Here is a 144,179-nt window from a genome sequence, read left to right as displayed (position 1 = left end):
TTTTTAAATGTACTACATTCATGTATTTTGGAAGCTCAGATGTCATCTTTTTTACATTTGTTTATTGACTGATAAGTAATAATCAATAATTGCTTATATTTTTTTACTAACATAAGGCATGACTTATTTGGTTTTTACATGTTTCTGAATTACATAATTTTGAAGATGGAGAGTGTATCTTTCCATGCACTGTGAAACAAAGTCTCAGAGAACCTCAAAAGTTATGTAGAAAACTTTTAGAGTTTGGAGAATGATGGATACAGACAAACCTGGAAGTAATTGCATTTAATTTCTTGCCATAGATGTTTTATGAACAGGATGCAACAAGTTTGCCAAATTTGAATGCAATGCTTTTAAGATGTGGGCCTGTGGTCTCTGAGATTCTAAATACGTCAGCACATATCAACACAAATTCTGATTTATGAATAAAAATGAGTTAAACAATACTTAAAAATAAAATTAAAACTAGATTAAATAATAAAAATTCTGAATTTAAGTGTATGTTCTAATGATATTAATAATGGTACCTATCTTTTTTTGAGCAACGAGGAAATTCCATGTGACCATCAATACACTTTGTACGAAATAGTTGATTTGCTAATGGACAATATCCATATTTACATCTAAATTCAACCGAATCTCCTGACATAGAATAAAGTTTTTGCTCGTCTTTCCACTTGAAGCTTATGTTGTGTCTTTCCAAGATTTGTTCTGATATTACACATGCATCTGAAAGAAAGAAATGAACATGAAATATTAAGTAAGAGGAGTCTTTTATGAAGACTTTGGGATGTTCAAGTAGAATGCTTTTTAATGTTTCAGAAATTCTTCCTGAAAACTCTTTCTGAACAAACTTTTTTTGTGAATACCAGATAGACTTAAATAATTTTAAAATTGAAAATGATGTAAAAATTAGGTGGTTAATATGTGATAATTATATTTTATTATCAACTGAAAAGATTAATTACCATATTAAGAGCTCGGCATTTTAGAGTGTAAAAACATCATGGCACAATGGCTGATTTTTTCTTTTTGGATGGGAGAGTGAAACCAGAGGCACACTGTAAATCATTTGTAAACATATTTAACAATCTAAAGGCAATACCACATTGATAACTATCTGCAAATTTTTCCTCTGGGTAATCAGCTTCTGTTGGTAGATTATTTCAGAAGGGTCTTAATCCAGTCGCAATATATTTGTTCATGCATATTTTAAAAAGAAATTCATTGCATACTTTATTTAATATTTGTTATTTAAAGTGTATCATTCAACTAAGTTTATCTAAAGATTACATAAATAAGTTTCTTGTAAATAAGGAAGTTTGCTGAAAAAGAATGGGAAAACAATAAGGAGGAGCCAAAAAAAGGTAATAATAAACTACTATATGAATTGAAAAGTATAACATATGTAAACATGCAACATAATTACATCATCATTTATGATACTGGGCTATTGAATTTTCTATTTTTGAAATATATCTTAAATATATTTGAATTATTATTTTGTATTCAAGAAATCTAATTTTAATATTTCCTACAAGTGGAAAGAGATTCCTGCCCACCTCCACCTCAGATTCCCAGTGCTGAAGACATGACAACCACAGTGAACTATCTGGATGGAGAAAAAGTATCTGTTCTTTGCAAAGAAAATTATCTGATTCAGGGAGCAGAAGAAATTGTGTGCAAAAATGGAAGATGGCAGTCAATACCACGCTGTGTTGGTCAGTAGTGTGCAACTTGCTTTACAACATTCTTTCAATTGAAGTTAGTAATCCCCTGTTCTTTTATGTAAATGAAAAAGATGAAGACCTTTTTCTCTGTCTATCACACTCTATCCTGAAACTGTAAGATTTGATTCAGGTACATAAATCAGTCACCATATTTCATTTCTGTTATCAAAATTGGACAACACGTTGTGATATTATGTAAATAGCAGGTAAAATTTCTCTTTATGACTATTTTTCATATAATAAAATAGACACAAATCAAGGGAGATATTTGAGAAGACGATAGCTTAGATATCGTGGTGACATAACTCAACAGTATTTGATTTTAGTTTTAATTTAAATGTTTTATTTCTGTTTGACACTTTGATTTCTATTTTTCATATAGAAAATCTTCCATGTTCTCAACCACTTGGTATAGACCATGGAACCATTAGTCCATCTAGATTTTCAGAAGAATGGAAAGAAATAAATGAATCCAGAATAAATCCATATGGCACTAAATTGAATTATATTTGTGAAGATGGTTTTACAACCTCTGAGGAAGATGGGATAACATAGCATAAGGGCAAATGGAGTTCTCCACCTCAGTGTGTATGTGAGGACTATATGAAAGGTTGAATTCTGATCTGAGATTACACATAATTAAATAATTGAGAGTACAAAAAATGAAAAAGCATACGATGTAGTCAAAGTCAGGGGAGGAATACATTAGAGATTATCATATTATTTAATTATTCATGTATTTTACCATTAAAATACTTTGGCAATATTGAATGAATCTTATTTTTGTTCATTTTATTGATTCATTATGGAGTCACTTTTTACTTTGGCATTTCTTTTGAAAAAAATGTAATGGGTAGTGCATTTAAATTCATTTAAGTTCTAGAGTTTCCTTTGCAACCAAGTTTTTAAATATTTTAAAAATGCTTTTCTTACAGTGTTTCTTCTGATGCCTCATAATACTTGGTAATTTATTTAATGTTATTAATTTTGGGTGTTTCCATTTGTCACTCATGGTTGGTTAGAGAAACTTTGCCATTTTTTATTGCAATTTATTGCTCCTGTTTTCAGTTTGAGAGTTGGACAGACATGAGAAAGGTGAACTTAGGAAGACTTGTGCACATTCTCTGTGACTTCATAGTAGCTTCTCTGTTATTATTATTTCTTTTCAAAAACTGTGATACATCAACATTGACATAATAAATTGACATATAAAATTTTCTTTCTGAGTTAGCAAATCTTGGATTCATTCTTTCATTATTTATTTTTTAGGACTTCCTTGTGAATCTCCATCTTCCATTTTAAATGGTGTTGTGTCTCATGAGTTAGATAGTTACCCATATGGAAAAGAAGTTACTTACAATTGTTCAGAAGGTTTTGGAATTGATGGACCTGCATTTATAAAATGTTTAGGAGGAAAATGGTCCTACCCACCAGAATGCATAAGTATAGTGTTTTAATTTTATAATACATGTGTCAGATTCCCTAATTCAAAGTATAAGTGATACAAATAAGAAAGTAAGGTGTAATTCTAGAATTTTACAAGGTACCTGAAATTTCTTGAGTCTGGTAGAGAATTATAGCCTAGTAATTAAAAAAATTGACACTATGAGGCAAATTACTTCCTTTTCACATAATTTTGTGTAATCATTTGTGTCCTCTGATGTAAATTTTCAGATTTCTTATCTTTGTTTCTGGAGAAAAGGACCCTTACTCATCAATCTCATCATTATGTAATCTACCTTAATTCATCAGTAATCTTACTAAAATACATACTTTCTAAAGGTTTGGAATAAATATTGTAAGTAATTCACATTTTCAGAAACCAAAAGTAGAAATATATAATACATGTGGCATCTGGGGGCAAAAAATTATTTGAATGTGAAAATCTAGCCTTAAATATTAGAACTACTAGTGTTTCTTCAAGTGTCATTCCTGTCTTATGCTTTTGATAAATTTAGAACAATTCAATTGATGTCAAATTTGATCATATTTTGTCAAGTTTTAAATAGTATATTATGTGGTATTCATTGGTTCTATAGGTTGCTAAGTATTATTTTAGAATATTACTATTAGATATTACATTTTTTAAGATTTACTGAACAAATACATATTTTTTTCTCTCAGGAACAGATTGTTTTAATTTACCCAACTTTGATGGTGCCACACTCATAGGACTGAGGAAGGAGTCATATAAATCAGGAGATCAAGTGGCTTACAAATGCCCAACATTTTACCAATTGGATGGGTCCAATACTGTGACATGTATTAATGGCAAAATGAATAAGAAAACCGATGTGCAAAGGTACTTTGATGGCATTGTAAATTTATTTATTAGACTTTTAGGAAGTATTAATATTTTCATAGCATCCTTCAAAATGAGCATAGGTTAATTTTTAGGGCAAGACAAAGTAGGCTTAAGTTTAAAAATGAAAGGTTGGAATTGAATATGCTATAGTTAATCACATAGCCCTGTGGTTCTCAAAATGTGTTCCCTGAACAAGCAGCATCAACATTTTTGAACAAATATTTTATGAATCCAAATAGAAATTCCTGAGCTCATTTTAGACATACTGGAAAAAATAATCTTGAGGTGTAATCTTAAAAAATATTTATGAAGTTCTCCAAAGGATTTCATTACACCTCAGTTTGGAACCATTGCAATAGTCTGTTATTACTATCCATGCACCTAAAACTCTGAGGAATTACACATTGTTCATCATAGTATCAGAAAGCATTTATAAACAAGTTATAAAAGCCATGTTTCTATAATTATAGGTATATTTTTCTGTTATTTTCCCATGTCTCTAATTTTTTAAAAATTTATCCTTTTTTAAAGTTTTACTTAAGTATTAATTTTTGTTTTTATTGGTGCTTTATCGTTGAACATAACATCTTCATCTTTTAACTGTGTTTTAAGAATAAACAGATTATTCTTCCAACTGTGTTCTTAATTCTTGACTTAGTCTCTAAGGAAATGCCTCTTTGTTTTTATTTAGGAACTAAAATGATAATTAAGGAACAAGATAATTGTATACCAAACATTGATGCCATATAATCTCTTTACTCTTATTTTTTTTTCATTTTAAAAAATTCATGTTGCACTTATAGAACTTGTAATATTTGTTCTACTCAACCCAAGGGGAAATGTCCAGGAACTTTCATTCTCAGTGGCTTTCAAGGAGTTAAAATGTCTATCAGTGTTCTAGTGAAGGATAGGGAAGAGATTTAAGAGCATGAAAGGTTAGCTCTGATCCAAAAAAATTGCTATTTTTTTCATATTCATATTCCATGTGAATTCATTGGAATCAGAAAAGTTTTTCATGTCAAAGTATCTATTTATTTTCAATCCTGCTTAAAATGTATTTGGAATCTTATTGATTGATTGGTTACTCAAAATGAACGCTAGGTGGAGATACTTTCTTTTCTTTCTATTCAGATATTTCCTGTGTGAATCCACCCACAGTGGAAAATGCTAATACATTATCAAACCAGATGTGTAGTTATCCATCTGGTGAGAGAGTACGTTATGAATGTATCAAACCTTTTGAAATATTTGGGGAAGTAGAAGTGATGTGACTAAATGGAACCTGGACAGAGCCACCTCAGTGCAAAGGTAGAATATCATATTCCTAATTTTGCTTTGCTTGAGGACATAGTATGAGTAAAATGTTTTGATAAAAATGAAGTGAAGTAATTCTTATAGAATATATTTTTTAATGCAAATAAGATGATATTGCTAGAAATTTATTTTTTGGCCAACTAAGAAATATCGTGTAGTTTTTTCAAGACATATTTAACTGAATTAATAGGACAATTACAATCTGAGAAAATTTCTCATCTTAAACATTAGGATACTCAGTACATTTTTAATACTCCAAGAGATATCCCCTTTGAGATGTAGAAAACAGGGGATTGAAGACTGATCAGAGAACATGATATACATTTGGGCATTCTTAGCATATAGAAAATATTGAAGGTATGTGACTGAGGATGTCCAGGGAATCACTATATTTATAAAATAAGTCTGGGTATTTGGTCATTGGCACTCTAATATTTAGAATTCAGAAAATAAGGGAAACATATAATGGAGATATTATATAATCTGTTTCTATTTTTAAAAATTAATTTTTCCTAATTTACTTTCTCTTTCTTGACTTTGATTCTACCTTTTGTTAATGGTGAAGTCAGTTTTATGTAGACCATATAGAGTTTGGCCTCATTTAGCTTTAAAAATTTTTTTTTTTTTATTTTTCCCCTTTTACACAAAACAAAGTAGGAGAAATAATACAGGATTAAAACTGCTGAAGTAGTTAATTAGTAAAACATGTATTCACAAAGAAAAAAATCCAGATAGGAAACTGGCTTATTTACAATGAGGAAACACATGTAAAATTAAGGTAGTTGTCATTAGAAAAAGAATCAAACATATCATACTGGGTGCCACTGTTTATAGCAATATTGAAGGGAGAACACAACACTTAATTAGGAAAAGATACACCACAAGGTACAGGTTTTCCAGTGTCAGTGCAATAAATTCACAAAACTACATTATGGCTAATTAATCGGTTTAAGAATTGTTTCCAAACATGTCACATTTTTGTCCCTCAAAGCTTTATTCCTACAGATTTCAACTACTCTAAATTTCTAACTACTGAGGAGGAAAGACTGACAAGCTTTCCAAAGAGTCACAAATCTATGTAGACCAGAGGCGAGCTATCACTACGTGTCTGCTCTCACCAAAGCCCTGGAATTTTTCAAAGAAATATTGAAGGAAAAAAGTCATCAGTGCAGTCCCTATCTTCAATGCCAAACCAAAGGGGACCAAGTAATGGCCACAACCAAAGAATGGAAATTTGATGTTTACCCTTGAAGGCTTTCTCTGGTCTTAAAAATTAGTAGAGGGGCGGGGGAGATAGCGCAGTCAGTAGAGTGCTTGCCTTGTAAGCACAAGGCCCTGGTTTTGATCCCCAGCACTGCAAAAAAAAAAAAAAAAAAAAAAAAAAAAAATTAGTGTATTACTTTCTTCTCTACTGTAATGAATTTTGACTAAACACAAGAAGACTTTTGTCTTTGTTTAGCTAGTCATGGAGTAAAGGTATGGAACACAAGTGTTAATCTACTATGGACTTTAAGTCAGTTGAAAACATGAAATGCTAAGTATGCTAAGAATCCTAAGTACAATCTTTTGGGAGTCTGCTGTTAAAAAGACTGAAAGGTTTACTAACTTGAAGTGGTGCAGGGAACAGCAGCTCTAAGCCTGTCAGATTCCCTGTGGAACAAAGAATCCATGTTTCATAGAAATGGCTTAAGTTTTGCACAAGGGAGAAACCTATATAAACTAGGGCATGGAATTAGCTATATTTTATTCCATGGGGATTCTTCTCCCATGGTGAAAAACAAAGAAACAAACAAACAAAAAAACAGGACAAAGAACAAATCTTAATTAATTGGTCTCTTCCTCAGAAGTAGTAAACTTGGTCTCTATACTCATGAAGCCAGACAGTTTTTTTAAGCAAACTGTGAAGCAGACAGTAGATACAGCTTCTTATAGCCACAGATTACTACCTTTCACCTAGCTAAAACAAATGTCAACACTATTAATTTCACTAAAAAGTAAAATTCACCACTGTTATTTTAAAGGAAGTTGTCGAAGTAAAAATTCAATTATCCCTGGTTGAGAAAAATCAAGACAAGCCATCCTCATTAATGAGTTGTCCATTTAAGGCCAATTGATGAAAATTTACCCAGCTACACCTGACTCAAAGACACTATGCACAAAGCCTTACCTGGCAAGAGTGAGGCAGAGCAAGAGCTACTTCTGTAACATTTTAGTATCCAAACAGCATAGTAGGAAGTGTTCCCAGGGGTAATGCTTGCTCCATTAACAAGGAATAAAGCAGATGTATTATTCATTCTTCTTTTCTTTTTGTTTGAGAAGTTTGTTTATCTCCCTTTTGGCCATTCCAATGTACTTTGAAATGATTCCACGTTGGTTTAGTCCAGGAAGCAACAGTCAGAAAGTCACTATCAGGTAGGTGAGAAATAGGTTGAGGACTTGCCGTCCAATCCAGGCAACCGCAGCAAGAGAAATGATCATGGTCATGAAGTACATATTAGTTTTTTTTTTTTTTTTTTTTTTTTTTTTTTTTGCGGTACTGGGGATCAAACTCAGGGGTCTTGTGCTTGCAAGGCAAGCACTCTACCAGCTGAGCTATCTCCCCAGCCCCTGACTTTTCTTCCTTTAATGTAAAGAGGCGTTTCTACCAGCCACAGCTCTGTGTCGAGTCTCCACTAGATTGCTGCAAATTTCATGGAATCCTTGCTGTTGTTCAGTGGTCCATTTATTGGAGACAATAATTCTAGGGGCTAGAATGGGAACAAGGTAGTCAGCCAAGCACAAATACATCACAAAACAGGAAACACCAGAGAGAACAGATGGATCCAAATAATAGATAATCAGAAACACCAAAGAAACCACACCCATGATGGCAGGGGGAAACCAGGCTCTTTCCCATGGGAGAATTTTACCAGCCATCAGCATCATGTCTCCCCATCCTTGTAGCTGCTGTTCCAGATTTGCAGTCTCTGCAGCCAGCAGGTTGGTGCTGCGATGATCTCCCTCCGCCATCATCCCTGAGATGCAGTCTCAAGGAGTGCAAAGCACTACCTCCCTCCGACACCCGCAGCGCCACTGGAGCCTAGGCCTCATTGCCGTATCTATCTTGCCCTTCTTGCTCTTTTCACCTGGTATATTTAGACCATTTATATTTAAAATAATTATTGAAATGTTGGGGTTTTTTTGTCTTGTTTGTTTTATTTATTTTCTGTTTCTCTGGACTTGAGCTATATGTTACACCAAATAGACCTAACAGACATATATAGAATATTCCACACAATAGCAGAATACACATTATTCTGAAGTATATACACAACATTCTGCAGGCTAAGTCATATGTTTTGTCACAAAAAGATTCAAACTTTTAAGAATACTGAAATGATATCAAGTATCTTTGCCAAAGAAACACATGAAACTCTAAATCAATAATGGAATGTTGGTATATTCACAATATATAGAATTTGAATGTCATCTTCCTGACCTTCCAATAAGTCATTGACAAAATTGAAAGGAAAATAAATGATACTTACAAGTAAACATCAAAACTCAGCATACTAAAAAGTATAAGGTGCAGAAAAGGAGTTCTGTAAAGGAAGTAGATATATAACTATAAATGCCCACATGAATTAGATCTCAAATAAATAACAAAGCTTCAAATCTTATACCTCAGAGAACTAGAAAATGAAGAAGTAACTAAACTAAAGATATTATGAGGGAGGAAATAAAAAGTATTCAAAAAAGGAAGAATATCAACTAAGAAAACAATATTAAGCATCAACAAAGTTAAGAGTTGGTATTTGAACCAATAAACAAAATTGATAGAAGTTTACCTAGACAAATATGAAAGTAAATAAATTCAAAATGAAGAAGAAACATTTCAGCTAATGACAAAAAATGCAATGTACTATGAATCTAGTGTGCACAATTATACCAACAACTTGGATCACCTAGAAGAAATGAACCTATTTGTACACACTTGCAACCTACCAGTACTGAATCATAAATACAAAATTCTCAAGAGACTAACATGAACAAGGAATTTGAATTAGTTATTAAAAAATCTTTTATGAAAGAAAAGTCCCAGGATCTATAACTTTACTGGTAAGTTTTATAAAACATTTAAAAATTAATGTGACCTGAAAGAACCCAACTAACATGTGTAACTATAAAGCTCTAATAAAAAAGATTATTATGAATTCTTTTTATGTCCCTCCAAAAAATTGAGGAATAGTAATCACTTCCAAATTAATTTATGAGGCCAACATTATCTTGACACCAAAGTCACACAAGTATATTATGAGAAAATAATAAACTTATATACCTGATGAATATCCCTGGTGAATAGAGAAGCCAAAACTGTCAATATAAGATGAATTCAACAGTACATTTAAGGACTCATAAGACTTGCTCATCCGTGATTTATTTCTGGGACTCAAAGATGGTTCAATAAATACCAGTCATTAAATACTATACATTATATTAACAGAAAAAATTTAAAAATCATTATTATCTGAATAAATGGAAAAAAGCAACATCATTTATAAAAATAATCTTTAAAAAATTTGACACAGAAGGAGTTGCTTCAAGACAATAAAGGGCATACACAAGTTGAATAATCTTAATCCAAATATCCAAAATCTGAAATGCTAAAACTTCTTAAACTTCCTAGATAATAATGCCAAAAGTGGAAAATTCCACACCATGATATTTTGTCCAATGCACAAAATCATTTTAGGTATGCATACAATTATCTTTGCAATATATTTATGTAGTGAATATGTAAAACAAGTAAATTTTGTGTTTAGGCTCAGGTCCTACCCCAATGTATCATTCTGTATATATAAATACTTCAAAATAAAAGAAAATGTGGCCTTAAGCATTTGGAATTAGGGATATTCAATTTGCATTAGCAGTCTACAATTGATATCATACTAATTGTAAGAAGGTAAATACACCTTAAAGCACAGCTGGAGAAGCTGATGAGTGTTGCTCATGTTGTACAAAGAAACGGGTGGTGCTAGAGGTCAAAATCAGTAGCCACCATCCTTTGGAGGGGGTCCTGAACCTGTCCACTGAAACCATTCTGCGCTCCAAAAACTCTTGGTTTGTGATGGGAGGGGAAGCTTTCAAGATCTCTGAAAGGTCTTCAGGACCTTTCATCCACTGTGTTGGTCATTCCTATTCATATGAAACTCAATACAACAGTCATCCTATCACACACTTGGTTTCCTTGACTGGAAATTCTCCTTCATTTCCTGCCACACAGCAATGCTGAGAAGTTTTCAACTATGTGGCCCTTTTCCCCTCTTATTATAAATTCTATCTTTGAATTATGTATGTGCTCTCAATTCTGTTAAGTAAATAAATGTAACCTTAATACTTTGCAGCTTAGAAATACCTTGCTAGATATCCCAGTCTACCTCTTCTAAATTCTGAATTGCACAAAGACTTAGGACATGGACACAATGTACCCAAGTCTCTTGGAACTTTATAACAGGGATGGTCTTTTATTATTAAATTTTTTTTCAAACTGATATGGATATGTAAATTAATTTCCAATTCAACATGAGTCAAAAGTATAATATGTTTCTGAAGAAAACAATGCATTAGGTGCATTAATGCAAGACTGATTTCCAAATCAAGCAACTGCAACTCCTCTTGGCCAGAGTACATCTGGATTACGAAATTCCACTCAGGTCAAAGTGACATAAAAGCTACTGCCCATTAGCAGCCAAGTCAGGTAATGCAGTCTCTGAAATACATATCACATTTGTTAATACTCATTAATCAACTTTCCCCAACCTTCATCCCTCCTATTTTCCCCAGCTTCTGGTTAGTGCCATTCCAAATTCAGCTTCTATGATATCAACCTTTTAAAATTCATGTGCAAATGAGATTATGTGAAACTATCTTTCTATGCATGGTATACTCCACTTCACCTAATGATCACCAATTCCCTTCTTCTAGTCACAACTGAGAGAATTTCATTCTTTTTTATGATTAGATTACATATTATTGGGTTTTCATATACAGAAACAATAAATGATGAAATAATATGTTCAAGTCTGTTTAAATATATAATGTATGTTAGTATTAAACACTACCTGGTGCCCTATTATTATGTAAAACCACTATGTTTTTCTGGGGCAGCTAAAAAATTAAACTTAAAAAATAAAATATGAAAGTGTAAAACAAAAGAGAATTAAGGAATCCTCCAAAAATTATGGACACCATTAAAGGAACATCTCTTTTAAAATTTCAGGATTTTTGAAGGTTAAAAGAAAGGAAAAGGCATAAAAAGGTAATTAATTAAATAATGGCTAAAATGGAAAGATTATGTATGTAAGTACAGGAGGCTCAAAGACCCCAAATAAATCTGATGGAAAATGTCCTCACACTGGCATATTGTTGTCAAAATATTAAATGATGAAAGGAAAGAATTCTAAAACTAGCAACAGAAAAGTATCAAGCTTCAGATATGTGAGGAAATTTCTCAGCCAGCACTTTACAGGTCAGGATGCATAGGAATACATATTCAAAGGGAAAAAAATGCCAAGCAAGTATACTGTACCCCACAAGGCTATGCTACATAAATGAAGAAGAAATAGACTTTCCTAATTAAGCAAAACCTAAGGGAATTCAGTAGCACCATATTGCCTTACAAAATATCTCTTAAGGAAGTTCTACAACTGAAGTGAAAAAACACTAACTGCCCTCATACAAACATGAAACAGTATGAAACCCACTAGAAGAACAAATACATGATATGAAAATGAAAGAAATTTTTCAATACACAAAATCACAGGATAGACAAGAGAGGAAGAAAATAACATAGGAACAAGCAGAAGAAAATTAAATGTCAAGAATAAGTCTTTGCTTACACTTAATAAATATAAACATTAAATTCTTCTCCATAAAGATATAGGGAGAATGAATGGAAGAAAAAGCAAGCCCCAATGACATACTGCCTACAAGAAACTCATTGTATCAGTAAATACACACTCAGAGCAAAAGAATGGGGGGAAAATAACCCAAGCAAACAGAAACTAAAAGGGAGTGGGAGTAACTATAATTACATCTGAGAGAAGGAACATTAAGACAAAAACTGTAAAAAGATACAAATAAGATTGCTATATAATGACTAAGGAATCAATTCAACAAGAAGATATAACAATTGCAAATGCACGTGCTCCTAAGGGTAGAATACACAACTTGATAATACAAGTACAAACAGACCACAAAAGAGAAACAGGAACAATATAGTAACAGCAGAAGACTTCAACACCTCATTTTCTTCAATGGGCAGATTATCCAGACAAAAACAGTAAGAAATAAAAGTTAAACTAAATTGTAGATTGAATGGCTCTAAAAGATTTTACAGAGCACTGCATCCAGTAGCTGCAGAACATGTATTGTTCTCAGCAGCACATGGAACATTCTCAATGACCCTGCATCTCAGGAATCAGGTGACCTGTGGCCTTGTGCGCATGCGCACGCATGCCTGGACCCGGACTAGTTCTGCTTCCACTGAGCAATTCCTGCTCAGACTGTAGGATTCAGCACATTTCTGCTGAAGAAGTCGCCCTGACCTTCCTGTGCTTACCTTGACCACCTCTGCAGGCCCCGGAGGCCCTGAGCTCCACACAGAGGACGCAATGGACCCCAGCCCTGCCCCCTGACGCGTCCCTGGCCTCTCTGTTCATTTGAGGGCACCCTGACCGCCCCGCCCTCGTTGGACACGCGCTCAGAGGGTCCGCATGCTGCAGTGGAATGTTGGATGGGCCGGCGACCAACTGCCCCGCACCCTGAGGCCCTGAACAGGCTGAAGAGGAATTCAAACTCCCTTCGGCCTGGATGCTGGCAGGCCTTGTCCGAAGTTCCCAGCTCAGAAGCTGGGCCCGGTGTCAGGCGTCCAAAGTCTACCCTAGGTCCCTGCTGACCATTCTGTTTGCGGTGCAGCGGTGTAGCATGCTTTGAGGCCCTTTGGGGACTCGTTTTGGGAGCCCATGACCATAATGCAGACAAAGGTGGCTGGAGATGTCAGAATTCCCACACTGAGCTCCAGGTAGGAAAGGCACCCAGGCAAGTGAGGTGGGGTGGGGTCCACCCTGGAGGCCAAGCCTGGGGGACGAGGAAGGGTGTTGGGTGGCTAGCTGTCCCCACAGCCAGTGCCAGGTCCTGCTGGTCCCCCACCGATTGTGGCCAGAGCTGCTGCAGAGGTGAAGGGCACATGGAGAAGCAGGGCCACCTCTCCACTGCAACCCAGCACAGGGCAGACCCTCTCAACCCCAGGCATCCTCAGCAAGTCACCCATGGGAGTCACAGGTGGGCTGAGTCTGGAGTAGCTGGAACAGTACCCATTCACAGAATCTGGTTAAAGTCTCTGGTTACTTGGTCATGTTATCTGTCCAGTGTTTGACACTGTACCTTGTCAGAAGTATATGCCTAATGCCTGTGGTTACTGTAACTCGTCATCCTATCTATTTATTGTCTCTATTTACTGTACCTGGACATGGTAACTGTCAAATGTGTAATGTGTGCTCTTTTTACAGGTGTAAACTGAGAAGAAAAGAGTTCCAAGTTCCCACAAACTTCCACGAAGGTGTCTAAGAAAATCCTATGAAGACTGGCAGTGCATAGCATGAAAAGAATCTGTGAGGAGAACCCCTAAGTGGGTGATGGTGAGAATCTCTGAGAGGGAAAGTCAAGCTGCAGTGGAGACCACCAGAAGGTAGGATGCCAGGAATCAGAATGTCTGCTGAGGAAAGGTCCATGTAATGTGTCTTATTGTGATAGATCCTAGTATGTAGGCACTATCTCTGTTGACTCTTCCTGGTCATGGTATCTGGCCTGACACCTCAGTTTACTGTACGTGGTCAAATATCTGCATAAAGACTCTGGTTACAGTATCTAGTGACAATATATGGGTAGAATTTTGTTTATTATATTTGGTTACAGCATCTGACTAATTAATGTCTCAGGTTATTGTACCTTGTCAGAGTGACTAATTGTTATCTGTTTACTGTATATGGCCACTGGTTTTGTAATTGGTCGCAGTATTTGACTAAAGTCTCTGGCTACCTTTCCTTGTCATCATATCTGGGTATCGTCTGTGTTTCCTAGACCTGGTCAAGGTCCCTTGCTAATGTTGCTGATTATTATAACTGGTCAGAATATCTAGCTAATGTTTCTGGTTATTGTACCTGGTCATGGTATGTAGCTAAGGTCTGTGGTTATTGTAGTGGGCTATGGTATCTGACTCATGACAGTACGGATCAGGCATCAGGATGCTGTCTCTATTTGATGCACCATGGGATCTAGCTAATGTCTCTGGTTACTATACCTCCTGACTGAATCTAGTTATTGTCTCAGTTTACTGTACCTGGTCATAATATCAGGCTTAATTCTCTGGTTTTTGTACCTTGTCATAGAAGTTGTTAAAGTCTCTGATTCCTCTGTTTGTTCACAGTATCTGGTAATGACTCCTTTAACTATGTTTGGTCTTGGTATCTGCTCAATGTTCTGACTACTGTATTGTGTCATTGTATCTGGGTATTGTCTTGGTATACTCTACCTAGTCTTGGTATCTGGTTAATGTCTCTGGTTACTAGTCACAGTATCTGGCTAATGTCTGTGGTTCACGTTCCTAGTCACAGTAAGTGCATAATTTCTCTTGTTTATGTCCTTGATTGTCGCTCCCGCCAGCAAGAACGACCCGGAGACGTGATGGGTGGCAAACTTCCTTATTAACAGCTGATTCTTCTTTTTATTTCTTCCTCTTTTTGGGAAGTTATTGTCACTTATATAGGTTATATCAACTAATTAGAATATTCATGATATGTGGGGAAAAGATAGACGTATATGGGTATAACTTGAAGCACCTAAGAATCACGCAAGAAACATGCAGAGGCCCTGACCAATTACTGAGACTTCCTCAAGGTGAAATTAGTTGTATACGTGCAGAGTAGCAGTTTTTCAACCGCACTGGCAGCTTGCCAGGCGCCATCTTGGCCAGGCTCCACCTAGGGCCAGGGGTCCGGCCGAAACCCCGACACTTGATCACCAAATCTGGCTAAATTGAGTCTCTGGTTATTGTACCTTGTCAGTTAGATTTTAATGGTTTGGTTTCTGAACTTGTTGCTGTGTCTGGCTAATGTCTCTGTTACTGTACCTGGTCACCTTATGTAGATAATGACTCTGTTTACTATACCTAATGTCTTGGTCAGTTTTTTGTTGCTGTGACTAAATGATTCTGAGCAGAACAATTATAGAGGAAGAAAAGTTTATGTGGGGAGCTCATGGTTTCAGAGGTCTGAAAGGCCATGAAGGTCAGCTCCATTCTTCATGGCTTGAGATGAGGTAGGACATCACAGTGGGAGAGGGTGTTGGAAGGAAGCATCTCATATCTCCGTGATCAGGAGCAGACAGAGAGAATCTCCAATCTCCAGATACAAAATCTATACCCCAAAGCCACACCCCAATTCCATTCTCCTTCAGCCTCACCCTATCCTGTTGTTTGTCACTCAACTTATTGCACCAGAGAGTAAGTCAGTCATTATGCCAAGGCTCTCACAACACAATCATGTCTCCTTTGAACCTTCTTGTATTGACTCACATGTGAGCTTTGGGGGAACACCTCATATCCAACCATCACACCTGGTCATGGTATTTTACTGGTCACAGTGTCTCGAAAATGTCTCTGGTTACTGTACCAAGGTCATAGTATTTGAATATTTTCTCTGGCTACTGTTTCTGATCACAGTATCTGGCTGATGTCTCCCATTACTCTACCCATTCATGGTGTCTGGGTAATGTCTGTAGTTAGTGTACCTTATCACACTATATGATTAATGTCTGGTGACTATATCTGACCACAGTAACATGATATTTTTCTGTATACTGTACATATTCAAAGTGTCTGACCTATTTCTCTGCATGATATACTTGCAGAATATCTGACCACCATCTCTGGTGATAGTAGCTATACAGTGTATCTGGCTAATGTCTGTGTTTACTATGCCTGATCAAGGTCTGGCTAATGTCTCTGTGAATTCCTCTGCTTATTGTCACAGGTGGAGGTTCAAGGTATTGTTTCTGCTTACTGTTCCTACCCACAGAAACTGGCAAAATTCTCTGTTTACTCTAGCTAGTTATCATTACTGGCTCCTGACTCTAGTTACTGTATCTGGTCACCATTCCTGGGTAATATTTCAGATTACTATACCTGATTAGCCTATCTGGCTAATGTATCTGTATCCTGAACCTTTACATGATATCTGGCTAATGACATTGGTTACTTTCCTTGGATACAGTGTCTGGACAATAACTGTTTACTGGTTCTCTGTGTTTTTCTGTACCTGGTCATGGTATCTGACTAATATCTGTGGTTACTGTATCTGGGTATTTTTTCTGTATACTGTACTTGGTCTAGGTACCTGGTTAATGTCTTTGGTTACTGTACTTGGTCTGAGTGTTTATATTATGATTATGTTAAATGTACCTAGTCTCAATATCTTTCTCATGTCTCTGGTTACCATACCTGTTCACAGTAATTGCCTAAATTCTCTGGTTACTATATCTGATCATGGTATCTGACTAATGCCTCATCTTATCATAATAGGTCACAGTATCACAGTCTCTGGTTTCTGTAGCTGGTCATGTATCTGACTAAGGTCTCTGTTTACTATACATTTTCACAGTGTTGGGTTATTGTATCTGTTTCCTATACTTGGTCACTATATTAGGGTTCTGTTTCTGTTTCTGTTACATGGACAGATACTTTCTTTTCTTTCTATTCAGATATTTCCTGTGTGAATCCACCCAGGGTGGAAAATGCTAGTAAAATATCAATCCAGATGCGTACATATCCATCTGGTGAGAGAGTACATTATGAATGCATCAAACCTTTTGATATGTTGGGGAAGTAGAAGTGATGTGTGTAAATGGAACCTGGACAGAGCCACCTCAGTCCAAAGGTAGAATATCATATTCCTAATTTTGCTTTCCTTGATGACATAGTATGAGTAAAATGTGTTGATAAAAATGAAGTGAAGTAATTCTTATAGAATATATTTTTTATGCAAATAAAGTGATATTGCTAGAAATTTATTTTTTGGCCAAATGAACTAAGAAATATCGTGTAGTTTTTTCAAGACATATTTAACTAAATTAATAGAACAATTACAATCTGAGAAAATTTCTCATCTTAAACATTAAGATACTCAGTACATTTTGAAAACTCCAAGAGATCCCCTTCGAGAAGTAGAAAACAGGTCATTGAAGACTGAACATAGAATATGATATACTTTTGGGCATTCTGAGTACATAGAAAATATTTGAAGGTATGTGACTGAGGCCAGCCAGGGAAACACTATATTTATAAAATAAATCTGGGTATTTGTCCATTGGCACTCTAATATTTAGAATTCAGTAAATAAGGGAAACACATAATGGAAACATTATATCATCCATTTTTATTTTTAAAAATTAAATTTTCCTAATTTACTTTCTCTTCCTTGATGTTGACTCAACCTTTTGCTAATGGTGAAGTCAATTTCATGTAGACCACATAGATTTAGTCCTCATTTACGTATCTATCTTGCCCTTCTTGTTCTTTTCACCTGCTATATTTAGACCCTTTACATTTAAAATAAGTATTGAAATATTGGGGTTTTGTGTCTTGTTTTGTTATATTTATTTTCTCTGTTTCTCATTCCTGTTTCTGATCTCTTCCCTTCCTTTGGGGGAGCATTTTTAAAGAATTTTATTTTGAATTATTTTCCTATTTTTGTGTGTATCTCTCTGATAGATTCACACACCACCTTTGTTTTAAAAATTATTGTTTTAGGTATTCCAGTATATACATAATTTATTTTCAGCTTATCACTCGACTAATATTGACATTTTATTTTTCCATCGAAATGTGGGAACCTTATTTCCATTTAAGTCCATTTGCCCTTAATGTCTCCTCTATATACACTGAGTACTATTATCAAATACTATAATTTTCCTCAGACATTAAACATAATGAATGAACTGATGAGGAAAACATCTATTATATTATATATTTTTCCTTTTACCAATTACATTGTTCTTTTCTCTCTCCTGAAGACTCGATCTTCTTCAGTCATCTTTTCATTTCTATATGAATAATTTCTTCAGTTAGACTTTAAGGATAACTCTTGGAGACAGATTCTCTTGATCTTTTTTGTAAAAGAATGCCTTTATTCTAAAGCACAGTGTCACTGCACGTAGAGATTGAGGGTGACATCTTTCTTCTTTCACTTCCTTGTGGCCTCCATGGCCATGAATGAGAAGCCCACTGTCATTTGAATATTAGTCATGTATAGGTAATGTGGATTTTCTACCTTGCAGTTTTCAAGAATTTTTCCTTTATCTTCAAACAGATTCATTATGATATGTATTAACATGAGTCTACACATCTTCTTGAATACCTACTTATGTGCCTCATGCCCAAGTTGTGAAATTGTTTTATTGAACTTATTTCTTCCCTCTTTCTGGGCTCCAATGTTTTATTTTTTTCTCAAGGTCTCTGAAGTTAAATTCACTCATAGATTTTCAGTCTATCTTCTCTTGGTCTTCAAGACTGCTCCCTCTCTTGTCCTTAGGATAAAGGGATGAGATTTTCCTTATTTATCTCTACCTGATATCATGCCTGGGATTAGCCTTTTCCAGTGCTCCATCTAGAATACACAAAAGCCCTTAGGTAAACTCATATAGTAAACTATTTTCCATTCCTTGAGTTCTGAAGTTCCTAGTCAGAATGAATTCTCTGTACCTTCCAGAGTCTTCTTATATTGGTCTTTAAATTTTTTATATCTAAGATTATAAATTATGCTTAGCAAAAGAATACATAGGAATGATTTTTACTCATCTTGTCCAGATCAGGAAGAAAATATTTCCCTTTTGTTTTTTACAAATTTGCATTCTTTGAATTTTTTCCAACGAGTTATTATTTCTTTTGTAATGAAAGGAAAATCAAAAGGAAAACAGTAGGGACACAATAAACACTGCATCATGTCATATATAAGAACAAGAAACTTTCTTAGTTTGTCATTGCTATCTTACCATGAAGCATTTATTGCAGACACATTTTTAGTACTAGATCACTGGGAAATGGACACATTTTTTGACGGTTTATTTGTGCCTTCAGTGAGATGAAATGAAGAGCTTACAAATGTAACCCTCATTTTCCGTGATTAAGATTTTTTCAAGTGATCACCTGTTATCAGAAATGATAAAGTCTTGATGCTGTAGATAGTGATATGTTTGTGCTGGCTTTAATTTTATTCTGTATTTTGATTTGTTCTCTCCATAAATGAAATGGTATTTTTCAGATTCCACAGGAAAATGTGGTTCTCCTCCACCTGTTGAAAACGGAGACATCACTTCATTCCCTGTCATCAGTATATTCTCCAGGATCATAGGTTGAATATCAGTGCCAGTCTTTGTATCAACTTCAGGGTAGCAAGACAATAGTGTGTAGAGCTGGAGAGTGGTCAGAACCGCCAAAATGTTTAAGTAAGTACTTCAGTGTTCTGACCTGTCCTGGGAAAATCAGAGCCTTGAATATGATACTTTGCTGTGTTCAATAGAACATTCACACATTAAAGAAGGTATATTCTGTGGAATGCTTCTCTACTAAATATTAATATGTGAGGAAATAAATAATAAGTTATTTTTTATTTTAGATTCATAAATACAACTATATATTCAAGACACAATTAATGAGGATGTCTAAAACTACATTTTAATTTTATATTAGCATGTATTAGTTGCCCATATTAATGGGAGTCATTGTGATATTTCCATATTTGCATATATCCTGCCCGATCATATCCAACCTCCATCTTCCTGCTCTACTGCTCACACACTTCTCAACCTCTAATGGTCAGTATTCTACTTTCAGGTCACCCTTTTTCATATTCCACAGATGGAAGAGAACATATCGGGCTTATCTTTCTGTCTGGTTCATTTCACTTAACATAATGTCCTCCATTTCCATCCATTTTGGTATAAATGAAAAGATTCAGTTCTTTATGGCTGAATAATATTTCTTTGTTTAAATATGCCACATTATCTTTATCTTATCTGTGGATCAACACATTCTCATTCAACATCTTAGCTATTGTGAATAACACAGCAATAAACATGGGCATGCAAATATCCCTTTGGTATGCTATTTGATGTTTTCTTTGGATATGTACCCAGAAGCAGGATAACTGGATCATATGGCAGATCTAATTTTAGGTTTTTGAGAAAACTTCTGTTCTACATAATGATTGTACTGATTTAAATTCCCACCAAGAGTGCATTTCCCCCCCAAAACCTCACCAGCACTTGTTAATTTCAGAGTTTATTTTTAATAATATACATTCTAACTGGGGTGACATAATACCTCAATGTAATTTTTATTTTAATTTCCCTGATGGCTAATGATATTGAGCATTTCTTTATGTATTTTTGGCCATTTGTATTTCTTCTTTATATCACAAATCATTTTCCCAACGTTTAATTTGATTTCTTGGTTTCAGTTTTTAGGGTCATTTAACACACATTCTAAATTTAACCCTTGTCAGATGCAAAGTTGTCAAGTGTTTTTTTTTTTCCCCCTCCATTCCAAGGCTTATCTCATTCTGTTGTTTCTTTAGCTGTACAGAAGGTTTTCAATTTAATATATCAAACTTTTGCACCTCTGCTTTTGTGGTCTATCCATAAAATTGTTGCTTGAACCAATTTATTATTTCTTCATTGTTTTCTCCTAGTAATTTTAGACTTTTTAGATCTTATATTTAAACCTGTGAAATGTTTTGAATTTAATTTTGTACATGAAAAGAGAAATCAAGATTTAATCATCTGTATATGGATATCCATTTTTACCAGCATCTCTTATTGAAGGTGGTCCTTTAACCAATATTTTTCGTCTTTCTTTTTGGAAACTTTGTTAAGACTCTGTAGATATACATGCATTCATTTATATCTATCTATCTATCTATGTGAGAGAGTCTCTATTCTGTACCATTGGTCTATGTGTCTGTTTTTGTGCAAATACTATGGTGTTTTGGTTATTATGTCTGTGTAGTATGTTTTGAAATCATGTATTGTAATGCTTACAACTTTGCTTATTTTTTTTTCTCAAGATTTCTATACTTATTCAGGGTCTTTTGTACTTCCATAGGAATTTAAAATTTTTCTTGTCTAGTTCTGTGAGGAATATCATTTGTTTTTTAATGAGGATGGCTTTTAATCTGTAAATTGCTTAAGGTATTATAAATATATTAACAAATTCTTCTAGTCCTTGAACATGGGAAATCTCTTTATTTATTTTGTATCATTTTCAATGTCTTTCATCATTGTGTGGAAGAGGATTTTGTTCTTTGTTGTATTGTTTGTTGTAAAGATTTGTGAATGGGATTGTTTTTATGATTTGTTTCTCAGCAAATTCATTATTGGTGTTGAAAATTCCCACTGATTTTTCTATGTTGATTTTATGATCTTGCACCTTACTGACTTTATCCATTCTAATAGTCTCTTAGTGGAGTCTTTAGGTTTTCCTATATATTTAATTATATGATCTGCAGTCATGAATAATTTGGCTTCTCTCCTTCCAATTTGTTTGCTCTTTCTTTCTCTTATTTCACTGTTCTGGTTAAAATTTCTAGTACTATATTGAATAAGTGCTGGGAGAATGAACACCCTTGTTCCTGATCTTTGAGGAAATGTTTTCAACGTTTCTCACTTCAGTATATTGCCTGTGACTATGTCATATATAACCTTTATGATGCTGAGGTATAATCTTTCCAAACTCTATTGTTCAGGGCTTTTGTCAGGAAGTGATGTTGAATTTTTTTCAAGTGCTTTCTGTGTCTAATAATCCCATGATTTGTATCCTTCATTCTGTTAATGGCATGTATGATGTTTATTGATCTGCATATGGTGACCCATCCTTGCATCCCTGGGATGGAACCAATTTCTTTATCGTGAATCTTTATGATTCTCTCTTGAACCAGTTTTTCTCATATTTTGTTGAGAAAGTTTTCATCTCTGTCCATGAGGATTATTAGTCTACAGTTTCTTTTATCTTGTGTTCTTATCTGCTATGCTACCAGAGTACCACAGAGAATGAGTTGGGAAGGATTCCCTCTTTCAATTCTTTGCAATAACTAAGCTCAAGGGCAGGAGGTCAAACAGTCAGACAAAAGCAGCCAAACCAATCTTTATTGGAATTTGGCTCTCAGTTAAAATTTCCAACCCTCCAGGGTACAGTTCAGAGTAGAGAGCCCCAGCTGCCCAGGGTCTTTAGAGGGCAGAATAGGTGGGGAAAGGCTTGAGGATTTAGTGTCCCCCAAGGGTTGGCTGGGGACTCCATTGATTGATGGGCGGTTGCAAGACACTACTAAAGTTTATGTGCCTGCATCTGAGTTGGTTGTTCTTTGGTGCATCCGGGCTACCCAATGCCCCCCCATGCTAGCAGTGGGTTGCCAGGTGTCCATCTTCCCCCCATGCAGCCAGTTAAATCCACCCTAACATAATTTTAAAAGAAATGGAATAAGTTCTTCCATAAAGAGTTTGAAAAATTAATCAGTAGAGGCATCTAGATATGGACTTTTGTAAATTTTTTTATTACTGATTCAATCTCATAACATTATTGATCTCTTCTTGTTTGTATGTTTTCATGGTTTAATTTTGGCAGAACCTCTGTGTCTAAAAATTTATAAATTTATTCTGCATTTTCCAATTTTTGAACATGTATTTTATCTTAATAATCCCTAATGATCCTTCATATTTCTGTGGTACTGGTTATAATGTCTTCTTTTTCAATTCTTATTTTGTTTGAGTTATACCTTTTTTTGTCTTGGTTTGTCTTATTAAAGGTGTATTCATCTTTCTTACCTTTTCTGATAACCAAATTTTTGTTTCATTATTCTTTTCTACTGCTTGTATGTGTGAGACACCCTCTCTTATACATTTTTATAGCTGAAACTTTGTAGCATTTGACCAAGATTTTAATTAAAGAAAAAACAGAAACATGGGAGGCTGAGGCAGGATGATCCCATGTGTGAGTCTAGCCTTAGCAATTTAGTGAGAACCTGTCTCAAAAAATAATAATAATAATAATAATAATAATAATAATAATAATAATGCTAGGACTGTAGATGTAGCTCAGTGGTAAAGTGCATTTGATGTCAGTCTCCAGTCCAAAAAGAAAAAATCAGCCATCATGCCATGATGTTTTTAAAGTCTAAAATACTGAGCTCTTAATATGACAATTAATCTTATGAGTTGATAATAACACTGTACCTGCTCAGGAATATATGCCTAATGTCTTTGGTTACTGTAACTGGTAATGATATCTAATTATTGTCTCTGTTTACTGTACCTGGAAACAGTAAATGTCTATTGTGTAATGTGTGCTCTTTTTACAGGTGGGAATTCAGAAGAAATGAGTTCCAGTGTCCCACAGACTTCCACCAAGGTGTCTAAGAAAATCCAATGAAGACAGGCAGTGCATAACATGAAAAGAGTCTGTGAGGAGAACCCATAAGAGGGTGACGATGAGAGGCTCTGAGAGTGAAAGTCAAGCCACATGGAGACCCCTGGAAGGTAGGAAGCCAGGAATCACAATGTCTGCTGACGAAAGGTCCATGTAATGTGTCTTATTATAATAGATCCTAGTATGTAGGCACTATCTCTGTTGACTCTTCCTGGTCATGGTATCTGGCCTGACACCTCAGTTTACTGTACCTGGTGAAGTATCTGCTTGAAGACTCTGGTTACAGTATATAGTGACAATATATGGGTAGAATTTTGTTTATTGTATTTGGTCTCAGCATCTGACTAATGTGTCAGGTTATTATACCTTGTCAGAGTGACTAATTATTATCTCTGTTTTCTGTATGTGACCACAGTATGTGGTTTTGTAATTGGTCACAGTATTTGACTAAGATCTCTGGCAGCTGTTGCTTGTCATCATATCTGGGTATTGTCTGTGTTTACTAGATCTGGTCAAGGTCCCTTGCTAATGTTGCTGATTATTATAACTGGTCAGAATATCTAGCTAATGTTTCTGGCTATTGTAGCTGGTCATGTATGTAGCTAAGGTCTGTGGTTATTGTACTGGGTTATGGTATCTGACTCATGACTGTACGGGTCAGGCATCAGTATGTTGTCTCTATTTGATGTACCATGGGATCTGGCTAATATCTCTGGTTACTGTACCTCCTGACTGTATCTAGGTATTGTCTCAGTTTACTATACCTGGTCACAATATCAGGCTTTATTCTCTGGTTATTTTACCTTGTCATAGTAATTGTTAATGTCTCTGATTCCTCTATTTGGTCACAGTATCTGGGTAATGACTCTCTTAACTATATCTGGTCTTGGTATATGATCAATGTTCTGAGTACTGTAGGGTGTCAGGGTATCTGGGTATTGTGTGTGTATACTCTGCCTAGTGTTGATATCTGGTTAATGTCTCTGGTTACTAGTCACAGTATTGGGCGAATGTCTGTGGTTCATGTACCTGGTCACAGGAAGTGGATATTTCTCTGGTTTATGTACTTGATCACCAAATCTGGCTAAATAGAGTCTCTGATTATTGTACCTTGTCAAGGAGGTTGCTAATGGCTTTGGTTTTTGAACTTGTTCCTACTTCTGGCTAATGTCTCTGGTTATTCCTCCTGCTCACCTTATAGATAAGGACTCTGTTTACTATACCTAATGTCTTGGTCAGTTTTTTCATTGCTGTGAATGAAAGGATTGGACCAGAACAATTATAGAGGAGGATAAGCTTATGTGGGGGCTCATGGTTATATAGGTCTGAAAGGCCATATGAGGTCAGTTCCATTTCTCTGGGCTTGAGATGAAGGGACATTATGGTTGGAGAGGCTGTTGGAGGGAAGCATCTCATATCTCTGTGATTAGGAAGCAGACAGAGGAGTCTTCACTCTCCAAATACAAAATATATACCCCAAAGTCACACCCTAGTTCCAATCTCCTCCAGCCACACCCTATCCTGTCTGTTGCCACTCACTTAATCCCATCAGAGGGTAAGTCACTGATTAGGCTAAGGCTCTCACAACTCAATCATGTCTCCTCTGAACCTTCTTGTATGGTCTCACATGTGACTTTTGGGGGGCACCTCATATCCAACCATCACACCTAGTCATGGTATTTTACTGGTCACAGTGTCTGGAAAATGTCTCTGGTTACTGTACTGAGGTCATAGTATATGAGTATTTATCTGGTTACTGTTTCTGGTCACAGTATCTGGTTAATGTCTCCCATTACTCTACCCAGTCATGGTATCAGGGTAATGTCTGTAGTTAGAGTACTTTGTCACAATATATGATTAATGTCTGGTGACTATATCTGATCACAATAACTGGATATTTTTCTGTGTGCCATACTTATTCAAAGAGTCTGTCCCATTTCTCTGCATAATATACTTGGTCATGGTGTCTGACCAACATTTCTGGTGACAGTAGCTATACAGTGTATCTGGCTACTGTCTATGTTTACTATGCCTGGTCAAGGTTCTGGCTAATGTCTCTGTGAATGCCTTTGCTTATTGGAGCAGGTTGAGGTACACGGTATTGTTTCTGCTTACTGTTCCTACCCACAGAATCTGACTAAGTTCTCTGTTTACTGTACCTAGTCTTTATTTTTGGCTCTCCACTCTAGTTACTGTATCTGGTCACCATACCTTGTGAATATTCAGATTACTATACCTGATCAGGATATCTGGCCAATGTATCTGTATCCTGGACCTTTTCATGATATCTGGCTAATGACAATGGTTACTTTCCTTGGATACAGTGTCTGGGTAATGACTGTTTACTGGTTCTCTGTGTCTTCCTAAAGTCTCAGCTACTGAACCTGGTCATGGTATCTTGCTAATGTCTCTGGATAATATATCTGGTCATGGTGTCTTATTAATACTTTTGCTTACTGTAGCTCCACAATTCATTAATTTTTATCACTGGTAACTATACCTGGCTGTGGTATCTGGGCAGTACCTCTTCTTACTGTAACAGGTTAAGTTATGAAGTATTATGTCTGCTTACTATTCCTGGCCACAGAATCCTCATTTTCTTTACCTTGTTTTAGCATCAGCTTTTTGTGTGCATTTACTGTACCTGGAGCTGGTATTAGGGTGTTGTTCTCTGTATACTGTATCTAATCTCAGTATTAGGCTTATGCCTATGGTTACTGTACTGCGTCATGGTATCTAGATACTATTTTTGGCTCCTCCACCTGGTCATGATATCAGGATGATATGTCTGGTTACAATACCTGGACATGACATCTGGCTAATGTCTCTGTGTATTGTACCTGGCACAGTAACTGAGTATTGTCTCTGTTTAGTGTCTTGGGTATGGTGTCTATATATTGTCTCTGGTCACTGTTTATGGTTATTGAATTTGGTTAATGTCTCTAGTTCCTGTACCTTATCATGGTATCTGGGTAATGTCTCTGATTTTTGTATCTTGTCACAGTATATGGTTACTGACTGATCATGGTATCTCAGTATTGTTCTGCGTACTGTACTTCATCAACTTGTCTGGATATGTTTCTGTATACTGTATCTGGTCACTATGCATAGCTAATGCCTCTGTTTACTGTACCTAGTCCAGGTATTTGCCAAATATCTGTGGTTATTGTCCCTAGTCATAGTCTCTGGTTAACACCTCTGTTTATTATAACACATTGAGGCATGAGATATGAGGTATGAGATACAACTTATTGTGTCTCCTTGCCATCCCCACCCAGACAATCTGCCTAAGGTCTCTGTTTACTATACCTAGTCATGGTATTAGGGTATTGGCTCTTTATTCTGTACCTGGTCATGGTATCTGACTAATGTCTCTGGTTACTGTATTTGGTCCCATTATTATATTGATATCTCTGCTTATGGTACACAGTCAAATATCTGGGTATTCTTGCTGGTCACTATACCTTGTCACAGTGTCTGGAAAATGTCCCTGCTTACAATACTGGGTCACAGTATCTGAATGTGGTGTCTATCTATTAAAGCTGGTCACAATACCTGACTCCTGGCTAATGTCTCCAGTTACTAAACATGGTGACATAATCCAACTAATGTCTCCTGTTTTTATTCCTGGTCACAGACCCTGGTTTATTTGTCTAATTAGTACATAAATGTATATGGTCCCTGTATCTGCTGTCATCTGGTTTCTAAACTTGATCACTGTATCTGGGTATTATGTCTGGTTACAGTTACTGGTTTCTGTGTCAGGCTAATGTCTCTCTATATTGTATACAGTCACAGTATGTGGGCATTTTCTACTGGTCACTGTATCAGGCCTGCTTACTCCTCTGTTGATAGCCTCTAGCACTTGGTTCAAGTTACTTTACCTGGTTACAGTAGCAGATTAATGTCTCTGGTGAGTGTATCTGGTCACTATATCTGGGTTTTATGTCTGCTTATTGTACCTGGTAATGGTATCTGACAAAGGTCTCTGGGTACAAAACCTGGTCATGATATCTGGCTGTTTTGAGTTACTGTACATGGTCAGGTTATCTGACTAATACCTTTGGTTACCATACCTGTTCCTGGAGTCTGGATAATTTCTGGTTTGACTACCTTCTCGTGGTTTCTGTCTTTTGTCTCTGGTTCCTGCACCCAGTGTCAGTAACAGGCTATGGACTGTAGTGGCTGTACCTGGATATGATATCAAGCATTGTCTCCAAATGGTTTCTGACTCATGTCTCTAATTGCTATAGTTGGTCACAGATTTGCATATTATCACTAGTTACTGAATTTGTTAATGGTGTCTAGCTAAGGTCTTCAGATATCGTACCTATTCATGGTATCTGTGTATTTTCTCTGTATACTGTACCTGGTCATGGTACCTAACTAAGTTCTTTCATTACTGTACTTGGTCAGAGTATTTGAATAATGATTCTGTTAAGTTTACCTATTCTCAGTATCTTGCTAATGTCTCTGGTTACCATACCTGGTCACAGTAATTGCCTAATTTCTACTATACCTGATCATGGTATCTGGCTAATGCCTCACCTTATCATAATAGGTCACAATATCACAGTCTCTGCTTACTATTGCTGCTCATGTATCTGGCTAAGGTCTCTGTTTACTGTACATTGTCACAGTGTTGTGTTAATGTATCTGTTTACTATACATGGTAACTATACTAAAGTATTGTTTCTGTTTCCTTTCTCTGGTCATAATAGCTGGTTAATGTCTCTAGTCAGACATTATCTAACTATTATTCTGGTTACAGTATGTACTCAGAATACTTGGATAATGTCCAGTTTGTGGATCAGGTCATGGTGTCTCTCTAACATCTATGATGACTATACCTGCTTTTAGAATCTGGATTTAGTCTCTACTCACTCTACATGGACATGGTATCTGATTATTTTCTCTGGTAACTGCTTCTGGTCATGGTACATATTTGTTATTTGTGGCCTTGGAATCTGGCTGATATCTCTAGTACCTGGTACATATCTGGTTTGAGGATTAATCTGAACGGTCAACTTGTTGGGATTACGAGATGCCTAAGATTCAGAGGCTTCTGCAGGTCTCAGTGAGGTTATTTCTAGGAATGATAGGCCTGTGGGACAGTGAACTGAGGTAAAGGCTCACTGTCAGTGTGGGCAGCACAGTCCAATAGGTTGGGGACTTGGATGGAACAAGAGTTGGAAGAACAAGGAAGCAACAGCAGAAGCAAGCTCGATTCTTCTTCAGAGGGTTCGTGACTACTACTGTGATCACCTGAGACATCAGAATCTCGCCCCTTCATTTTCCAATGCAGACTGACCAGCAACTCTACGGGGAGTTTTCTGGCCTTTGGTCCAGGACAGGGGTGACATCATTGATTTCTTTGTTCTGAGACTCTAGTTTCATGGAATGTGCAACTACTCTCTCTCCAGCTCTCCAGCCTACAAATGGTCACTGTGGAACCATCCAGATTCTAGATGTCTAAGCCAATCTAATTATTCCTGTTTTTATAACCATACATATATCCTATTTCTTCTATTCCTCTAGAGAAGTGGACTGATACATTTTGCTAGTTTTTTAGTTACTGGTCATGGTATCTGGTTGTTGTCTCTGTGTAGTATACCTGGTCACAGTATCTCTGTAATGTCCCTGTTTAGCGCACTTGTTCACAGTATCTGGATAATATCTTTGGCTAGTGTATCAACTCACAGTATCTGGGTATTTTCTGTGTTTTCTGTATGTGAACATAGCATCTGTGTATGTTTTTGAAAATTGTACAAGGCCACCGTAGATGATTACATTTCAGGTTACTCTACCATGTCACAATATCAGAGTCGTATTTTTGTTTACTGTCCATGATTATTTACCCGTATTGGTTTGTGCTTCTGGCAAAAGAGAACAATATGGCAGAGGGCAAGTACTGTAGAAATGATTGCCTCATTGTGGCCAGTAAGCAAAGATTAGGAGGAAGGAAAGGAGGGAAGCTAGGATAAATGACAAAATGTACCCTCATGGGCATTCCCCCAATGATCTATATCCTTCAACCACGAGTACCTTCTGAAGTTTCTACCCATCCCAATAGCCCATTGAGTGATAGATCCATTTTCAGTCTCATAATGTATTTATGAGGTCAGAGCCCTTATGTTCCTGTCTTCTGCTCAAGGTCTAATCTCTGAGCTATGCTGCTATGGGTACCAAGTCCTCCATTTGTGGGAGAAATGTAAGAGCCATAGCATAACATTCTGCCCACAGCCCCCAAAACCAGTGTCTACAAGACATTGCTAACTGTGTTTGGTTAATCTCCAAGAGTTCTTGTAGTCAATAGTTTGAAAATGGCTCAAACATCCAAGTTCAAAGTCTCCATTCAAGACTCAAGACAAACCAGTGATTGTGTACTACCATGACACACATGTGCAGGATAAATGTTCTTCCCAAAGGAAGGAGTAGGAAAATGATAAACAGGAATGATTCAAAGCAAGACCTTCACAGGGTCAACATCAATTCCTGTAGGTCATGTCACAGGGTGACATGATGTTAGCACCAAAATTCTTTGCAAAAACTCAAAGTGCATAGAGAGCTTAATCGTTGGACCAGAATCCCTGCACCTGTTAAAAGTAAGCCCAACTCTGCACATGATGGCTTGGAAACCTACTTCCTCAACCACACTCTTAAAGCACAAGAAATAAAATCAAGAATCAATAAATGGGGTGGCATCAAACTAAAAAGCCTTTCCACAGCAAAGAAACCAATAGAGCCTATGAAGAGAGAGCTTATGGGAGGGGAGAAAATCTTTACCACTTGCACCTCAGATAGAGCATTAATCTCCAATATATATAATGAACTCAGAAAAATTAACACACACACACACAAAAAAGACACCCAAATAACCCAATCAGTAAATGGGCAAAGGAAATGAGCAGGCATTTCAAAGAAGAAATAGGAATGGCTAAAAATCATGAAAAAATATTTTACATCTCTAGCAGTAAGAGAAATACAAATTAAAATGGATATTTCATTTCACTCCAGTCTGAATGGCTATTATCAATAATAGAAGTAACAATAAATGTTGGGAAAAATGTGGAGGAAAAGGTTCAATCATACATTGCTGGTGGAACTGCAAACTGGTACAAACACTCTGGAAAGCAATAGGGAGATTCCTTAGAAAACATGGAATGGAACCACCATGTGACCCAGCTAAACTCCCTGGTTTAAAACCAAAGGATTTAAAATCTGCATTCTATAGAATTCTCAACAATGTTGAGAGCAGCTCCATTTGCAATAGCTAAGCTGTGGAATCAACCCAGGTGTCCTTCAACAGATGAATGCCTAAAGAAAATGTGGTATATATACACAATGAAATATTACTCATCCATAAAGAAGAATGAAACTATGGGATTTTCCAATAAATGTATGGAAGTGGAGACTATCATGCTAAGTGAAATAAGCCAATCCCAAACAGAAAAGCCTGAATGTCCTCTCTGATATGTGGATGGTAACACATAATAAGTGTGGGGGAGGGAAGAATAGAAGTTCACTGGATTAGACAAAGGGAATGAAGGGAAAGGGGGAAGAATGGGACCTGGAAAGACAGTAGAATGAATTGGACATAACTTTCCTATGACATATATGAAAACACAACCAGGGAACCTGCAGATCATGTACAACTGCAGTAATGGGATTCTAGTTAGAATACATTATGCTCCATGCATGTATAATATGTCAAAATACACTCTACAGTCATGTGCATCCAAAAAGAACAAATTAAAAAATCAGGTAAACCAAAATAAATAAATAAATAAATAAATAGCCACAAAGTTCCCACCCCTCTGTCCTTGCAAGGCCATTTTCTTGGGCTTGCTCAGCATTCTGCCTGCACTTTTCCTCAGTAGACATTCTGAATCCTGGCATCCTACCTTCTGGGGGTCTCCACTTCAGCTTGACATTCACTCTCAGCTTCTCCCAGATTCTTTTCATGCTATGCACTGCCTGTCTTCATAGGATTTTCTTAGACACATTGGTGAAAGTTTAGGGAATCTGGGACTCTTGTCTTCTGAGTTCACACCTGTAAAAAGAACAGCTGGAGGAAGACTCCTCACAGCAGCTTTCTTATATTCCCAGTACAAACAACTTGCCTTCCTTAATGGGACTCATTTCCTCAGCAACCATATCCTTCATGGTCTCAATTATATGCCTTTTATTTTATAAACAAACTTCAGTTTGAGAAATCCTTTTAAATATTTTTTGGTTTATTGTACACTAATGGGGTACAACTTTTCATTTTCTGGTTATATGTTAATTAGAGTATTGTGTAATCACAAATGTACATGAGGTAAGGATGTTTGTCTCATTCCTTTCTCTTTCCTTCTCCCTGCACCGTTCCCTCCTCTCAATTCCCTCTACACCATCATTCCTCCATTGTTAACTTACCCAATCCCCTGGTATTTATCAGAGAAAATGTTTGGTGTTTGGTTTTGGGAAATTGGCTTATTTCACATAGCATGATATTCTCCAACTCCATCCATTCACCTGCAAATGCCTTAATTTTGTTCTTTATTGCAAAAATATTCCATTGTGTTTATATAACACAGTTTCATTATGCATTCACCTATTGAAGGACACCTAGGTTCATTCCACAATGTAGCTATTTTGAATTAAGCTGCTAAAAACATTGGTGTGACTGTGTCACTGTAGTATGATGATTTTAAGTTTAGGAAATCTTTATGCTGTGTTTGATCTTTCTAACTGTGAACCTAGTTTAAAGCAGACAGAAATCTTGACTCCAAAACCTGAATACTGAGCAATTGGAAATATCCTCCACAAAATTAATGATTCTAGGGGCTGGGGTTGTAGCTTCAGTGGTAGAGCGCTTGGCTAGCATGTATGAGGCACTGGGTTTGATTCTCAGCACCACATATAAATAAGTAAAATAAAGGCCCATTGAAAAAACTATAAAAAAAATTAATGATTCTAGGACATTTCAACACAGCTCAACACAATGTCTCAAAGCACGGAAAAAACAAAGACTAGTTCTTTGCCAGAAGGTAGCACAAATCACATTGCCTCCAAATACGAAGTCCTAGTTTCCTGTGGACACCTCATCAACACAATTTGTACTCTTGTACTGCTGTTGGCATTCTGTAATCCTGTGCCAACACGAGTCTCACCTCTTAAGGTCCATGAAAGGAACTCTACATTTTACAAGTACATTTCTCCAAAATTTTCCAAGTACATTTCTCCAAACTTTCCCAAGTACTTCTGTTAAACCACATGCAAGTGTTATCAAACCAACTGGTAGAGGCAGTCACAGGAGTGACCCCAGTTCATTGTACCAGACTTCCATGATATTCAGATTGGGTTGCTTTGACAAAACACCTATGGTAAAACAGTAAAAATGTACATTTATTTGGTTGAAGATTTCAGTGCACAGGCCTTGTCTCCAAACTTGTACCTGCTTATAAAGCAGAATATAATAAGAGTGGGGAACTGGAGGATGAAGAAAGTAATCATCTAAAAGTAACCAAGGCAGAAGTGAGAGAAACAGGAAGGTGAGAAGCAGAAAACCTGCTCCCAGATAGCAAGTCCCAATGATTTCTTCCTCCCACTGGGCCCATGTCCTAATGTCTCTACCACTTCCCCATAGCCCACCAGGATACAAATCCAACAGTGGCTCAATCCATTAAGTACCTCATAGACCCCATGATCCTATCACCCTTGCAAGGTCCCCACCTCTCAACACAAAACCAGTAGGAAAAAAACCTTCAAGACATGAACTGCTGGAGATTATGAAGGTGCAGTTCATAGTGGGAGGAGTGTTCACATTGCTTAGAATATAAACTCAGTGCAGGCCTTGAGGTCAAATGACATTTCAGATCCATTCTCTTCCACTGGCCCTCAGAGTTACTGTGGAGATGTCAATATACTCTGGAAGTATGAGAGTTCATGCACATTCAAGAGGGATTATGGAGACCACATTGTGTGTATGTGGGTGTGTCATTGTGTTTAGCGACCAAGACCAAGAAAAACATGAGGTAGAGTGAATGTCTGCCCCACAGAATAAATGGGACACATTTTAACCTCAAGAACATGGATTGGACTTTTCCTGATACGTGAAGCCAATGGATCTTGTAAGAGTCAGACTCAAGTGCAGTTCACATGACCCATACAGTCATCTGATTGGGTGCTTTCGAGATCCCATCTGGTGACTGTTCTGAAGATGGGCCGGAGATGCTGGGTGGTGCAGAGCACCTGCTGATGTAGTTCACTGGGGGAACCCTCGGGAATTCTAGATATTCTTCCGAGTCTGTCTAAAGAGCTGTGTGTGTGTCACCCTAGGTGAAGTGGGTGCAAGGAGGGTGGGTGGCATCATGCTTGTGTGAGTCCGACCCATGTACTGTGTTGTGGGGAATAAGGAGAGTGTCCTGAGGGTGATAGGGAAGGAACTGAGCTAGGAGGCTTCCCTTGACTGGGCCCAGTGACCACAAGGACACAAGAACCTCCAAGCCCCTGTTTCAGTGGGTCGCCTGCCAGGGCTCCCTTATCCCTTGTTCTCTCTAAGCACATTTGGAACCAGGGCCCCTGTACTTGCTCTTCCTTCCACCTGGAACACACTACTTGTGTTCTGTCCTGCCTCGATGCTCTTCCTCTCTGGTTTCTGTAGCCCAAAAACCAGATGGCGGTTTCTCTGCACTCTGGCACGGCCCATCTTGGGACAGGAGCATTTCATGTGTTTTCACTCTGGGCGACTCCCGAGACGGGAGGACTGCCCATGTCAGGGCACCGTGGCCTTCCTCCAGCTCCTCTGGCCATCAGACCCTCCCTGAAAGCTGCTCTTCTTTCCTGCTGGGCTGAGGTCTGCAGGCAGAAGTTCTAGTGGCCTTCCCTTTCCTTTCCATCATGTCCTACAGCTCTTTCTCTCTGGTCGCCAGAGGTTCCCTTCAACATCCAGAAGGGGTCCCTTGCTCATGTGGATCTCCAGGGTGTGATGTCATTCACATTCTGTGCTGTGCTCCCAGGCAGCTCCAGGCATCCCCCTGGGGTACCTGTTGTCACATTTTTCCTCGTGTACAAATGTGTGTCAGCTCACCTAGACTGATCCCTGGAGGGTTGGACCTTACTAAGCTTGTTTTCTTAATGATGATCTGGAAAACACAGGGCTGCTTTAAATACTTCTGATGATGTGGACTGTCCCCAAGCTCCCTCTGTCTTTATGCAGCTGGGAATTCCTGTGTGAAGTCTTTGTGTTCATCCCACACGAAGTCGGGTCAATCCTAGGTGTGACCAGGTGCCTGAGCTCCTGCTCCTCAGCTGTGGTTCTTTCACAGTGTGTTTTCCTCCTGATTTCCTATTTCATAATAAGAAAGTTTCATAATGAGTCATTGATCAGAATTTAGTGTATCATGAGTTTTATAAGGGGGCAATTTGCATCTTTTTTTAGCTAGATACTATCAGAATATAAATTGTGAAAAAAAGAATAGAAATCAAGAAGTAGGGATGGATATCTTCATCATTTCATTTAAAGAATATTAAATACTACTAAATGGATTCACATTTAATAAGATAAATGGAAATAATCATTCCTAGAAAATCTTAATTAACCTTGGATATTATACCAGAAAAATCTTTGAACACATTGAAACAATTCTTTTTTCCAATATCTGTTTATGCAGATGTTCTAAAAGGGAGGTTTTTCAAAATTAAACCTACCTTACAGTATCAAATATATAAATTACAAAGGTTAAAATATTCTGAGATTATACACCATTACCCCAAATCTTCACTAAGAACATTACTTTTATGTCTAGGAGTGAAGTCTTTGATATAAAAAGTTGACAACCTAAAACACAGGTAGACCTAAAAGATCTCAGCTAAAATAAATTAGTGAGTGCCAGAATACATATGAAGTTCCCTGAATCACTTCTAAGTCATACTATGCTTTAAGTGTGTGTGTCAGGGGAGGGAAGATTTACTTATGTACATTTACCAAGCTAGTAATTCTGAAAAGAAAAAATTATGATGTATCATTTTTCTCAGAGGTTTTGATTCCTTTTGAAATGAAACCACATCAGTTGCTTCAAGAAATAATAAAGTTAAATTTTGTATATCATCTTTAGAAAGTATTAAATAAAATTCATAAATATTTTTAATGAATACGTATTTCTTCTCTTATATCACAACTATTAAAGCTGACACCTTAATTCTCCAAATGCCTTTCCAGTTTTCTAAAATAAGTAATACTCATCTGTAATTGTCTATTTTATTACTAGCATCAGATAAATGCTTATATAAAATGGAATTGAGAGAAATTTGAATAAACTTTTTAGAACATTTAAACGATAAGTAAAAGGTCACGTAGGAAAATATTTTTCATTTATAGGAACTATTTCAGGACAATGATTTATCTTTGATCTTAGGCTATTTTGATACAGTACACAAATAAATTCTTATGTTCTTGGGATGAGACTTACTACTATTGTCATTTAAATTACATTAGAAATGAAATCCTCAATTTTATTATGCATTAGAATCTTGTGACATGCCAGTATTTGAGAATGCTAGAACCAAAAGTAATGCCACCTGGTTTAAACTCAATGACAAGTTTGACTGCAAATGTGATGTTCCATTTGAAAACAGATTAAAACATGCCAAAGGATCCATAGTACATAAGGCCAATGGATGGTCTCATAGCCCATATGTTATTGTAAGTACTGTTTCAGAAATTCTTTTTGTTTTCAATATAAAAAATAAATGTGCATGTGTTCTATTTTTTAAAAATTTGAATTACCTAGAAACATTTTTAAGGACCAACATAAAAATCACAATGGTCCTTCTGATTTAACAACTTGGAGGAAAGGGTGTTTTCAACATTAAAGATAGTAATGTGTTTCTAAAGCAGTGAAATAAATTAATGCCTCTTGTAGGCCATATACAAAGGATTGTTTTGGTTAGTAGATTGAATAGTCCATGTAACTTTTTTTGTCATATTTCTGTCATGTAATACAGACAATGCGATTTAATTACATTATTATGATGGTTCTGGCTTCTTTAATGTGTCTAGTAAGAAGACTGTAAAACTGGGGTGGATTTGTCAATATGGAGCTCCTATCGGAAGTACTGGGTTTGTTGGCAACAAGACCACACAATTTTGTAACAGGAGGAAGGAAAGAACATGGGTGTGTAAATCTAATGGTGGAAACAATCAGAAACTGATGGTTCTATTGTATTTTGAAATATGAGAAAAGGGCATTGAGATTGAATAGTGCCTGAGGCAAAGAGGATGAGGAGCACTAGTAGAGTTTCAAGGCTTGAATTAAAATGGTGGCAGAATATATCATATCAGGAGACTTGATTGTCAGCATGGAGGAGCCACTCAAATTTAATTCATTTGGGATATCAAGAAATTCCTTTTGTAAGATAGGAGAAAATGATAACACAAACCCAGGTCTGCCTTTCTAGAATTTTCATTGCAGTATTGGAGAATAAAACCAAAATCCAATGAATTAAGGTGAATAATAAACCAATTAATTAAAATAGTCCAAGTATATTTTATATACCACCATTCAAAGAATCAAAAAAAAAATCTAATGACTCAGAAAATAGGAGGCAACTGAAGCAAGGAAATGTTGAAAAATGTTCACTCTAAAGGGTTTGTGAATTTAGATAATTCAAAGATAGTAAATCCAGGAATCTGAACTGAGAAGGCGAGAAAGATATATACTAATATTAGAATAGACAAGGGCTGGATCACAAAACCTTAGTTTTTTTTCTACATGAGAGAGAGGCTTTTAAAATGATCTCTGTAATTATAAGGAGATCCATGCTTTGTGCAGCTAGAAGATTTTACAATACCAAGTGACCATCTTCATAAAAGGGCTGGGGCATTAGCTCAGTGGTAGAGTGCTTGGCCAGCCCAAGGCTCTAATTTTAATTCCCCACACTGCAAAAATAAATAATATAAATTAAGAATGCAAGAGTTATGAACATGTGATTCTCATGGCCTTTCCAATATCACTAGACATGACTGGAAAATGTGAAGCTGTGAAGAAAAGGAGAGAAATTAGGAGCGACATGATAGCAACGGAAACTGTTGCTGTTGTGCAGATATTGTTACCGCCTGCAGCAACAATTGCACGGGTATTTATCAGAGGTGGACTGGAAATGAACTACTTCTATTATCTTTCTCTTTAGTGTGCTGCTTTCTTGCTTGTTCACTTGTTCCCTAGCTTATAGAGGAAGAAAGGGTTTGAGAGGAGAGAGAGAGAGAGGCTTTGCATAAGAGAGAAAGAGAGACTTTGCTTAAGAGAGAGACTACACTTTCAGAGATCTATATCTTCTTAAAGTCCTGCATCCTGCAAACTAAAGGTGCGTGCTATCAGTGTGCTTCTTTTGTGATCTGCCATCTGCCTTCTGGGATCTATCAGAGGTGCTGCTTATACGATGGTGCTTCCTATAGGTGTGTCTTATATACCTAAGGCAGCCAATCATTTTAGGATTAAGTAGCATGGCTGGAGCATGCACTACGGTACTAATTAAGAATGAGGAACATCTGTTGACCACTAGCACAAAGGAGACATTAATTAGGCAAAAGTAGATCACACTGTGTTAGCACTAATTATGTGCCACACCTCTTAGCTCAATGCCAGCTGCCACCTTAGGGTTACCCAAACATGTCTTCTGCAGGAAACTAATTGAGTGAAAGTAACTTTTTACTGCCAATTTTAGAAAGATTCATGACCAAGTGAACACACAGTTTTCTAGGAGAGTGTAACTCTCCAAAAAGTGAATATATGACAGCTTAGTATTCTTGCATCAGCCATGTAGGAGAAAACTGCATATAGATTGACAGATATTCAAATGTCCTGGGAGTTCTTTTCTATGAGGAGATGTTTATGTTATTATCATAAACCACTTAAGCAAACAGGTTTATAGATATCTTGAAGTAAATACCTTACAGTAAAAAATCCTTACTAATATTTCCATATGTCAGTACTAAGTTATATGATTTTGACTGGTAGACAAAGACAAATGATTCTCCTCCCATGTTGGTTCATTCACATTTCTCTTTAAATTGCACTTTTAGTTATTATCTCTATAGAAATCCAACAGTTGTTTAATACTCAACAGTCAAAATCATTTTTTATTAAGGCAGTGCTTAATTTTTTATTAAGTATTTTTAATACTCAACAGTCAAAATCATTCTTATTAAGGCAGTGCTTTCTATAATATGATGAAATCTAGAATTTATATATAATGGACACAAAATAAACACACATATCCACACACATACAAAATAACTTTTAGGTTTGGGAAATTTTCTGATATTATTTCATTGAGAAGATTGTGGATTCCTTTGATTTGTATCTCTGAGCCTTCATCTAACCTGATAAATCTTCAATTTGGTCCTTTCAGGTTATCCCATATTTCTTGGAAGTTGTGTTTATAGTTTCTTACCATTTTTCTCCATAGTCCACTTTATATTCATTATTTTGTATTTTGGGATTGGGGATGTTGCCCAGTGGTAGAGTACTTGCACAGCATGCATGAAGCCCTGGGTTTAATCCCCATACTAAAAAAAAAAGTAAAAATTATATATTTTGTCTTCATTACGTGAAACTGTCAGGGGTGGACTCTGAGGGCCCCAGAGCCGCACCCTGGCCTGATCTCTAAGATGGCGCCTGGCAGCTTGCCAGAATAAGCTGTACTCCTAAACAAGTTTAAGGAAGTGACTCTGGTTGGCTGTTGTACATGAGGTGATCCTGGTATCTGCCTGGAGATTGTTCCTTGATAGGCTGACTTTCCTGGTAGTCTACTCTCTGATAGGCTGATGTTCTCGATATAAGTCTGAGATTGCGGAATAAACTCCTTTTGGTTCCTGTAATCAAGAAGAGCGTAGCTGTTGTGATTGTCCCCACGGGCGGTGGGTGATCATAAGTGGTGCCGAAACCCGGGAACTCGAGTTACAAAGAAGGAACTGATCAGGTAAATACAGGGTAAGTAAAGTACAGGATGGCCAAGGTTAAAGTTCACGGAATAAGCGACAGAGTTAAAGTTCGTGGAATAAACAATGGAGTTAAAGTTCGTGGAATAAGCGACGGAGATTGAGTGTTTGTAAGTGCTTTTGCTTTTGTTTTGCTAGTTAAAGTGCTTTGCATTCTGTTTATTTAATAGAGAAATATGGGCACTGAAATGTCACGAATGCACATGGAAGGTCCCTTAAAGGATTTTCTCCGGGCCAATGGAATTCCTCTTGAAACTAAAACAGCCCGAAACTTTTAACATCCCTACAGACCTAAAAGGTCCCTTACCTCCTGATACTGTTGGAATTTTATTAGGTAGGAGCTCTAGTGCACTCAGGGGACTTATAGTTATCCCTGGAGTTATTGACTCTGATTTTACAGGAGAAATTAAGGTTCTTGCACATTCTCCTCAAGGAATTATCTCCATATCACCTGGGGATCGCATTGCTCAGCTTTTGATTATTCCCAGCCTTCATAATAATTTTCCATCAACCACACAGCAACCAGGGGAAATGCAGGTTTGTGATCTTCTGGAGTTGATTTTGCCTGTCTTACCATGGACTTAAAAAATAGGCCAATGCTTAAAATAAAGATTAAAAATAGAGAATTTTCAGGACTCCTAGATACAGGAGCTGATACTAGCATTATTACCCTAAAAGATTGGCCAAAAGAATGGCCTCTACAAGTAGCGGAACAAACCCTGAGGGGATTGGGTGTAGCTACTAGCCCACAAAGGAGTAGTTCTGTATTGACATGGAAAAACGATGAGGGCCAACAGGGAATATTTCAACCTTATGTCTTAGACCATTTACCTGTTAATTTGTGGGGCAGAGATATTCTCATGCAAATGGATTTAGTACTCATTACAGAAGGCCATTATAGCCAAAAGGCTCAAAATCTTATGATAAAACAAGGTCATAAATGGGACAAGGGACTTGGCCGATATGGCCAGGGAAACACCCAGCCAATTAGTGTTAAGGGCAATCAAGGTCACCAAGGCTTGGGTTTTTCCTTGGGGCCACTGAACAAAAGTATGTAAAAATAACTTGGAAATCCAATGCACCAGTGTGGGTCTCTCAGTGGCCCCTGACATTAGAAAAACTTAAGGCAGCCCAAGAACTGATACAACAACAGTTAGCTGCAAAACATATTAGGCCTTCTACTTCTCCTTGGAATACCCCTATTTTTGTCATAAAAAAGGAATCAGGAAAATGGAGGCTCCTTCATGACTTAAGAGCTATTAATACTACTATGCAATCTATGGGGCCAACTCAGGGCTTCCAGTCCTTACTGCTTTACCAAAAGATTGGCCTACAATAATTATAGACATAAAAGACTGTTTTTTCTCTATTCCATTACATCCTCAGGATTGTGAGAGATTCGCTTTCACTCTCCCAGCTCTAAATCATCAACAACCTAATCAGCAATATGAATGGGTTGTTTTGCCACAAGGTATGGCCAATAGCCCCACTATGTGTCAAATTTATGTTGATCAGGCGTTAAAGCCAATTCGACAAAAATACTCCAAACTTATTATCTATCATTATATGGATGATATATTATTATGCCACTCTGAGGAAGATATTTTAAAGGATATTTACTCTGAATTAATAGAACAACTCAAATTATGGGGACTCATTATAGCCCCTGAAAAGGTTCAAGTTGGTACTACACAAGAATTCTTAGGAGCCCAATTAAGCAGGGCTGTAGTAAAGCCACTAAAAACTGTCATCAGGGTAGAGCATCTAAAAACATTAAATGATTTTCAAAAGCTACTAGGGGATATAAATTGGATTCATCCATATTTGAGGCTTTCCACAGGAGAACTACTTCCTCTTTTTAATATCTTACAAGGGGATCCCCATCCCACATCTCCCAGAGAGCTCACTCCTGAGGCGCGTCTGGTTTTGAATATTATACAAAAAAGATTAGATGAGGCCCAGGTAGATCGTATTGATCTCTCTCAGCCATTACAATTCATTGTTATTCCTAACAAGAAACTACCCACTGGAGTCTTTTGGCAAGAGGGTCCCTTGTTTTGGGTCCATCTAGCCTGTTCACCCAATAAAATTCTTTTACCCTACCCTGAAGCAGTAGCTCAAGTAACCTTAAAGGCACTTAAATCATGTTTGGAATTCATCCAGCTACTATCATTATTCCCTATGATAAGCATCAGCTTTCTAGGTTATATAATTTCATGGATTCTTGGACTGTTGTTAGATGCGCCACTCAAGCTAACTTTGATATTCACTATCCTAAATATCCTTATATACAATTTTGTAGTAATAATTCTGTAATATTCCCAAGAGTTACCAGACAGCAACCTATTCTTAAGGCTCCTGTGATTTTCACTGATGGATCCAAAACAGGGACTGGAGCTATTTGTTATCAAGATAAAGTCCAAACATTCCTTTTCCCTAACTCTTCTGCTCAACAAACAGAACTCTTAACAGTTCTTGAAGTTTTTAAAATGTTCCCTAATATTCCATTCAATGTTTACTCAGTTTATATGTAATTCAAGCTCTCAGTAACTTAGAATGTGCAGGGCTTATTGCCTTCAAACTCTACTATTTTTCATCCTTTATGGACTTTACAACAAATGATTTGGGATCGTTATAATCCTTTCTTTATTGGACATATCAGAGCTCATACCAATTTACCTGGACATTTAGCTCTAGGGAATAATATAGCAGACATAGCAACTAAGGATCCCCACATTTTTTCTGCGTTTGAGGCAGCAAAAAATTATCATCAACAATTCCATGTTAATTCTACAACATTAAAACTGAAGTTTCCCATTACTAAAGAAACTGCACGTGCTATTGTTAAATCTTGTGGCCAGTGTACAGTCCTCCATCATCCACCTTCTATAGGAGTTAATCCTAAAGGACTGTTACCTAATCATCTAAGGCAAATGGATGTTACTCACATTCCTGAATTTGGTAACCTTAAATATGTACATGTACCTGTAGACACATGTTCAGGTATCATCTTTGCGTCGCTACACAGTGGAGAAAAGTCAAAGATGTCATTTCCCACTGTCTCCAGGCTTTTGCAGCCTGGGGACTTCCTAAACAACTTAAAACGGACAATGGCCCTGCTTGTAGTTCAATCTCTTTTAACCGATTTCTCACTAAATTTGAAATAACTCTAACCACAGGTATACCTTATAACCCACAAGGACAAGGTATTGTTGAACGTGCACATCTCACCCTCAAAAATACTCTTTATAAACATAAAGGGGGAATAGGGGAGAACTTCAGGTCCCCTAAAGATAAACTTTCTCTTTGCCTCTTTATTTTAAATTTTTTAACTCTGGATAATGAGGGTCGCTCTGCCGCTGAGAGACATGGCAATCATAAACAACATGATAGAGCGACGGTAAAATGGAAGGATGTTCTTACTGGACAATGAAACGGCCCGGACCAGGTGCTTTACTGGAGCCTCGGCTCGGTTTGTGTGTTTCCATAGGATAAAACGTCACCTATCTGGGTTCCTGAACGGCTGACTCGACCAGTGGCAACACTACCAACAAGTAATTCGGATCAACAAAATGAAGACGCCAAAGACACTCCTGACGATCATGCTGTTGACAGTCTTTCACCCCTTAGCCATGCTTTCTTTTCGCCCTGGTGAAAATGGTTCTACATTTCAAGAATACATAAAAAACTTAACAGGAGATGCTGTTTTAGTTTCAGGGTGGATGCCTCGCAGATATAATGCTACCAACAATGGTTTCCGGACTCCTAGAATTTTCCCTCCTTGTAATGGATTTTTCTTCTCCCCCAACTTCACTTCTTATAGTGCCAATAATAACTTCACTAATAATGATGTTCAATTAGGCATGAAACGTGTCAACCCCTTTGACAATTGAATACTTTTCACTGCGACTTCAGGATATACTAACTTACAATCTTTTTTCAGTCTCTTAGGAGGGGCATTTCGGCTATGTACTTGGAACTCCTCTACATGGACAAACAGTTCTAGGTTCACTGGTGCTGCCTCACAATCTATGTGTACCAGAAATATTACCTTTCCACCTACCCCAGTTTGTGTGTCCCCCCCTTTTATGTCTTTGTTAGCTAATAAACCAAATTCAACTTCTTCTCTTCTCAATTGTACCTCAAGCAATTGCTCTCTCTCTCAATGCTGGAATGCTTCTGCATTTGACCTGGTGGTCTTAATGCGTATTCCTACCTTCCTACCTGTTTCAGTCTCTGTTACAGATACAGAACTGCCAGTACTACTATCTAGAGACAAGAGAGATTTTGGCATTACAGCGGCTATGGTCACTGCAATAGTGGTTTCTGCAACAGCAGCACTAGCAACTGCCATACCTACAGCAACAGCAGTCAATCACTTGGCCGAAAATACAGCTGCAGCCTTACAGACCAAAGAGACCCTAAACCAATGTCTAAGAGCAGGCATACTCCTTGTAAATCAAAGAGTGGACTTACTACAAGAACAAGTGGACGTCTCACAAGAACTTTTGGGACTGGGATGTGTTTATCCTTTAAGAGCAGTGTGTGTCACCCCTATTGCTTATAATAACCTTAGCTCTGCAGCTATGTTATCTAAAAATCTCTCTGTCTACCTTACTGGCAATTGGTCATCTACGTTTGATATTTAACCAGTCAGCTACGAGCTGAAATACTCAGAGTCAATGCCACCAGGGTTCAAGTTACATCGGTATCCGAGATGTTCTCTTTGTTATCTAAAGCCCTGGGATTGACAAAACAGTGGCTGGAACAGTAGCTGTTCTGATTATTATCTGCTTAGGGATAGCCTATGTTATACACAGCCAAATCAGAGCTCACCAAGATGCCTGACATCATCGACGGGCTATAGTACAGGCTTTGACAGCCATTGAGACAGGCACATCCCCCCAAGTATGGCTAAGCATGCTGGACCAGTAGTCAAAGACGGGTAAGATCCGTGGAAATGCATACCAACCTAAGACAGGGTTATGACGCCTGGAGGTCAGAATTCCAATGACGAGTAAGGATGTAATTCACCATGGACAACCTAAGATAGGCATGGTCCCAAGTCATCTTTTCTTTATTTAAAGAATAAGGGGGAGATGTCAGGGGCGGGCTCTGAGGGCCCCAGAGCCGCACCGTGGCCTGATCTCTAAGATGGCGCCTGGCAGCTTGCCAGACATAGCTGCACTCATAAACAAGTTTTAGGAAGTAACTCTGGTTGGCTGTTGTACATGAGGCGATCCTGGTATCTGCCTGGAGACTGTTCCTTGATAGGCTGACTTTCCTGGTAGTCTACTCTCTGATAGGCTGATGTTCTCGACATAAGTCTGAGACTTGCGGAATAAACACCTTTTGGTTCCTGTAATCAAGAAGAGCGTAGGCATTGTGATTGTCCCCATGGGCGGTGGGCCATCATAGAAACTCTGTCTTCCAAGTATTCTAGTCTGCTGGTGATACTTTCCATTGAGTTTTTAATTTGGTTAAATTTGAGTATTTAGATTTGGTTAATTTTGAGTATTTTTCCTTGAATCTCTATTTTCAGAATCTCTCTCTCTTTATTGAAGTGATCTTTCATTTCTTTGGTTTTCTTTCTGATTTCACTCCTTAAATAGTCCTTAACCTTGCAGATCATTTTATGTACATTCTAAATTCTTTCTCTGACATATCTTCCACTGCGGTACCAATGGATTCTTTTATTGAAGTATCTTGGTTTGTTTGGGGTGATTCATTCCCTTGCCTTTTCATGTGTTTTGTGTGTCTACCCATCTAACAATATGGCTCTGAGTTAGCAGAGTTTCAACCCTGTGGATCTGTAGTATCCCTGAAGGTTTCCTGTACCTAATCATTTAGGAGGAGACAAACATTAACAACCACCAATGCAACATACAGCATTAAAGCAAACAGTTTCTGTAATGACATCTATAATGCAAAGTGTTAAAATAAACAGAAATGATATGTTCAGTCATTTCCCACAGTAAAAACATTAAGTTTGCAAATGGATTTACAGTTTTGAATAGTGGACTGGGAGAGAACAGAAGTGATGTAGGATGTGATGATTATGAGGGCAGAGGAGAGAAGATAGAAGCAAAAAAATTAAAGGAAGAGTGAAAGAGAGAACAATAGAGATTGAATGTTAGAGGAAGAAAAGAGAGAACTGAGAGAAAAAAACACATAAGGCAAAATTTTTATTATTAAAAATAAAAATAAGGGCAGGGGATGTAGCTCAGTTGGTAGAGTGCAAGCACAAGGCCTGGGTTCAATCCCAGCACTGAAGAAATAAATAAATGAATAAATAATAAAAATAAAATGAATACAAAAAACTCTGAATTATACTAACCAACATCCTAGTCCTCAAAATACTGATCCATGAAAAATAATAAAAATGCTAGAAATGGGGAAAAAATGAATATGTATAAATGTCCATACCAACAAAGATCACAATTTAACAAAGAAAAGAAAAAAGGTCTCAAGAAAAAATAAAGAATTGTGTCTGTTGGAGTTCAAAAAGTTTCAGCTTCCTTTCTCAGCAGTGTTAGGTGGGATTGCTGGGCAGAGAAAGGTAATCCTGTAGATTGATCTCCTGAAGGCAGGGTTTAGGCTTGGTTGGGCTCCAGGTTCTTCCCTGAATACCAGTTGGTCTGGAGAATTTCAATCAGTGTGCCTCCTTAGCTCAGCAATTTTTGGTCCATTCTGGAAGATTGCACCCCAGGGATCTTCCCTGGGTTCCACTCGTGTGGCTGAGGAGCCAGATTTTAATCTACTACATCACCTGTGGACTCCACACTTCCTGGTCTTGGGTTCAGTCTCCAAACTCAATCTCTCCTGCCCCAACCCTTTTATTCCCAGTCAGGCAAAACTCTCCCAGCTAGTTCTGCAAGCAGCGCATTTGGAGTGGGAGGGTGAGAGCCAGGTGGGTTTCCACAACCAGTTGTCCACTGTGTAAACCTCTCTCCACATTTGATTTTCTCCTGGTCACGTAGACACACCCTATGTCGTGCAGTGCGACTTCACCAGGCCTTTATTTGAGACCAAACTTGGGTTTGCCAGGAATCAGCTTCCCCAGCTGGTGGCCATCACATCAGGATTGCAAAATGGTTCTTTCTGTCTTCTGCAGGCAACCCGGAGAGAAGGTGGCTTCTTTCCCATACAAGAGTATTGTGCAGCATACCTTTCAGTTTAGTTTGGCAGTGTCTTTGATCTCTGAACTCTCCATATGCAGACACAGCTCAAGCCTACCCTAACTGTGAGTTCTTTTAATTCCATTATCCCTCCACTTTTGTCATGGAGGGGCTGCTCTGACAGGTGCCTCCAACCATGGCAGCAGCTGTGTCAGTGGGATTTCTTCCTTATATTATTATATCCAGCCTCCTGAGTCCCCCATCGGTTCGAATGTGTAGCATTAAATACCAGAATATTCGCCATCCTTTGTTGTTGTTGTTGTTCACCCACCTTGCTGAGAAGCTGCCTATCCCCTTTCTTGGTTTCATGCCACAGAGCCCCCACAAAAGCAGTCTTCTCTCTTCCATCATCTTGAGACCCCCTCCAAAGACAAAAGAAATTTTATGTAAAAGATTGTAATAGAAGTTGGGAGAAGAATCCCAGTGACTGTCATTCAAGTGTGGTATTTCTCAAGTAATTAGAAAACTCAAAACAATTGCGAAATTAATTTTGGAGGGCTTTTGGGGATTGATTCCAGACCTTTACACATGCTAAGCATGAGCTGCATCACCAGCCCCACAGCAAAAATTTTAAGTTAGTTTTAGATGCATTACTTTTTAAAATAGTTTTTATTGTACATCTAATTTGAGAAGTGTTTTAGTGCTTTACTGTTGCTAGTATGCATTTTCTTTCAACTATGGTTCTAATTTTCTAATTTTGGCCTTTAATTTTATGAATTTGTGAGGAAGAGGAATTCCAAATAAGAAAAGTGATTTTTCAATATTATTTAATAAAGTCACCTACTTTTTAAAAACTAAAAAATGAGATTTTATATGTTATTCCTTGTTTGAATTAAAATAATAATCATAAAATATAATAAAATGATTGAATATTAATATAAGAATTAAAAGCACTTAGAATATGACTATCAGTTTGGTCTTGAAACTAATGCTTAATTTTGTTCTTTATTTGTAATATATTAATTACACAATTTTTAATATTCCTCTAACTTCAATACATTAGAATTGCTTTTTTATATGATCTATTTTTTCAATAATATTAAACAGAAAAGCCAGTTTTTTAAAATGTGCAATTTAAAATTTGTACAAAGTCGATTTTTTTAATAAGTGAAAATAATATCATGTTTTGAGAGTACAATAATGTAACATTAAATTTTACAAATATCAGCAATAAGTCATATTCAGTGAAAACTCATTGAATTTGGAAACTAAATTTTAGGACAGATATATTGCCATTCAATATCACCACATTTCTCAGCATCCTATACAAATAAAGTTAGAGAGGAAATAAAACCTAATATGTAAATTTTTTTCCAGGAAGAGGATTTGTCTGAATCTCTCCTGCATATATTGCTAAACACCTACCTCATTTTTACATGATATGTAAAATTTAATTTGTCAGAGACTAATTACATATTATTAAATTACTTTATTTTTTATTTTAGAGAGGGAAGGCACAATTCCTGAAATAGAAAAATTCTTAATTGCTGATCCCAAGAAAGAAAAATAAAAAGTCAGAGAATTGTTGAAATTTTTCTGCCAATCAGGACTTACAAGAGTTGGACCAGATTCAGTGCAATGCTACTATTTTGGATGGTCCCCTAATATTCCAGTATGTAAAGGTGAAGATTTATCTGACTGTTGTAGAAATAATTATTAGAATTTTGAATATAAATTTTTTCTTCTCAATATTTTATTGGCTTCCATGGTGTCTATAATCCAGTTCATGAAATTGTTGATATGTGTTGTGTGGTAGAAAGCACAAACTAGTTTAAGAATTTAATTACCAGTTATTTCTTGAAATATGTATTGAAAGTATCCATATATACAAATATGGTGACTGAGACTACAGAGACTTACTTTGATACTTTTCATTTTTCCTCCACTGCTACCATTAATACTGAACATTTTATATAATTCAGGGCTTCTCTCAAGTTTCATAGGGTATATCTAAACAATATTTGAATAGTTAATTCAATGGAGTATATTAGGAAATCAGTTAAAAATGTGGATCGAATGCTTGTCTCTTTGATGATCCTTTCTCAAAAAGTTATGTTAAAATGCTACTATAGAATGAAAAATTAATATAATTTCCACAACCACATTTGCTAACAGTTTGCATGAATCTTCAAAATATCTTCATTATTGAAAATATTTAAAGCTTTAAATATACTTCCAGTGCTATTATAATAGAAGCAATTCAACTTGGATACATAACTGTACCGTAAATGTTTATTTTCATTGAGAATTCTATAATGAATCATATAATAAATAATCAATTCCTAAAAATTTTTCCATTTCTCTGGATTTTTAAAGTGCAAAATAGACAACTTAACCATTAACCATTGTTTCTGTTATAGAAGATGTACAGTTCATATGGTCCACCTCCTCTACTCCTTAATGGAAAAGTTCAGGACAAAATGGAAGAAGAATATGGACACAATGAAGTGGCAGGATATAATTGCAATCCCAGATTTCTGATGAAGGGACCTAATAAAATTCAATGTGTTGATGGAATGTGGACAACCTTGCCAATATGTACTGGTAATGTATTAAAAATATTAAATTTAAACTGAAACATTTTTGTATTTATTTGAACATACATACTGTGTCTTCATTATGAACATGTTTTTGTGAAATTTACATAGAGGAGGAGAGAACATGTGGAGCTATACAGGAACTTGACCATGGCTCTGCCCAGCCTTCTGCCCCTCCATATTACCATGGGGATTCAGTGGAGTTCGAGTGTACAGAAAACGTCACAACGATTGGAAACAGATCAATTACATGTTTTAGTGGAATGTGGACCCAACTTCCTCTGTTGGTGAGAACACCCTTCTCAAATTCACACTTAATGAAGTTTAAGTTTTACATAGAAAATATTTGCAATCATATTTGTAAAATTTAGAGATATTCTTGAAAAAGTCTTAACAATAATGAATTTTATTGCTCAGGATTTAGTGAGTTTCCAAAAGAAATAAATAAAAGTACTCATAGAATTTATTAATGTTTCTATTTCTGCTGATATTATTTATAAGTTTAGAGTTAGATTTTACTTATAAATCATCATATTATTAAAGTTGAATACTTGTTACCAAGAAAATATAAGTACTTTGGAAACAACTGCTGTTTGTATATGGCGCTCTGTTTTTCAAAGAAATAAAGTCCACTAAATACCCACTTCCAACTAACTTTTCCTATAAGAATCTTTTCTCTGTCAGAGATTCTATCAAGGATAACTTTTCATTTTCAAAGTTAGCAAACTGAAGTTGATGTGCTGCCACATGGGTTGGCCATAGACCTCCAATCACTATTACAACTTAGTCACATGACACATCCAATGTTGTTCCAGGAAACAAATATCACTGATTAGTTTCACTCTGCCCTGTTGGTGATCAAGTGTTTGATGACAAAAGGAAGGGTTGTTCACTTTTTTCCTAGACTGAGTTCTTTCCTAGAGTTTTCCTGGGTCCTTAATTCCAAGACTGTCCTAGGTTTCCAGTCTTATTCATTGGATTTTTAGATATTAATTAATCCCAGAATGGGGTCGAGCTTCTCCAAGACAGGACTTATATTTGTTTTGTTCTCATGTGCTCTCAATACCCAGAAGACAGATGGACATATAGAAGCTATTCATTAAGTTTTTGTCAAATGAATCAATAAATTTTGTTGATTATTAACCCTACATTTTTTGCTAAACACATTCCTGGGAATAAAAGTGTCTTCAGACTTTTCTAACCTCACTCATCATTGTTCTTTTTTATATACAAATGGTTTTATGTGATTTCATATGGGAGGAAAACCCAAGTTAACAGTAGGCACAAGAACTTCCAACTTTTCATTCTAAATTACATGAAAACTTGTGCTACAATATTCTTTCTTCTGATCTCACAGAGTTTTTGTTCCTGTGGTTCATCTTCTACCTACTGCCTATAGTCAGCTTCATATAAGCCCTTCCAGGTCTCATAGGATGGTCTACAATTCTGCCTCTCAATATTCATTTCCTTTCCACCAGTCTAGCTATTCATGCTTCTCGATAGATTTATTTCCTCCCAATAAACAAAGAAATCCTTTCAGAAACAAATCAAATCCAGGGACACCATTCCCCTTGGCCACAGATAGATAGTCCTTTAGTTACTAGGACTTATACAACCTCTTATTTTTCCTTCCTCAACACTCTGGACCAGCCCAGAATGAGATCAATTCTCAAGTACCACATGTGTTTTAACTTCACACTTTATTGTTTTTGTAAGATTGATTTACAGTCTTACTGGGCTTTGCTAGTTACTGACTTTGCTCTGCTGAGTTCATCCTCACTTCACTCTCTTTTTCAAATTGTTGATAACAAATATTATCAGAGACCTATACAGACATATTATCAAATTCAAACAGTGCCGGGGTCCAGCCCTAGAAGGAGTCCATGGGTTCCACACCGGTAAACGGGGCGCGGGGAGACAGCGTCGGCGATGGATGGAGAATGAAAGACACAGACTCTAGTTCTGGTGCAATCAATCCCACTTTATTCTGGGGAAGGCTGGGTTTATATACATTTTTCTTCATGCTATAATGGCAGTCTTGTGGTTAATATTAAAGAAGTTTTCAAAGCATAGGCAGAAATTGTTTTTAACAAGGAACAGAAAATTATGAGAAAACAGTAACCTTACAGATTATCCTTTACCTAATCACAATTGTTTTAAGAATATCTAACTACGTCGGTGAACTAATACAATATTTACTTCCTTAATATCTAAACTCTATGTGACCTAAGACTATTCTTACTATTCTTGCGGTTAAAACAATAGACAAGTAATCTCATGTGACTATCTCTACTAGGTCCATCTGGTTAATATCTGAATTGCTGAGTTAAGGGGTACAGGAGGGCAGTGGTCCCAATTGTAATTGTGTACCAACGTTTATTATAGGGGTGACATATTCTTTGTAGGAAGGAAGAAATGTTATGAAACCTTATTCTTTTACCTTATCACCACACATGAACAAAACCATCGTTAAAATTTAACCAGCCTGTTGGAGACAAAGGCAGATCAACAACTATTTTCTCCAGAGGCTTTCAGGGACTCATTGTATGGTTGCAAAATTATTTTTAATTTTGTTAGTGGTAAAGACCCATTGTTTTTCAGATTGTAGGTAATATTTTCTGGAATTTTTGTTGTATTCCCCTGTCCACTTAAGTAATCCATTCAGACTGAAATGAGTAATATATTATCAGAAAAACACAGCAGAGAAAACACCATGCTTCTGAGCAAAACATCCGGCAACTCCTTTTAGGATGAGCCTTTGCAATCATCCTCCAGAGGATCTTTGTCAAGCACTGGATGGAATTCCAGATGCCCCTGCAAAACAGAATTTTCATCTTCCCCAAATTATTGAAATATTTGGTACATTAAAAGCTTCTGTAGTACTTATTTCACTCCTATCAGAGTTGGCAAAATGTTTTTATTTTGGCATTATAATATTATTTGACTGTAGTATGACCTGGTATATAGTTTCTCAAAGACTCTAAGAATGGAAAAAGATTATAATTTTAAAGCACCCAATTTCTTTTTCTTTTTACTGGTGTGGGGATTAAACTCAGGGCCTGGAAATGGCATGCAAGCATTCAACCACTAGGTAATACTCCCAATGAAAGCACTCAATTTCTTATTCCAAGGATCGATCTCTTTCTTTTTCTCTCTCTCTCTTACTAACTCTTGCTCTTGCTCTCTGTCTCTCTCTTATGTCATATAATGAATCTGCTTAAATATTCATGTCCTATTCTATATATTCTAGACAGATTTTATAATATTATGTTATCCTGCTCAAAAATACATTTGAACTAACAACTTGTTATATTTCCATAGATGATGTTTTTATTTTAATATTTTATGATTCTGGATTATAGATAATATAATGGTGGTTGCAATTAGGAAAGCAAATGAATATAAACCTTTTGCACCAATTTCAAATGTGGGACCAAATTTAGTCTTTTGATAACTATTTACTATGCAGATCTTCTGAGAAAATGAGTCTCTTGTACTCTTTCAGTTCCCAAAGTACAAAATATCTTAGTAACAGATATTTTCTCTGATATTTCAAAGACAGGACATGAGACTAACATTCATACAAAAGTACGCATCTCATGCAGTGGTGACCAGGATTAATTTGTTGATAGAATTTAGATGCCTAAGTCACAATTTCATTTTACAATTGTGAAATACAATTTCATTACACTGTACAGCTACTGTTAGGTTGGTTTGATTCTTGTAATTGATCTCTTCAGGGAAATATTTTCATTTCATAGCAACAGATCAACTTGAGAACGTAAAGCACCAAGGTTAATTGTACATGAGGCAAATCAATCAGATAAAAATGAATATAATCATAATTTTAACCTAAGTTACAAATGTAGGGGAGAACTGGGATAGAAATATTCAATCTGTATCAATAGAAGATGGGATCGTGAATCAACTCGCACAAGTAAGTTCTTGTTTACAATGTTTTCTAAAATTTATTCCTTTTTCCTGACTTATAAAAGGAGTATTTTGTGTTTTTAAAGAGTTTAGCTATTTATTGATATCAACACGTTTTTGCAAGGTAAATTTTGTCTCTGTCTGCCTTGAAAATTCTGGGTTGTACCGAATCCTGCAATTCAATTGAATAGCAAAGAGCATTGCAGTCTTTTAGTTTTTCATATCTGTGTTTTTCTAATCATGGGCACTACTTCAATATTTTTGAAGGACTAGAATATATAGGACGTACTGCCATACCAATAAAAGAAACGAAATCTATGACATATATTTTAACTTGATAATTTTATTTTTTAAAGGAAACAAAATTACATGAAGTGAAGTACACACGTTTTTCTACATTTTCTTCCTGAAGCATTATAACTTTATAGTATTCTAATTTAGTTTTATCACCTTATATTAATTTCAAGTACAGGATTAAGTAGGAGTTGATTTTTTTTTCTCTGTATAGATAGCCAGTTTTTCAAGCAATATGTAGGAAAAGAATCAACTTATTATAGAAGAATTAATTTATTTCAGCAGTCTCCATTCAATATTTTACCATAATTGTCATGTTATTTTGGGATTTCTCTAGATGGTATTTATCCAATTGTAGGAGTTCTCTTTCTGTTCCTAGTTAACTGAGCAATTTTGATCATTGGGGGATGTTGAATACTGTTAAATTCATTTTATTTATGTGTTGACATTACAGTGAATTTTACGTTTGTGTGCACACATATGTATAAAGAATGTAAAATCTTTCATTCTTGAGGAAAAACTCTGTGTGTTTATGACATGATATAACTCAGTTCTACTGTGCTGCATCCTGTAAATTTTGGCAAGATGTATTTTCATTTGCATGTGCCTCAAGATACTTTCTAATTTCTCTTTTGATTTCTTCTTTGGCCTCTTGGTTATTTTTATGTTTTGGATAAGTTGTCCCAAAAACACTCATGTGTATGATAATGCAAGAATATTCAGAAGTCATATGATTAGACAACAGCTGTGACCTAATCAGTGGATTAATCCATTTGATGGATTATTAATTTGAAAAGACTACTGTACTGGGTGGTGAGTATAGGCACGTAAGATATAAGGAGGAGGTACATTGCTGGGGGTAGACCTTTGGGCATTTGGAATACACTACATTGCATCATTACTTTGAGACAGTTGACAAAAGATCTAGCCCTTTGGGTCATCCCTCAGAAAAGTCAAAGCATTTGACACAAGCTCTCCGCTTTCTGTTCTTGCATAGTGAAAATCTGGAAACTGGATTTTATTTTCAGTTATGTAACTCTATGCTGTGTGTGAGGGTATGGAAAGACACAAATTTTCCTACTGGCTTTGATGGATTTGTTTAGGGCTCACCTCACATTAGGAACCTTTCAACCACTTTCTAGATTTTACTCCAAGGGAATTGGTTCATGTATTGTTGACCAATGTGTCTTTGGAGAAAAGGAGGATTGAGGATTCCTAGTTTGTCACTCCCTTGTTTTATTCTTGATTTTATGTTTGCATTTATCAGATTCTTTATCATTTCTGTGTTAGTCAGCTTTTTATTGCTATGTTAAAACACCTGACAAGAAAGCCTAGGGAAGGAAACGTTAACTTGGGGCTCACAGTTTCAGAGGTTTATTTCATGGTTGGCCAAATCCATTGCTCTGAGCCTGAGATGAGGCAGGATATCATAGCAGAAGACCATAGCAGAGAAGAATTGCTTGAATCTTGGTAGCTCGGAAGCAGAGAGGGGAGTCACAGGGATGATGAACACCCTTCCAGGCATATTCCCAGTGACCCACCTCCCCTAGTTTCCTACATTTAACATTCCGTCCATTCAAACTGGAATGGTTTGATTAGGATAGAGCTTTCACAATTCAATCGTTTCACCTCTGAACATTTCTGCATTAACACAGGAAGTTTTGGGCCAAATCATAATGGTTTATCCAATTTTATTAATAAGTTTAGTAACCAATTTTAACACTCTAATTTGTTTCCATTTTCTCTTTTCCATACTTACATTTTTAAATTTTCACTTTTTAGTTTTGCTAACTTTTTCTCTTCTCTTTCTTAAATTTTGTCAATTTTATGTTCAACTAACTTAACTGTTTTCTTCCTTCTATAGACTTTGAGTTTAACTTACTACTACCATTAATTTTTATGTTATTCATTTTTTCTGTGCATGGTTCTGGGGATATCATTTAGGGGCTTACATCTCCATCACTAGGCAGGCATTCCATGTCTAAGGTATGTCCTTAGTCCACTACTATCATTTTAAGTTAGAAATTAATGCATGAATTTCAATCATCATACTTCTAAAATGAAAACATCAAATCTCCATTTGTTAAAGACCTGTTCTAGCTGTGTCCTTCGAAGTTAGTTGTATAATATGTATATGAATATTTAGCTATGTATTTTATAAATAAAAATGTATTTTATTTTTTAAATGTGTTTATTTATAAACACAAATTGTATGTATTATATATAATGTTATTTATATTATATATGTAATTAATTTGTAATTTTTATTCCCTTTGAAATATATTCTGATTTTCCTTGTGATTTGTCCTTAAGCTCAACAATTATTATTTTGAAGTATATGCTTTCATTTCCAAATTTTTTTTATAGATAATTTATTCTTACTAGACTATGTAGTCATGTAATTCTGTTCTCAGGAATACTATGCAATAGTTCAAATCATGATTTTTTAATTTCACTATATGTTGTCTATCTAATTTATAACTCCATTTCACATAAAATATGCATATATTCTAGTAGTAAGATTAGGTTAAAGTAAGTAATAGTGTTTTTTAAAGTGATCCATATTGTTTCATAATCTTTTATCTATTTGTTCAATAAGTCTTAGTATGCATTGTGTCAATATTGTTATGTAGGATTATGCCTTTTTCTTCTTCAGTTCTATTTTTGTTGTATGTATTTTGATATTTTTATATATATACATGTACTCAAGATTGGTTTGTCCTTGTGAAGTAACTCTTTTATAGTTATAAAATACTTATTTCCAAGTTTTTAAAGACTTGTCCTAAGGTATATATTATCTAATTTTAAGGCAGCCAGGTCTTAAAATAATTGACCATACCAGTGTGATATAGAGAATCTAAATGAATTTTAAATCATCAACTTCTTAAAACATTTTCTTGAAATTAAAATTACAAATTCAAGTAATGAAAGAGTTAAGTACATATCATAAATGCTTATTTTACAAATTTGGAAAATTGGAAAACAAAGAACTTCTTTATCAATTGCTTAATACCAAAAATTACTGTAAATTAATAACAGTAATTGCAGCATAATCTGAAATCTATGTAATAGAACAAATGCAGAGATATTGATAGCATTTAAACATACATTAGAAAACAAAGAACAAAATCAAAGAAACATATAATCTAGAAATCAGAAAAGAAGACACCTAAGGAAAATAGGAAAATAAACATGAAAATACATTGAAAGATATGTCAAAATATTTAACAATAGAAATAAGAAAATAAGCAAAACCAGAAACCTTGGAGTAAATAATAATCATGAATCAAGTTTGTTTAGTAAAATATGTCCATGAGCTGTTAACAGCATTAACAAACACTTGAAAAGATTTACCGTACTTTCCAGTGTACACTTTTCTTTCTCTTTGCCTCTTTTTTTTATTTCAGATCAAGATATTTTATTAACAGCTACTACAAACAATAATATAGCTTAATTAGTTTATCAAGTCCATAATCTACATACCAAAAACCATAGTTCATTCAATCTTTTGGAAGATTCAATGGAAGAAAATATTTCACATGTAACAATAACAAAAAAATATATTAACGTTCATCAATAAAAATGTGAGATTTATTAAAAATTAAAATTAAAATACCACTGAAGCAAAAAAAAGTTGCTTTTCTTCAACTAGAAGGACCATATTAGCTTGTAAATTAATTTGTAAATTTAAGAAAATCTCAATGAAAGCTTAACAGTTTAAAGCTCTATCACCTGATGCTAAATTTAGTGGAGAAAAAATAAACATAGAAGTGGGACAAGAACTAAAACACATTAAGGCATTTTTAAAAGCCTAAATAATTTAAGAGTATCATACTGGCCTAGGAGCAAAACAAATACCCAGATGTAAGTACACTCTGATTCACATAGAAATTGAATGTATAAAGAGGTAATCATCTCAAATCACTGGGAAAAAGAAGTAGTCAATAAATGTTATAGGGATAAGTAAAGTAATATCCCTGCCTTACCTCATATACAATGATAAATTTCAAATGAACCAAAGATATTTTTACATAACACAACCATTAATGAATAATAAGAAAACTCAAAAAACTTTTTTACACAACTGGAGATAGCAAGATCTAACTTTTCATGATTCAGAATCCCCAAGTCAAAAATTATTTCACTGGTACTTTTTGTTACATAAAAATCAATTTTTTATGGAAAGAAGCATCATAAACAAACTTTTTTAAGAAGGCAACTAAGGGAGATATTTACAGCTCATATCACAAAGAGCTATCCTTCCTAACATGTAAATTGACAAAATCATAACCGTTTCAAAACATAGAAAAAGGAAGTCAAATTTGCTAGCAATAAATAAGGTACTTAACTTCACATATTCTTCTCACTTTCAGAAATCAAATAGACTACAACAATAATTCTGGGTGACTTTAATACACTGTGGTCAGAATGTATGAGAAAATACTTTCCCCTCCAGATTTCTATTACTAGAGTATGTTAGCTAACTTTGGATTTTTGTCAAAGGAGAGAGAGAAAACACTCTTTCATCTGAAATTTTAATTTACATTTCTCTCTCCCTCTTTTTTTTTTTTGTAGTGCCAGGGATTGAACTCAGGGCCTTGTGCAAGCAAGGCAAGCACTCTACCAACTGAGCTATGTTCCCAGTCCTATATTTCTCTTTTTTAATGAGTAAAGTTAACTCTCTTGTTGTTTATTAATAGCAGATCTTATTTCCTTTTTCTGTTTTGAAAGGGTTATGATTTTTGTAAACTTACATGCATAAGGCTTTTAATAAGTAAAAAACCACACTAGAATAGAGAAAGCAAGCTTAAGGAATCAGAGGTTCAATTACTTCCAGATTCACACAGAGCCCTTCCCCATTCAAATGGAATATAGTTCATTTTCACAATATAAACCATCGAGATGCATCTGAGGTATTTTCATGTTATAGGAATTCAGATATAAGTTTGAGAGGGGTCTTTTATACCCTACTAATTTTGTAACTACAGTTAAATTTTGTAGTCATTAAACTGGGTGTATACCATCAATTTATATACCCCTAGGTATTGGGGTTTCTGCCATGTCCCATGTGGATGAGGAAAGGATTAACTGCTGGAGGACGATGTTGGCTGTAAATCGATCAGTTACCCATAAACTTATCTAACCAATAAACACACAAAAGCCAGCACTCGTTTTAAATAATTGGGGGCATAAGGAAACTGGCCATACCAGATCTGGCCTCTAACAACATGGAGTAGTCCAACTCTCCTTATATATTGTCACACAGGTAAAGGGGCCAGAACTGGGAAGGGCTTCTTCTGTGATAAACCGAATGTGGTGGAGTTAGGGGAGTCAATTTGTTCAGGAAAACTATCATATAACCAGACCGGGAACCACTCCCACACAGGGCCCCATTCTCCTATGGCTGTCAGTTCCTGGGTGTCAGGCCTCAATATCCCATGGCTTAACCACATCTGATTCTCCTAGATAAGGATGACTTCCCACACCTAGGCAGTGTAGGTTTGCTTCTAAATGGTAGGTTCAGGAGGGCTGAAACTTGAAATAGCACACTGTAAATCATTTGTAAACATATTTAATGATCTAGAGGCAATACCATATTGACTGTTAACTATCCGCAAATTTTTCCTCTGGCTAATCAGCTTCTGTTGGTAGATTATTTCAGAAGGGTCTTAATCCAGTCCCAATACATTTGTTCATGCACATTTCTAAGAGGAACTTCATTGCATACTTTATTTAATACTTTGTTATTTAAAGTGTATCATTCAGCTAAGATTATCTAAAGATTACAAATAATAAGTTTCTTTGTAAATAAGGAAGTTTGCTTAAAAAGAAGGAATGGGTAAATTGATAAGGAGGAGCAAAAAATAGGTAATGCTAAACTACTATGTGAATTGAAAAGTATAACATAAACAAACATGCAACATAATTACATCATCATTTATGATTCAGGGCTATTGAATTTTCTACTTTTGAAATATATTTTAAATATATTCAAATTATTATTTTTTATTCAAGAAGTCTAATTTTAATATTTTCTAGAGGAGTAAAGAAGAGACCCTGCCCACCTCCACCTCAGATTCCCAGTGCTGAAGACATGACAACCACAGTGAAATATCAGGATGGAGAAAAAGTATCTGTTCTTTGCAAGAAAATTATCTGATTCAGGAAGCAGAAGAAATCATGTGCAAAAATGTAAGATGACTGTGAATACCACGCTGTGTTGGTCAGTAGTGTGCAGCTTCCTTTATACCATGCTTTCAATTGAAGTTAATAATCCTCTTTGCTTTATGTAAATGAAAAAGATGAAGACCTTTTTCTCCATCACACTGTATCCTGAAACTGTAAGTTATGGTTCAGGTACATAAATCAGTGACAAGGTTTCACTTCTGTCATCAAAATTGGACAACATGTTGCGATATTATGTAAATAGCAGATAAATTTTCTCTTTATGACTATTTTTCATAAAATAAAGTAGACACAAATCAAGGGATGCGGGGGCATCCGGAATTCCATCCAGTGCTTGACAAAGATCCTCTGGAGGATGATTGCAAAGGCTCATCCTAAAAGGAATTGCCAGATGTTTTGCTCCAAAGCATGGTGTTTTCTCTGCTGTGTTTCTCTGATAATATATTACTCATTTCAGTCTGAATGGATTGCTTAAGGGGATGAAGGGAATACAACAAAAATTCCAGAAAATATTACCTACAATCTGAAAAACAATGGGTCTTTACCACTAACAAAATTAAAAATAATTTTGCAACCATACAATGAGTCCCTGAAAGCCTCTGGAGAAAATAGTTGTAGATCTGCCTTTGTCTCCAACAGGCTGGTTAAATTTTAATGATGGTTTTGTTCATGTGTGGTGGTGAGGTACGAGAATAAGGTTTCATAACATTCCTTCCTTCCTACTAAGAATATGTCAGCCCTATAATAAACGTTGGTACACAATTACAATTGGGACCGCTGCCCTCCTGTACCCCTTAACTCAGTAATTCAGATATTAACCAGATGGACCTAGTAGAGATAGTCACATGAGATTACTTGTCTATTGTTTTAACCATGAGAATATTAAGAATAGTTTTAGGTCACATAGATATTAAGAAAGTAAATATTGTATTAGTTCACCGAGGTAGTTAGATATTCGTAAAACAATTGTGAATAGGTAAGGATAATCTGTAAGGTTACTGTTTTCTCATAATTTTCTGTTCCTTGTTAAAAACAGTTTCTGCCTGTGCTTTGAAAACTTCTTTAATATTAACCACAAGACTGCCATTATAGCATGAAGAAAAATGTATATAAACCCAGCCTTCCCCAGAATAAAGTGGGAGTGATTGCACCAGAACTAGAGTCTGTGTCTTTCATTCTCCATCCATCGCCGACGCTGTCTCCCCGCGCCCCGTTTACCGGTGTGGAACCCATGAATTCCTGCTAGGGCTGGACCCCGGCAAAGGGAGATAGTGGACAAGAGGATAGCATAGATATTGTGGTGATGTAACTCAATAGTATTTGATTTTAGTTTTCATTTAGATGTTTTATTTATGTTTCACCCTGTGATTCCTATTTCTCACATAGCAAAATTTCCATGTTCTCAACCGCCTGGATTAGACCATGGAACCATGAGTCCATCTAGATTTTCAGAAGAATGGAAAGAAATAAATGAATCCAGAATAAATGCACATGGCACTAAATTGCATTATATTTGTGAAGATGGTTTTACAACCTCTGAGGAAGATGGGATAACATGCCACATGGGCAAATGGAGTTCTCCACCTCAGTGTGTATGTGAGGACTATATGAAAACTTGAAGTCTGATCTCCTCTATATACACTGGAAAGTATTATCAAATACTATAATTTTCCTTCAGACATTAAACACAATGAACAAACTGATGAGGAAAATGTCTATTATATTATATATTTTTCCTTTTATCAGTTACATTGTTCTTTTCTCTCTCCTTAAGACTCTATCTTCTTTGGTCATCTTTTCATTTCTATATGAAGAATTTCTTCAGTTAGACTTTAAGGATAATTCTTGGAGACAGATTCTCTTGATCTTTTCTGTAAAAGAATGCCTTTATTTATGCCTTTATTCTAAAGCACAGTGTCACTGCATATAGAGGTGGAGGTTGACAACTTTCTTCTTTCACTTCCTTGTGGTCTCCATGGCCATGAATGAGAAGCCCACTGTCATTTGAATATTAGTCATGTATAGGTAATGTGGATTTTCTACCTTGCAGTTTTCAAGAATTTTTCCTTTATCTTCAAACAGATTCATTATGATATGTATTAACATGAGACTACACATCTTCTTGATTATCTACTTTTGTGCCTCGTGCCCAAGTTGTGAAATTGTTTTATTAAACTTATTTCTTCCCTCTTTCTGGGCCTCCAATGTTTTCTTTTTTTCTCAAGGTCTCTGAAGTTCAATTCATTGATAAATTTTCAGTCTATCTTCTCTTGGTCTTGCAAGACTGCTCCCTCTCTTGTCCTTAGGTTAAAGGGATGAGGCTCCTCATGAGATTTTCCTTTTTTATCTCTACCTGATATCATTGTTGGGATTAGCCTTTTCCAGTGCTCCATCTAGAATACACAAAAGCCCTAAAGAGAACTCATACAGCAAACAATTTTCCATTCCTTGAGTACTGAAATTCCTAGTCAGAATGAATTCTCTGTACCTTCCACAGTCTTCTTATATTGATATTTCAATTTTTTATATCCCAGATTATAAATTATGCTTAGCAAACGGAATACCTAAGAATGATTTTTACTCATCTTGACCAGATCAGGTAGAAAATATTTCCCTTTTATCTTCTACAAATTTGCGTTTTTGAATTTTTTCCAAGAAGTCATTTTTTCTTTTGTAATGAAAAGGAAAATCAAAAAGAATTCAGTAGGGACACAATAAACACTGCATCATGTCATATATAAGAACAAGGAACTTTCTTAGTTTGTCTTTGCTATCTCACCATGAAGCATTTATTTAAGACACATATTTAGTACTAGATCTCTGCAAAATGGACACATTTTTGGATGGTTTATTTGTGCCTGCAGTGAGATGAAAGGAAGGGCTTACAAATGTAACCCTCATTTTCTGTGACTTAAGATTTTTTCAAGTGATCACTTCTTACCAGAAATGATAAAGTCATGATTCTGTATATAATGATATGTTTGTGCTGGCTTTAGTTTTATCCTGTATTTTGATTTGTTCTCTCCATAAATGAAATGGTATTTTTCAGATTCCACAGGAAAATGTGCTTCTCCTCACCTGATGAAAATAGAGACCTCACTTCATTCCCATCATCAGTATATTCTCCAGGTTCATTGGTTGAATATCAGTGCCAGTCTTTGTATCAACTTCAGGGTAGCAAGACAATAGTGTGTAGAGCTGGAGAGTGGTCAGAACTGCCCAAATGTTTATGTAAGTACTTCAGTGTTCTGACCTGTCCTGGGAAAATCAGAGCCTTGAATATGATACTTTGCTGTGTTCAATAGAACATTCACACATTAAAGAAGATATATTCTATGGAATGCTTCTCTAATAAGTATTAATATGTGAGAAAATAAATATTAATAAGTTATTTTTTATTTTAAAATAATAAATACAATTATATGTATTCTAGATACACAACATGAGGACTTCTAAAACTATATTTTAATTTTTTAATTAGCCTGTATTAGTTGCCCATATTAATGGGGGTCATTGTGATATTTCCATATATGCATACACCCTGCCTGATTATATCCAACCTCCATCTACCCACCCCACGGCTCACACACTTCTCAACCTCTAATGGTCACTATTCTACTTTCAGGTCACCCTTTTTAATATTCCACATATGAAAGATAATGTATGGGGCTTATCTTTCTGTGTCTGCTCCATTTCACTTAACATAATGTCCTCCAGTTCTATCCATTTCACTATAAATGACAAGATTTAATTCTTTATGGCTGAATAATATTTCCTTGTTTAAATATGCCACATTATCTTTATCTTATCTATGGATCAACACATTCTCATTCAACATCTTAGCTGTTGTGAATAACACAGCAATAAACATGGGCATGCAAATATCCCTTTGGTATGCTGATTGATGTTTTTTTGGATAGGTACCCAAAGCAGGATAGCTGGATCATATGGTAGATCAAATTTTAGGATTTTGAGAAACCTTCTATTCTCCATAATGATTGTACTGATTTAAATTCTTACCAAGTGTGCATTTTCCCTCCACATCCTCACCAACATTTGTTAATTTCAGGGTTTATTTTTAATAATACACATTCTATCTGTGGTTATATAATACCTCAATGTAATTTTTATTTTCATTTTCCTGATGGCTAATGATATTGAGTATTTGTTTATGTATTTTTGACCATTTGTCCTTCTTCTTTGAGTCACAGATCATTTGCCCAACATTTTATTGGATAACTTCTTTTTCGTTTTTTGATGTCTTTAAACACGTATTCTAGATATTAACCCTTTGTCAGAAGCATAGTTCGCAAGTTTTTTTTCCCCTCCGTTCCATGGCTTGTCTCATTCTGTTATTTTTTTAGCTGTGCTGAAGGTTTTCAATTTAATATATCGAATTTTTGCTCCTGTGCTTTTGTTATCTACCCGTGAAATTTTTGCTTGAACCAATTTATTATTTCTTCATTGTTTCCTTCTAGTAATTTTAGAGTTTTTAGATACTATATTTAAGCCTATGTTTGAATTTAATATTGTACATGAAAAGAGGAGTGAAGATTTAATTATCTGTATATGGATATCCATTTTTACCAGCATTATTTATTGAAAAGGTGGTTCTTTAGCCAATTTTTTCCTTCTCTCTTTTTGAAACTTTGTTAAAAATTAGTACTTAGAGATGCATGCATTTATCTATCTATATCTATCTATCTGTCTATCTATCTATCTGTCTATCTATCAAGAGAGTCTCTATTCCATACCATTCGTCTAGGTGTCTGTTTTTGTGCAAATACTATGGTGTTTTGGTTATTATGGCTCTGTAGTATGTCTTGAAATCAGGTATTATGATGCTTACAGCATTGTTTATTTTTTTTCCTCAAGATTTCTATACTTATTCAGGGTCTTTTGTACTTCCATAGGAATTTTAAAATTTTCTTCTCTGGTTCTGTGAGGAATATCATTTGTATTTTAAGGAGGATCGCTTTTTAATCTGTAAATTGCTTAAGGTATTATGGACATATTTACAACACAAATTCTTCCAGTCCTTGAACATGAGAAATCTCTTCATTTGTTTTGTGTTTTTTCAATGTCTTTCATCATTGTGTGGTAGAGGACTTGTGTTGTTTGTTGTGTTTGTTTGTTTGTTGTACAGATTTGTGAATGGGATTGTTTTTAAGATTTGTTTCTCAGCAAATTCATTATTGGTGTTGAAAATTCCCACTGATTTTTCTATGTTGATTTTGTTATCTTGCACCTTACTCACTTTATCCATTCTAAGAGTCTCTTGGTGGAGTCTTTAGGTTTTCCTATATATTTAATCATATGATCTGCAGACACGAATAATCTGGCTTCTCTCCTTCCAATTTGTTTGCTCTTTCTTTCTCTTATTTCACTGTTCTGGTTAAAATTTCTAGTACTATATTGAATAAGTACTTGGAGAATGAACACCCTTGTTCCTGATCTTTGAGGAAATGTTTTCAACTCTTCTCACTTCAGTATATTGCCTGTGACTATGTCATATATAGCCTTTATGATGCTGAGGTATAATCTTTCCAAACTCTATTGTTCAGGGCTTTTGTCAGGAAGTGATGTTGAATTTTTTTCAAGTGCTTTCTGTGTCTAATAATCCCATGATTTGTATCCTTCATTCCGTTAATGGCGTGTATGATGTTTATTGATCTGCAAATTGTGAACCATCCTTGCATCCCTGGGATGGAACCAATTTGTTTATAGTGAATCTTTATGATTCTCTCTTGAACCAGATTTGCTCATATTTTGTTGAGAAAGTTTTCATCTCTGTCCATCAGGATTATTAGTCTACAGTTTCTTTGATCTTGTGTTCTTATCTGCTATGCTACCAGAGTACCACAGAGAATGAGTTGGGAAGGATTCCCTCTCTCCATTCTTTGCAATAACTAAGCTTGAGGGCAACTGGCCAAACAGGAATTGGACAAAAGTGGCCAAACTAAACTTTATTGCAAATTGGCTCTCGGTTAAAATTTCCAGCCCTCCGGGATACACGTCAGGGTAGAGAGCTAGAGGAAACCACATTGGCCCCGGCTGCCCAGAGTCTTTACAGGCCTGAAGAGGTGAGGGAAGGTTTGAGGGTTTAGTGTCCCCCAAGGGTTGACTGGGGACTCCGTTGATTGATGGGCGGTTGCAAGACACTACTAAAGTTTATCTGCCAGCATCAGATTGGTTGTTCTTTGGTGCATGCGGGCAGCCTGATACCCCCCCATACTTGCAGTGGGTTGCCGGGTGTCCAGCTTCCTGCAATGCAGCCGCTTAAATCCACCCTAACAATAACTTTAAAAGAAATGGAATAAGTTCTTCCTTAAAGAGGTTGCAAAATTAATAGGTAAGTACATCTAGTTATGAACATTCTTAAACTTTTTTTTTATTACTGATTTAATCTCATTACTCATTATTGATCTCTTCTGGTTTGTATCTTTTCATGGTTTAATTTTAGCAGAACATCTGTGTCTAAAAATTTATAAATTTCTCTACATTTTCCCATTTGTTAGCATGTATTTTATCTTAATAATACATAATGATCCTTCATATTTCTGTGGTACTGGTTATAATGTCTTCTTTTTCATTTCTTATTTTGAGTTATCCCTTTTGTGTCTTGGTTTGTCTTATTAAAGGTGTATTCATCTTTCTTACCTTTTCTGATAAGCAAATTTTTGTTTCATTAGTCTTTTCTACTGCTTGTGTGTGTGAGACACCCTCTCTTATACATTTTTATAACTGAAACTTTGTAGCATTTGACCAAGATTTTAATTAAAGAAAAACCAGAAACATGGGAGGCTGAGGCAGGATAATCCCAAGTGTCAGGCCAGCCTTAGCAACTTAGTGAGACCCTGTCTCAAAATAATAATAATAACAACAACAACAACAACAATAATAATAATAATATTAGGACTGTACTTGTAGCTCAGTTGTAAAGTGCTCCTGGTTTCAATCTACAGTCCAAAAAAGAAAAAATCAGCCATCATGTCATGATGTTTTTACACTCTAAAATACGGAGTTCTTAATATGGTAATTAATCTTATGATTTGATAATAAAATATAATTATCACATATTAACCACCTAATTTTTACATCATTTTCCATTTTAACTTTATTTAAATCTATCTGGTATTCACAAAGAATTTGTTCAGAAAGAGTTTTCAGAAAGAATTTCTGAAACATTAGAAAGTGTTCTACTTGAAAATCCCAAAGACTTGATAAAAGACTCATCTTACTTAATATTTCATGTTCATTTCTTTCTTTCAGATGCATGTTTAATATCAGAAGAAATCTTGGAAAGACACAACATAAACTTCAGTTGGAAAAATGAGGAAAATCTTTATTCTATGTCAGAATATTCGATTGAATTTAAGTAAAAATCTGGATATCATCCATTAGCAAATCAACTATTTCATACAAAGTCTATTGATGGTCACATGGAGTATCCTCATTGCACACAAAAAAATAGGTACCATTATTAATATCATTAAACCATGCACTTAAATTCAGAAGTTTTATTTAATTTAGTTTTTAGTTTTATTTTTGTTTTGTTTAACTCATTTTTATTCATAAATCAGAATTTGTGTTGATATGTGCTGATTTATTTCAAATCTCAGAGGCCAGAGTGACACATCTTAAAAGCACTGCATTCAGATTTGGCAAACCTGTTGCATCCTGTTCATAAAACATCTATGGCAAGAAATTAAATTCAATTACTTCCATGTTTGTATCCATAATTCTCCAAACTCCAAAAGTTTTCTACATAACTTCTGAGTTTCTCTGAGACTTTGATTCACAGTGCATGGAAAGATACACTCTCCATCTTCAAAATTAAATGATCCAGAAACACGTTAAAAACCAAATATGTCATGCCTTGTATCAGTGAAAAATATAAGCAATTACTGATTATTGCTTATCAATCAAAAAACAAATGTAAAAAAGATGACATGTGAGCTTCCAAAATATATGAATCTAGTACATTTAGAAATAAATAACAAAGAGGAATTCCGGTTTAACTGTATATGTAACTATCATAACTGTAACTGTGTAACCATGGAAAAAAGGATTGGCAGAAAAGGCCATACATTCTGTAAAAACTACATTTGAGTTTATAGATAAGAAGATTAAGTTGTTTAATTCCTTTAAAGAGGCAGTCCCTAAGTTATGGTGGTTTAACTTATAATTTTTCTTTTCAACTGTAGTATGAAAATGATACGTATTGTGAAGAAACTGTATTTTAATTTTTTCTAAGGCTAGAAATACATGGTATACTACTTTTATGGTATTGGTTAAAAATAGTTAACAGTATCCAATTGGTCTTGTGATCAACAAAGTAAGCAATTAATATCTACAGAGCTCTGTTTTGCTAAGCTATGATATATGACAGGTTGGGGATATTAAATGCATGTTCAACTTAAAATAATTTCAGGGGACGATCCAAGATGGCGGCCTAGAGGGAGACTGCACCCCCTGTCGCTCCAGAACCCAGGAGTTAAGAAGGGGAGGCATTGAGAGACTCGGACTGAAATAGAGCCACGGGTGAGTCTGCCCACTGGGTAAAGCTCGGCCCAGGGGGCAGGCCCAGATAGAGGTGGCTTATTGGAGCCAGGCAGGGCAGATAGAGTCTTCCCAAGGTAGCCTTCCACACTCCGGCAGTGAGCTCCTCCCACACGGCCAGCTGCACGGTGCAGGCCCACAGTGAGAGCATTTCAGCACAGAGCCAGTTCCAAATTGTGGAACCAGTAGGGGGCTAGGGGCAGTTTTCTTCGGATACGCTGCTTTATCAGATTCCTCCAAGACATCAGGCTACTGAAGGCTGGGAGGTGATACACTGGAAATCTACCGGGACACTATAAGCCAATAGCGGAAAACTGCAATATCTCAGGGTCCCACTGACAACTGACCAATATGAGAAAACAAGGGAAGAAAATGTCCCAAACAAACCTAGATACTACATCAATAAAACCCAATGACAGCACAGCAGAAGAAATGTCAGAAAGGGAGTTCAGAATGTACGTAATTAAAACGATCAGGGAAGCAAATGAGGAGATGAAAGAGCAAATGCAGGCATTGAAGGAGGAGATGAAAGAGCAAATGCAGGCATTAAATGATCGCACCAATCAACAGTTAAAAGACCAAATACGGGAAGCAAGAGATCATTTCAATAAAGAGTTAGAGATACTGAAAAAAAACCAAACTGAAATACTTGAAATGAAGGAAACAATAAACCAAGTTAAAAACTCCATAGAAAGCATAACCAATAGAATGGAGCACCTGGAAGACAGAACCTCAGACATTGAAGACAAATTATTTAATCTCGAAAGCAAAGTTGGCCAAACAGAAAAGATGGTAAGAAATCATGAACAGAATCTACAAGAATTATGGGATATCATGAAAAGGCCAAATTTAAGAATTATTGGGATTGAGGAAGGCTTAGAGAAACAAACCAAAGGAATGAACAACTATTCAATGAAATAATAACAGAAAATTTCCCAAATCTGAAGAATGAAATGGAAAACCAAATACAAGAGGCTTATAGAACTCCAAACATACAAAATTACAACAGACCCACACCAAGACACATTATTATGAAAATACCTAACATACAAAATAAAGACAGAATTTTAAAGGCCGCGAGAGAAAAGAATCAAATTACATTCAGAGGGAAACCAATAAGAATATCAGCAGATTTTTCAATCCAGACCCTAAAAGCCAGAAGGGCCTGGAACAACATTTACCAAGCCCTGAAAGAAAACGGATGCCAACCAAGAATCTTATACCCAGCAAAACTTACCTTCAAATTTGACGATGAAATAAGATCCTTCCATGATAAACAAAAGCTAAAGGAATTTACAAAAAGAAAGCCAGCATTACAGAACATTCTCAGCAAAATATTCCATGAGGAAGAGATGAAAAACAACGATGCAAATCAGCAACAGGAGGTGCTAGCCTAAAGGAATAGCCAAATAAAGGAGAAACCAAATCATGTCAAAAACAAATATGAGTCAATTGACTGGGAATACAAATCATATCACAATAATAACCCTGAATGTTAATGGCCTGAATTCATCAATCAAAAGACACAGACTGGCAGATTGGATTAAAAAGAAAAATCCAACAATATGCTGCCTGCAAGAGACTCACCTCATAGAAAGAGACAGCCATAGACTAAAGGTGAAAGGATGGGGAAAAACATACCATGCACACGGACACAGCAAAAAAGCTGGAGTATCCATCCTCATCTCAGATAATGTGGACTTCAAACCAAAACTAGTCAGAAGGGATAAAGAAGGACATTACATGCTGCTTAAGGGAAGCATAAATCAGCAAGACATAACAATCATAAATATCTATGCCCCGAACATTGGCTCATCCACGTACGTCAAACAAATCCTTCTCAATTACAGAATTCAAATAGACCACAACACAATAATACTAGGCGATTTTAACACACCTCTCTCACCACTGGATAGATCGTCCAAACAAAAATTGAATAAAGAAACTATAGATCTCAACAACACAATCAGCAATTTAGACCTAACAGACATATATAGAATATACCATCCAACAAAGAACGAATACACTTTCTTCTCAACAGCACATGGATCCTTCTCTAAAATAGACCATATTTTATGCCACAAAGCTACTGTTAGCAAATACAAGAAGATAGAGATACTACCTTGTACTCTATCAGATAATAATGGATTGAAATTAGAAATAAATGACAGAATAAAAAACAGAAACTTCTCCAATACTTGGAGACTAAATAATACACTATTATACGATGAATGGATAACAGAAGACATCAGGAGGGAAATAAAAAAATTCTTAGAAGTAAACGAGAACAAAGACACATCATATCAAAATCTCTGGGACACTATGAAAGCAGTACTTAGAGGAAGATTTATTTCATGGGGTGCATTCAAAAAAAGAAGTAGAAATCAACAAATAAACGACTTAACACTACAGCTCAAAGCGCTAGAAAAAGAAGAGCAGACCAATACCAAAAGTAGTAGAAGACAGGAAATAGTTAAAATCAGAGCCGAAATCAACGAAATCGAAACAAAAGAAACAATCAGAAAAATTAACAAAATAAATAGTTGGTTCTTTGAAAAAATAAATAAAATTGATAGACCCTTAGCCACACTAACAAAGAGAAAGAGGGAGAAAACTCAAATTACTAAAATTCGGAATGAACAAGGAAACATCACAACAGACATGAGTGAAATACAAAACATAATTAGAAACTATTTTGAAAATCTATACTCCAACAAAACAGAAAACCTCGAAGACATCAACAAATTTCTAGAGACATATGAATTACCTAAACTGAACGAGGAGGACATACACAACCTAAATAAACCAATTTCAAGCAATGAAATAGAAGAGGTCATCAAAAGCCTACCAACAAAGAAAAGTCCAGGACCAGATGGGTTCTCAGCCAAGTTCTACAAAACCTTTAAAGAAGAGCTCATTCCAATACTCCTCAAACTATTCCATGAAATAGAAGAGGAGGGAACCCTCCCAAACTCGTTCTATGAAGCCAATATCACCCTGATACCTAAACCAGACAGAGACACATCGAGGAAGGAAAATTTCAGACCAATATCCTTAATGAACATCGATGCAAAAATTCTCAACAAAATTTTAGCAAATCGCATACAAATATATATTAAAAAGATAGTGCACCACGATCAAGTGGGTTTTATCCCAGGGATGCAAGGTTGGTTCAACATTCGGAAATCAATAAATGTCATTCACCATATCAACAGACTTAAAGTTAAGAATCACATGATTATTTCAATAGATGCAGAAAAAGCATTCGATAAAATACAGCATCCCTTCATGCTCAAAACACTAGAAAAAATTGGGGTAGTGGGAACATTCCTTAACATTATAAAGGCAATCTACGCTAAGCCCATGGCTAATATCATTCTAAATGGTGAAAAACTGAAAGCGTTCCCCCTAAAAACTGGAACAAGGCAGGGATGCCCTCTTTCACCACTTCTATTCAACATCGTCCTTGAAACTCTAGCCAGAGCAATCAGACAAACCAAAGAAATTAAAGGGATACGAATAGGAAAAGAAGAACTCAAACTATCCCTGTTCGCTGATGACATGATTATATATTTAGAGGAACCTGGAAATTCCACCAGAAAACTTTTAGAACTCATAAGTGAATTCAGTAAAGTAGCAGGTTACAAGATCAATGCTCATAAATCCAATGCATTTTTATACATAAGTGATGAATCTTCAGAAAGAGAAATTAGGAAAACTACCCCATTCACAATAGCATCGAAAAAAATAAAATACTTGTGAATCAATCTCACAAAAGAGGTGAAAGACCTCTACAATAAGAACTACAGAACACTAAAGAAAGAAATTCAAGAAAACCTTAGAAGATGGAAAGATCTCCCATGTTCCTGGATAGGCAGAATTAATATCGTCAAAATGGCTATACTACCTAAAGTGCTATACAGATTCAATGCAATTCCAATTAAAATCCCAATGATGTACCTTGCAGAAATAGAGCAAGCAATTATGAAATTCATCTGGAAGAATAAAAAACCTAGAATAGCTAAAGCAATCCTCAGTAGCAAGAGCGAAGCAGGGGGTATTGCAATACCAGATCTTCAACTCTACTACAAAGCAATAGTAACAAAAACGGCATGGTATTGGTACCAAAATAGACAGGTAGATCAATGGTACAGAATAGAGGACATGGACACAAACCCAAATAAATACAATTTTCTCATACTAGACAAAGGTTCCAACAATATGCAATGGAGAAAAGATAGCCTCTTCAACAAATGGTGCTGGGAAAACTGGAAAACCATATGCAATAGAATGAAATTAAACCCCTATCTCTCACCCTACACAAAACTCAACTCAAAATGGATCAAGGACCTTGGAATCAGACCAGAGACCCTGCATCTTATAGAAGAAAAAGTAGGTCCAAATCTTCAACTTGTTGGCTTAGGATCAGACTTCCTTAACAGGACTCCCATAGCACAAGAAATAAAAGCAAGAATCAACAACTGGGATAGATTCAAACTAAAAAGCTTTCTCTCAGCAAAGGAAACTATCAGAAATGTGAAGAGAGAGCCTACAGAGTGGGAGAATATCTTTGCCAACCATACCTCAGATAGAGCGCTAATTTCCAGAATCTATAAAGAACTCAAAAAACTCTACTCGAAGAATACAAATAATCCAATCAACAAATGGGCTAAGGAAATGAACAGACACTTCACAGAAGAAGATGTACAAGTAATCAACAGATATATGAAAAAATGTTCAACATCCCTAGTAATAAGGGAAATGCAAATCAAAACTACCCTAAGATTTCATCTCACCCCAATTAGAATGGCGATTATCAAGAACACAAGCAACAATAGGTGTTGGCGAGGATGTGGTGAAAAAGGAACACTCATACATTGCTGGTGGGGTTGCAAATTAGTGCAGCCACTCTGGAAAGCAGTGTGGAGATTCCTCAGAAAGCTTGGAATGGAAACACCATTTGACCCAGCTATCCCACTCCTTGGTCTATACCCAAAGGACTTAAAATCAGCATACTACAGAGATACAGCCACATCAATGTTCATTGCTGCTCAATTCACCATAGCCAGATTGTGGAACCAACCTAGATGCCCTTCAGTTGATGAATGGATAAAGAAACTGTGGCATATTTATACAATGGAATATTACTCCGCAATGAAGAATGATAAAATTATGGCATTTGTAGGCAAATGGTCGAAATTGGAGAATATCATGCTAAGTGAGATAAGCCAATCTCAAAAAACTAAAGGACGAATGATCTCGCTGATAAGCGGATGAGGACATATAATGGGGGTGGGAGGGGTTAGCATTAGGTTTAGGGTTAGGTTTAGGGTTAGGGATAAGGAGAGCGGTAAGAATGAAGGAAAGAAGGACTGTATAAAGGGAAAAGGGTGGGAGGGGTGGGGGGGAAGGGGAAAAAAAAGAAACATCATTACCCTGTGTAAACGTAAAAAAATAAATTAAAAAAAAATACACTTGACTTTCCCAAATTTAAAAAAAAAAAAAAAAAAGATTATACTTATTATCTCAAAACATGGACCCAAAGAAGAGTATGCTTTATAGTTTGTATTTAGTAGCTTTGAATAATTTAAGTAGCCTCATTTATTTTCACATAAGAATATGTATTTTTCTGCTCTCCCTTTCTCTTTCTTTAAGACAGGATTCAGATATGAGGTCTTTTAAAACTCCACCTGAGGTATGTCATGAAGGACCTGACTTTCCAGCAGGAGGTGGCAATTGTAGCACGTTTACTTCTAATTAAAACCAGAACCCAGGTTTCACTAGGGAATTTATTATTACTTTTAAGCAATGAGAATTTTGAACTTGGGAGTAGAGTTTTCTCTAATAAACTTACAGTTCATTTGGGTCTCAGGATTTAAAAAAAGCTGTTGACTGCCCATTGTGCATTAAAAAAGGTTAAAAGTCATAATTTCAATAGTTTTGTGGCATTCTTTTTCATTATTATTCTTGTTTTATGGTTTTTATAGAGGTGCACTAAAATGTAGCAACTTCTGTGGGAGGATATTAAATTAAGTTGTTGACTTTACTGATAACTTTTTTGTCTGACAAAATTCATTGGACTTTTAAAATTATACACATGACTAAAGATGGAAATGTTTGTGGACTGACATAGAAGGTAACTTGAGGTGTGGGTACATATACAGGAAGTGAAGGGGAAGTGCAGAGGTGATTACCAGGGCAATTCACATTTTCAACCTTTGAATTAGTTGGCTATTTCCTCCAAGTACACATCTGCAAACACACACATACACACACTTATGTAGAATTAAGTAAATAGTCCTTTTATTTTTCACTTGTGTTTCTAGAATCTGGCTTAGAATTTATTTATTCATGAATTTTAGATATAGAACCCTTTTTGTGTAATGAAAGTACTTTATGAAGTATTTGGCATTACTATACAACCACTATGTTATTTATAAGTTGGAAAGTACAGTTAAATGAATACAAAATAATTACAACAGAGGACACTTAAAATTTTATGATTATAATTGTTAATTCAGAATTTATATATTCATTTATATCCATATACATACTTTAAACAAAATGGGTTTTGCCTTATAAATATATGGTGACTGTTTTTCATGTCAATAAACATAAAATCTACTTCATCTTTAAAAAAAAAAAAAAAAAAAACAGTGCATCAGTGGTCCATTCCAGAAATATGAATGTGAAACTCTTGTTGAAAAATATCTGCATATTTTGAAATACATTTTGCATTAATTATATAACTAAAAGTATTATACTAAATTATTTTTGGAACAAATCTTGAGAATGTCAAAAGCTTATTACACATCTTTTTATTTTGAAAAATATTTAGTTCTGTAATCAAAAGTGAGACATGTTGGAGGACTGGATATTTGAAATTCTGCCGTTCTTAGCAAAGTCCTAGTTATCAAATGGGTGATAAAAAGTGTTTTCTAATGAAACTAAAGTACTTTTGTTATTTGTCAGCATATACCAAAATAACTTGAACTTTTTGATAGTTCATACCTTGGAAACAATAACCAGTTCTCTAATTAATTGTTCTTTATGTGTTTTTAACATTTATGTTTTGTATTTATTGGTTTGTTTTGTTACAGTGTTGAAAGGAAAAGATAAAATAATACGAGGTTTTGCTAAAACAAAATAATGTAATGAAGTATGAGCTGTACTGTGAAATAAACATTGCAATGTGAAAAAAAAATAAAAAAAAAAAATAAAATAATTTCAATTTTACATGAGTTAATCTGAATGTAACCGCACTGTAAGTTGAGGAGTATCAGCACTTATCTAAATTGTAAAATTTTCAATCTTTAATATAATCAGTTTTGAACCTTAAGAATAAGTTATTTAAAGATAATAATGTCCAAAAAGCAAGGTGATCATGTGTAGAAATATAGACCTCATTGGTAATGATGTCAAGGTCAAATGATGCTTGAATGAATTTTTTGTTATAGAAAAATTTTTTTCTAGTTTAAAAATTTCAGTAACAAGATTTTGAAGTGTGATTTTTATGTCTTTACATTTCAGACAGTACTATTTAGTTAAAATCACTTTTGAATAGAAACATTTTTGATTTTTAAAAGGTATAATGTTTAGGATGAAAATAAAGATAAAAATATACAAAAATTTAAGGTGACACACTGTTACCTCTTATTGCATAAAATCATATGGCTTATATTAGATTTTTTCTTCTTATTTGAGATCCTGATTCAGTTAAATTGATTGAGTTGATGCAGATTTCTCAATTTCAAGGAAATTGGTTACAATAAGCAAGTAATCTTTGTGTTTAATGTTAACACTTGTGAATATATTTAACTCAGTCTCAATGGGCCACTATAACAAATAAATGTAATTTATTCAGTGTGGCTTATTTTAAAGAGACATATCTTTCATACAGTTAATGGAACTAAGATGTCCAAGATCAAGGCACCAGTTAACCTGGTGTCCCAGGAGGGCTTATTCTCTGCTTTGCAAATGGTACCTTCTCACTGCATTCTAACTAGGTGGAAGGGTCAAAGAAGTTCTCTAGCCTTTCCTTTTAAGGGCACTGTTCCCATTCTTGAGGTTGGAACCCCATGACCTATTCACCTAAAAAGACTTCACCTTCTAATATGCTCACTGTGATCACTAGGAATGAAGGGAGAAATAGACTACAAAATAATAATAGTAGGGTGCTTCAGTACTCCCTCTTTAATACAATGGATAGGTCATCCAAACAAAGAATCAATAAGGAAACATTGGACTTGAGCTATATGTTACACCAAATAGACTTAACAGACATATATAGAATATTCCAACAACAGCAGAATACACATTATTCTGAAGTATATGCACAACATACTGCAGGCTAAGTCATATGTTTTGTCACAAAAAGATTCAAACTTTTAAGAATACTGAAATGATATCAAGTATCTTTGCCAAAGAAACACATGAAACTCTAAATCAATAATGGAATGTTGGTATATTCACAAATATATAGAATTTGAATGTCATCATCCTGACCTTCCAAAAGGTCATTGACAAAATCAAAGGAAAATAAATGATACTTACAAATAAACATCAAAACACAGCATACTAAAAAGTATAAAGTGCAGAAAAGGGGTTCCGTAAAGGAAGGTAATATATAACTATAAATGCCCACATGAATTAGATCTCAAGTAAATAACAAAGCTTCAGACTTTATACCTCAGAGAACTAGAAAATGAAGATATTATGAGGAAGGAAATAAAAAGTATTCAAAAAAGAAAGAATATCAACTAAGAAAACAATATCAAGCATCAACAAAGTTGAGTCGATATTTGAACCAATAAACAAAATTGATAAAAGTTTAGCTAGACAAATATGAAAGTAAATAAATTCAAAATGAAGAAGAAACATTTCAACTAATGACAAAAATAAAATGTACTATGAATCTAGTGTGCACAACTATACCAACAACATTATTATCTGAATAAATGGAAAAAAGCAACATCATTTACAAAAATAATCTTTAAAAAATTTGACACAGAAGGAGTTGCTTCAAGACAATAAAGGGTATATACAACTTGAATAATCTTAACCCAAATATCAAAAATCTGAAATGCTAAGACTTCGTAAACTTTCTAGATAATAATGCCAAAAGTGGAAAATTCCAAACCATAATATTTTGTCCAATGCACAAAATCATTTTAGGTATGCATACAATTATCTTCGGAATATATTTATGTAGTGAATATGTAAAACAAGTAAATTTTGTGTTTAGGCTCCAGTCCTACCCCAATGTATCATTCTGTAAATATAAATACTTCAAAATAAAAGAAAATGTGGCCCTAAGCATTTGGAATTAGGGATATTCAACTTGCATTAGCAGTCTACAATTGATATCATACTAATTGTAAGAAGAAATACACCTTAAAGCACAGCTGGAGAGGCTGATGAGTGTTGCTCCATTAGACAAAGAAAGGGGTGGTGCTAGAGGTCAAAGTCAATAGCCACTATTCTTTGGATGGTGTCCTGAATCTGTCCACTGAAACCATTTTGCTCTCCAAAAACTCTTGGTTTATGATGGGTGGGGAAGCTTTCAAGATCTCTGAAATGTCTTCAGGACTTTTCATCCACCGTTGGTTATTTCTATTCATATGAAAGTCAGTACAACAGTTACCCTATCACACACTTGGTTTCCTTGACTGGAAATTCTCCTTCATTTCCTGCCACACAGCAATGCTGAGAGATTTTCAACTATGTAGGCCCTTTTCCTCTGTTAATTATAAATTCTATCTTTGAATTATATATGCGCTCTCATTTCTTATAAGCAAATAAATGTAACTTTAATACTTTGCAGCTTAGAAATGTCTTGCTATATATCCCAGTCTACCTCTTCTAAATTCTGCATTGCACAAAGACTTAGGACATGGACAAAATGCATCCAAGTCTCTTCCAACTTTATAACCCAGATAGTCTTTTATAACTAAATTTTAAAAAAATGATATGAATATGTAAATTAATCTCCAATTCAACATGACCCAAAAGTATAATATGTTTCCTGAAGAAAACAATGCATTAGGTGCATTAATGCAAGACTGATTTCCAAATCAAGCACCAGACCACATCTAGATTAAGAAATTCCATTCAGGTCAAAGTGACATAAAAGGTACTGCCCTTTAGCCCACATGTTAGGTGATGCAGTCTCTAAAATACATATCACCTTTGTTAGTACTCATTAATCAACTTTCCTCCATCCTTCATCCTGCCTAATTTGTTCAGATTGTGGTTAGTGCCATTCCATTTCAGCTTCTATGATATCAACTTTTCAAGTTTCATATGCAAATGAGATCATGTAAACTATCTTTCTATGCATGCCATACTCTGCTTCACCTTATGATCACCAATTCCCTTTTTCTAGTCACAACTGAGAATTTCATTCTTTTTAATGATTACATTTTCTTGGGTTTTCACTATACAGAAATAATAAATGATGAAACAATATCTTTGATTCTGTTTAAATACACAATGTATGTTAGTATTAAGCCCTACTTGGTGCCCTATTATTATGTATAACCACTGTGTTTTTCTGGGGCAGTTATAAAATTAAACTTAAAAAATAAAATATGAAAGTGTAAAACAAAAGAGAATTAAGGAATCCTCCAAGAATTATGTACACCATTAAAGGAACATCTCTTTTAAATTTTCAGGATTTTTGAAGGTTAAAAGAAAGGAAAAGACATAAATAGGCAATTAATTAAATAATGGCTAAAATGGAAAGATTATGTAAGTACAGGAGGCTCAAAGAACCCAAATAAATATGATGGAAAATGTCCTTAAGTGGCACATTGTTGCCAGATATTAAATGATGAAAAGAAAGAATTCTAAAACAAGTAACAGAAAAGTATCAAGTTACATATATGTGAGGAGATTTCTCAGCCAGCACTTTACAGGTCAGGAAGGAACAGGAAGACATATTCAAAGGGAAAAAAATGCCAAGCAAGAATACTGTATTCCACAAGGCTCTCCTACATAAATGAAGAAGAAATGGACTTTCCTAATTAAGCAAAATCTGAGGGAATTCAGTAGCACCATATTGCCTTACAAAAGATCTCTTAAGGAAGTTCTACAACTGAAGTGAAAAACACTAACTGCCCTCATACAAACATGAAAATGTATGAAACCCACTAGAAGAAAAAATACATGACATGGAGATGAATCAAATTTTTCAATACACAAAATCACAAAATGACAGGATAGACAAGAGAGGAAGAAAATAACATAGGAAGAAACAGAAGAAAATTAAATGTCAAGAATAAGTCTTCGCTTACAAATAATAAACATAAACATTAAATTCTTCTCTTGAAAGATATAGAGAGAATGAATGGAAGAAAAAGCAAGACCCAATGACATACTGCCTACAAGAAACTCACTGTATCAGTAAATACACACTCAGAGCAAAAGAATGGGGGAAAAATAACCCAAGCAAACAGAAACTGAAAGGGAGTGGGAGTAACTATACTTACATCTGAGAGAAGCAACATTAAGACAAAAAATGTAAAAAGATACAAAGAAGATTGCTATATAATGATTAAGGAATCAGTTCAGCAAGAAGATATAACAATTGCAAATGCACATGCTCCTAAGGTTAGAATATACAACTTGATAAAACAAATACAACCAGACCACAAAAGAGAAACAGGAATAATATAGTAACAGCAGAAGACTTCAACACCTCATTTTCTTCAATGGGCAGATTATCCAGACAAAAACAATAAGAAATAAAAGTTAAACTAAATTGTACATTGAATGGCTCTAAAAGATTTTACAGAGCACTGCATCCAGTAGCTGCAGAACATGTATTGTTCTCAGCAGCACATGGAACATTCTCAATGACTCTGCATCTCAGGAATCAGGTGACCTGTGGCCTTGTGCGCATGCTCATGCATGCCTGGAACCCGGACTATTTCTGCTTCCGCTGAGCAATTCCTGCTCAGACTGTAGGATTCAGCACATTTGTACTGAAGAAGTCGCCCTGCCCTTCCTGTACTTACCCTGACCACCTCTGCAGGCCCCAGAGGCCCTGAGCTCCACACAGAGGACTGCAATGGACCCTCAGCCCTGCCCCCTGACCCGGCCCTGGCCTCGTTGCTCCTTTGAGGGCACCCTGGCGGTCCCGCCCTCGCTGGACACTGGCTTGGATGCCCACGTACTCAGAGGGTCCACATGCTGCAGTGGAATGTTGGATGGGCCAGCGACCAACTGTCCAGCACCCGGAGGCACTGAACAGGCTGAAGAGGAATTCAAACTACCTTCGGCCTGGACGCCAGCAGCCCTTGTCCGAAATTCCCAGCTCAGATGCTGGGCCCAGTGTCAGGCGTTCAATGTCTGCCCTGCGTCCCTGGCGACCATTCTGTTTGCGGTGCAGCGGTGTACCCCTCATCTCCATGCCTTTGGGGCCCTTTGGGGACATGTTTTTGGGGCCCATGGCCATGATGCAGTCAAAGGAGGCTGGAGATGTCAGAATCCCCACACTGAGCTCCAGGTAGGAAAGGCACTCAGGCGAGTGAGGTGGGGTGGGGTCGACCCTGGAGGCCAAGCCTGGGGGACTATGAACGGTGCTGGGTGGCTAGCTGTCCCCACAGCCAGTGTCAGGTCCGGCTGGTCCCCCACTGATTGTGGCCAGAACTGGTGCAGAGGTGAAGGGCACATGGAGAAGCAGGGCCACCTTTCCACTGCAACCCAGCACAGAGCAGACCCTCTGAACCCAGGCATCCTCACCCAAGTCATCCATGGGAGTCACAGGTGGGCTGAGTCTGCAGTAGCTGGAACAGTACCCATTCACACATCTGGTTAAAGTCTCTGGTTATTTGGTCATGTTATCTGTCAAGTGTTTGACACTGTACCTGGTCAGAAGTATATGCGTAATATCTGTGGTTACTGTAACTCGACATGCTATCTATTTATTGTCTCTGTTTACTCTAGCTGGACATGGTGACTGTCTCATGTGTAATGTGTGTTCTTTTTACAGGTGTGAATTCAGAAGCAAAGAGTTCCAAGTTCCCACAAATTTCCACCAAGCTATTGAAGAAAATCCTATGAAGACAGGCAGTGCATAGCATGAAAAGAATCTGTGAGGAGAACCCCTAAGAGGGTGATGATGAGAAGCTCTGAGAGTGAGTCAAGCTGCAGTGGAGACCCCCAGAAGGTAGGATGCCAGGAATCAGAAAGTCTGCTGAGGAAAGCTCCATGTAATGTGTCTTATTGTGATAGATACTAGTATGTAGGCACTATCTCTGTTGACTCTTCCTGGTCATGGTATCTGGGTTGACAGCCTCAGTTTGCTGTACCTGGTGAAGTATCTGCATAAAGACTCTGGTTGCAGTATCTAGTGACAATATATGGGTAGAATTTTGTTTATTGTGTTTGGTCACAGGATCTGACTAATGTCTCAGGTTATTATACCTTGTCAGAGTGACTAATTGTTATCTCTGTTTACTGTATGTGGCAACAGTATCTTGTTTTGTAATTGGTCACAGTATTTGACTAAAGTCTCTGGCTAATCTTCCTTGTCATCCTATCTGGGTATTGTCTGTGTTTACTAGATCTGGTCAAGGTCCCTTGCTAATGTTTCTGATTATTATAACTGGTCAGAATATCGAGCTAATGTTTCTGGTTTTTGTATCTGGTCATGGTATGTAGCTAAGGTCTGTGGTTATTGTACTGGGTTATGGTATCTGACTCATGACTATATGGATCAGGCATCAGGATGCTGTTTCTGTTTGATGCAACATGGGATCTGGCTAATGTCTCAGGTTACTGTACCATTTTGACTGTATCTAGGTATTGTCTCAGTTTACTGTACCTGGTCACAATGTCAGGCTTAATTCTGTGGTTATTGTACCTTGTCATAGAAGTTGTTAATGTCTCTGATTCCTCTATTTGGTCACAGTATCTGGTAATGACTCTTTTAACTATGTTTGGTCTTGGTATCTACTCAATGTTCTGACTACTGTATTGTGTCATGGTATCTGGGTATTGTCTTGCTATACTCTACCTAATCTTGGTATCTGATTAATGTCTCTGGTTACTAGTCACATATCTGGCTAATGTCTGTGGTTCATGTACCTGGTCACAGTAAGTGCATAATTTCTCTGGTTTATGTCCTTGATCACCAAATCTGGCTAAATCGAGTCTCTGGTTATTGTAGCTTGTCAATGTGGTTGTAATGTTTTGGTTTCTGAACTTGTTGCTGTGTCTGGCTATTGTCTCTGGTTACTGTACCTGGTCACCTTATGTAGATAATGACTCTGGGGTTTACTATACCTAATGTCTTGGTCAGTTTTTTGTTGCCGTGACTTGAAGATTCTGAGCATAATAATTATAGAGGAGGAAAAGTTTCTGTGGGGGCTCATGATTTCAGAGGTCTGAAAGGCCATAGAAGGTCAGCTCCATACTTCCGTGCTTGAGATGAGGCAGGACATCATGGTGGGAGAGGGCGTTGGAAGGAAGCATCTCATATCTCCGTGATCAGGAGCAGACAGAGAGAATCTCCAATCTCAAGATACAAAATCTATACCCCAAAGCCACGCCCCAATTCCATTCTCCTCCAGCCACACCCTATCCTGTTAGTTGCCTCTCACTTATCCCACCAGGGAGTAAGTCACTGATTACACTAAGCCTCTCACGTCCCAACCATGTCTCCTTTGAACCTTCTTCTATTGACTCACATGTGAGCTTTGGGGGAACACCTCATATCCAACCATCATACCTGGTCATGGTATTTTACTGGTCACAGTGCCTGTAAAATGTCTCTGGTTACTGTACCCAGGTCATAGTATTTGAATATTTTCTTTGGTTACTGTTTCTGGTCACAGTATCTGGCTAATGTCTCCCATTACTCTACCCATTCATGCTATCTGGGTAATGTCTCTAGTTAGTGTACCTTATCACACTATACGATTAATTTCTGGTGACTATATCGGACCACATAATTGGATATTTTTCTGTATACTAACTTATTCAAATTGTGTGACCCATTTCTCTGCATGATATACTTGGTCATGATATCTGACCAACATCTCTGGTGACAGTAGCTATACAGTGTATCTGGCTAATGTCTGTGTTTACTATGCCTGGTCAAGGTTCTGGCTAATGTCTCTGTGAATGCCTCTGCTTATTGTCACAGGTGGAGGTACAAGGTATTGTTTCTGCTTACTATTCCTACCCACAGAATCTGGCAAAATTCTCTGTTTACTCTCGCTAGTTGTCATTACTGGCTCCTGTCTCTAGTTACTGTATCTGGTCACCATTCCTGGCTGATATTTCAGATTACTATACCTGATCAGGATATCTGGCTAATGTATCTGTATCCTGAACCTTTTCATGATATCTGGCTAATGACATTGGTTACTTTCCTTGGATACAGTGTCTGGGCAATGATTGTTTACTGGTTCTCTGTGTCTTCCTAAAGTCTCAGCTACTGAACCTGGTCATGGTATCTTGCTAATGTCTCTGGATAATATATCTGGTCATGGTGTCTTAATACTATAGCTTACTGTAGCACCACATAGAATTAGGATTTATCACTGGTTACTATACCTGGCCATGGTATCTGGCCAGTACCTCTTCTTATTGTAACAGGTTGAATTATGAAGTATTGCCTCTGCTTACTGTCCTTGGCCACAGAATGTTATAGTATCAGGTTATTGTGTCTGTTTAGTGTACCTGGAGCTGTTATTAGGGTTTTGTCTGTGTATACTGTATCTAGTCACAATATTAGGCTTATGCATATGGTTACTGTACTGTGTCATATCTAGAAATTATCTTTGGCTCCTCAACCTGGTTAGGGTATCTGGATGATATGTCTGGTTACAACACCTGAATACGACATCTGGCTGATGTTTCTGGGTACTCTACCTGGTCACAGTATCTGGATATTGTCTCTGTTTAGTCTACCTGAGAATGGTGTCTATATATTGTCTCTGGTCACTGTCCATGGTTATCAAATGTGGTTAATGTCTCTATTTCCTGTACCTAGTCATGGTACCTGGGTAATGTCTCTGATAATTGTATCTTGTCACGGTATATGGTTACTGACTCATCATGGTATCTGGGTATTGTGTGAGTGCTGTACTTGATCAACATATCTAGGTATGTTTCTGTATAATGTACCTGGTCACCATCCCTAGTTAATGCCTCTGGTTACTATCCTAGTCATGGTAGTTGCCTAATATCTGTGCTTATTGTCCCTGGTCATAGTCTCTGGTTAATGCCTCTGTTTATTGTAACACATTGAAGTACAATGTATGAGGTACAAGGTATTTTCTCTGCTTGCTGTTCCTACCTAGAGAATCTAGTTAAGTTCTCTCTTTACTATATCCAGTCATGGTATCAGAGTATTGTCACTTCTTTCTGTACTTGGTCATGGTATCTAACTAATATCTCTGATTACTGTATCTGGTTCCAGTATTGGATTAATATCTCTGCTTACTGTATACAGTCAAATATCTGGGTATTATTGCTGGTTACTATACCTTGTCACAGGGTCTGGAAAATGTCTCTGCTTTCTGTAGTGGGTCACAGTATCTGAATATGGTATCTATCTATTAAAACTCGTCACAATACCTGTCTCCTGGCTAATGTCTCTAGTTACTGAACCTGGTCAGTATCTGGCTAATGTCTCCTGTTGTTATTCCTGGTCACAGTACCTGGCTTATTTGTCTAATTACTATATTAATGTATGTGGTCTCTGTATCTGCTGTTGTCTGGTTTCCAAAGCTGATCACTGAATCTGGGTATTATCTCTGGTTACAGTGACTGGTTTCTGTATCACGCTAATGTCTCTCTTAAGAGACACATTATCTGGGCATTATCTACCTGCTTACTATATCAGGCCTGGTTACTGTATCTGTTCAAAGCATCTAGCTATTGTCTCTAGTTACTTTACTTGGTTACAGTAGCAAGTTCATGTCTCTGGTGAGTGTATGTGGTCACTATATTTGGGTTTTGTCTCTCTTTACTGTACTTGATAGTGGTATTTGACAGATGTCTCTGGGTACAGCACGTGGTCATGTTATCTGGCTGTTTTGGTTTACTATACTCAGTCTGGTTATCTGACTAATACCTTTGGTTACCATACCTGGTCCCGGAGTCTGCATAATTTCTGGTTTCCTACCTTCTCATGATTTCTGTCTGTGTTCTCTGGATACTGCACTCAGTTTCAGTAGCAGGCTATGGACTCTAGTGGCTGTACATGGATATGATATCAAGCAGTTGTCCGTGAATGCTGTAGTTGTTCATGGTATCAGACTCATGTTTGTAATTGCTATTCGTGGTCACAGAATTTGGATACTACCACTGGTTTCTGAATTTGGTAATGGTGTCTAGCTAAGGTCTTCAGATATTGTACCTATTCGTGGTATCTGATATTTTCTTAGTTATCTGTACCTGGTAAGGTACCTGGGCAATGTCTTTGGTTACTGTACTTGGTCAGAGTATTTGCATAATGTTTCTGTTAAATGAGCCTTGTATCAGTATCTTTCTAATGTCTCTGATTACCATACCTGGTCACAGTAATTGCCGAATTTCTCTGGTTACCATACCTGATCATGGTATCTGGCTAATGCCTCATGTCACCATAACAGGTCACAGTATCACAGTCTCTGCTTAGTATTCCTGGTTCAGTATCTGGCTAAGGTCTCTGTTTACTGTACATTGTCACAGTATTGGGTTATTGTATCTGTTTACTTTACCTTGTCACTATATCAAAGTATTGTTTCTCTTTCCTTTATCTGGTCGAAGTACCTGGCTAATGTCTCTACTCAGACATTATCTAACTATTATTCTGGTTACAGTATATACTCACAATACTTGGATAATATCCATCTTGTGGATCAGGTCATGGTGTCTCTCTAACATCTATAATTACTCTACCTGATTGTAGAATGTGGATTTTGTCTCTGCTCTTTCTATATGGACATGCTATCTAATTATTTTTTGTGATTACTGTTTCTGGTCATGGTACATGCATGTTCTTTGTGGCCATGGTATCTGGCTGATATTTCTAGTACCTGGTACATATCTGGTTTGATGGTTAATTTGCGTTGTCAACTTGTTGGTATTAAGAGATGCCTAAGATTCAAAGGCTTCTGTATGTCTCAGTGAGGTTGTTTCTAGGAATGATTGACCTCTGGGACAGCAAACTGAGGTAAAGAAACACACTGAGTGAGGGCAGCAAAGTCTAATAAGTTGGTTAATTGGATGGAGCAAATGTTGGAAGAACAAGGAAGCAACAGCAGAAGCAAGCTCGATTCTTCTTGAGAGGGTTCTTGTCTACTCTGTGATCACATGAGGATATCAGACTCTAGCTCCTTCATTTTTCCAAAGGAGACTGACCAGGAACTCTACAGGGAGTTTTCAGGCCTTTATTCCAGGACAGGGGTGACATCATTGATTTCTGTTGTTCTGAGACTCCAGTTTCATGGAATGAGCAGCTTCCCTCTCTCAACTCTCCAGCCTACAAATGGTCACTGTGGAACTATCCAGATTCTAGATGTCTAAGCCAATCTAATAAATCACCTTTATATATATACATATGTCCTATTCCTTGTATTCCTCTAGAGAAGTTTGATTGATACATCTGGCTAGTCTGTTTGGTTACTGATCATGGTATCTGGTTATTTTCTCTTTGTAATATACCTGGTCACAGTATATCTGTAATGTCTAAGTGCCTTGGTCACAGTATCTGGATAATATCTTTGGTTAGTGTATGAGATCACAGTATCTGGGTATTGTCTGTGTTTTCTGTATGTGAACACAGTAACTGTGTATGTTTCTGAGAATTGTACAAGGTCACAGTAGAGGATTACATTTCAGGTTACTGTACCATGTCACAATATCAGAGTAATGTTTTTGTTTACTGTCAATCATTATTTGTCCCTTATTGGTTTGGGCCTCTGGCAAGATAGAACAAGATGGCAGAAGGCATGTACTGTAGTGATGTTGTTTACCTCATTGTGGCCTGGAAGCAGAGATTAGGAGGTAGGAAAGAAGGGAGCCTGGGATAAATGACAAAACGTACCCTCATGGGCATTCCCCCAATGATCTATATCCTCCAACCACGAGTACCTCGTGAAGTACCTACCCATCTAAATAGCCAATTGAGTGATAGATCCATTATCAGTCTCATAATCTACTTATGAGGTCAGACCCCTCTGATCTAGGATGGCATTGTGGGAAGGTATTCGTGTGGAGCCCCATGAGGGGCTTGAGGAAGCTAGGCACTTGAGGAGGCTAGGCAGGCCATTTTGGTTTCAATGGGTCTGGGTTCCCTGGCAGTGTAGATGGGTACATACTTGGTCAGAGTAGGCAAGTAGTGTGCCATACCTCAGTGGGGATGATATGTCATATGGACACAGGGGGTGGAGGTAACTGGGTTGTGGCCCAACCAGGACCTGAAATCCAGAGACACCCCCACCTATGGAGCACACGCTGTACCTGGGGCTGTAGGGTGGCACAGTACAGTGTGCTAGAAAGGGTGGAGAGAGCAATAATGAGCTAGGTGGGGCAGAAGCACTGGATCACAGCCCCATCTTCTCTTTCTTTCTCTATATTCCCTTGAGCTCCCTTGGCTTGCCTGATTTGGCCAAGATGTCTCTACCCTTTAAGTGTGGACATAGAAGTCACCAGTCACAACTTGAGAGATCTCAAACACCCCCACCAGTCTACAGGATGTGACCTACTGCTTGCTGGCCCCATCAGATGTCCAGGATCTGTCTTCCTGGAACTGATTTGCTAGTTCCCACCCTCAGTAGGTGGAATATGTCCCCACCAGAAGTGCCCCAGAATGTTGGGTGCATGGTGGGATCCCTGCACCTAACAGCCCCAGTGCTGACTCTCCATTCTGTGCCTGGAAAGGACCCCATCTCTAAATTCTATCTCCTGGGGCAGTGGGTTCAAGGGTTCATGACCTCCCTAAGCAGGGTTCTGAGGCGGTTGAGCTTTATGTGTGCCACAGGCTTAGTAAGTGCCTGGCCCCTGCATCTCAGGCATCACGTGACCTGTAGCCATGTGCACAGGTGCACGCATGCCTGGAACTTGCACCAGTTCTCTTTCCTCCTGAGGAATTCCTGCTCAGAGTGGAGGATTCAGCACACATCTACTCCACACATTCACCAGGACATCCCTGTGCTGACCATCACCACCTCTGCCAGCTCCGGAGGCCCTGAGCTCCACACAGAGGACTGCACTGGACCCTGGGCCCTGCAATCAGTCCTGGCCCTGGCCTCACTACTCCTTGAGGGCACCCTGGCGGCCCCACCATTGCTAGAACCTGCCTTGCCTGCCCACATGCTCAGAGTGTCTGTGAGCTCCAGTGGAATGTTCGATAGGCCCGGGACCAACTGCTCAGCACCCGAAGCCACTGAACAGGCTGAAGAGGAGCTTCAAGCTCCCTTCAGTCTGGATGTGGTGCAGCCCTAGTGGGAAGTTCCCAGTGGAGAAGCTGGGCACATTTTCAGGTGTCCATTGTCTGCCCTATGTCCCTGCTGACCATTCTGTTTGTGGTGCAGTGGTGTAGCCCGCATCTTCTGCCTTTGGTACCCCTTGGGGACTTGTTGCTGGAGTCCATGGCCATCATGTAGACCATGGTGACTGGAGATGTCAGAATCCCCACACTGAGCTCCAGGTAGGAAAGGCACCCACCAGTGAGGTGGGGTGGGGTCGGCCCTGGAGGACAAGCCTTAGGCACCAGGAAGGGTGCTGGGTGGCTAGCTGGCCCCCACAGTCAGTGCCAGGTCTTGCTGGTCCCCCACTGATTGTGGCCAGAGCTGGTGCAGAGCTGAAGGGCACAAAGGAGAAGCAGGGCCACCTCTCCACTGCAGCCCAGCACAGGGCAGACCCTCTCAACCCAGGCATCCTCAGCCAAGTCACCCATGGGAGTCACAGGTGGGCTGGGTCTGGATTAGCTGGAACAGTACCCATTCACAGAATATGGTAAATGTCTCTGGTTACTTGGTCATATTATCTGTCCAGTGTTTGACACTGTACCTGGTCAGAAATATATGCCCAATGTCTGGTTACTCTAACTGGTCATGGTAACTAATTATTTTTTCTGTTTACTCTGCCTGAACACAGTAACTGTCTAATGTGTAATGTGTGCTCTTTCTACAGGTGTGAAATCAGAAGAAAAGAGTTCCAGGTTCCCACAAACTTCCTCCAAGATTTCTACAAAAATCCTATGAAGACAGGCAGTACATAGCATGAAAGGAATCTTTGAGGAGAACCTATAAGAGGTTGATGATGAGAAGCTGAGAGTGAACGTCAAGCCGCAATGGAGACCCCCTAGAAGGTAGGATGCCAGGAATCAGAATGTTTGCTTATGGAACCTCCATGTAATGTCTCATGGTGTAATAGATCCTAGTATGTAGGCACTATCTCTGTTGACTCTTCCTGGTCATGGTATCTGGGTTGACACCTCAGTTGACTGTACCTGGTCAAGTATCTGCATAAAGACTCTGGTTACAGTATCTATTGACAATATATGGGTAGAATTTTGTTTATTGTGTTTGTTCACAGGATCTGTGTAATGTGTCAGGTTATTGTACCTTGTCAGAGTGACTAATTATTATCTCTGTTTACTGTATGTGGCCACAGTATCTGGTTTTATAATTGTTGACAGTATTTGACTAAAGTCTCTGGCTAATCTTCCTTGTCATAATATCTGGGTATTGTCTGTGTTTACTAGATCTGGTCAAAGTTCCTTGGTAATGTTCCTGATTATTATAACTGGTCAGAATATCTAGCTAATGTTTCTGGTTATTGTATCTGGTCATGTATATAGCTTAAGTCTGTGGTTATTGTAGTGGGTTATGGTATCTTACTCATGACTGTATGGATCAGGCATCAGGATGTTTTCTCTATTTGATGCACCATGGGATCTGGCAAATGTCTCTGGCTACTCTACCTCCTGACTGTATCTACGTATTTTCTCAGTTTAGTGTACCTGGTCACAATGTCAGGCTTAATTCTCTGGTTATTGTACCTTGTCATAGAAGTTGTTAATGTTTCTGATTACTCTATTTGGTCACAGTATCTGGGTAACGGCTCTTTAAATATGTCTGGTGTTGGTATCTGCTCAATGTTCTGACTACTGTATTGTGTCATGGTATCTGGGTATATTTTTGGTATACTCTACCTAGTTTTGGTATCTGGTTAATGTCTCTGGTTACTAGTCACAGTATCTGGCTAATGTCTGTGGTTCATGTACCTGGTCACAGTAAGGGGATAATTTCTCAGGTTTATGTCCTTGATCACCAAATCTAGCTAAATACAGTCCATAGTTGTTGTATCTTGTGAAGGATTTTGCTAATGGCTTTGGTTTCTGATCTTGTGGCTGCTTCTGGCTAATGTCTCTGGTTACTGCACCTGGTCACTTATGTAGATAATGACTCTAGTTACTATACCTAATGTCTTGGTCAGTTTTTCAGGATGACACAATGACCACCAACTCTTTCTGAAACCCTCCCCCATGGTTCCAGTTCTGAGGCTTGTCCTATGAATTAATGATTGGTCACAGACCTTATTCAATGTGGACAGGGAGGATGATCTCTATTAATTGGCCAGATTGCAGTCATGAGACCTCTATCTCCCAGGTTCTTTGGGAGCAACTCACACTGTTTCCAGATAAGGATAATGTCATGCTTATGATCAGGGTTCATGGTGGACACACTTCATCCTCTGTGCTTCTTTTCCTGGCCTGTGCCCATTCATATCATCCTCCCACACACCACTGTCTTCTGTTCACAGAGGAATTCATGGTATTACTTCTCCTGTTCCCTCACCCATTTCACTACCAAAAATATACTGTGACTTCCTGTGTGAAGGCTGAACTTGGGATTTGCTCCTGGCTTCTAGGCCTGATCCTCAAGTGATGTTATAATCAGTTATTTTGTCAATAAACATTCACTGAGCACCTGCTGTGTACAAGGCCCTCACTAATTGCTGGATGCAGGGACCATCAACAATGATGATGCTCCTGTCCTCAAGGAAGTGAGACTCTAGGAAAGACAAAGGCAGAAAGGTGACTCCGCATGAAAAAAGTTAAATAGGGTAAATGGATCTGAGAGTGTCCAGTGGCATACAGGGAGCTGGGCAGAGACAGAACCCGTGAGGAAGTGACAAATGAAAGTCAGCGACAGGTCCTGTGGCCATCAGAGGAGGAGTGTCCCATTCAGAGGGCAGCTACTGCAAGGCTCTTGATTTTAGATCCACAGTGGGTTCCCTGAAAAGAGTGTATATTCCAGTCTTTGAGGGCCATATAATCTTTGTCACAACCACTCAAATTTGTCATTGTCATTCAAAGTCAGCACTGACAACATGGAAATGACCAAGTGTGAATGTGCTCCTGTGGTACTTTGTAACTGGACACTGAATTAGGAAATTCATCTGTTTTCACTTGTCAGTAGTAGTTTTCTTCTTTTGATTATTTTTCATATGAAAATAGATGGAAGGCATGAAAATACCAGTAGAAGGCCCCATTTGTCCCAGAAGGCTGTAGTGTGCACACATCTGTTTCCATAGGATTAGAAAGGCAGTGAAGGAGCAGGCAGTAGGGAGGAAAGCAGCTGGAGATGGGGTCAGAGAGAGAAAGAGAGGCCCACCCATTCAGATTTGGGGGTCATCTGGAGCTGTCTGGGTTCCAACACCCCCTGGAAATGCTGGTCTTCAGTTTTAAAATGAATGGGGACTCTGGGCAGCAGATGTCACCCAGGTAGTCTTCCAGGACATGATGTGCATCTAAGCCAGCAACTGGAGGATGCTTCCAGGTCATTCTAATGGTCACAGTGTTGCCTCGAGTGAATCCCTTTCCTTATCTGGGCTTCTGCTTCCTCACCAACAAAAGGAGGCACTGGAGGCAAATGATCTCCAGAAATCACCCAGGTTCTGACCTGCTGGTGTTTTTCTGACCTTCAGCACCAGGGATGTTCCTCAGGGCAGAGATCTTCACTATGTCTGTGAGTAACCTCCCAGACTCTGTGTTCCTGTGAGTTCCTGAATGCTGCTACTGCAGATGCTCCCACCATTGAAAATGTCCCTTGTGCTGCTTGTGAACTCCCAGCTCACCCACCTCTGCCAGTGAAACTTGGGCCTCAGAAAGTATGGGCTGCCACATACTCTCCTCCTCCTCTCCCTTCTCACCTGTAGCTCTCAGGCAGAATGGACAGCCTGGTGTGTCAGCAGGGGAGTGAGGGATCCTTCTGAAGCATGTCCCCTGGGGAGACTGGTCATTCTCTTCTGTGGAAGCCTCATTCCTCTTCACAGTGGAACATTTGGGAACATGGGTTCATTCCCATGGTCACTCTGTCATCACTTGTCAGTTTGCTCAGTTACTCAACACCTCATGAATTCATTTTCCCCTCCCTTTTAGCTTTGATGGCTTTTCCAAGGCCACTGCAGAGGATGAAATGAAGAAACAGATGTGGAGAAAAGATTATTAGTCTTTGCTTTGGAAGTCACATCATAGTGTGCTATAAATATTTATTGAGCTTTAATGTTCAGCAAACTTCATTCCCATCAGCTCATGCTGAGTGACAAGTGGAGCCTTGACACTGTTCTTCTTCCCTGCCCAGTAGATGAGCTCATGTAAGGAAACCCTTCATTGTACTTCATTTTGTCAGGAAGAAAGTCTAATTTCTGAGTTAGTGCTGAATATAGTATATAACCTTAGTGAGACAGAGTATAGTAAAAAGCAACAACACTGTATGAACTTGCATTTAAAAGTAAACACTCTCAGTTTGATTACTATTTAACAACTTGAATTCAGCTAAGTCTGTGTTCTTTCACCTTATCATGAGGGAATGTATAGTGGCTTCTTAAAATAATCTACTTCAGGGCAGCTAACACTAAAGGAAAAAGGTAAATGTGTCTTTTTAGTGACTCAGAGATTCGCACTCATAGTTATGAATTATGACAGTTATCATACCTTTCTCACCATTATTTTCAAGCAGTAGGAAATTTGACATAGTGGGAGAGTCTGGATTGAAGGGTGAGTTGTATCGTGAAGTAATTCACTATCTGAAATTATTAGAAAGAAACATATCTAAGTAGCATTTACATTTGGGTAATAAGGTGATTTATCACTTTCAGTGTTTTAAAATACTCCTGTTATTGTTTGGATGTAAGGTGTGTCCCCAAAACTCGATTGTGAGATAATGCAAGAAGGTTTAGAGGAGAAATGATTGTGGGTGATGAGAGTCTTAAGTAAATCAGTGAATTAATCTCCTGAGGGGATTCACTAAATGGTAACTGTAGGCAGGTTAGGTGTGGCAGGAGGAGGTGGGTCCCTGGGGGCATGCCTTTGAGATATATATTTTGTATCCATCTAGTGAAATCTCTCCATTTCTACATCCTGATCACTGTGTGTGCTGCTTCCTTCTGCCACATTCTTCTGCCATGATTTTGCCTCATGTGGAGCCCCAGGAAATGAGCTGCTGTCTATGGACTGAGACCTCTGAAACCAACAGCTCCCAAATAAACTCTTCCTCCTCTACAATTATTTTTGTCAGGTCTTTTAGTCACATCAGCAAAATAAATAAATCAATAAATAAATGTTGACTAAAACCACTTCCATGCCAAAAAGAATTGTTTTCTGTTTTTCAATGTGAATATTTTAAAGGTTTTGAAATGTTTGCCTAACCTAAAGGCAGCTATGATACTGTTGGCAAATTGAAAAACAGAATAATGGAATTAAAAACAAAGTTAAAACTGATATTACTCTCATGTACCCCCCAAATCTCTATTGTGACTGTGCTGCTGGCACTTTTATGATGACTATCTGTCACCCTCAACACTCCGTGATTTGTAAAGTAGAATACACTGAGAAAAATGACAGTCTTTTATCAGGCTTTCATTAGAAATATGGATCATCCTGCTGGGTATGGTGGAACATACCTGTAATCCCAGATACTCGGGAGGTGAAGCAGGAGTATCACCAATTTGTTACTATCTGGGCAACATAGGGAGACTTTGTCTTAAAATAAGATTTAAATGGGGCTGAGAATGTAGGTCAATAGTAGAGCACTTGCCCAGCATGTGTGAGAGCCTGGAATCCCCAGTATTGCAAATGAATAAATAAATAATAAATAAATTAAATAAATAAATAACCATTACTTCATTACAAGGTTATTCAACTTTAACATCAGATCTAGATAATTATTATGGAAAATAGTCCAAAAATTGACTGCTCTGAATCCAGAGTGCTCACCTGTGACTTGCAGCCTGTGAGCACAGTGAGACTCTATTTGCCAACCTCACTGACAGGACAGGGTGGAGAAGGTGGGAGACACCTCACAGCATGGCTGTTTCCTCCAATGTGTATATACAGTTTGCCAAGTTGACTTGATATTAATGGTTTAAATAACTGGTCATGTTTAGCAAGGGCTGTCTGGCTGAGATGGTTCCCAAATGTCAGTTCCTTCATGGATTGAATCACTACTTCATATTCTTATAGCTCCATTGGATATTTATTAGGTATTAAAGCAGAAAGATTTATTCATGTTACCTTTAAAAGAATTTCTATAGTCCATGGTGAATAAGGGTAAGGTAATTTTGAATAGTTATCTATCAAAAGAAGAATTCTTTGTTGCAGTTTTTAAGAATTCTATTTGTTGGGACAAAAGCATTCCTATGATTAAGTTGTGATTTTATACAAAATGATCAGCCACATAAACTGACATTACAGCTAATTCATTAATAGAAAAAAATAAATTTCTAATTTTCATTATGTTTCAACATGCAGTAGAGGTACAAGAGAATAGCTTCAGAAGATGATGGAATCTTATTCGACATAGATTTAAAGGGTTTTTGTGGTATTGTTGATAAAGAAGCATGTCAGTTTCTTGTCCATCTAAAACCCATTTTCCTGAAGTGTTACTGACCTGAATTTAGGAAGCATTCATAAGTTTGATAAAAATTAATTAAACATAAATATCAAATTAAGTGCTCAGTAAATATTAGGATCCTTATAGGTTTGATCTCTTATGCAATAAAAGTACACTAATAATTTTCTTTAGGGTCAAATATGCAGGATCATCTAAGAGATCAGGAACTGGTGAAAAGTATTTCTGTAATGGGGTATTCATCATTTCTTTTCTTCTTGACTTACATATTGAGCTATTTCAATTTTATATGACATAGAGCAATATCTCACTCAAATTATTTATATATTTGTTTTTGTAATGGAGATTGAACCCAAGGGCACTCTACAATGGAGCTATATGCCCAGACCATCTTATTTTTTATTCAGACAGGGTCTCACTGAATTGCCTAGGCTGGCCCTGAACTTTTGATTCTTCAGCCTTAGGCTATCCAGAGAGTGAGGATTGCAGAATGATATGTGTGTCACCTCACCCAACTGAAATGAGTCTTTTTTCTTTTTTTCAAAAAAAAATTTTTTTTTTAAGTACTGAATATTGAACCCAGGGGCATTTTACCACTGAGATACATCCCTGACCCTTTTGATTTTTTATTTTGAGACAGAGTTTCACTAAGTTGCCTAGAGCCTCACCAAATTGCTGAGGCTGGCCTCAAACTTGTGATCCTCCTGTCTTAGGCACCTTAGTCACTGGGATTACCGGCCTGCCCCCACTGTTCCCAGTGAAATGATAATTTTTAATGACCATTACAATAAAATATCTTGCATTCTGAAGTTTTTTACATATACATATTGTGTTTTGAAAACATTCAACCTATCTTTTTTTCCCTACAGGGCTGGAGATGAAGCCCAGGCCTTCAGGCACAGTAGGCAAGTGACTTAGCACAGAGCTTTATCTCCTGCTCTCAGCTTCAGTTTTCTCTGTATCCTTATTTATACTGTAGGTCTTTCCTAAAATACAGGTCCCAGAACCCTTTGTCATTGAGAAATTCCTTGTTCACACTTTTCACAATGCTTTGACTTCATGATGTATTCATTTTGAATACTGCTTCAAACCAGTGTTGATAATATTTGTTATTGCCTACTTCATTTTGCTCTCAATCAAAACTGTTGAATTCAAATGAAGTATTTACAGTCCCCAAATGTATTTCTTTCTAAAATAATTTGTGAAAATCAGAGGTGCTACTTATTCCATTAAACTTCATTTGTTGTGTTACATCCAATAAGGTTTGGTGGGAGAACGTCTCCACACTTGAGTCCTCGGGTTACAGACTCCAACTAGGTTAGTGCTAGTGCTACCTGAAAGCCTAGTGTGGTGGAAGACTCAACACAGCCAAGTCTCAGCCCAGGGCAGTGATTGAGCCATCAACTGCAGAGTCCTGGGACTCAGGCTCTTTGTATCCCGTGAGGATCCTGTTCATAAGGGCTTTCCTGCCACACAGGGAACCCAAGTTCTTTGAAACTGTTGCAGTCCTGGGCAAGTGCCAGCCCCTGCATCTCAGACATCAGGGGACCTCCTGCCTTGTGTGCATGCGCACACATGCTTGGAAATCGGACCAGTTCTGCTTCCCTGAGCAATTCCTGCTCAGACAAAGGATTCAGAACACTTCTACACTATGAAGTCGTCCTGACATCCCTGTGCTTACCTTGACTACCACTGCAAACCCTGGAGGCCTTCAGCTCCACACAGAGGACCGCACTGGATCCCCGGCCCTGCCCCCTGGACCCAGCCGAGGCCACAGTGCACCTATGATGGAACCTTAGCAGCCCCGCCCTTGCTAGACCCTGGCCTAGATGCCCACAGGTTCAGAGGGTCCACGTGCTCCAGTGGAATGTTGGACGGGCCCATAGTCAACTGCCCAGCACCCACTTGAAAAGGCTGAAGAGGAGCTTCAGACTCCCTTCGGCCTGGACAAGGTGCTGCCCTAGTGCGAAGTTCTTAACTCAGAAGCTGGGTCCGGTGTCAGGTGTCCAATGTCTGCCCTTCATCCCTACTGACCATTCTGTTTGCGGTACAGTGGTGTAGGCCCTCATCTCCATGCCTTTGGGGCCCCTTGGTGACTCTTTGCTGGAGGTCATGGCCATGATGCATACCAGGGTGGTTTGAGATATCAGAATCCCCACACTGAGCTCCAGGTAGGAAAGGCACCAGGTGTGTGATATGGGGTGGATTTGGCCCTGGAGGCCAAACCTAGGGGACCAGGAAGGATGCTGAGTGGCTAGCTGCCCTCACAGCCAGTGCCAGGTCCTGCTTTACCCCACTGATTGTGGCCAGAGCTGGTGCAGAGGTGAAGGGCACATGGAGATGCATGGCTACTTCTCCACTGCAACCCAGCACAGAGCAGACCCTCTCAACCCCAGGCATCCTCAGTCAAGTTACCCATGGGAGTCACAGGTTGGCTGGGTCTGGAGTTGCTGGAACAGTACCCATTCACAGAATCTGTTTAAAGTCTCTGGTTACTTGTTCATGTTATCTCTCCAGTGTTTGACACTGTACTTGGTGAGAAATATATGCCTAATATCTGTGGTTACTGTAACTGGACATGGTACCTTATTATCATCTCTGTTTACTGTACCTGGACACGGTAACTGTCTAATGCATAAATCGTGCTCTTTTTATATGTGTGAGCTCAGAGTACAAGAGTTCTAGGGTCCCACAAATTCCACCAAGGTGTCTAAGAAAATCCTATGAAGACAGGCAGTGCATAGCATTAAAAGAGTCTGTGAGGAGAACCCATAAGAGGGTGACAATGAGAAGCTCTGAGAGTGAAAGTCAAGCCGCATGGAGACCCCCAGAAGGTAGGATGCCAGGAATCAGAATGTCTGCTGAGGAAAGGTCCATGTAATGTGTCTTATTGTAATAGATCCTAGTATGTAGGCACTATCTCTGTTGACTCTTCCTGGTCATGGTATCTGGCTTGACACCTCAGTTTACTGTACCTGGTCAAGAATCTGCTTAAAGACTCTGGTTACAGTATCTAGTGACAATATATGTGTAGAATTTTGTTTTTTGTATTTGGTCACAGGATCTGACTAATATGTCAGGTTATTATACCTTGTCAGAGTGACTAATTATTATCTCTGTTTAATGTATGTGGCCACAGTATCTGGTTTTGTAATTGGTCACAGTATTTGATTAAAGTCTCTGGCTACCATTTCTTGTCATCATATCTGGTTACTGTCTGTGTTTACTCTACCTGGTCACACTACCTGGCTAATGTTACTGATTATTTTAACTGGTCAGAATATCTAGGTAATGTTTCTGGTTATTGTATCTGGTCATGGTATGTAGCTAAAGTCTGTGGTTATTGTACTGGGTTATGGTATCTGACTCATGACTGTAGGGTCAGGCATTAGGATGTTGTCTCTCTTTGATGCACCATGGGATCTGGCTAATGTCTCTAGCTACTCTACCTCCTGACTATATCTAGGTATTGTCTCAGCTTACTGTACCTGGTCATAATATCAGGCTTAATTCTCTGGTAATTGAACCTTGTCATAGTAGTTGTTAATGCCTCTGATTCCTCTATTTGGTCACAGTATCTGGGTAATGACTCTTTTAACTATGTCTGGTCTTGGTATCTGATCAGTGTTCTGACTACTGTATTGTGTTATGGTATCTGGGTATTGTCTTGATATACTCTACCTAATCTTGGTATCTGATTAATATCTCTGGTTACTAGTCACAGTATCTGGCTAAGGTCTGCGGTTCATGTACCTGGTCACAGTGAGTGGATAATTACTGTGGTTTATGTACTTGTTCACCAAATCTGGCTAAATAGAGTCTCTGGTTATTGTACCTTGTCGAGGAGGTTGCTAATGGCTTTGATTTCTGAACTTGTTGCTGTGTGTAGCTAATGTCTTTGGTTACTGCACCCAGTCACTTATGTAGAAAATGACTCTGGTTACTATACCTAATGTCTTGGTCAGTTTTTTCCTAGCTGTGACTAATAGGATCTGAGCAGAACAATTATAGAGGATGATAAATTTATGTGAGGGCTCAAGGTTTCAGAGGTTTGAAAGGCCATAGAAGGAGAGCTGCATTCCTCAGGGCTTGGGATGAAGGAGGACATCATGGTGGGAGTGGGTGTTGGAGGGAAGGATCTCCTATCTCAGAGATCAGGAAGCAGACAGAGAGAGTCTCCACTCTCCAGATACAAAATCTGCACACCAAAGTCATGCCCCAATTCCAATCTCCTCCAGCCACACCCTATTCTGTCAGTTGCCACTCACTTAATCCCACCAGTGGGTAAGTCACTATTTTACCTGGTTACGGTAGCAGTTTAGTGTCTCTGGTGAGTGTATTTGTTCCCTATATCTGGGTTTGTCTCTGTTTACTATACTTGGTAATGGTATCTGACAAATGTCTCTGGGTACAGCACCTATTCATGTTATCTGGAGGTTTCGGTTTACTATACATGGTCAGGTTATCTGACTAATACCTTTGGTTACAATATCTAGTTTTGGAGTCTGGATAATTTCTGGTTTGCCTGCCTTTCATGGTTTCTCTCTGTTGTCTCTGGTTCCTGCACCCAGTTGCAGATACAGGTATGGACCATAGTGGCTGTACCTGGATATGATATCAAGCAATTGTCTATGAAAGCTGTAGTTGTTCATGGTATCTGACTCATGGCTGTAATTGCTATTCTAGGTCACAGAATTTGTATACTATCACTGGTTACTGAATTTGGTAATTGTGTCTAGCTAAGGTCTTCACATATTATAGCTATTCATTGTATCTGGGTATTTTCTCTGTATACTGTACCTGGTCAAGGTACCTGGCTAAGGACTTTAGTTACTGTACTTGTTCAGAGTATTTGCATAATGATTCTGTTAAATGTGCCTGTTCTCAGTATCATACTAATGTCTCTGGTTGCCAAACCTACTCAAAGTAATTGCCTAATTTCTCTGGTTACTATACCTGATCATGGTATCTGGCTACTGCCTCATCTTACCATAACAGGTCACAGTATCACAGTCCCTACTTACTATTCCTGATCATGTATCTGGCTAAGGTCTCTGTTTACTGTACATTGTCACATTATTGGGTTATTGTATCTGTTAACTATACATGGTCACTATATTAGGGTATTGTTTTTGTTTACTTTATCTGGTCACAATAACTGGCTAATATCTCTAGTCATACATTATGTAAGTATTATTCTGGTTACAATATATACTCACAATACTTGGATAATGCCTAGCTTGTGGATCAGGTCATGGTGTCTCTCTAACATCTATGATGACTATACCGGAATGTAGAATATGGACTTTGTCTCTGCTCCCTCTACATGGACATGGTATCTGATTATTTTCTCTGGTTACTGTTTCTGGTCATGGTACATATTTGTTATTTGTGCTCATGGTATCTGGCTGATTTCTCTAGTACCTGGTACATAACTGGTTTGATGCTTGCTTAATCTGAATTGTCAACTTGATGCGATTAAGAGATGCCTAAGATTCAAAGGTTTCTGTATGTCTCAATGAGGTTGTTTCTAGGAATGATTGGCCTGTGGGACAGCAAATGAAGGTAAGGATTCACTGTCAGTGTGGGCAGCACAGTCCAATAGGTTGGGGACTTGGATGGAACAAGAGTTGGAAGAACAAGGAAGGAACAGCAGAAGCAAGCTTGATTCTTCTTGAGAGGGTTCTTGACTACTGCTGTGATCACCTGAGGACATCAAAATCTAGCTCCTTCATTTTTCCAAAGGAGAGAGACCAGCAACTCTACGGGGTGAGTATTTAGGCCTTTGTTCCATGACTTGGGTGACATCTTTGACTTCTGTTGTTCTGAGAGTCCAGGTTTATGGAATGAGCAGCTACTCTCCCTTCTGCTCTCCAGCCTGCAAATGGTCACTGTGGAAATATCCAGATTCAAGATGCCAAGCCAATCTAATTAATCCCCTTTTCATAACCATACATATATCCTATTGCTTCTATTCCTCTGGAGAAGTGTGCCTGATACACCTGGTAGTCTTTTTGGATACTGGTCATGCTATCTGGTTATTATCTCTTTGTAATATACCTGGTCAGAGTATCTCTGTAGTGTCTCTGTTTAGCACACTTGTTCCCAGTATCTGGATAATATCTTCGGGTAGTGTATCAGCTCACAGTATCTTGGTATTGTCTGTGTTTTCTGTATGTGAACATAGTATCTGTATATGTTTCTGAGTATTGTACAAGGTCACAGTGGAGGATTACATCTCAGGTTACTGTACCATGTCACAATATCTGAGTATTGATTTTGTTTACTATCCATGATTATTTGCCCCTATTGGTTTGTACCTATGGCAACATAGAAAAAGATGACCGAGGGCATGTACTGTAGCAATGTTGATTACCTCATTGTGGCCAGGAAGCAGAGATTAGGAGGGAGGAAAGAAGGGAGCTTGGAATAAATGACAAAATGTGCCCACAAGGCCATTCCCCCAAAGATCTCTATCCTCCAACCATGAGTACCTTTTGAAGTTCCTAACCATCCCAATAGCAGATTGAGTGATAGATCCATTATCAGTCTCATAATCTCTTTATGAGGTCACAGCTCTTATGAACCTGTCTTTGGCTCAAGACCTAAAATCTGAGCTCTGCTGCATTGGGTTACATGTCTTCAACTAGTGGGCTAATGGGAGACATGTAAGATTCATAGCATAACATTCTGCCCACAAACCCCGAAACCATTTTCTATCAGACATTGCAAACTGTGTTTGGTTATCTCCAAGAGTTCCTGTAGACAATAATTCCAAAATGACTCAAACATCCAAGTTCAAAGTCCCCACTCAAGACTCAAGGCAAACCAATGATTGTGTATTACCAAGACACACACACACAGGGTAAATATCCTCATTCCCAAAGGAAGGAGTAGGAAAATGATAAAGAGGAATGGTTCAAAGCAAGACCTTCACAGGGTCAGCATTAATTCCTGTAGGTCATTTCACAGTGTGGCATGATGTGAGCACTAAAACGTTTGTGCAAAAACTCAAAGTGCATCAAGAACCTAGTCATTGAGCCAGAATCTCTGCACCTATTAAAAGTCAGCCCAACTCTGCACATGATGGCTTGGGAACCTACTTCCTCACCAAGACTCTTAAAGCGCAAGAAGTAAAATCAAGAATTAATAAATGGGGTGGCTTCAAACTAAAAAATCTTTTCACAGCAAAGAAACCAATAGAACCTATGAAGAGAAAGCTTATGGAAGGGGAGAAGGGTACCACTTGCACCTCAGATAGAGCATTAATCTCCAATATATATAATGAACTCAGAAAAATTAACACACACAAAAAAGACTCCCATATAACCCAATCAGTAAATGGGCAAAGGAAATGAGCAGGCATTTCACAGAAGAAATAGGAATTGCTAAAAAACATGAAAAAATGTATAAGATCTCTAGCAGTAAGAGAAATGCAAATTAAAACGGAGATTTAATTGCACTCCAGTCAGAATGGCAATTATGAAAAATACAAGTAACAATAAATGTTGGGAAAGATGTGGAGGAAAAGGTTCAATCATACATTGCTGGTGGAACTGCAAACTCATGCAAACACTCTGGAAAGCAATAGGGAGATTCCTTAGAAAACATGGAATGGAACCACCATGTGACCCAGCTCTCTCACTCCCTGGTTTATACCCAAAGGACTTAAAATCTGCATACTATAGTGATGCAGCCACATCAATGTTGAGAGCAGCTCCATTTGCAATAGCTAAGCTGTGGAATCAACCCAGGTGCCCTTCAACAGATGAATGCCTAAGGATAATGTGGTATATATACACAAAGGAATATTACTCATTCATAAAGGAGAATGAAACTATGGGATTTTAAATAAATGTATGGAAGTGGAGACTATCATGCTAATTGAAATAAGTCAGTCCCGAATAGGAAAGACTGAATGTTCTCTCTGATATGCGGATGCTAACATACCATAAGGGTGGGTGTTGGAAGAATAGAAGTTCACTGGATTAGACAAAGGGAATGAAGGGAAAGGAGGTGAAATGGGACTTAGAAAGACAGTAGAATGAATTGGACATTACTTTCCAATGTAAGTATATGAAAACACAACTGGGGAAACTGCACATCATGTACAACTGCAGTAATTGGAACCAAGTTAGAATACATCATACTCCATGTGTGTATAATATGTCAAAGTACACTCTACACTCATGCACATTCAAAAAGAACAAATTAAAAAATCATGTAAACCAAAATAAATAAATAAATAAATAAAGGGCCACATAGACCCACCCCTCTGTCCTTGAAAAGTCACTTTAGTGGGCTGGCTCTGCTTTCTGCCTGTACCTTTCCATAGTAGACATTCTGATTCCTATCATCCTACATTCCACGGGTCTCCATTACACCTAGGAGAGACCCCAGGGCCTGTCTCCATGAGAGCAGCACTCAGGATCGCCTGCAAGGGGGTTGTAGTAACCTTTAAGTGCCTGGATGACTGAATCATGGGAAAGAAATCCTAGGGAAACAATTCTGTACACAGCCCTGTGGGAACACGGTGGACTGGGACTTTCTATCCAAAATAGTCTTTAAAGTGAGTTTACATTATATAACCTTAGAATGTCCTCACAGCAGCTTTCTTATAGTCCCAGTACAAATGACTTGCCTTACTTAATGGTGCTCATTTCCTCGGCAACCACATCCTTCCTGGTCTCAATGATACACCATAAATTTTATAAACAAACTACGGTTTGAGAAATCCTTTAAAAAATTTTTTTTGGTACATTATACACTAATGGAGTACAACTTTTCACTTCTCTGATTGTACATGAATTAGAGTCACTGTTTGTGTAATCATACATGCACATGGTGTAAGGATGTTTGTCTCATTCCTTTCTATTTTTTTCTCTCCGTTCTCTCCCCACCCCTCATTTACCTCTACACCATCATTCCTCCATTATTCCCTTACCCAACCCCCTGGTATTTATCAGAGAAAACATTTGGCCTTTGGTTTTGGGGGATTGGCTTATTTCACTTAGCATGATATTCTCTAACTCCATCCTTTCAACTGCAAATGCCATAATTTTGTTCTTTATGGCTGAAGAATATTCCACTGTGTTTATACATCTCATTTTCATTACCCATTTACCTATTGAAGGGCATATAGGTTGGTTTCACAATGTAGCTATTGTGAATTGAGATGCTAGAAACATTGATGTGACTGTGTCACTATAGTATGATGATTTTAAGGTTAAGAAATCTTTATGCTCTGTTTGATCTTTCTAACTGTAAACCTAGTTGAAAGCAGACAGAAATCTCAACTCTAAAACCTGAATGCTGATCAAATTGGAAATATCCTTCACAAAATTAATGATTCTAGGACATTTCAACACAGCTCAACAGAATGTCTCAATGCATGGAAAATCAAAGACTAGTTCTATGCCAGAAGGTAGCACAAATCACATTGCCTCCAAATATGAAGTCCTAGTTTCCTGTGGACACCTCATCAACACAATTTGTACTCTTGTACTGCTGTTGGCATTCCGTAATCCTGTGCCAACACCAGTCTCACCTCTTAAGGTCCATGGAAAGTACTCTACATGTGACAAGTACTTTTCTCCAAACGTTTCCAAGGACTTCTGTTAAACCACACACAAGCGTTATTGAACCACATGGTAGATATAGACACAGAAGTGACCCCATTTCATTATACCAGTCTTCCATGATATTCAGAATGTGTTGTCTTGACAAAACACCTATGGGAAAACAGTAAAATGTACATTTATTTGGCCGAAGATTTCAGTGCACAGGCCTTGACTCTAAACTTGAAGCTGCTTGTAAAGTAGAATATAGTAAGAGTGCAGAACTGGAGGTTGAAGAAAGTAATCATCTAAAAGTAACCAAAGCAGAAGTGAGAGAAACAGGAGGGTGAGAAGCAGAAAACCTGCCCCCAGAGAGCAAGTCCCAATGACTTCTTCCTCCCACTGGGCCGATTTCCTAATGTCTCTACCACTTCCCCATAGCCCACCAAGATACAAATCCAACAGTGGCTCAATCCATTCAGCACCTCATATCCCCATGATCTTATCATCCTTCCAAGGACCCACCTCTCAACCCCAATCCACTAGGAACCAAACCTTCAAGACATGAACTGTTGGGGGATTATGCAGGTGAAGGGCATAGTGGGAAGATGTACGCATTGCTTAGAATATGGATTCAATGCAGGCCTTGGGGTCAAATAACACTCATTTCAGATGCATTCTCTTCCACTGACCCTCAGAATTACCATGGAAATGTCAATATACTCTGGAAGACTGAGAGTTCAAGCACATTCAGGAGGAATTATGGAGACACATTGTGTGTGTGCATGTGGGTGTGTCATTGTGTTTAGCCACTAAGACCAAGAAAAACATGAGATAGATTACCTGCCCTACGAAAAAATGGGAAACATTTTAACCTCAAGAATATGATGGACTTCACTAGGAGAATCCCCCTCTCTGAGCCTGTTTGCCCAGTGACAGCAAGGAAACGAAACCTCCAAGTCACCCTTGGAGCTTCACCTGACTTATGTGGGGCTTGGCATGGGATCCCCACCACTCTGATCAGTGACTCTCTGATTTACTGTGGACATGTCACGAACTCTGAATGCCTCAGAGTTCTTTTTTTTTTTTTTTTTTTGGGTGGTCCTGGGGATTTGAACCCAGGGCCTTGTGCTTGCAAGGCAAGAACTTTACAAACTGAGCTATATCCCCAGCCCCTGCCTAAGAGTTCTTGTTCATTCAAGAGGCCTTACTGAGACTATACTCTGTGCAAAAGTGAGGGTGTGTGTGTGTGTGTGTGTGTGTGTGTGTGTGTGTGTGCCCACGTGCATGCGTGCATGTCATTGTGCTTAGCTGCAGGGGCCCACAAACTCCTCTGAGAGAATGTGTGACCTGTGACAAAATGGAACCCACACTTTAGCCTCATGTACAGCGGACCACGGCAATAAGGCAGATCTGGGAGAGAGTGAGGCACAGTGTAGGGACCACATGTGTACATGCATTTCCATGTGCTCTCCTTTCTTTCCCCCACCCTTGGTCTCAGGTGAGAGAGAGAGTGTGTGAGGTCAAATGTGGAACCTTGATCAGGATAGTGGCTTCCAGGGAGCTCTCTTCTGGCTCTCTCAGTGTGCCTGCCTCTCTCTGCTCTGAGTCAGATGTTGTGCACGCAATCGTGGAGGACCGTGGTCTTTTCCCGACACGCGAAGCCGACGGATCTTGTAAGAGTCAGACTCAGGTGCGATTCACATGACCTGTACTGTCATCTGACTGGGTGCTTTCCAGATCCCATCTGGTGACTTTTCCGAAGGTGGCCCGGAGATGGTGGGTGGTGCAGAGCGCCTGCTGATGTAGTTCACTGGGGGACCCCTCGGGAATTCCAGATATTCTTCCTAGCCCGTCTGAAGAGCTGTGTGTGTGTGTTACCCTAGGTGAAGTGGGTACAAGGAGGGTGGGTGGCACCACGCTTGTGTGAGTCCGACCCAGGTACAGCATTGTGGGGAATAAGGAGAGTGTACTGAGGGTGATAGGGAAGGGACGGAGCTAGGAGTCTCCCCTTGCCAGGGCCTCAGTTTTCCCAGTGACCACAAGGACACAAGAACCTCCAAGCCCCTGTTTGATCTTCATCTGGCACTCGTGGGGCTTAGCATGGGATCCTGGCCCCTCAGTGGGGTCGCCTGCCAAGGCTCCCTTGTCCCTTGTTCTAAGCACATTTGGAACCAGGGCCCCTGTCCTTGCTCTTCCTTCCACCTGGAACACACTACTTGTGTTCTGCCCTGCCTAGATGCTCTTCCTCTCTGGTTTCTGTAGCCCAAAAACCAGATGGCGGTTTCTCTGCACTCTGGCACGGCCCATCTTGGGACAGGAGCATTTCATGTGTTTTCACTCTGGGCGATTCCCGAGATGGGAGGACAGCGCATGTCAGGGCACCGTGGCCTTCCTCCAGCTCCTCTGGCCATCAGGCCCTCCCTGCAAGCTGCTCTTCTTTGCTTCTGGGCTGAGGTCTGCAGGCAGACGTTCCAGGGGCCATCCCTCTCCTTTCCATTACGTTGTCCTACAGGTCTTTCTCTCTGGTCCCCAGAGGTTCCCTTCAATGTCCAGAAGGGGTCCCTTGCCTTGTGGATCTCATTCTCATTCTGTGCTCTGCTCCCAGGCAGCCCCAGGCATCCCCCTGGGGTACCTGATGTCACAGTGTTCCTCGTGTACACACGTGTCAGCTCACCTAGACTGATCCCTGGAGGGTTGGGCCTTACTAAGCTCGTTTCCTTAATGACGACCAACAAAACACAGGGCTGCTTTGAGTAATTCTGATGATGTGGGCTTTGCCCGAGCTCCCTCTGTCTCCACGCAGCTGGGACTTCCCATGTGAAGTCCTTCCATTCAACCCAGAGCACTGCCCGAAGTCGGGGCAACGCTAGGTGTGACCAGGTGCCTGAGCTCCTGCCCCTCTGCTGTGGTGTTTTCACAGTGTGTGTTCCTCCCGAGTTCCAGATGAAAGTTGAACCCCAGTGCAGCAGTCTGGAGGGGTGGAGCCCCATGGAAGTGGTCAGTCCACCAGGCCAGGACCTCATGGGCGGAAGAGTGCCTTTAGCAAAGAGCACTTGTATAGCATATGTGGAGCCTGGTAGCTCCCCAGCACTACACACACACACACACACACATACACACTCACTCTCACACATAGTCCCACACACGCAAACTCATAACACACATTGACACTAACACACATTAACTCACGCACACAGCACACACACACACACACGCTCACACATTCACTCTGACACACACGTTTTCTGCCCCTCTCACACACAGACATACACACACACGCACAGTAACTCAACCACACTCTCTCTCTCACACACACACACACACACACACACTCTCCCTCTCTCTGTCTCTCTCTCTCTCTCTCCTCTCTCTGTCTCTGGCGTGGGCGCACACACACGCACAAAAACACATTTCACACATACACTCTAGCTCCTATATCAACCCGGGTAAGATGGGGCACAAGTGTCATGTCAGGTGTGCTTGAGACACAGGCCCTGGCAGCAGGAGTGCGAAGCAGTGTGGGTGACTATAGAGTGCGGGCCTATCTCCAGAGAACACCCAAAGTTCTGGGGATGGGGGCCAGGGTCCCCACGCTTGTGAGGCACATGTTGGGCTCCCGTTGAAGGCGAAGCTGCTGGAGCCAGAAGCCCCCAGGGAGAGGAACAGTGTGGTCCCAGGCCAGCAGCCACAGGGCCTTTTGTAGCTGTGACCTCACAAGGGGCCATTGTGAGGGAGTCCCCGCGGCCGGCTATGTAAGGCAGCGGCGGCACTGGGGCTTCGTCCATTGTGCAGGGAGCTGTTTTGGTGACCTGTCGGACTCCCAGGTAGTTAGAGCGTTTGGTGGTTTGGTGGTTTGGCGGTTGTGGTGTGCGGATTGTCTCTTTGATTTGTGGGTGTTGTTGTGTTGCTTTGTTGTTTTAGTTCTGCTTTGTTTGTTGGTTTTGTTTTTTGTGTTGTTTTGAGCTAGCTTCCTCGGGTGGCTTGGCCGCCGAGATGCGGAGTGAGAGTAGCGGTAGTGAGAGTAGTGCGGGGATGAGCCTGCAGCGGGGCCTCTCGGCCAGCTCCTGGTCGGAGGACGCCCTGGCGGGGCAGTATCGGGTCCTGGGGGACATCGGGCAGGGCAGCTTTGGCACCGTCAGGCTGGCCCGCCACATCCTGACGGAGACAGAGGTGGCCGTGAAAGTGCTGGGCAAGGGCAAGGGCAAGCCGGGCCCGGCCTCCATCACGTCCGAGGTGGAGATCATGAAGGCCATGGAGCACCCCAACGTGGTGCAGTTGTTCCAGGTGCTGGAGACGACCGACCACATCTACATGGTGATGGAGTACGCCGGCGGGGGCCAGCTGCAGCAGCACGTCCCGGAGGGGGTGGGCCTGCAGGAGGAGGAGGCGCGGGGACTGTTCCTGCAGGTGGCCAGCGCCCTGCACTACTGCCACGAGAAGGGCATCGCCCACAGGGACGTGAAGGCCGAGAACATCCTGCTGGACGGCCGAGGCCACGCGAAGCTGTGCGACTTTGGCCTGGGCCGCCTGTTCACGCCGGGAGAGAGGCTGGACACCACGTGCGGCACGCCGGCCTACTGGGCCCCAGAGCTGTTCCTGGCGGAGGAGTACGACGGCCCCGCGGTGGACGTGTGGAGCCTGGGCGTCCTCCTGTACTTCATGCTGTCGGGGCGCCTGCCGTTCCCCGGGACCACGGTCGGGGCGCTGATGGAGCAGGTCCTGCAGGGCACCTACGACTCTCCGGGCCGCGCGTCTGCCGCCGCACGGAGCCTGGTGGCCCAAATGCTGACGGTGGAGGCCGCGGAGAGGCCCAAGCTGGGCGAAGTCCTGCGGCACCGGTGGCTGAGCGCGGCCGGGCGGCCCTGCCCGAGCGGTGTCAGTGAGTGCGCCCCGGTCTACCCAGACCCCTTGACGGTGACGCTCATGCTGGATCTGGGTTACGGGCTCGCGGACACCTGGAGGTCCTTGAAGGGCCGCAAGTTCGACGCAGCCATGGCTACCTACCTTTTGCTCAGGCACCAGCAAAGCCAGGGGGCAGGCTTGGCGGTCCCAAGGAGGCCAAGGCCCTCATCGTCCTCGGGCTCTCTCGGGCTCCCCGAGCCCCGCCAGAGGAGAGCCAGCGAGCCCAGCCGTTACCCGCAGGGCGTGGTGACCGAGGCACAGCAGTGGCATGAGGAGCAGAGGGCCTGCAGGAGAGCCAGTCTGCCTACCGTGGCCCTGCGCAGCCTGCAGGCCCACAGCCCGGCGCCAGGAGGAGCCCCGGCGCCAGGAGGAGCCCCGCCGCAGGACCTTGCCGCCCTCCCGCCCAGCCCCGGGTCTGGAGGCAGCGGGTCACAGGAGGACGCTCAGGGGGCCCCCCAGAGGGTGTCAAGAGGCAAACTTGCCGCCGTTCCCACCGAGCCAGCCCTCGGCCGGACGGGGCGCTCTTGCAGGGAATGCACCAAGACGGAGGGCCACAGGGCCCCCCAAGGGGTGTCAAGAGGGAAGCCCGCTGCCCCCCACTCTGAGAAAGCCCCGGGCGGAACCAAGGCTTCTTCCCCGGAAGTCACCAAAACCGGGGGCCACAGGGCCCCCCAGGGGGTGTCAAGAGGCAAGCGTGCCGCCGTCCCCACGGAGCCAGCCCTCGGCTGGTCGGGGCACTCTTGCAGGGAATGCACCAAGATGGAGGGCCACAGGTCCCCCCAGGGGGTGTCAAGAGGCAAGCGCCCCGCCCCCCTTACCCCGCAAGCCCAGGGCGGGCCCAGGGCTTCTTCCCCTTCTTCCCCAGAAGGCACCAAGACCAGGAGGCCAGCGACCAGGAGGATCCTCTCCGGCCTCTCCCCGCCGCAGGACCTTTCGGCCGTGCCACCAGGTCCTGGGTCTGGAGGCCACAGCTCACAGGTAGAGGGCCGTAGGGCCTCCCAGGGGGTTTCAAGAGGCCAGCGTGCTGCCTTCCCCACCGAGGAAGCCCGGCCTGGGACCAGGGCCTCTTCCCGCGAAGGCACCAAGACCTGGAGGCGGGTGACCAGGAGGATCCTCGCCTGCCTGGCACGAGTGTGCTGTTGTTGCTGCCTGGAGGCCCCCAGGACAGAGTCCAGTCGGGAAAACCGGGTGGCTCCGACCAGCACAGGACGTCGGGCACACAGTGGACGATTTCAAAAGAGAGTGGCTCCGGAATCTGGGGTCGGCTGAGGCGTGGGCACGGCCAAGCAGGTGGGTCTGTGCAGCCCGATCCCGCCCCTGGGCCCTCGCTGATGTCCTTTCCCAAGCATGGGCCCCTCTAGGTGGGCGTGGTCCAACGGGGCGGGGGTGATGTGCCCTCGCCAGCGCTTCACTCTCCCCTCAGGCTGATGGCTCGGGATCTCATTGCTGGCTGCTGCGGCTGTGTGCCCAGAAGTGTGCAACCTGCAGGTGCCTCCCTGCCCTTGGTTCCAGTCCGGAGGGTGTCCCACCTGGGACACCTGCAGACCAGTGGAGCGACCGCTCGCCGAGCCACTGGCTGCAAGGAAAACCTCAGAGACTTGTCCCTGGGATGCCTCCCCCTGGCGGCTTCTGAATAAATTGCTCTTCCTCCTGGATCTCATCACGTGGCTGCTCCCAAGAGGAGCACAGAGACTTCACCTGCTTGGGTCCCGCTCTCTGAGTCAGGCCTAAGCACTTATTCCTTGGTGCAGGGGGCAGTCCTGTGGTCCTGGGAATGTTGCAAGGGAAGAGTGACTCCAGAGGCCTGTGGAGGTGGTCTTGGGAAACCCAGGATTCCAAGTGCTTGGGGAGGTGCTAGGCTCTGAGCCGCCTGGGGCCCAGGAATGCAGAGCCTGTGGGGCACGTCCTCACCCTGCTGGTCCCTGGTGAAGAGAGAGGAGGAAGGGACCAGGGACAGGACCTGGCCTGAGAGCATGCCCCCGCTGACCTCTTTCCTCCCACTGGGCGCCCCTCCCAAAGTCTCTACCACTTCCCCAGAGCCTGCTAGTTACAGATCCACTGAAGGCTCCATACTGTCAGGAGCTCACAGTCCTGGGGATCCAAGCACCCAGGCAAGGACCCCACCTCTCAACATTGCTCCCTGGGGGGACCAAGCCTTCAAGTCATGAGGTGTGGGTGGACTGTGAAGATGCAGAGCAGAAGAGGAGTGCAGACTTTGCATAGAAGGTGGATTGGGTGCAGCTTTTGGAGTCGGATGACTCCTTTCAGATCGATTCTCATCCAGTGACCCTCTGATTTACTGTGGACATGTCACCGAACTTTGAACGCCTCAGAGTTGTTGTTCATTCAAGAGGCCTTAATGAGACTATCCTCTGTGTGAAAGTGAGTGTGTGTGTGTGTGTGCGCGTGTGTGTGTGCGCGGGAGCGCGCGTGCGTCATTGAGCTTAGCCCCAGGAGCCCACAAACTCTTGTGAGAGAATGTGTGACCTGTGACAAAACGGAACCCACACTTTAGCCTCATGTACAGCGGACCACGGCAATAAGGCGGATCTGGGAGAGAGTGAGGCACAGGGTAGGGACCACCATGTACATCCGTTTCCATGTGCTCTCCTTTCTTTCCTCCAGCCTTGGTCTCAGGTGAGAGAGAGAGAGTGTGAGGTCAAGTGGGGAATCTTGATCAGGATAGTGGCTTCCAGGGAGCTCTCTCCTGGCTCCCTCAGTGTGCCTGCCTCTCTCTGCTCTGAGTCAGATGTTGTGCGTGCCATCATGGAGGACCGTGGTCTTTTCCCGACACGCGAAGCCGACGGATCTTGTAAGAGTCAGACTCAGGTGCGATTCACATGACCTGTACTGTCATCTGACTGGGTGCTTCCAGATCCCATCTGGTGACTTTTCTGAAGGTGGCCTGGAGATGGTGGGTGGTGCAGAGCGCCTGCTGATGTAGTTCACTGGGGGACCCCTCGGGAATTCCAGATATTCTTCCTAGCCCGTCTGAAGAGCTGTGTGTGTGTCACCCTAGGTGAAGTGGATACAAGGAGGGGGTGGGTGGCACCACACTTGTGTGAGTCCGACCCAGGTACAGCATTGTGGGGAATAAGGAGAGTGTACTGAGGGTGATAGGGAAGTGATGGAGCTAGGAGTCTCCCCTTGCCAGGGCCTCAGTTTTCCCAGTGACCACAAGGACACAAGAACCTCCAAGCCCCTGTTTGATCTTCATCTGGCACTCGTGGGGCTTAGCATGGGATCCTGGCCCCTCAGTGGGGTCGCCTGCCAAGGCTCCCTTGTCCCTTGTTCTAAGCACATTTGGAACCAGGGCCCCGTCCTTCTTCTTCCTTCCACCTGGAACACACTACTTGTGTTCTGCCCTGCCTAGATGCTCTTCCTCTCTCAGTTCTGTAGCCCGAAAACCAGATGGCGGTTTCTCTGCACTCTGGCATGGCCCATCTTGGGACAGGAGCGTTTCATGTGTTTTCACTCTGGGCGACTCCCGAGATGGGAGGACAGCCCATGTCAGGGCACCATGTCCTTCCTCCAGCTCCTCTGGCCATCAGGCCCTCCCTGCAAGCTGCTCTTCTTTGCTTCTGGGCTGAGGTCTGCAGGCAGACGTTCCAGGGGCCATCCCTCTCCTTTCCATTACGACGTCCTACAGCTCTTTCTCTCTGGTCGCCAGAGGTTCCCTTCAACATCCAGAAGGGGTCCCTTGCCTTGTGGATCTCATTCTCATTCTGTGCTCTGCTCCCAGGCAGCCCCAGGCATCCCCCTGGGGTACCTGATGTCACAGTGTTCCTCGTGTACACACGTGTCAGCTCACCTAGACTGATCCCTGGAGGGTTGGGCCTTACTAAGCTCCTTTCCTTAATGACAACCAACAAAACACAGGGCTGCTTTGAGTACTTCTGATGATGTCGCCTTTGCCTGAGCTCCCTCTGTCTCCACGCAGCTGGGAATTCCCATGTGAAGTCTATCCGTTCAACCCAGTGCACTGCCCGAAGTCGGGGCAACGCTAGGTGTGACCAGGTGTCCGAGCTCCTGCCCCTCTGCTGTGGTGTTTTCACAGTGTGTGTTCCTCCCGAGTTCCAGATGAAAGTTGAACCCCAGTGCAGCAGTCTGGAGGGGTGGAGCCCCGTGGTAGCACTCAGGCCACCAGGCCAGGACCTCATGGGCAGAAGAGTGCCTTTAGCAAAGAGCACTTGTATAGCATATGTGGAGCCTGGTAGCTCCCCAACACTACACACACAGACACACAGAGACACACACACATACAACCACTGAACTGAGAAGGGGAGAAAGATATATAGTAACATTAGAAGAAAGATAAGGGCTGGATCACAAAATGTTTAGATTTTATTTTAGATGAGAAAGAGCCTTTTAAAATGATCTCCGTGATTATGAGGGGATCCATGCTGTGTGCAGCAGAAGCCTTTACAATACCAAGTGACCATCTTCATCAAAGGGCTGGTAGAGTGCTTGGCCAGCCCAAGGCCCTGAGTGAATCCCCCACACTGCAAAAATAAATAATATAAATTAAGAATTCAAGAGTTATGAATATATGGTTCTCAAGGTCTTTCCACTGTCACTAGACGTGACTGGAAAATGTGAAGCTGTGAAGAAAAGGAGAGAAAGTAGGAGCAAAAGAGATAGCAATAGAAACTAACTGAGTGAAAGTAACTTTTTATTGACAATTTTAGAAAGATTCATGACCAAGTGAACACACAGTTTTCCTGGAGAGTGTAAGTCTCCAAAAATCGAATATATGACAACTCAGTATTCTTGCTTCAGCCTTGTTGGAGAAAACTGTATACAGATTGACAGATATTCAAATGTCCTGGGTATTCCTTTCTATGTGGAGATGTTCATGTTATTATCATAAACCACTTGAGCAAAACAGGTTTATAGAAATCCTAAATTAAACACCTTAGAGTAAAAAAATCCTTACTAACATTTCCATACGTCAGTACTTAGTTATATGATTTTGACTGGTAGACAAAGACAAATGATTCTCCTCCAGTGTTGGTCCATTGACATTTCTTTTTAACTTGCACTTTTTGTTATTATCTCTATAGAGATACAACAGTAGTTGTTTAATACTCAACAGTCAAAATCATTTTTTTCTTATTAAGGCAGTGCTTTCTATAATATAATGAAATCAAGAATTTGTATATAATGAACACAAAATAAATACACATACCCACACACATACAAAATAACTTTTAGGTTTGGGAAATTTTCTGATATTATTTCATTGAGAAGATTGTGTATCCTTTGATTTGTATCTCTGAGCCTTCATCTAACCTGATAAATCTTCAATTTGGTCCTTTCAGGTTATCCCATATTTCTTGGAATTTCTGTTTATAGTTTCTTACCATTTTTCTCCATAGTCCCCTTTATATTCATTATTATGTATTTTGGGATTGGGGATGTGGCCCAGTGGTAGAGCACTTGCATAGCATGCATGAGGCCCTGGGTTTAATCCCCATAATGAAAGAAACAAGTCAAAATTATATACATTGTCTTCATTACCTGAAAGTCTGTCTTCCAAGTGTTCTAGTCTGCTGGTGATACTTTCCATTGAATTTTTAATTTGGTTCATTGATTTCTTCATTTTGAGGTTTTTTCCCTGATTTTTTTTCAGAATCTCTATTTCTTGATTGAAGTGATCTTTCCTTTCCTTTGTTTTCTTTCAGATTTCATTCCTTACATGGTCCTTTACCTTGCAGATCATTTTATGTACATTCTAAATTCCTTCTCTGACATTTCTTCCACTGTAGTATCAATGGATTCTGTTATTGAAGTATCTTGGTTTGTTTGGAGTGATTCATTCCCTTGCCCTTTATGTTGTTTGTGTGTCTACCCATCTAACAATATGACTCTGAGATAGCAGAGTTTCAACCCTGTGGATCTGTAGTATTTCTGAAGGTTTCCAGTACCTAAACATTTAGGGGGAGACAAAGAATAAGAACCTCCAATGCAATATACAGCATTAAAGCAAACAGTTTCTGTAATAACATCTATAGGGCAAATTGTTAAAATAAACAGAAATGATATGATCAGTCATTTACCACAGTAAAAATATTAAGTCTGCAAATGGATTTACAATTTTGAATAGTGGACTGGGAGAGAACAGAAGTGATGTAGGATGTGATGATTATGAGGACAAAGGAGAGAAGATAGAAGCAAAAAATTAAAGGAAGAGTAAATGAGAGAACAATTGAGATTGGATATTAGCAGAAGAAAAGAGAGAATCGAGAGGAAAAAACACATAAGGTAAATTTTTTAAAATTAAAAATAAATATAAGGGCTGAAGATGTAGCTTGGTTGGTAGAGTGCTTGCCTTGCAAGCACAAGACCTTGGTTCAGTCCCTAGCACTGAAAAAAAAAAAACAATAAATATATAAAAATAAAAGAATACAAAAAAAAACTGAAATGTATTTACCAAACATCCTAGTCCTCAAAATACTGATCAATAAAAAATAATTGGTTTCAAAATTGCTAGAAATGAGAAAAAATATGAACACGTATAAATGCCCATACCAACAAAGGTCACAATTTAACAAAGAAAAGAAAAAAGGTCTCAATGGAAAATTAAAGAATTTGTCTGTTGGAGGTCAAAAGAGTTTCAACTTCCTTTCTCAGCAGTGTTAGGTGGGATTGCTGGGCAGAGAAAGGTAATCCTGTAGATTGATCTCCTGAAGGCAGGGTTTAGGCTTGGGTGGGCTCCAGGTTCTTCGTTGAATACCAGTTGGTCTGGAGACTTCAATCAGTGTGCCTCCATGTCTCAGCAATTGATGGTTCATTCTGGAAGATTGCACCCCAGGGATCTTCCCTGGGTTCCACTTGTGTGGCTGAGGTGCCAGTTTTTAGTCTACTACATCACCTGTGGACTCCACACTTCCTGGTCTTGGGTTCAGTCTCCAAACTCAATCTCTCCTGCCCTCACCCTTTTGATTGCCAGTCAGGCAAAGCTCTCCCAGCTAGTTCTGCAAGCACCAGATATGTAGTAGGAGGGTGGGAACCAGGTGAGTTTCCACAACCAGTTGTCCACTGTGTAAACCTCTCTCCACACTTGATTTTCTCCTGGTCAGTAAGACACACCCTATGTCATGCAGTGTGAGTTTGCCAGGCCTTTATTTGGGACCAAATGTGGGTTTGCCAGGAATCAGCTTCCCCAGGCCACAATATCAGGATTGCAAAATGATTCCTCTGTCTTTTGGATACAGCCGGAAGAGAAGGTGGCTTCATTCCCACACAAGAATATTATGCAGTATACCTTTCAGTTCAGTTGGGCAGTGTCTTTGATCTCTGAACTCACCATATTCAGACACAGCTCAAGCCTACCCTAAATGTGAGTTCTTTTAATTCCATTATCCCTCCACTTTGTTCATGGAGGGGCTAGTCTGACAGGTGCCTCCAACCGTGGCAGCAGCTGTGGCACTGGGGATTTCTTCCTTATTTTATTATATCCATCCTCCTGAGTTCCCCATCTACTTTGAATGTCCAGGATTAAATTCCAGTAAAGTTGCCCCAACCTTTTTTGTTGTTGTTGTTCACCCACCTTGCTGAGAAGCTGCCTATCTCCTTTCTTGGTTTCAAGCTACAGAGCCCCCACAAAAGCAACCTTCTCTCTTCCATCATCTTGAGACCCCCTCCAAAGTCAAAAGAAATTTTATGTAAAAGATTGTAATAGAAGTCGGGAGAGGAATCCCAGTGACTCTCATTCAAGTGTGGTATTTCTCAAGTAATTGGCAAAACTCAAAACAATTATGAAATTAATTTTGGAGGGCTTCTGGGGATTGATTCCAGACCCTTACTCCTGCTAAGCATGAGCTGCATCCCCAGCCCCACAGCAAAAATTTTAAGTTAGTTTTTGATGCATTACTTTTTAAAATAGTTTTTATTGTACATCTAATTTGATAAGTGTTTTAGTGCTTTACTGTTGCTAGTATGCATTTTCTTTCTACTATGGTTCTAATTTTTTATTGTGGCCTTTAATGAATTTGTGAGAAAGAGGTATTTCAAATAAGAAAAATGATTTTTCAATATTATTTACTAAAGTCACCTACTTTTTAAAAACTAAAAAATGTGAGAGGATTTTATACGTCATCCTTGTTTGAATTACAATAGTTAATAATAAGTTATAATATAATGATTGAATATTAATGTAAGGATTCAAGACACTTAGATATGACTATCAGTTTGACTTTGAACTATTTCTTAGGATTGTTCTGTATTTGTAATATAGTAATTACACAATTCTTAATGTTCCCCTAACTTCCATACATTAGAATTGCTTTTTTATATGATCTATTTTCTTAATAATATTAAACAGAAATGCTAGCTTTTTAAAATGTACAATTTAAAATTGTACAAATTTGGTTTTTGTTAATAAGTGAGAATAATTTCATGTTTTGAGAGTACAATAATGTAACATTAAATTTTACACATATCAACAATAAGTCATATTCAGTGAAAACTCATTGAATTTGGAAATTAAGTTTTAGGAAAGATATATTGCCATTCAATACCACCATATTTCTCAGAGTCCTCTACAAATAATGTTAGACAGGGATTAAATCCTAATATGTAACATTTAGTGTTTGTCTGATTCTCTCCTGCATGCATCACTAAACACCTACCTCATTTTTACATGATTTGTAAAATTTATTTTTTCAATGATCAATTACATATTCTTATAAAATTATCTTATTTTTTATTTTAGAAAGGGAATGCACAATTCGCAAAATAGAAAAAATCTTAATTGCTGATCCCAAGAAAGAAAAATAATTTTGGAGACTTGTTGAAATTTTCCTGCTGATCAGGACTTACAAGAGTTGGACCAGAATCAGTGCAATGCTACTATTTTGGATGGTCTCCTAATATCTCAGTATGTAAAGGTGAAGATTCACCTCACTGTTGTAGAAATAATTATTAGAATTTTGAATGTAAATATTTTTTTTCTCTTAATGTTTTATTGGCTTTCACTGTGTCTATAATACCATTCATGAAGTTGTTGATATGTGTTGTGTGGTAGAAAGCACAAACTACTTTAAGAATTTAATCACCAGTTATTTCTTGAAATATGTAATGAAAGTATTCATACATACAAATATGGTAGCTGAGACTAGAGGGACTTACTTTGTTACTTTTCATTTTTCCTATACTGCTACCATTAATACTGGACATTTTATATAGTTCAGGACTTCTCTCAAGTTTCACAGAGTGTATCTAAACAATATTTGAACAGTTAATTCAATGGAGTGTATTAGGATATCAGTTAAAAATGTGGATCGAATGCTTGTCTCATTGATGATACTTTCTCAAAAAGTTATGATAAAAGATTACTATAGAATGGAAAATCAATATAATTTCCACAACCACATTTGCTAACAGTTTGCATGCATCTTCAAAATATCTTCATTATTGAAAACAGAGTTTTAAAAATACTTCCAGTGCTATTATAATATAAGCAATTCAACTTGGAAATATAACTGCAATGTAAAAATTTATTTTCATTAAGAATTCTATAATGAATCATATGATAATCAATTTTTAAAAATTTCTCCATTTCTCTGGATTTTTAAAGTGCAAAATAGACAACCATTAACCATTGTTTCTATTATAGAAGAAGTACATTCATGTGGTCCACGTCCTCTACTCCTCAATGGAAAAGTTAAGGAAAAATTTAAAGATGAATATGGACACAATGAAGTGGTAGGATATACTTGCAATCCCAGATTTCTGCTGAAGGGACCTAATAAAATTCAAAGTGTTGCAGAAATTTGGACAACCTTGCCAATATGTACTGGTAATGTATTAAAAATATCAAATTTAAACTGAAACATTTTTGTATTTATTTAAACATACATATTGTGTCTTCATTATGAACATGTTTTGGTGAAATTTACATAGAAGATGAGAGAACATGTGGAGATATATATGAACTTGACCATGGCTCTGCCCAGCCTTTTGCCCCTCCATATTACCATGGGGATTCAGTGGAGTTCAATTGCACAGAAAACTTCACAATGATTGGAGACAGATCAGTTACGTGTATTAGTGGAATGTGGACCCAGCTTCCTCTGTGTTGGTGAGAACACACTTCTCAAATTCACACTTAATGAAGTTTAAGTTTTACATAGAAAATATTTGCAATCATATTTGTAAAATTTAGAGATATTCTTGAAAAGATCTAGTCTTACCTATAATGAATTTTATTGCTCAGCATTTAATGAGTTTCCAGAAGAAATAAATAAAAGTACTCATAGAATTTATTAATGTTTCTATCTCTGTTAATATTATTTATCTTATAAGTGTAGAGTTAGATTTTACTTATAAATCATCATATGTTTAAACTCTGAATACTCATTACCAAGAAAATATAACTAATTTGCAAACTACTGTTGTATCTCTATGGTGCTCTGTCCTTCAAAGAAATAAAGTCCACTAAATAACCACATGTGACTAATTCTTCCTATAAGAATCTTTTCTCTGTCAGAGAGTCTAACAAGGATAAATTTTCATTTTCAAAGTTAGCAAGCTGAAGTTGATGTGCTGCCACATGGGTGGGCCATAGGCCTCCAGTCACTATTACAACTTAGTCACTTAGTCACATGACACATGTGATATTGTACCAGGAAACAAATATCACTGATTATTTTCACTTTGCCCTGTTGGGGATCAAGTCTTTGCTGACCAATGAAAGGGTTTTTCACTTTTTTCTTGGACTGAGTTCTTTCCTAGAGTTTTCTTGGTTCCTTCATTCCAAGACTGTTCTAGGTATCCAGTCTTACTTATTCATTGGATTTCTAGATATTGTATTGATTAATCGCACAACAAGGTAGAGCTTCTCCAACACAGGACTTATATTTGTTCTGTTCTCATGTGCTTTCAATACCCAGAAGACAGACTGACATACAGAAGCTATTCATTAAGTTTTTGTCAAATGAATCAATAATTTTTGTTGATTATTAACCCTTACATTTTTTGCTAAACACATTCCTGGGAATAAAAGTGTCTTCAGATTTTTGAAACCTCACTCATCATTGTTCTTTTTTATATACAAATGGTTTTATGTGATTTCATATGGGAGGAAAACCCAAGTTAACAATAGACACAAGAACTCTCAAATTTTCATTCTGTATTACACCCACCCACACTTGTGCTACAAGTATTATTTCTTCTGATCTCACAGAGTTTCTCTTCCTGTGTTTCATCTTCTACCTACTGCCTATAGTCATCCTCATATAAGCCCTTCCAGCTCTCATAGGTTGGTCTACAATTGTACACTCTTTCTCAATATTCATTTACTTTCCACCAGTCTAGCTTGTCATGCTTCTCAATAGATTTATTTCCTCCCAATAAACAAAGAAATCCTTTCAGAAACAAATCCAGGGACACCATTCCCCTTGGCCACAGATCTTCCTTTAGTTACTAGGACTTGCATAACCTCTTGTTTTTCCTTCTTCAACACTCTGAACCAACCCCAGCATGAGACTAATTCTCTAGTACCATGTGTGTTTTAGTTTTTGTAAGATTGGTTTACAGTCTTACTGGATTTTCCTAGTTACTGACTTTTCTCTGCTGTGTTCATCCTCACTTCACTCTGCTTTTCAAAGAAATATTATCAGAGACCTATACAGATATTTATCAAATTCAAAAAGAATTCTCATCTTCCCCAAATTATTTAAATATTTGGTACAGTAAAAGCTTCTGTAGTACTTATTTCACACATAACAGAGTCAGCAAAATATTATTATGGCATCATAATATTATTTGATTATAGTATGATCTGATATATAGTTTCTCAAAGACTCTAAGAATGGAAAAAAGATTATAATTTTAAAGCACCCAATTTCTTTTTCTTTTTATGTGTGGGGATTAAAATCAGGGCCTGGAAATGGCAGGCAACATTCTACCACTAAGTAATACTCTCAATGAAGCACTCAGTTCTTATCCCAAGGTTCTCTCTGTCTCTGTCTCTGTCTCTGTCTCTGTCTCTCTCTCTCTCTCTCTCTTTATCGCTAACTCTTGCTCTTGCTGTGTCTCCTTCTCTGGTCCTATAATGAATCTAGTTAAATATTCATGTCCTATTCTATACATTCTAGATAGATTTTATTATATTATGTTTTCACTCCCCAAAATACATTCGAACTAACAACTTATTATATTACCATAGATGATGTTTTTATTTTAATATTTTAAGATTCTGGATTATAGATAATGGTGGTTGCAATTAGGTAAACAAATGAATGTATACCTTTTGCACCAGTTTCAAATGTGGGACCAAATTTAGTCTTTTGATAACTATTTACTATGCAGATCTTCTGAGAAAATGAGTCTCTTGTACTCTTTCAGTTCCCAAAGTATAAAATATCATTATGACAGATATACTCTCTGATATTTCAAAGACAGACCATGAGACTTACATTCATACATAAGGGCACATCTCATGCAGTGGTGACCGGGATTAATTTGTTGATAGAATTTAGAGGCCTAAACCACAATTTCATTTTACAATTGTAAAATACAATTTCATTATACTGTACAGCTACTTTTGGGTTGGTCTGATTCTTATAATTGATCACTTCATGGAAATATTTTCATTTCATAGCAACAGATCAACTTGAGAAGTGTAAAGCACCAAGGTTAATTGTACATGAGGCAAATCAATCAGATAAAAATGAATATAATCATAATTATAACCTATGTTATAAATGTAAGGGAGAACTGGAATACAAACATGCAATCTGTGTCAATGGAAGATGGGATCCTGAATTGACCTGCACAAGTAAGTTCTTCCTTACAATGTTTTCTAAAATTTATTCTATTTTCCTCACATGTAAAAGGAGTATTTTGTGCTTTTAAAGAATTTAGCTATGTATTGATACCAAAACTTTTTAAGCTGCAAGGTAAATTTTGTCTCTATCTGCCTTGAAAATTCTGGGTGGTCCTGAATCCTGCAATTCAATTGAATAGCAAAGAGCATTGCAGTCTTTTATTTTTTCATATCTGTGTTTTTCTTTGTAATGTGGGCACTAGCTTCAATAGTTTTGAAAGACTAGAATATATAGGACATACTGCCATACCAATAAAAAAACCCAAATCTATGACATGTATTTTAACTTGATAATTTTATTCTTTAAAGGAAACAAAATTCACATGCAGTAAAAATTTCTTCTACATTTTCTTCCTGAAGCATTATAACTTCATAGTATTCTAATTTAGTTTTATCATCTTATATTAATTTCAACTACAGAATTAAGTAGGAGTCGATTATTTTTTTCTCTGTATGGGTAGCCAGTTGTTCAAGCAATGTGTATGAAAAAGAATCAATTTACTATACAAGTATTAATTTATTTCAGCAGTCTCCATTCAACATTTTACCATAATTGTCATGTGATTTTGGGATTTCTCTAGATGCTGTTTATCAAATTGTAGGTGTTATCTTTCTGTTTCTAGTTAACTGAGAAATTTTGATCATTGGGAGATGTTGAATACTGTTAAATTCATTTTCTTTATGTGTTGACAATACAGTGAATTTTACATGTTTGTATGCACACATATGTATAAAGAATCCTAAATCTTTCATTATTGAGGAAAAACTCTATGTATTTATGATATGATATAACTCTCAGTTCTACTGTGCTGCATCCTGTAAGTTTTGGCAACTTGTATTTTCATTTCCATGAGCCTCAAGATACTTTCTAATTTCTCTTTTGATTTCTTCTTTGGCCTATTGGTTATTTTTATGTTTGGGATAAGTTGTCCCCAAAATACTCATGTGTATGATAATGTAGGAATATTCAGAAGTCATATGATTAGACAACAGCTGTGACCTAATCAGTGGATTAATCCATTTGTTGGATTATTAATTTGAAAAGACTACTGTACTGGGTGGTGAGTATAGGCAGGTAAGATATAAGGAGGAGGTACATCGCTGGGGGTAGGCCTTTGGGCATTTGGAATATACTACACTGCATCATTACTTTGAGACAGTTGACACAAGATCTAGCCCTTTGAGTCGTCCCTTAGAAAATTCAAAGCATTTGACACAAGTTCCCCACTTTCTGTTCTTGCCCAGTGAAAATCTGGAAACTGGATTTTATTTTCAGTTGTGTAACTCTATGCTGTGTGTGAGGGTATGGAAAGACACGAATTTTCCTACTGGCTTTGATGGATTTGTTTAGGGCTTACCTCACATTAGGAACCTTTCAACCACTTTCTAGATTTCTCTCAAAGGGAATTGGTTCATGCATTGTTGACCAATGTGTCTTTGGGGAAAAGGAGGATTGAGGATTCCTAGTTTGTCACTCCCTTGTTTCATTCTTGATTTTATGTTTGCATTTATCAGATTCTTTATCATTTCTGTGTTAGTCAGCTTTTCATTGCTGTGTCAAAACACCTGACAAGAACAGCTTAGGGAAGGAACAGTTTATTTGAGACTCACAGTTTCAGATGTTTATTTCATGGTTGGCCAAATCCATTGCTCTGAGCCTGAGTGAGGCAGGATATCATAGTGGAAGAGCATGGTGGAGAAGAATTGCTTGAATCTTGGTAGCTCGGAAGCAGAGAAGGGGAGTGACAGGGATGTGAACACCCTTCCAGGGCATATTCCCAGTGACCCACCTCCCCCACTTTCCTACATTTACCATTCAGTCCATTCAAACTGGAATGGTTTTTGATTAGGATAGAGCTCTCACAATTCAATCATTTCACCTCTGAACATTTCTGCATTAACACAAGAAGTTTAGGGCCATACCATAATGGTTTATCCAATTTTATTAATAATTTTAGTAACCAGTTTAAACACTCTAATTTGTTTCTATTTTTCTCTTTTCCATATTTAGTTTTCTAAAGTTTCACTTTTTAGTTTTGCTAACTTTTTCTCTTCTCTTTCTTAAATTCTGTCAATTTTGTGTTCAACTCCCTTTATTGTTTTCTTCCTTCTATAGACTTTGAGTTTAATTTACTACTACCATTAATTTTTATGTTATTCAGTTTTTCTTTGGATGGTCTGGGGATATCATTTAGTGGCTTGCATCTCCATCACTAGGCAGGCATTCCATGACTAAGTATGTCCTTAGCCCACTACCATCATTTTAAGTTAGAAATTAATGCATGAATTTCAATCATCATACTTCTAAAATGAAAACACCAAATCTCCATTTTTTTAAGTGTTAACTATTCTTTATTTAATATTATACATAAATCACATTAAAATGCCTTTCCATAAGGAAAAGACAGCATTTGAGATACAGGGCATTCTGATTAAATTGGCATGGTCAACAAAAATATTGACACTACTTCCTTATCTTCAATCATTGACTTTAAATAGGCTAACCAACACAAATTGAAACACATGTGAATCATGCTTGATTCTGAGAGAGTGAAGGGATTTCCCCCATATTTAAACATTTTCACATGATTCGTAATATAAACCTAAATATAAAAAAGTTTTGAGATGTCATTCACCATTTTTTGAAATACTGAATATTACGAATTAAGTCCAACCATAACTTTAAAAAGGGGAAAGCGATAGAATTTACTGAAGTGGGAGTATAACCAAAATATTAATTTAACTACAAGTCAATTTTACTTATATCAGGACTGTCCAACAAAAATAATTTTGTCAGTCATTCATGATCTGAATTCTGGTGTATCACATCACTTAAATTATGGTGCACATAAAAAAGCCATGAGACATTTGTTTGGTAATAAATAAGGCAGTGGCTGTTACTCGATAATAGCTTTTTTGAGGTAAGCTATTAAGTCTGCCCTTTCTCCCTTCTTAATGCCAGCGAAGATAATTTTTGTTCCAGGGATGTACTTTTTGGGATTCTCCAAATACTCCATCAGTGTATCCTCTCCCCAGGTGATGCCTTTGTTCTGGTTGGCATCTGTGTAAGAGAATCCAACAGCCTGACCTGTCTTCCACCCAAACAGTCCATGGAGATTTGTCCCAGTCTTGTGTTTGCCTCCCCTTTTCATAGTGAGGCACTGGGCACACTTCTGAACATAGATCTTCTTGTCTTCCTCAACATCACCCATTTTTAATTCATTTTTTCATCGCCATTGCAAAGAAGTTTCCTGCTCAGAAGCCGGTTGTCCAACTCTCTAACAAACCTCCATTTTTTAAAGACCTGTTTACTAGCTGTGTCTCACAAAGTTAGACGTATAAATATGTATACAAATATTTAACTATATATTTTATAAATAAAAATGTATGTTGATTTTTAAAAATGTATTTATAAACACAAACTGAATGTATGATATATAATGTTACTTATATTATATAAATATATATAATTTATTTTCAATTTTTATCCCCTTTGAAATATATTCTGATTTTCCTTGTGATTTGTCCTTAAGCTCAACAATTATTATTTTGAAGTGTGTGCTTTCACTTCCAAATTTTTTTATACATAATTTATTCTTACTAGACTATGTAGTCATGTAATTCTGTTCTCAGGAATAGTATGCAAGAATTCAAATTATGATTTTTTTTTATTTCACTGTATGTTGTCTATCTAGTTTATAACTCCATTTCCACAAAAAATATGCACATATTCTAGAAGTAAGATTAGGTTAAAGTGAGTAATAGTGTTTTTCAAATTGATCCATATTGCTTCAAAATCTTTTATCTATTTTTTCAATATGACTCAGCATGCATTGTGTCAATATTGATATCTAGGATTAAATTTGCCTTTCTCTTCTTCAGTTCTATATTTGTTTTATGTATTTTGATAATTTACATATATACATATATTCAATATTGGTTTGTTCTTGTGAAGTAACTCTTTTATAGTTATAAAATATTTATTTCCAAGATTTTAAAGACTTGTCCTAATGTATATATTATATAATTTTAATGTAGCCAGGTCTTAAAATAATTGACCATATCTGTGTGATAGATAATATCTAAATGAATTTTAAATCATCAACTTCCTAAAGCATTTTCTTGAAATTAAAAATTCAAGTAATGAAAGAGCTAACTACATATCTTAAATGTTCATGTTACAAATTTGGAAAATTCGAAAACAAACTACTTCTTTATCAATTGCTTACTACCAAAAATCACCATAAATTAGTGACAGTAATTGCAGTATAAACTGAAATCTATGGAATAGAACAAATGCAGATATTTATAGCATTAAAAATTATACATTAGAAAACAAAGAATAAAAGAAACATAGAATCTAGAAGTCAAAAATGAACACACCTAAGGAAAATAAACTTATGAAAGTACATTGAAAAATATGTCAACATATTTAAGAATAGAAATGAGAAAATAAGCAAAACCAGAAACCTTGGAGTAAATAATAATCATGAATCAAGTTTGTTCAGTACAATATGTCCATGAGCTGTTAACAGCACAACAAACACTTGAAAAGATTTACAGTACTTTTCAGTGTACACTTTTCTTTTCTTCCTCTTTGCTTTTAGTTTTCAGATTCAAGATATTTTATTAACAGCTACTATAAACAGTAAGATACTCAATTAGTTTACCAAGTACAAAATCTACATATGAAAATCAGTAGTTTATATATATTCAAACAATATATATAAACTACTTTTGGAAGATTTAATGGAAGAAAAGATTTCATACATAACAATAACAAAAAATATATTAGTGTTTGTCAATTAAAATGTGAGGCTTATTAAAATTAAAATTAAAATACTACTGAAGCAAAAAAATAGTCTTTCTACAGATAAAAGGACCATATTATCTTGTAAATTAATTTCTAAATTTAAGAAAATCTCAATGAAAGCTTAACAGTTTAAAGCTCTATCACCTGTTGCTAAATTTAGTGGAAAAAAATATAGAGTGGGAACAGAACTAAAACACATTAAGACATTTTTAAAATCCTAAATAATTTGAGAGTATCATACTGGTCTATGAGCAAAACATAATGCCCAGATGTAAGTACCCTCATATTCATATAGAAATTGAATGTATAAAGAGGACTTCCTCTCAAATCACTGGGAAAAAGAAGTAGTCAATAAATGCTAAAGGGATAAGTACAGTAATATCCCTGCCTTACCTCATATACCATGATAAATTCCATATGCACCAAACATTTTTTAAATAACATAACCATTAAATAATAATGAGAAAACTCTAAAAAAAATTTTTTTTACAAATCTGGAGTTAGCAAGATCTAACTTTTCATGACTCAAAATCCCCAAGTCATAAATTATTTCACTGGTATGTTTTGTTACATAAAAATCAATTTTTTAAAGAAAGAAACTTCGTAAACAAACTTTTAAAAAAAAAGACAACTAAGGGAGATATTTATAGCTCATATCACAAAGAGCTATCCTTCCTAACATGTAAATTGACAAAATCATAACTGTTTCAAAACATAGAAAAAGGAAATAAAATTTGCTATTAATAAACAACAAGATAGTTAACTTCACATATTCTTCTCAATTCCAGAAATCAAATAGACCACGACAATAATTCTGGGTTACTTTAATACACAATGCTCAGAATGCATGAGAAAACGCTTTCCCCTCCAGAGTTCTATAGGTAGAAGACGTTAGCTAACTCTGTATTTTTGCCAATGGAACCAAGGAGAAAACAGTCTTTCATCACAGTTTTAACTTACATTTCTCTCTTTTTTTTTTTTTTTTTTTTCTGTAGTGCCATGGTTGAACCCAGGGCCTTGTACATGCAAGGCAAAAACTCTATTATTGCTAAGCTATGTCCCCAGCCCCACATTTCTCTTTTTTAATGAGTGAAGTTGTTGTTTTTTTATAGCCAATCTTATTTCATTTTTCTATGTTTTGAAAGGGTTATGATTTTTGTCAACTTACATGCATAAGACTTTTAATGAAGTAAAAAACACAGTAGAATAGAGAAAGGAAGCTTAAGAAATCAGAGGTTCAATTACTTCCAGATTCACCCAGAGCCCTTCCCCATCCAATGGAATATAGCTCATCCTCACATTATAAACCACAGAGATGCAACTGAGGTATTTTAGTTTTATAGGAACTCAGATATAAGTTTGAGAGGGATCTTTTATACTCTACTAATTTTAACTACAGTTAAATTGTGTAGTCATTAAACTGGGTGTATACCATCAATTTATATACCCTTAGCTGTTGGGGTTTCTGCCATGTCCCACGTGGATGAGGAAAGGATTAACTGCTGGAGGACATTGTTGGCTGTAAATCAATCAATTACCCATAAACTTATCTAACCAATAAACAAACAAGAGCCAGTACTCATTTTAAATAAGAGGGGGCATAAGGAATCTGGCCACACCAGATCTGGCCTCTAACAACATGGAGTAGCCCAACTCCCCTTATTTATAGTCACACAGGTAAAGGGGCCAGGACTGGGAAGGGCTTCTTCTGTGATGAACAGGATGGGGTGGAGTTAGGGGAGTCAATTTGTTCAGGAAAACTATCATATAACCAGACCGGGAACCACTCCCACACAGGGCCCCAAACTCCTATGGCTGTCAGTTCCTGGGAGTCAGGCCTCAATGTCCCATGGCTTAATTTAAATGTTTTATTTATGTATCACCCTTTGATTTCTATTTTTCATATAGCAAAACTTCCATGTTCTCAACCACCTGGTATAGACCATGGAACCATTAGGCCATCAAGATTTTCAGAAGAATGGAAAGAAATAAATGAATCCAGAATAAATGCATATGGCACTAAATTGAATTATATTTGTGAAGATGGTTTTACAACCTCTGAGAAAGATGGGATAACATGCCACTTGGGCAAATGGAGTTCTCCACCTCAGTGTGTAGGTGAGGACTGTATGAAAACTTGAAGTCTGATCTGAGATTACACATAATTATATAATTAAGAGTACAAACAATGAAAAATTATATGCTATAGTGAAAGTAAGGGGACAGAATAATATAATAGAGATTATATTATTTAATCATTTATATATATAACCATTAAAATACTTTTGCATTATTGAATCAATCTTATTTTTGTTAATTTTATTGGTTCATTATAGAGTCACTTTTTACTTTGGCATTTCTTTTGTAAAAAATGTAATGTGTAGTGAATTTAAATTTATATACGTTCTAGAGTTTCCTTTGCAACCAAGTTATAAAATAGTTTAAAAATGCTTTTCTTACAGTGTTTCTTCTGATGTCTCATAATATTTGATAATTTATTTAATGTTATTAATTTTGAGTATGTTTACATTTATCACTCATGGTTGGTTAGAGAAACTTTGTCATTTTTTATTTCAATTTCTTGCTCCTGTTTTCACAGTTTGAGAGATGGACAGAATGAGAAAGGTGAACTTAGGAAGCCTTTGTGCACATTCTCTGTGACTTCCTAGTAGCTTCTCTGTTATTATTATTATTTCTTTTCAAAAACTGTGATATATCAAAATTGACATATAAAATTTTATTTCTGAGTTATTGAAACATGGATTCATTCATTCATTACTTTAGTTTTTTAGGACTTCATTGTGAATCTCCACCTTCCATTTTAAACGGTTTTGTGTCTCATGAGTTAGACAGTTACCCAAATGTAAAAGAAGTTACTTACAATTGTTTGGAAGGTTTTGGAATTGATGGACCTGCATTTATAAAATGTTTAGGAGGAAAATGGTCCTCCCCACCAGAATACATAAGTATAGTGTATTTAATTTTTTAATATGTGTGTCAGATTCCCTAATTCAAAGTATAAGTGCTACAAATAAGAAAGTAAGCCTTAGTTCTAGAATTTTACAAGATACCTGAAGTTTCTTGAGTCTGGCAGAGAATTATAGCCTAGTAATTAAAAAAATTTGACACTATGAGGCAAATTACTTCATTTTCACATCATTTTGTGTGAACATTTGACATCCTCTGATGTACATTCTCAGATCCCTTATCTCTGGAGAAACTGGCCCTTACTCATCAATCTCATCATTATGTAATCTACTCTCAGTTCATCAGTAATCTCACTAAAATACATACTTTCTAAAGCTTTGGAATAATTTTTGTAAGTAATTCACATTTGCAGAAGCCAAAGTAGACATACATAACACATGTGGCAAGTGCAGGCAAAAAATTATTTGAATATAAAGATCTAGCCTTAAACATTAGAACTACTAATATTTCTTCAAGCATCATTCCTGTCTTATACTTTTGATAAATTTAGAACAACTCAATGGAAGTCAAAACTGATCATATTTTGCCAAGTTGTGAGAAGTATATTATGTGGTATTCATTGGTTCTATAGGTAGCTAGGTCTAAGTATTATTTTAGAATATTACTATTAGAGATAACATATACTGAACAAATACATATTTTTTTTTCCTCAGGAACAGATTGTTTTAATTTACCCAACTTTGATGGTGCCACACTCATAGGACTGAGGAAGGAATCATATAAGTCGGGAGATCAAGTAGCTTACAAATGTCCAACATTTTACCAATTGGATGGGTCCAATACTGTGACATGTATTAATGGCAAATAGATAGGAAAGCCGATGTGCAAAGGTACTTTGATGGCATTGTAAATTTATTGATTAGACTTTTAGGAAGTATTAAATTTTTCATAACATCCTTCAAAATGAGCATAGGTTAATATTTAGGGCAAGACACAGTAGGCTTAAGTTTAAAAATGAAAGGTTGGAATTGAATATGCTATAGTTAATCACATAGCCCTGGGGTTCTCAAAGTGTGTTCCCTGGACAAGCAGCATCAACGTTATTGAACAAATTTTTATGAATCCAAATAAAAATTCCTGAGCTCATTTTAGACCTACTGGAAAAAATAATCTTGAGGTGTGATCTTAAAAAATATTTATCAGGATGCGGATATAGCTCAGTTGGTAGAGTGGTTGCCTTGAAAGCACAAGGCCCTGGATTCAATCCCCAGCACTGCAAAAAAATAAAGAAATTATCAAGTTCTCCAAAGGATTTCATTACACCTCAGTTTGGAACCATTGCAATAGTCTGTTATTACTATACATACACCTAAAATTCTGAGGAATTATACATTGTTCATCATAGTATCAGAAAGCATTTATAAATAAATATAAAAGCTATGTTTCTATTACTATAAGTATATTTTTCTGTTTTTTCCCATATCTTTAATTTTTTTAAATTTATCATCATTGTTTAATGTTTTACTTAACCAATTTTTTGTTTTTATTGGTGCATTATAGTTGAACATAGCATCTTCATCTTTTAACTGTGTTTTAAGAATAAACAGATTATACTTCAAGCTGTGTTTTTAATTTTTGACTTTAATCTCTAAGGAAATGCCTCTTTGTTTTTATTTAGGAACTAAAATGATAATGAACAAGATAATTGTATACCAAACATTGATGCCATATAATCTCTTTACTCTTATTTTTTGTGCATTTTAAAAATTCATATTGCACTTATACAACTTGTAATATTTGTTCTACTCAACCTAGGGGGAAATGTCCAGGAACTTTCATTCTCAGTGGCTGTCAAGGAGTTAAAATGTCTATCAGTGTTCTAGTAAAGGATAGGGAAGAGTTATTTAAGGGCATGAAAGGTTAGCTCTGACAAAAAAATATTGCTATATCTTTTTTTCTCATATTGTGAATTCATTGAAAGCAGAAAAGTTCTTCATGTCAAAGTATCTATTTATTTTCAATCCTGCTTAAAATGTATTTGGAATCTTATTGATTGATTGCTTACTCAAAATGAATGCTAGGTGGAGATACTTTCTTTTCTTTCCATTTAGATACTTCCTGTGTGAATCCACCCAGAGTGGAAAATGCTAATATATTATCAAACCAGATGCGTAGGTTTCCATCTGGTGATAGAGTACATTATGAATGCATCAAACCTTTTGAAATATTTGGGGAAGTAGAAGTGATGTGTCTAAATGGAACCTGGACAGAGCCACCTCAGTGCAAAGGTAGAATATCCCTGATTTTGCTTTGCTTGAGGACATAGTATGAGTAAAATGTGTTGATAAAAATAAAGTGAAGAAATTCTTATAGAATATGTTTTTTAATGCAAATAAAATGATATTGCTAGAAATTTATTTTTTGTCCAAGTGAACTAAGAAATATCATGTCATTTTTTCAAAACATACTTAACTGAATTAATAGAACAACTACAATCTGAGAAAATTCCTCATCTTAAGCATTAAGATACTCAGTACATTTTGAAAACTCCAAGAGATATCCCCGTTGAGAAGTAGAAAACAGGACATTGAAGACTGATCATAGAATATGATATACATTTGGGCATTCTTTTTTTTTTTTTTTGGAGATACACCAAAGTTTTATTGACAGTTATGAAATATAAATGAAATATAACATCTATTCAGCAAACTTTTACTCAAAACTAAAAAGAAACAGATGAACAGATACATTTGGGAATAAGGGATGATGAGTTTAGGACACTTTAAAATTGTTTTTCTATGGTTTATTTTCATTGATGTTCTTTTTGAAAATTTATGGCCCATTTTAATTCTTTTTTGTTCAGGTCTGTAGAGAATTTTCTTTTTCTTCTGTTTTAAATTTTTACCATTGCATTTTGATTATTGTACACAAATGGGGTACAACTTTTTATTTCTATGGTTGTACACGATGTAGATTCATATCATTCATGTAATCATACATGTACATAGAGTAATAATGTCTGTCTCAATCCACTATCCTTCCCCCACTCCTCATACCCCATTTCCGTCTATGAAATCCAAAGTTTCCCCATTCTTCTCTTGCCCCCTCCCACTCCCACCTCTTTATGTACATCATCTACTTATCAGAGATGGTTTGGTTTTTGGGGCTTGGCGTATTTCACTTAGTGTGGTGTCCTCCAACTCCAACCATTTACCAACAAATGCCATAATTTTATTTTTCTTTATGGCTAATGTTCCATTGTGAATATATACCACAGTTTCTTTATCCCTTCAACAATTGAAGGGCATCTAGGTTGGTTTCACAATCTAGCTATTGTGAATTGAACTGCTATAAACTTTGATGTGGCTGCTTTATTGTAATATGTTGATTTTAAGTCCTTCGTTATATAAACCAAGGAGTGGGATAACTGGGATCAAAAGGTGTGTCCATTCCAAGTTTTCTGAGGAATCTCCATACTGCTTTCCAGAGTGGCTGCACCAATTAGCAACTCTACCAGCAATGTATGAGTGTGCCTTTTTCCCCACATCCACACCAACACTTATTATTGCTTTGTGTTCTTGATAATAGCTATTCTAATTGGAGTTAGATGAAATCTTAGGGTGGTTTTGATTTACATTTTCTTTTTTTTTTTTTAATCATACGTTTACATAGGGCAATGATGTTTATTTTTTATTCCTTCCCCCCCACCCCTCCCACCCCTCTTTTCCCTCTATACAGTCCTTCTTTCCTTCATTCTTACCGCTATCCTTATCCCTAACCCTAAACCTAACCCTAAACCTAATGCTAACCCCTCCCACCCCCCATTATATGTCCTCATCCGCTTATCAGCGAAATCATTCGTCCTTTAGTTTTTTGAGATTGGCTTATCTCACTTAACATGATATTCTCCAATTTCATCCATTTGCCTACAAATGCCATAATTTTATCATTCTTCATTGCGGAGTAATATTCCATTGTATATATATGCCAAAGTTTCTTTATCCATTCATCAACTGAAGGGCATCTAGGTTGGTTCCACAATCTAGCTATGGTGAATTGAGCAGCAATGAACATTGATGTGGCTGTATCTCTGTAGTATGCTGATTTTAAGTCCTTTGGGTATAGGCCAAGGAGTGGGATAGCTGGGTCAAATGGTGTTTCCATTCCAAGCTTTCTGAGGAATCTCCACTCTGCTTTCCAGAGTGGCTGCACTAATTTTCAACCCCATAAGCAATGTATGAGTGTTCCTTTTTCACCACATCCTCGCCAACACCTATTGTTGCTTGTATTCTTGATAATCGCCATTCTAATTGGGGTGAGATGAAATCTTAGGGTAGTTTTGATTTGCATTTCCCTTATTACTAGGGATGTTGAACATTTTTTCATATATCTGTTGATTGCTTGTACATCTTCTTCTGTGAAGTGTCTGTTCATTTCCTTAGCCCATTTGTTGATTGGATTGTTTATATTCTTCATGTAGATTTTATTGAGTTCTTTATAGATTCTGGAAATTAGTGCTCTATCTGAGGTATGGTTGACAAAGATATTCTCCCACTCTGTAGGCTCTCTCTTCACATTGCTGATAGTTTCCTTTGCTGAGAGAAAGCTTTTTAGTTTGAATCTATCCCAGTTGTTGATTCTTGCTTTTATTTCTTGTGCTATGGGAGTCCTGTTAAGGAAGTCTGATCCTAAGCCAACAAGTCGAAGATTTGGACCTACTTTTTCTTCTATAAGATGCAGGGTCTCTGGTCTGATTCCGAGGTCCTTGATCCATTTTGAGTTGAGTTTTGTGTAGGGTGAGAGATAGGGGTTTAATTTCATTCTATTGCATATGGTTTTCCAGTTTTCCCAGCACCATTTGTTGAAGAGGCTATCTTTTCTCCATTGCATATTTTTGGAACCTTTGTCTAGTATGAGAAAATTGTATTTATTTGGGTTTGTGTCCATGTCCTCTATTATGTACCATTGTTCTACTTGTCTATTTTGGTACCATACCATGCCATTTTTGTTACTATTGCTTTGTAGTAGAGTTGAAGATCTGGCATTGCAATACCCCCTGCTTCGCTCTTGCTACTGAGGATTGCTTTAGCTATTCTAGGTTTTTTATTCTTCCAGATGAATTTCATAATTGCTTGCTCTATTTCTGCAAGGTACATCATTGGGATTTTAATTGTAATTGCATTGAATCTGTATAGCACTTTAGGTAGTATGGTCATTTTGACAATATTAATTCTGCCTATCCAAGAACATGGGAGATCTTTCCATCTTCTAAGGTTTTCTTTAATTTCTTTCTTTAGTGCTCTGTAGTTCTCATTGTAGAGGTCTTTCACCTCTTTTGTGAGATTGATTCCCAAGTATTTTATTTTTTTCGAAGCTATTGTGAATGGGGTAGTTTTCCTAATTTCTCTTTCTGAAGATTCATCACTTATGTATAAAAATGCATTGGATTTATGAGCATTGATCTTGTAACCTGCTACTTTACTGAATTCACTTATGAGTTCTAAAAGTTTTCTGGTGGAATTTCCAGGTTCCTCTAAATATATAATCATGTCATCAGCGAACAGGGATAGTTTGAGTTCTTCTTTTCCTATTCGTATCCCTTTAATTTCTTTGGTTTGTCTGATTGCTCTGGCTAGAGTCTCAAGGACGATGTTGAATAGAAGCGGTGAAAGAGGGCATCCCTGCCTTGTTCCAGTTTTTAGGGGGAACGCTTTCAGTTTTTCACCATTTAGAATGATATTAGCCATGGGCTTAGCGTAGATTGCCTTTATAATGTTAAGGAATGTTCCCACTACCCCAATTTTTTCTAGTGTTTTGAGCATGAAGGGATGCTGTATTTTATCGAATGCTTTTTCTGCATCTATTGAAATAATCATGTGATTCTTAACTTTAAGTCTGTTGATATGGTGAATGACATTTATTGATTTCTGAATGTTGAACCAACCTTGCATCCCTGGGATAAAACCCACTTGATCGTGGTGCACTATCTTTTTAATATATATTTGTATGCGATTTGCTAAAATTTTGTTGAGAATTTTTGCGTCAATGTTTGGGCATTCTTAATACGTAGAAAATATTGGAAGGTATGTGACTGAGGCCAGCCAGGGAATCAGTATATTTATAAAATAAGCTTGGGTATTTGGACATTGGCACCTAATGTTTAGAATTCAGTAAATAAGGGAAACACATAATGTATATATTATATCATCCATTTCTACTTTTAAAAATTAATTTTTCCTAATTTACTTTCTCTTCCTTGACTTTGACTCTACTTTTTGCTAATGGTGAAGTCAGTGTTTGAGTGAGGTCTCATTTACGTATCTATCTTGCCCTTCTTGCTCTTTTCACCTGGTATATTTATACCATTTATATTTAAAATAATTATTGAACTGTTGGGGTTTGGTGTCTTGTTTTGTTTTATTTATTTTCTCTGTTTCACATTCCTGTTTCTGATCTCTTCCCTTCCTTTGGGGGAGCATTTTTAAAGAATTTAATTTTGATTTATCTTCCTATTTTTGTGTGTATCTTTCTGATAGATTCCCCCACCCCCTTTCTTTTCAAAATTGTTATTTTAGATATTCCAGTATATACATAATATATTTTGAGCTTATCATTCGACTACTATTGACATTTTATTTTTCCATCAAAATGTGGAAACCTTCCTTCCGTTTAAGTGCATTTTCCCTTTAGTGTCTCCTCTATATACACTGAGAAGTATTATCAAATACTATAATTTTCCTTCAGACATTAAACATAATGAACAAACTGATGAGGAAAACATCTAATATATTATATATTTTTCCTTTTATCAGTTACAATGTTCTTTTCTCTCTCCTGAAGACTCAATATTCTTCGGACATCTTTTCATTTCTATATGAAGCATTTTTTCAGTTAGACTTTAATGATATCTCTTGGAGACAGATTCTCTTGATCTTTTCTTATTTATGCCTTTATTCTAAAGCACAGTGTCACTGCATATAGAGGTGGAGAGTGACATCTTTCTTCTTTCACATCCTTGTGGCTTCTATGGCCATGAATGAGAAGCCCACTGTCATTTAATATTAGTCACCTATAGGTAATGTGGATTTTCTACCTTGCAGTTTTCAAGATTTTTTCCTTTATCTTCAAACTGTTTCATTATGATATGTATTAACATGAGTCTACACATCTTCTTGAATACCTACTTTTGTGCCTCATGCCCAGGTTGTGAAATTGTTTTATTAAACTTATTTCTTCCCTCTTTCTGGGCCTCCAATGTTTTCTTTTCTTCTCAAGGTCTCTAAAGTTGAATTCGCTGATAGATTTTCAGTCTATCTTCTCTTGGTCTTGCAAGACTGCTCCCTTTCTTGTCCTTAGGTTAAAGGGATGAGACTTCTCATGAAATTTTTCTTATTTATCTCTACCTGATATCATGCCTGGGATTAGCCTTTTCCAGTGCTCCATCTACAATACACAAAAGCCCTAAAGTGAACTTATATAGCAAACTATTTTCCATTCCTTGAGTTCTGAAGTTCCTAGTCAGAATGAATTCTCTGTACCTTCCAGAGTCTTCTTATATTGGTCTTTAAATTTTTTATATCCAAGATTATAAATTATGCTTAGCAAAAGGAATACATAGGAATGATTTTTACTCATCTTGTCCAAATCAGGAAGAAAATAGTTCCCTTATATTTTCTACAAATTTGCATTCTTTGGATTTTTTCCAAGGAGTTTTTATTTCTTTTGTAATGAAAAGGAGAGTCAAAAAGAAATCAGTAGAGATACAATAAACACTGCATCATGTCATATATAAGAACAAGAAACTTTCTTAGTTTTTCTTGCCATCTACCCATGCAGCATTTATTCCAGACACATTTGTAGTACTAGACCACTGCGAAATGGACACATTTTTTGATGGTTTATATGTGCCTTCAGTGAGATGAAAGGAAGAGCTTACAAATGTAACCCTCATTTTTTGTGATTAAGATTTCTTCAAGCAATCACTTGTCACCAGAAATGATAAAGTCTTGAGGCTATAGACGGTGATAAGTTTGTGCTGGCTTTAATTTTATCCTGTGTTTTGATTTGTTCTCTCCATAAATGAAATGGTATTTTTCAGATTCCACAGGAAAATGTGATTCTCCTCCACCTGTTGAAAACGGAGACCTCACTTCATTCCCATCATCAGTATATTCTCCAGGTTCATCAGTTGAATATCAGTGCCAGTCTTTGTATCAACTTCAGGGTAGCAAGACAATAGTGTATAGAGCTGGAGAGTGGTCAGAACTGCCCAGATGTTTACGTAAGTACTTCAGTGTTCTCACAGGTCCTAGGAAAATCAGAGCCTTGAATATGATACTTTGCTGTGTTCAATAGAACATTCACACATTAACGAAGATATATTCTGTGGAATGCTTCTCTACTAAATATTAATATGTGAGGAAATAAATATTAATAAGTTATATTTATTTTAAAATAATAAGTACAGTTATATGTATTCTAGACACATAACGTGAGGACTTCTAAAACTACATTTTAAGTTTTTTGTTAGCCTGTATTAGTTGCCCATATTAATGGGGGTCATTGTGATATTTCCATACATGTATATATCCTGCCTGATCATATCCAACTCCATCTACCCACCCTACTGCTCACACACTTCTCAGCCTCTAATGGTCACTATTCTACTTTTAGGTCACCCTTTTTAATATTCCACATATGAAAGGTAACGTATGGGGCTTATCTTTCTGTGTCTGGCTCACTTCACTTGACATAATATCCTCCAGTTGTATCTATTTTGCTATAAATTATAAGATTCAATTCTTTATGGCCGAATAATATTTCCTTGTTTATATATGCCACATTATCTTTATCTTATCTATGGATCAACACATTCTCATTCAACATCTTAGCTTTTGTGAATAACACAGCAATAAACATGGGTATACAAATATCCCTTTGGTATGCTGATTGATGTTTTCTTTGGATATGTACCCAGAAGAAGGATAGCTGGATTATATGGCAGATCTAATTTTAGGGTTTTGAGAAACCTTCTGTTCTCCATAATGATTGAACTGATTTAAATTCCGACCAAGTGTGCATTTTCCCCCACATCCTCACCAACACTTGTTAATTTCAGGGTTTATTTTTAATAATACACATTCTAACTGGGGTGATACAATACCTCAATGTAATTTTTATTTTCAAATAAAATAGCCTGATGGTTAATTATGTTGAGCATTTCTATGTATTTTTGGCCATTTGTATTTGTTCTTTGAGATATCACAAATCATTTGTCCAACTTTTAATTGGATTACTTGTTTTTAGTTTTTTGAGGTCATTAAACACACATTCTAGATATTAACCCTTTGTCAGATGCATACATGGCAAGTGTTTTTCTTTTCCTCCCTTTATTCCATGCCTTGTCTCATTCTGTTGTTTTTTTAGCTGTGGAAAAAGTTTTCAATTTAATATATAGAATTTTTGCTCCTGTGCTTTTGTGGTCTATCCATGAAATTGTTGCTTGAACAAATTTATTATTTCTTCATTGTTTTATTCTACTAATTTTAGAGTTTTTAGATATTATATTTAAGCCTGTGAAATGTTTTGAATTTAATTTTGTACATGAAAAAAGGAGTCAAGATTTAATCTGTATATGGATATATATTTTTACCAGCATCATTTACTGAAGAGGTCACCCTTTAGCCAATGTTTTCCTTCTTTCTTTTTGGAAACTTTTTTACGAATAAGTACATAGAGATGCTTGCATTTATCTATATCTATCTATCTATCTATGTATCTATCTATCATCTATCTATCTATCTATCTATCTATCTATCTATCTATCTATCTATCTATCTGAGAGTCTCTATTCTGTACCATTGGTCTATGTGAATGTTTTTGTGCGAATACTATGGCATTTTGGTTATTATGGCTCTGTAGTATGTCTTAAAATCAGGTATTGTAATGCTTACAGCTTAGATTTTTTTTGTTCTTCAAGATTTATATACTTATTCAGGGTCTTTTGTGCTTCCATATGAATTGTAAAATTTTCTTGTCTAGTTCTGTGAGGAATATCATTTGTATTTTAATGAGTATGGCTTCTAATCTGTAAATTGCTTAAGGTATTATGGACATATTAACAACACAAATTCTTCCAGTCATTGAACATGGGAAATATCTTTATTTATTTTGTATCATTTTCAATTTCTTTAATCAGTGTGTGGTAGTGGTCTTTTGTTCTTTGTTGTATTTGTTTGTTTGTTGTACAGATTTGTGAATGGGATTGTTTTTATGATTTGTTTCTCAGCAAATTCATTATTGGTGTATAAAATTCTCACTGATTTTTCTGTGTTGATTTTGTTATCTTGCACCTTACTGTCTTTATCCATTCTAATAGTCTCTTGGTGGAGTCTTTAGGTTTTCCTATATATTGAATCATATGATCTGCAGACACGAATAATTTGGCTTCTCTCCTTCCAATTTGTTTGTTCTTTCTTTCTCTTATTTCACTTTTCTGGTAAAAACTTCTAGTACTTGAATAAGTGCTGGGAGAATGAACACCCTTGTTCCTGATCTTTGAGGAAATGTTTTCAACTTTTCTCACTTCAGTACATTGCCTGTGACTATGTGATATATAGCCTTTATGATGCTGAGGTATAATCTTTCCAGACATTATTTGTTCAGGGCTTTTATCAGGAAGTGATGTTGAATTTTTTTCAAGTGCTTTCTGTGTCTATTAATCCCACGATTTGTATCCTTCATTACTGTTGGTGGCATGTATTATGTTTATTGATCTGCATATTGTGAACCATCCTTGCATCCCTGGGATGGAACCAATTTGTTTATGGTGAACAATCTTTATGATTCTCATGAACCAGATTTGCTAATATTTTGTTGAGAAATTTTTCATCTCTGTCCATGATGATTATTAGTCTACAGTTTCTTTTATCTAGTGTTCTTATCTGCTATGCTACCAGAGTACCACAGAGAATGAGTTGGGAAGGATTCCCTCTTTCAATTCTTTGCAGTAACTAAGCATGAGGGCAATTGGCCAAACAGGAGTTGGACAAAAGCGACCAACCCAAGCTTTATTGGAAATTGGCTGTCGGTTGAAATTTCCAGTTCCCCGGGATACAGGTCAGGGTAGAGAGCTAGAGAAAACCTCATAGGTTCTCCGGCTGCCCAGAGTCTTTACAGGCCGGTATAGGTGGGGAAAGGCATGAGGGTTTAGTGTCCCCCAAGGTTTGGCTGGGGATTCTGTTGATTGATGGGCAGTAGCAAGACACTACGAAGTTTATCTGCCTCCATCTGAGTGGTTGTTCTTTGGTGCATGCCGGCAGCCTGATGCCCCCCCATACTTGCAGTGGGTTGCCAGGTGTCCAGCTTCCCCCCATGCAGCCACTTAAATCCACCCTAACAGTAAGTTTAAAAGATATGGAATAAGTTCTTCCTTAAAGAGGTTGAAAAATTAATCAGTAATCACATCTAAGCTTTCCTAAATTTTTTATTATTAATTCAATCTCATTATTCATTATTGATCTCATCTGGTTTGTATCTTTTCAAGGTTTAATTTTAGCAGAACATCTGTGTCCAAAAATTTATGAATTTCTTCACATTTTTCAATTTGTTAGCATGTATTTCATCTTAATAATCCCTAATGATCCTTCATATTTCTGTGGTACTGGTTATACTGTCTTCTTTTTCATTTCTTATTTTGTTTGAATTATCCCTTTTTTTGTCTTGGTTTTTCTTATTAAAGCTGTATTCATCTTTCTTACCTTTTCTGATAACCAAATTTTTGTTTCATTAACCTTTTCTACTGCTTGTGTGTGTGAGACACCCTCTCTTATACATTTTTATAACTGAAACTTTGTAACATTTGACCAAGATTTTAATTAAAGAAAAACCAGAAATGTGGGAGGCTGAGGCACGATGATCCCAAGTGTGAGGCCAGCCTTAGCATTTTAGTGAGAGCCTATCTCAAAATAATAATGATAATAATAACAATAATAATAAAAAAATACTAGGACTGTTGATGTAGCTCAGTGGTAAAGTGTCCCTGGTTTCACTCTCCCATCCAAAAAGAAAAAAATCAGCCATCGTGCCATGATGTTTTTACACTCTAAAATGCCGAGCTCTTAATATGGTAATTAATCTTTTCAGTTGATAATAAAATATAATTATCACATATTAACCACCTAATTTTTACATCATTTTCCATTTTAAATTTATTTAAAATATCTGGTATTCACAAAAAAATTTGTTCAGAAAGAGTTTTCAGGAAGAATTTTTGAAACATTAAAAAGCATTCTACTTGAACATCCCAAAGTCTTGATAAAAGACCCCTCTTACTTAATATTTCATGTTCATTTCTTTCAGATGCATGTGTAATATCAGAAGAAATCTTGGAAAGACACAACATAAGCTTCAGGTGGAAAGATGAGCAAAAACTTTATTCTGTGTCAGGAGATTTGGTTGAATTTAGATGTAAATATGGATATCGTCCATTAGCAAATCAACTATTTCATACAAAGTGTATTGATGGTCACATGGAGTATCCTTGTTGCACAAAAAAATAATAGGTACCATTATTAATATCATTAGAACATACACTTAAATTCAGAATTTTTATTATTTAATCTAGTTTTAATTTTATTTTTAAGTATTGTTTAACTCATTTTTATTCATAAATCAGAATTTGTGTTGATATGATATGTGCTGACGTATTTAGAATCTCAGAGACCAGAGGCCCACATCTTAAAAGCATTGCATTCAAATTTGGCAAACTTGTTGCATCCTGTTCATAAAACATCTATGGCAAGAAATTAAATGCAATTACTTCCATGTTTGTCTTTATCCATCATTCTCCAAACTCTAAAAGTTTTCTACATAACTTTAGAGGTTCTCTGAGACTTTGTTTCACAGTGCATGGAAAGATACACTCTCCATCTTCAAAATTATGTAATTCAGAAACATGTAAAAACCAAATAAGTCATGCCTTATGTTAGTAAAAAAATATAAGCAATTACTGATTATAACTTATCAGTCAATAAACAAATGTAAAAAAGATGACATATGAGCTTCCAAAATACATGAATGTAGTACATTTAAAAATGTAAACAAATCACAAAGAGGAATAAAAGTTTAATTGGATATGTAACTATCATAACTGTCACTGTATAACTATGGAAAAAAGGATTGGCAGAAAATGCCATATAATCAGTAAAAACTACATTCGTGTTTATAGATAAGAGGATTAAGTTGTAATTCCTTTAAAGAGACAATCCCTAAGTTATACTGGTTTAACTTCTGATTTTTTTTGCACTGTAGTATGAAAGTGATACATATCACTTGAGTAGAAACTGTATTTTAATCTTTTCCTAAGGCTAGAAATACATGGTATACTACTTTTATGTTATTGTTTAAAAATAGTTAACAGCATCCAATTGGGCTTGTGATCAACAAGGTAAGCTGTCAATATCTACAGAGTACTGTTCTGCTAAGCTATGATATAGGACAGGTTGGGGATATTAAATACAAGTTCAACTTAAAATAATTTCAATTTATCATGAGTTAATCAGGAGGTAACCCCACTATAAGTTGAAGAGTATCAGAACTTATCTATATTGTAAAATTTTCATCTTTAATATAATCAGTTTTGAACCTTAAGAATAAGATATTTTTAAGATAATGATGTCTAAAAAGCAAGGTGATCATGTATAGAAATACAGACCTCATCGGCAATGATCTCAATGTCAAATAGTGCTTTA

The 144,179-nt window shown here is 37.6% G+C and overlaps 2 protein-coding genes and 3 pseudogenes across 2 annotated transcripts; 3 read left to right on the top strand and 2 right to left on the bottom strand.

The window, feature by feature from the left end:
- Nucleotides 1–1,591: 1,591 nt before the first annotated feature.
- Nucleotides 1,592–3,187, top strand: LOC124961429 (complement factor H-like; annotated as a pseudogene).
- A 4,448-nt stretch (nucleotides 3,188–7,635) lies between these two features.
- On the bottom strand, nucleotides 7,636–8,361 carry LOC124962149 (ADP-ribosylation factor-like protein 6-interacting protein 1; annotated as a pseudogene).
- Nucleotides 8,362–23,921: 15,560 nt separating this feature from the next.
- On the top strand, nucleotides 23,922–142,988 carry LOC124961428 (complement factor H-like; annotated as a pseudogene).
- LOC124961900 (sperm motility kinase Z-like) lies at nucleotides 108,947–111,124 on the top strand. The gene has a single exon (XM_047520949.1). It carries the CDS (start codon nucleotides 108,947–108,949, stop codon nucleotides 111,122–111,124), a length of 2,178 nt encoding a protein of 725 aa, XP_047376905.1.
- LOC124962146 (cytochrome c-like) lies at nucleotides 125,585–125,899 on the bottom strand. Its single transcript, XM_047521313.1, has one exon. It carries the CDS (start codon nucleotides 125,897–125,899, stop codon nucleotides 125,585–125,587), a length of 315 nt encoding a protein of 104 aa, XP_047377269.1.
- Nucleotides 142,989–144,179: the final 1,191 nt, after the last annotated feature.

Source organism: Sciurus carolinensis, chromosome 12 (genome assembly GCF_902686445.1).
Source record: "Sciurus carolinensis chromosome 12, mSciCar1.2, whole genome shotgun sequence".
Lineage (NCBI taxonomy): Eukaryota > Metazoa > Chordata > Mammalia > Rodentia > Sciuridae > Sciurus > Sciurus carolinensis.
Note: the sequence above shows the minus strand (reverse complement) of the source record. Positions and strands in the feature narration are given on the sequence as shown.

Excerpts from the sequence above, each read along its gene's own strand:
- LOC124961900 (XM_047520949.1), top strand. The coding sequence starts at position 108,947 with ATGCGGAGTGAGAGTAGCGGTAGTGAGAGTAGTGCGGGGATGAGCCTG.
- LOC124962146 (XM_047521313.1), bottom strand. The coding sequence starts at position 125,899 with ATGGGTGATGTTGAGGAAGACAAGAAGATCTATGTTCAGAAGTGTGCC.